Source organism: Camarhynchus parvulus, chromosome 13 (genome assembly GCF_901933205.1).
Source record: "Camarhynchus parvulus chromosome 13, STF_HiC, whole genome shotgun sequence".
NCBI classification, from domain to species: Eukaryota; Metazoa; Chordata; class Aves; order Passeriformes; family Thraupidae; genus Camarhynchus; species Camarhynchus parvulus.
This window is the reverse complement of record NC_044583.1, coordinates 16388041-16528666: the sequence shown is the minus strand read 5'-3', so window position 1 is coordinate 16528666 and position 140626 is coordinate 16388041. Positions and strand designations below refer to the sequence as shown.

Genomic DNA, 140626 nt, shown 5'->3' with positions numbered 1-140626 from the left:
TGCAAAAAGTCAGGTTTTGCACCAAAGAACAGGAGGAATGCTCCTCACCCAAGTGCTGTCCCCGATGTTATTCCTCCTGAGATCCCCATGGCATTTCCTACAGTCTGACTCTTTGAACAAGGAGCTTTCCCAGTCCATTTCCAAATAAAGCTGTAGGAACAGCCAGTCTTTCAGCTTGGTGAACAAAGAAAGCAGAGGAAAATTAATTAGCTGAGCCCAAGCAGAGCTGCATTTCCACCTCTGTTGTTTTGTAAAACAGCGTCGACAAAGAAGATGAACTAGACCAAAACCAAGAGATTTATTTTGTCTGGGGACCATTGGTTCTTCTTTTTAACTTCTTTTCTAATATATAGGTCACATTTCAAAAAGGAAAAACCAAGCACTGATTCTGAAAGATGAGGCTGAAAGGCTTCTTTCAAGCTGTCAAAATGAAAAACTTCAGCACATTTGGGGGAAGGGAAATCCTTGTGGGACACACAAACACACACACACAAAATCTGACCCAAAAATGTGTAAATTGTTTCCTTCTTCCATAAAGAGCATTTTCCCCCAAATTTTCAATCTACTGAGGACAAAATTCCACAGATCTCCTTGGCAGCATTCCCCTGGATAAGGGCTAAATCTGAACAGAGGATTGATAGAAAGACAAGGAGATCCAGGGACAAAGATTCCATGCATGGAAGAGCTCATGGCAGGAAACGAGTTTGCTTCCAAGTCAGGCACTACTGAACTCCATGGCACAGCAAACATCCTTTGATCCAGCTCCAGGAGTCACTGATAAGCAGAGAGGGTTATTTCTCACTCTAAGTTTGATAAGAAATGTCCACATGCTCCCCCCAGAGGAATTAAAACACAAGAAACCCAAATCTGGCAGGGCTTAGTTCCACTCTGCTGTGCTTGGGGAAAAATGGAGCAATTGAGCTCAGTCTGTATGCAGCAGTTTATTAAGTTGTGCATAATTAATGAGCAGCGACGTGCTCCATGTGTTTTCTGAAGTGATTCCATTTCCTGGGGATGAACTCGCAACTGACTGTGCATTGCTCCTTCTTCTGGCTCACATTAAATATGAAATATTCATGGAAATACCAACTTTGCAGGGTTCTTCACACTGAAATGATGGTTTAGAGCTGAAGAACCTCACCACCATCCAAGAAATCTTCAAAAAAGGTGACTCAGCTCATGTTCCTCACTCAGGCTGAGGAAAACTTCAGATGTGCTCATTTCCCTCATACCCAACATTCCCCAAACTTTTCTGCTTTCACAGAACCATCCTGATTATGTTCTGGAAGGCAGATTTTACCAGAAATCCATCCAAGCTGGGGACAGCATTCCCAGCTGACAAATCCCCTTTTTTCCAATCTCACAATTCTTGCAAACACAGCGGCTCCTTGGGAGAAGTGAATATGATGTGGAATGTAAGGGTTGGAAAATAATAAATATTAGTGTGCAACGCACTGAGAGAAAAGCCTTGGTCTGACCACTTCCTCCAGCAAGAAGAACAAACACAGCTCCTCAGGATGTGAAAACACATCCCCCAAAGTTGTGAACACACATCCCCCAAAGTTGTGAACACACGTCCCCCAAAGATGTGAAAACCCATCCACCCAAGATGTGGCTGTGAAGGAGCTGTGCCCCTTTCAAGTCAACCCTGGTGATCCAGAAGCCCTGAGGTGACTACAGGATGAATCCTCAGTGCCACCTTCTCCCACCACACTCCCAGCACCTGGATTTGGATCCTCAGGTGGGCCAGGCAGCTTTGGGGGATGCAGGAAACACCCTGAGGGCCAAGTGTTGGGGCCTGGAGCTGTCACACACAGGGGACATTTGCTGTCAGGTCCAAGCAAACTGGAAGCTCAGCACTGCAGTGGGTTTGGAGCATTCCCACATTCCTACAGCTTTGCCCCAAACCTCTTGGTCCCAGTTCCTGCAGGGATGCCTGTTGGGTCAGCAGCACCAGTTTGCTCCCTGTCAGACCTTTCACTGTGCCAGTTTTTCCCACTGGGCTGGCCAGGGTTCAGCTATTTGCATCTCTCATTCCTGGGCTATTGTTTATCCATCCAGGCTTTACCCTCCAGCAGCCACACTGCCAACCAGCAGAGATTTTGTGCCACGCCAGGTGAAGTTCCCAGCTGTTCCCTGGGAATTGGTGCTTCTGGAGTGCTGGCCTCAGGAGGAGCCTGGTGCAGCCTCCACATCCCTCTCAGAGCCCTGATGACGTTAAAAATTAAAGAAATCATTCAAATGGCCAATGAAACCCTCCCTGGGCACAGAGCTGTGGGAGGATCCTGATCCATCTCCATTGCTTCCTGCTTTTAGACATTCCCTCTGCTCCATGAAGCCACTGCAGGACCAAAGCCAAAGTGACCTCCAAGGCTGTGGCCAGTGAGCTGTGCCCTTCTCAGCTGTCCCACAGTTGGCGCAGTGATTTTTGGGTTTACACAGAAAGGAGCTCACCAGCACCAGCAGGGGATGGTGCAGGGCACATTTCCCCCAAACTGGGTCAAAGAAGGTGTTTTCCCCTGCTGAATTCAGGACTGACCACCACAACGTGGAAATCTCTGTGGTTTTGCTGTCATTCCTGCCTTAAAAGGTGTCCTGTGGCCAGGAGGGGTCAGTGCCAGGATGCCCAGACCCCACTGAGGTCAGGTGCAGGGTAGGGACAGGGCTGGAACAAACCCCAGTGCCAGAACTCAGCTGCTCTTACAACCTCCCTGCTGCACAGCAGCGAAAGACAAGCTCAGCTTAATTATTCTCCGGACAATTAAACTCTGCAAAGGCACATCAAGGCTGTAGCACATCAAGGCAGAGCAGGTGGATTTGTTACAGAGCTGAGAACAAATGTAGGGCACGTGAAGAGCAGGGTAAAAGTTAAATGGATCTGATAAGATGATTATCAAAAACAGGGAAAAGAAGGAATTTCAGGAAGAATTTCTTCATGGAAAGGGTGGTCAGGCATTGGAAGGGGCTGCCCAGGAGGGTGGTGGAGGCGTCCAAGGAAGGCCTGGAGGTGGCACCCAGTGCTCTGGGCTGGTGAGAATGTGGGCATTGGGCACAGCTTAGATTCGATGATCCTGGAGGGATTTTCCAACATCAAGGATTCTGGGATTCTGAGATTCACCAGCCCTGAATTGGAATTCTGGAATTCTGGATTCTGAGATTCACCAGCAGCATCTTCCAGGGAGTGCAGGGATGCACAGGATGGGGAGAAGCAAACCCTGAGGGACTCAAGTCCAGGGAGAAGCTGCAGTGATGCTGTGGGTGAGGGTCTTCCAGCAGTGGAGCCAGTCCAAAATTGCTTCAGCCTGGAAGGGCAGGGCAGGGCAGGGCAGGGGGAACGCTCTGAAATGGGAGCAGGGACTGGCAGCGCATCCCTTCGTGGGGACAGAAACTCCCTTCCCCTCCCACAACAGCCCAGGGCTACTGGGGAGGCTGTTGGGAAAGGATGTGACCTTTGGGAAAGCACATCCGAGCAGGCAAGCTTTATTATTCCACAACAGCTACAGCCTGAAGGAAGATTAGGTTGTCCCAGGGACAAAGCTGAGCTCTGCAGTCTCTCTGCCAGCGCTCTGTCAGGGCAGGGCTGGATTTAATGAGGGCTGACGAATAGCAATGGAATCAAGGGGCCAAAACCATCTCTGAGCACATCTGCATCAGCCAAACGTGTCCCATCAGATAGATCTGACACATCAGCCACTCCTGTGTCCCCCAGTGGGATTCCTCCTTGGAATGGCTCTCCAAGGAGGGGAGAGTTGGCTTAGAGATGTAAATGGGGATCACTGGGCTGTGCAGGACATGGATCCAGCTCATGGATCCCTTGGCTGAGAGCCTGGTGTGACTCAGGCATGGTCACACATCCCCTGAGCTGCATCCTGAGGGCCAGAGCCTTCCACACAAACTGTCGTTGGAAAACTGCTTCTTCCTGTGAGAAATGCTGCTCACTTCCAAAAACTTAAAAGGTTTATTAAAACCTTATCAAAAATACAACAGAAGACTGAATAGAGAAATCTTTCCCATCGTGTGCTCACCCACACAATGGAGGTGTCACCTTTTAACCCTTTAGTTCCCCCAAAATTCTTTCCATTGACTCCTTCTTCACTGTCCAGTGGTGGAGATCATTTCTTTACATCTCATTTGGAGGTCAGCTTTTGCCATAGTAACAATCCCACCCTCCCAAATATCTCAAACCCAGGCCACCCCTGATAACAGCACAAGGGGGTAAAACATAACTATAAATCTACAAAATTTCTCTTAACATATATATATAAGATTATATATATATAGATATAAAACATACATTTTATATGTAAAATATATATTAAAATATATAAAATATTTTATATATTTTATATATATCTAATGGATAATATATATTTATATATAAAATAATGTATATATAAATATGTATTTTTATATATATCTCATATAAATATGATATTTGCCTTTTAATTGTGGGAGTCAGCCATGGCATCACTCATCTGTCACATTCCCCACCACAGGTCTGGAGCTGCCATCTGCCACCTGCCCACCTCTGCAGTGTCACCACATGTCCCTCTCCAGCAGGGCCATGGCTCAGCCCCCCACAAACCAAGACTCCCCACGTTTGCTTTCTGTATTCATGCTCTGCAGTCTTGTTTTCTCCCCTTTTGTTTCCAGGATCCATTTGTGATGCCAGGGAAAAAAAAAAGAGGGATAAAGCAAACTCATTTCATCTTCTTGGGATATTTCCATCTTCCCACAGCCACCTCCTGGCACCACTCTGGTGTGTAAGAGAGTGACCTAAGCTCTGCAGGGAAAGGAAGAAGACTCTGAAATCTTCAGGAGGGAAGAAATTCTTCCCTGTGAGGATAGGGAGGCCCTGAGAGCAGCTGTGGATGCCCCTGGATCCCTGGAAGTGGCCAAGGCCAGGCTGGACAAGGCTTGGAGCACCCTGAGGGAGTGGAAGGTGTCCCTGCCATGGCAGGAGTGGCACTGGATGAGCTTTAATGCCAAAATTCTTATTCTGTTTCACTGGTCTTCCCCAATCAACGAAAATTAACCAGAATTCTCCCTGCAAGTCTTGGGCTCACTTCACTCTGTCCCTATGGGCAGGAGAACCAGCTCCCTCAGGAGAATTCCCTGCAAAACCCACTGGAAATGGCCCCATTTTGCCCTTTTCACTGGCAAAGCACCATCCTTGCCAGGCCAGTGGTGCCAGAACAGATTCATCTGCCCCAGTTGTGCCACACACCCCTCCCTCAGCCCCCCGCTCTCTGCTGAACCTCCCCAGGGGTCTCAGGAAAGCTCAGTTTGGTTTTGGGGTGCTCGCAGAGTTCACAGCCTTCACAGTGCCAACCTCCCCGATGAAGATAAACAATTTCTGTGACACTTTCCTAATTATGGAGAAGAGTTTCCTAAAGGGGACTGAACTCTCTGCTCTGCACTGATGGGAAAAGGAATAACTGACATAGTTGCGGCATTTTTCATACTGGAAGATCCAAAATCCTGCTGTAAACACAAGCTCTGAGTGGGGATTGCTTTGCTCAGCACTGAAACACAACTTTGAAAGTGAAAAGGAGCAAGGCAAAGATTGTTTGGGGGGTTTAGGTTGGGAATTGGGAGGTTTCATTAAAGGACATTATAGTTTGGGGGAGGAATCACAAATTTGAGGTGTTTATTTAATGCCATGTGCTATATATAAAATATAAAATAACTCATGTATAAAATGATTTGAGCAAGTTATGGCCCAGTTCCTCTTATGGGAAATGCAGAGCAGTTGGATGAACATCCTGTTTAGGACCAGGATTTTTCCTCTCTGACAAACCATCAGAGCTCTTCCTCAATGGATCCAACCTCATCCTTCCCAAATCTCTCTGTAAATTCCTTGAGGATTAGAAACACAATCATTGGGAATAGCATTGCTCAGAAATGCTCTAGTTCAGGGAAATGCTCTTCTCCTTGTCATGGAAGAGGAGCTCAGAGCCAGGAGAGCCCCTGATTCCCAAAATTTGCCCATCAGCAAGAGCTGCCAACAGACCCAGCCCAGGGAGGGATCTCAGTGCAGCTTTTTGGGGTGGGTTTTATAGGATTTGGGTTGCCTAGAGCAGAGCTACAAATGCCAGCATCTGTCCCTTCCCCTCCAAGGATCGATATTGCCTGGCTGGCTCCCAGGATGTGCAATAAAAGCAAAAAGGACTCGCTGCAGGCGCCACCTGAGGCCACAGCCCCTGGTCCCTGCCCTCCCTGTCTGTCCCTGCTGCACTCCCTGCCTGGGGACGTGGACAGTGACACATTGGGGGTGGCTTGGCCACTTCCCACCTGCTCTCAGACCAAGCTGGCACCGCTGTGGTGCGCCAAGCTCTGAGTGGGAAGAAAGGGAAAACACTGGCAAATGTTGACCTGTCCATCCTGAATGTCACTGCTCCTGCAGGTGACATTCCTGTCCCTGCTCAGGGCAAATCCAGGAGGGTTTTCCTGTTGGGGTGTCCATGAGCCCCTCCATGGAAGAGGAAGGGAAGCAGAGATGCTTCTTGCAGGACACTTGTCCCCACCTCAGCCATGGTGGCTGTCCCCTTGCCTGGACAGTGACAGGGACCCCCTGCTCTGCCTGGGCTGTTTTTCCCAGCTCTCCCCCTTTCCCCAGCTCTATCCTGGAGCCTTGCACTGGGTTGGAGCTGTTTTCTCACGGGAGAAGCATAAACAGAGCTCTGAGGGACACTCGTGACTGTTTATTTGCCTGGTGCTCTTGCCTCCTTTCTTGGTCATGGTTGTAAGAATACATTTTTTTTTCAAACTTTAACAGAAAAACAAATTAATGGTTTCCTCCAGCCATGCTCTGCTGGCCAGCAAGAGCAGCTGTCACCCACAAAGGCTGGGAATTGTGACTCTGAAAAGACTGGGAACAGGTCCCTGGCTTTGGAGAGAGGCTGGGATCAAACAGAAGGAATTTCATCTCCCGGGTGGCTGCACAGCCAGGAGTGCCATCTTCTGGTGCTCACCCCAGTGATGGGCACAATCACAGAATCCCTATGAAGTTGGAAAAGTTCTCCAAGTCCATCAAATCCAACCTGTGTCCCCATCCCCATCTTGTCCCCAGCTCAGAGCACCAAGTGCCACCTCCAGCCCTTCCTTGGGCACTCCAGGGATGGGGATCCAACCCTCCCTGGGCAGTTCCAGTGCCTGAGCCCCCTTTCCATGGGGAAATTCCTGCTGTGCCCACCCTGAGCCTGCCCTGGCCCAGCCTGAGGCCGTTCCCTCTCCTCCTGGATGACCCCCCGGCTGTCCCCTCCTGTCAGGAGCTGTGCAGAGCCACAAGGCCCCCCCGAGCCTCCTTTTCTGCAGCCCAAAGTCCCCACTGAGTGCAGAAGGAGGGACACGCTCCAGGCAGTTCCTCTCCAGCTCTTCCCAGGGATCCCCCTCCAGCCCCTCTGCTCCAGCTGCTTTCCCTGCAGTCCCTCCTGCACTGCAGGATTTCCTGGCCCATCCCTGCAGGCTGTCAGCATTGAATGTCTTTTCTTTTGCCACCCCTGACCCTCTTTCCCTGGATCCCTGCTCCTGGCTCATCCTGGGAGAACAAGTTCTTCCTGGCTGTTCCTCCAGCCAGGAGCGGCAGGGAGCAAACTCTGGGCTGAGCTCTGTGTCCTGAACCTTCTCCTCTGACAGATGTCCCCTGGCTGCTCCTTCCTGCTCACCTCTGGGGCCAGGAGCAGCTGTCCACTCCTCACGTACTGGGAGTGACTCCATGAAGAATGGAAAAACACTGGATCAGGAGCAGATGGCTGAGCTGGGGGGAGTTTCCTCCCCACCTGCCTGGGACAAGTGAAAATACAAACCCAAAAGGTGTCCCTTGAGCTGCTGGTCTGGGATTTGGGGACATTTAACAATGAAGTGGATGGAAAGGAGGAGCTTTGTGCAGGTCTGTGGGTGCTGATGGGGAAATGAGGCCAGGGCTGGATGAGGGAATAACAGAGAGGCAGAGAACATCCCCAGCTTGTGCTGAGGCTCCAGTGTGGTCACCCTGGTTCTTCAGCAGGGCTGTGTGTTCATCTGGCCCTAAATGTGCCTGGGAACAAGACAGTGCCTGTGGGTGCTCTCAGGCCTGCTCCTGTGGCCTGTGCAGGATTTCAGCTGGGACAGCTTTGTCTCTGTGCTGCTCTGCAAAGGAGTGAGCTCAGCCCAGGCTCCCCAGCTCCTGCAGAGCTCCCAGAAGCCATCCAGGCTCCTCCACGCCTCCCTCCATTTGCAGGATACCAAACTCAGTGCTGAACAGCCCTCTGAGGGTGTGTTTGTGCAGGGCAGCCAGAGCTGGCAGTGCCAGCGCCTTCAGAACCTCAGGCTGCTCCACTGGAGCAATCTGCAGATCAAAACTGGAGATAGGGAAATGAGCTGCCAGGCCAGGATCCAGAAGGACATCTGAGAAATCAGGCAATTCTATTCCAAAGGCATAACTTTTTGTGTTCTCACAGCTACAAATATAGCTCCCAGAACAGGCTCTTCTCTGGCAGGGCTTGTCTATTTGGCTCATCAGAGTAGTAGCCAGGCAGAGGATAAAGATCTTTGCTATCAATCCTTTTAGCTAAGAAATGGAGTTTAAATGAACCTTTTACAGACAAACATCTGGAGAAGGGTGGATGGAGTGAAACTGTGCTGGGAATTCACTCCAGCGCTTCAGCAATTCTCTCTCCAAGCATTCACAGTGTTCTTGCTCTTCTTCAGGGGGACATAATTTAGAGTTTTTCCCGTGAAATTCCCCAAAATTTTCTGAATGATTGCTCTGCAATAGGGCCATGAGGTTGATAAGGGGATGGAGCACATCACCTATGGAGACAGGTTGGAAAAGTTGAGGATATTCAGCCTGGAGAAGAGAAGATTGTGTGGACACCCCTCAGCCTCTTCCAGTACCTGAAGGGGTTCCAGAGAAGCTGGAGAGGGACAATTCATCAGGAACTGGAGGAACAGGACAAGGGGAATGGCTTCACACTGAGAGAGGGGGAATTTAGTTTGGATATGTGGAAGAAATTCTTTACTGTGGGCTTGGGGAGGCACATCTGATTAGGATTAGCAGGATCTTTGTTGTTTTGGAAGCAATTTATCTTCCTGATTTATTTCCTAGCTCCAGTGCAATGCAAGGTAAGCCAGATCTTGCACCAGGAGGTCCCTCAGCTGTCCAGAACCTTTGTTGTGACTTCCTTGTGCAGTAAAAGCAGCGCCTGTTTGCACATTTGAAATGTGCCGCTGCCTAAAACATCTAAATGCAGCCTTGGGGTTGCTGCATTGTCTCCCCTATTCATCTGTTTTCCCTTTAAACATCCCATGCATGAAACCCTCTCAGAGTGGAAGCTCTTGTGAGCTCCCAGCCTGAAAAAGCAGCACTGTCCATCTGAAGCCATTCCACCTTGCCCTGTCACTCCAGGCCCTTGGAAATAATCTCTCTCCATCTTCCCTGCAGCTCCTTCAGGCCACAGTTAAGTCACCCCAAAGCTCCTTTTCTCCAGGCTGAGCAATCCCAACTCTCCCAGGTCTAATCCCCAGTTTCATCTCAGGCAAATTTTAGGGCCAAAGCTTTCGATTTTGCCACCCTGAGGTCCTCTGAGCCAATTAAGTGGCAGTCCTTGTCTGTGGCTTGGCTCCTTCACCCTTTATAGCTACAAAGCAAACTGTCCTTTCTTGGCCTTTAGCCCAAACTTTGATGCCTTTCCAAGAGCTTTTCAACTGTGTTTTCATTTATGGGCAGCTAAAACTTTCCCAGTGAATATAAAGGGGGGTTTTTGTCAGTGTCACATCTGTGATTTGCTGTGAGGAATGTGTGAAAGTGCCTTTCTCAGCAGCCTTTGGGAATCCCAGTGATCTGCAAGCATCGCCCTGAAAACTTCCTCTGCTGCATAAACAGAGCAGGAGGGACCAGCACTGGAGGTGGCACATGAAACTTCATGTCTTGCACTGAAAATCAAATGACAACCATGGTTTCTTCCCATGTTAAATCTGCAGAGTTGTGAATTGATTTAACACCCCATGGATGCCCAGGGAAACATTCTCAGCTCATCAACCCAGCCTGGCCAGCCACTGAACCAAGGCCTGAACTGTTCACAGCACTTCCTCCTTGGGTCACTTCAATTTGGGACAGTTTCTTCATCTTTATGACTTGCAAAGAATATCCTGAAAAGTCCAATTTAGTGTCAAATAAACAATCTCAGTTTTGGTTTCTATTTGAGTTGCCAGTGTGATTTCCTGAGATCTGGCTGTGCTTGGGCTGGATTTCATGTTCAACATGATGGTTGACATTAACAGATTCTTAAACCTTGCCAGCTCCTCACTATTTATTTTCTTTTTTGCCCTTCTTGCCTCCCATTCCCCCATGGATGGAATTCCATGAGAACACTCTGCCTTCTCCACTTGGATTTTGGGAGTTTCTCCCCGATCCCTCCATCATTGTGACCTCTCCTTTGAAGGCAGAACTATTCCTGGGGAAGAACCCTTTCCATGACAATGGATGTGACTGAGCCATGAAGCAGCACAGGGTAAAGGAAGATCAGGAATTATTTTGATGTATAAATAATGTACTTTTTTTAGGGTGTTCTAAGGTAAACAGGCAGGGTCTCTGTTGCCCTTATCACTATTGAAACACATCACTGTGGGATAATCAATTTGTCCTAAATTTAATCTTTCCATTGCTGCCAGGTCAAGAGGAGCTCTTTAATCTGAGAGTCCTCGAGAGTGCTCCAGAATCCTGCAGGAATAAACACCCAGTGGTGGCTATCCCTCTCCCAAACTGCTTTTCTGGAATGCCAGGACACTGGGGGAACTGCAGACTGAGCAAAACCCAAGAACCTCAGCTTTCCATCCTTACTCCTCCTTCTTCCCAAACCTTTCCACATGAGTCCAGACCTTGGAGGAGAAGCTGCTCTGAAGGCAGACCAAGCTGAGCCCCGTGGGGAGGGTCCTGAGGTGGGGAGCAGGAGAGGGAGCAGTGCTCCCAGAAAAAGGTCACTTTGCTGACATTCCACCTCCTTGCTCCGTGGGAGCAGGGCAGGTTGGCACCTGCAAGGAGTATTTTGCTCTGCTTTTCCATTTTTCTGCCAAATAAAGCCCAAATCCCTTTCTCTACCTTTAATCACAGCTTTTCGAGAGAATTTCCCAGTGAATACACACAGCCACTTATTGGCTCTGCCTCCTCCTCAGCTGGAGTTAATTCAGAGAATAATGGAGGAACTTTATCTATTAATTAAAAATAATGACTTTATAAACTGGCAGATGTGTTAAACTTCGAAAGACCTGCATTGAAGGCCAATAGGAACAGGCAATTTACAAGCTGGGATAATGAAGGAAATTGCCTTGGAATGGGTTTATCCTGCAAGATGAAATCCTCTCCAGCCATTAGAAACTGCAAAGGGAATTATTGTGGCTGGTAGTCCTTAGATTAACCACATTTACCACCCTATTTCAGAGCTGTGGACACTTCTCTTGCACCAGGAAAAGCTGGGAAAGGACATTTTCCCCTCCAAGGTAAATTCACAAAGAAGCCATTGCTGTGACTTCCATTTGTTTTCCTCCCAATTGTTTCCAGATTGTGCCTGCTCATTTTGCAAACAGAAGGAGTCCAGCTGGATGTTTCATGCTCCTCACATCCCCAACAGCAATAAAAGCTCTGCTACCTTTAATGTCACAGCAGAGAGCCAGCCAAGCCACACTTGGCTGCCCAGAGTGGTCATGGGTGGTTACACAGCCCCACCAGAGCTCTGGAGATGCTCAAAACTTGGAAATGGGCACTAAATCCTGGAAAGATTTGCTTTAAGTATCTAAAAGATCTAAAAGTATTGGAGAGCACCCAAAGCAGGGCATGAGGATGGGGAAAGGTCTGGAGGAGCAGCTGAGGGCACTGGGATTGTGCAGCTGGAGGAGGCTGAGGGGAGTTATCATCTTACCACAAGGGTGATAAGATGACAATATTGTTATCTCCTTCTCACAAAACTTTCATACACTCTTGGTGCTTTCTTGTGGGCAGCTCTTCAGAGCACTGACTTCTTCTTCTTCTTCACAAAACAGCCAACTGACTCCAGTTCCCTTCTCACCCACCCACCCCACTCTTTTATAGCACTCTTCTTCTCATTGCTCACAGCTGTGGCCTGTTAGAGTCAGGTCTGTTCCTGATTTTTGATAATTGCATCTCCTTAGGGGTAAGATGACTTTCTACACTATCTTTATTTTCTCATATTCTATCCCCCTACAGAGGGGAGACTCCCTGGGGGCTGCAGCTCCTCCCGAGGGGCAGCTCCGATCTCTGGGACAGGGACAGGACCCAGGGAAGGGCTGGAGCTGCACCAGGGGAGGCTCAGGCTGGATTTTGGGAAAGGTTCTGATTCCCCCAGAGGGTGCTGGGCACAGCCTGAGGCTGCCAGAGCTCCAGGAGGGCTTGGACATCCAGAGTGGGATTTTGGGGCTGTGCAGGGCCAGGAGCTGGGCTGGATGATCCTGTGGGTCCCTTCCAGCTCAGGATATTGTGGCATTCTCTGATTTTCAGATGGGTGACACAGACAAGCCCCAGAGCTGCCTGCAGCCCTCCAGGTGTCCTTCCCCCATGGGGAATAGAGAGGACACCCCCAAGGTTTGGGGTTTGGAGGGACAGCACAGCTGCACTGGGCAGAGCTCTCACCGCTCACTGTCTCTTGTTAAAACAGAAGCATTTACACAGATTAGACAGCAAAACCATGGGGTGAGGTGTTTTCTTCCCACTCCCAAGCACAAGGAATGGCCAATATTGATTCTGGACTCATCAGGGCTCCAGCAGTGGAGAGAAAAGTGCAGCCTGTGCTCTGGGGCCTGCAGGGTGACAGCCTCAATGACTGTGCCCCAGGCTGGTGGCTGTGAGGACACAGAGTGTTCACAGCCCCTGGATGCTGTGGCTGCTCTCAGAGCTGCCCCAAACATGTCCTGGATGCCCAGGGACCTGTCCTGATGCCCAGGACCTGTCCTGGATGCCCAGGTGTCCGTGTGGAAGCTGCTGCACACCTGTGAGGAGCTGGCTGGCAGCGTGTTCCTGGCTCTCCTCCTGCTTTCCAGCTGCCACTGAAATTAAAAGGAGCTCAAAATACCCAAATACTCTCCTGACAGCATTCTCCATAGAAGCAGGAGGAGAGGGATGCTCTGCAGGCATGAATGAGTTTGTATTTGGGTTGTGTTTATTTGGGCAATGAGGGAAATCTGGATTTCTTGTCCCTGCAACGATGAGTTCAGGAAGTTCTTTGAGGATTTTTTCAGCTGGGGATGCATCAGGCATCCAAACAAATAAATATCAGAGCGTGGAGAGCCCGGCCAGGCCCCGTCCCCACCCTGGCAGTGACACCAGGACAGCACAGGAGCCTGGCCAGCGTGGTGGAGCAAGGCCTGACTGCTCAGATCTGCATGTTCCACCCTCCTGACAGCTTTACAACACAAACTCCCTCCCATAAACCCGGGAAAGAACTCAGCTGGTGTTTGCTGCATCCTCTCCACCTCCTGCTCTCATGATTTTAGGAGTGTGAGTTCAGAGCGGGGAGGATGGAGCCCAGAGATGGGAGCCAGCTCAGGAAAAAGCATCAGCATCTTTGCAAATCTGTCCAATTTGGGATCAGAGGAGTGGAAAGAAACCCCCAGGCCCCTCCCACGCCCCTACAGGAGGCACCTTTCCCCTCTCCTTAGAGAAATCTGTGTTTGTCTGGAGAGCTTTAGGCCAGGCTTAAAGGGGTTTTGTGCTGCACACCTGCACTGGGCAGAGCTCACTGCTTCCAGCTGTGAAAGGAGGTGGAAATACCTGTGTGAAGGAAAAAATACAGCTGGAATGTCCCCCCAGGATTTGTGGCAGGTTCTCTACGGCATCTTTGCATCAGGCCTGCTGTGAAATCCATGTTGTCCACATGGAAACCCCAGCCAAAGCCCCTGGCTGCTACAAACCCGTGTGGGTGATTCAGGTGTGATTTGGTGGGAGAATAAAGCAGATGCTCAAAGCATTTTGCTCTTCTGAGAGCAAAAATTTCTCACCAAGCCGCAGATGTTGGGTGGAAAGAGAAGGAACAAGAATTCCTCCTCAGAAAAGCAGCGGTTCAAAATAGAAATGGGGGAGCCTTGCTCTCGAAAATCCCACAGATTGTGGGGACAGAAAAATCCCAAAGAAGATGGGGAAAATACTTAAAAATCCCAAAGCAGATAGGAAAAATCTGTCACCCTCAGCCTCCCAACCCCTTCCCACCAAGGCCTTGGTGCTGCCCCAGTGCAACCCAGTGGATCCAGTTGGGAAGTTTGTTTGTGTGCCTGGAGGAGGGCACAGCACCTTCAGGAATGGTCAGGGAATGGAAAGATATCAAATGCACCCCCCAAAAATAGCAGCTATTCCACAGCCCAGGGCTTGGAGGTCCTGTGTGGATAACAGCAGGAGGGAACAGCAGCATATGGCGAGGTGCCTGATGCCAAGTGGAATTTTTCCAGGCATGTTTGAGGACCTCAGGTTGAAGTGCTGCTCCCCAGGCCTCCCTCAGAGCCTATATTTAACCAGGCTGGATTTGCTGGCAGCCAGGGTGGGGTGGGCAGCACCCAGCACATCACCCCTCTCCCAGAAAAAGCTCTTTAAAGGGCTGCAAGGGGATTCTGGTGCAAAGGCAAGAAATGGTAAGGAAAAAGGAAAGCTCAAACATCCTTCTTACAGTGGATGTCACACCCCAGGCAGTGCAGGGAGCCTCGGGTGCCTCCAGCGGCCCTCCCAGACATCCACAAGCTATTCTTTGGTAAATCTAAAATATTTTTTAAAATTTCTTTTTCCTCAGAGCCCTTGCCCAGAGCAGGAATCCCACGGAGGGCACGGTTCGGCTGATCACCTCAGTCCCAGTGGGAAGAACACCCAGCTCATCCCGGAGCATCCCTGGGCTCCCAGCCCCATCCCAGCCCTGCAGGGAGATCCCTGCCATCCCCCTGGCCTGCCAGGAGGCTTTGGGGTGTGTGCGGGGCCGGCACAGGGCTGGGAAGGGCTGCCTGGGTTGCCAGGCTTTGAGCACCATCTCCTGTCCTGCTGGCTCGGCTCCATGCGGGTGCTGGGGCAAACTCCGAGGAGCAGATTGCTCTGCTGGCCTGGGGCCATAAACCCCACAGCCATGGGGCACATCGTGCTCTCCAGGCCTGGATAAAGAGCCTGTGGGGCTTCTGAGCTCCTGAGCCTCCTCCCACAGTGGCTCTGTGAGGCCAGGGAGGCAGCTGGAGCTCCAGGGCTCTGTCGGGAGCTGCTCACTTCGCCCAGCTCAGGAGTTTTCTCTTGTCTCTCCTCTGAAGGAGCTCTGAGCTGTTTTCCTCTCAGCTCTCTGGAGTGATCCAGTCCCCAGGAGCCCTGGCATGTTTGGCAGCAGCGAGAGCTTCAGCAGGGAGGCATTTTCCTGGAGCTAAAAGCTCCTGCCTGTAAGGGGACACTGGGCGCTGGCGGGGTCACTCTTGACGTCAATGGTACTCGTTGGCTCCTGGCCTGGGGGATATCGATGCACAGGCACCCCTTGCCCTCACTTCCCCTCTGCCTGGGAGCAGGAGGCACCTCCCTGCAGGCCCATGTGCCATCTGCCACCACCCTGCGTCCTGCTCAGGCTCCCCAGGGACATCCAGCTGGTGAATATTCCCAAATGCACACCCCTGCCCATCTCCACCACCACCGCCAGGATCTGCCCCCAATAAAAGCGTCCCAAGGGCTCAGCTTTGGCCACTCTGATCAAACCCCACAGAGTCTGGAGACTCCTTTCCCCCACCAACAGCAAACTCTGTCCCTGGGGGTGCCCCTCAATGCCTGGGAGCAATGCCAGCACTGGAACCACAGAGCTGCTGGGCACAGCTGGAGGGGACAGGGCACAGCTGGATGGGAGGGGGCACAACTGGAGTGGAGGCAGGGCTGGAGCTGGAGCTGCAGCTGCAGCAGAGCACGGGCAGGGTGCTGGGATGGCCCTGCTGAACATTTATTTTAGTGCTTCCCTCACTCCCTCAGGCAGAACAACTCATGCCATGGTGCTTTTACACCATCACACCTTGCTGAGACACCGAGTTCCCCTGCACTGGGTTTGTTTCCAGCCTCTCAAATTGGGAATAATGTTGCAATTGTCCCCACAGTTCCATGTGGTCTTGTACTCCTTTCCATAAATATTTTTCTGCTTGTCCAAGACTATGAAAGCTGGGACTGTTTGGTGATGTTTGAAGGGATCAGAGCTAAACATGTTGATAGGGGTGATGTGTGTTGGGAAGCACACATTCCCTGGAGAAGCCCACTCTAATCCTGGGGAAAACCACTTAGCAGTGCTATAAATGAAGCAAAATCTGTTGCTGGTCATATTTTGAAAAGAAAAAAAAAATTACAGCTCACACAGCGAATTATTTTGGGGAATAATAATTGCATAATCAGGGCTAAAAGTGGATATTCTAAAAAGAAATGTGTGGGGTAATGTTGATCATTACTGGAAAAAAAAAATAGCAGCACATGCTTGGGGAGCTCAAGCAGGGGAAAACAGAGAGCCCCCAGAATAGCAGCTATGAACCAGGTTATATTTTAAACCTCCTGGGAGGCAGAGCAGAGGGCCAGGAGCCAGGGCCACGTGGGCTCTGCAGGTCTGTGCTGAGCTCCCCACACCCAGCAGCTCCCAGGAGCCCGGCCTGGCAGCAGATGTTGTCCCTGGCAGGGCTGCTGAGCCAGCAGAGCCCCTCTCTGCGCCCGCTTTAGCCCTGTTTATCAGCAGGGAGCCAAGCAGGGTCAGCAGCATGGGACAGAGGACACCTGGCCTGAGACACAGGAAAAAAAAGGGGAGAAATATGAGCCAGGGATTTTTCACCCCCTCCAGATTTGGAAACACCACGTGATTCTCCATGGCCCGCTGGAAGTTATTCCCAACCCCCTCAGCAGGCAGAGGGGGGAATGAGGAGGAAGGGGCTCAGCTTTACTTCACTTTAAAGACCTGAAGCTCATCCTATTCCAGCCCCTGCCATGGGCAGGGACACTTTGGTCTGTCCAAACCCATCCAGCCTGGCCTTGGGCACTGCCAGGGATCCAGGGGCAGCCACAGCTGCTCTGGGCACCTGTGCCAGGGCCTGCCCACTTTCACAGGAGAGAATTTATTCCCAATATTCCATGTAAACCCCACTCTCTGTCAGTTTGAATCCATTTCCCCTTGTCCTGTCGCTGCAGGCTCAGCCCAGCTGTGCTGTGGGGGAATAAACTGCAGAACTTTGGGCATCAAATTGCAGAATTTTGGGCACCACCTGGAGCCAGCCCTGGTGCCTGGGAGGGTTTGGTGGCTGCACAGGGTGCCAGTTCTGTCCCTGGGCACAGCACAGCCCCAGGGACGTGGGGACACTCATTTCTGAGCCCAGCCGCTCACCTGAGCACTGAGCTGGAGCTGGCCACAGCCTCTGTGTCCTGGCCATGAAATAAAAGCCTGGCTGTGTCCCTGTCCTTCCCTCTCAGAGGAGAGCATTCACAGCCCAGCAGGAGCAGCGCCAGCCCTGAGCCTGGCACGGGAACAAGGAGCTCTCCCTGCCATCGATGGATGGATGGAGAAGCAGGAGGAGCAAGGTGGAACTGCAGCCCCAGAGCTGGTGGCACATGTCCAGCCCTGGTACACTGCCTGGCTTGTTCAGTGCCCTGCATGGGGCAGCCTGGTGAATAGGCGCAGTCAGCCTGCTGCCCTGGCAGCTGGGGTGGCTCCTGGGCAGCACAGGGACAAATCCTGCCTGGCAGGACCCTCGGGAGACAGGGCTTGTTGTGAGAGTTGGGTAATCACAGGAGGTTCTGCCCATCTCCCCTGATGAAAGGGCCTAGCTCAGCCCAGGAGCAGCTCTGGCTCACTCAGGAGCTGAATTCCTCCCTCATTTCACATTCAGGCGCTGGGATGAATTCATAAGGCAGGAATTAAATGCCAGCTTGTTTTCTGTGGGTCCAGCCTGGCTTGCCCTCACCCTGCTGTTTACACTGACTGCAGCACCTGGCCCAGCTCGGGCCCTGGAAGGTAAAACAGCCCCAGCCAGGGCTGCCTGCCCCATTCCCCATTGTCAGTTCAGGTCCTGGAAGGTAAAACACGCCCCAGCCAGGGCTGCCTGCCCCATTCCCCATTGTCAGTTCAGGTCCTGGAAGGTAAAACAGCCCCAGCCAGGGCTGCCTGCCCCATTCCCCACTGTCAGTTCAGGTCCTGGAAGGTAAAACACAGCCAGGGCTGCCTGCCCCATTCCCTGGCCTTTCTCCATGTGCTTGGTCCTGACAGCAAATTTCCAAGCTGAATTTGACAGGACAAAGGAGAATGGCCTCAAAGTGACAGAGAACAGGGTCAGATGGGGTGTTAGGAAGAAATTTTTCGCTGTGAGGGTGGGGTGAGAGCAGATGTGGCTGCCCCTGGATCTGTGAAAATGCCCAAGGCCAGGTTGGACATTGGGGCTTGGAGCCACCTGGGACAGTGGGAGGTGTCCCTGCCATGGCAGGGGTGGCACTGGATGGGCTTTAGGTCCCTTCCAACCCAAACCTTTCTGATTCTATGACAAGGAGGTGGAAACACCTGTGTGAAGGAGCCTCTCCTGCAGGGCTCACCCCATTCCCTGTCTCTATTGATTATTTCAGCTTTTCCCCAGCTCCATCCCTGTGCTCACCAGCAGTGGGAGGGAATCAGGGAGCAGTGGGACACAGCCACATCCTCAGCACTGCTGCAGTGCCCCTCAAATGCTCATTTGTGCCTCCACTCCTCCACCTGCACAGGCAGCAGAGCCCCAGAGGAGTGAGCAAGGCCAGGACCTGGACCCAAATCCTGGGATGCAGCTCAGTGCTGTGCCCATGAATGGCAGGAATGACCTGCAGGGCTCCATCCCAAGGCTGAAATAGGGAAATCAGCTTTCAATTTCTAATTGGAGAAAAATATTCTGGCCCTGTTTTGAGAACGATCAAAACCCTGCAGTGTTCATTTGCACACCCCCTCCCCTCGTGGTGAGTTCAGTGAGAGGAGCTTAATGATCCTTCTTCAAAGTGCAGGAATTTATTTTACACATCCCATGGAGCTGGAGGGCAGAGGAGCTCACACTGTGGGGCTCAAAGGGTCTTGGAGACGAGCTGGGGAGGGAGAGCCCTTCCCATCTGCTGCTGCTGCAGCTCTTGGGGATGTGGGATCTCCTGGAGCCCAGAGTGTCAGAGTGGCTCTAAATGAGCAATTCCCCAACTGCAAATATTCAGTGGTGAGAAGCAGCTGGTGAGTTGCCAGCCCTGCTCCCCACGGCCCAGGGGAAGCCGGGCAGGACAGAACGTTCATTTATTGGCACAGCCCTGCTGTTTGCTTTTCATTCCATCCCACTTTCACAAGCAGCCCTGTCTGTGGGTCACTGGGGGTGTCTGATGCCCCTAAAATGCCACCACACTTCGTTAAAACCTGAGTGGAAGAGGGAGAAGCCAGCTGCCAACTCCCTCGGGGTGAGAGGGCTCTCGTTTGCACAGGAGCCAAATGCTCTCAATTTGCACAGAGTGAAAATTCAATATTGGGCTCTTGGGATCGTTTATTTTGTGGCTTGGACGGTGCCAATAAAGTCTCCTGCTTTCAGCAAGGGATGTCAGGGGACAGGGGGACGAAGGAGGTGCAGTGCTCTTACCCTGCCTCTGTTGGAGTGGGACATTCTCCCTCTTACTCCCTCTGAGAATAAAGCTGGGCTCCCAAATTCAGTAAAAGCAGAGAAATAAAGCTTAATTCCACGAAAAGAGGTGCAAATAGGCACATGTGAAGCTGTGCTCTGCTGGGGTTACGTTCAGGCACTGCACAGCACGACTCTGCACTTCTGGGCTTGGCTCTGGTGATAATTTGCCACTAATCAGCAGCTCCTGCCCATTTCCCATCAGCAGCAGCAAAATAACAGCCTGGAGCACTGAGAGCTTCTTTGTTAAGTTACAGACTTTTCTGGGATGCAGTTTCATTGCCTGTTGATCACAGAATGATGGAATGACCTGGCTTGGAAGGGATCCTCCAGTGCCAGCCCTGCCACCTCCCGCTGTCCCAGCCTGGCCTTGGGCACTGCCAGGGACCCAGGGGCAGCTGCTGGGAAAGGATGGAAAGGAACCCAAAGGCGAACCTGCCCTCCCTGTCAGGAATGCTGTGAAGGTGATTCAGGGTATTCTCAGCGAGAATTTCTTCCCAGAAGAGTTTCCAGAGAAGGGAACCCATCCTGCAAACCACTCTGGCAGGAATCTCCCCAGTTTCATCAGCCCAGCCCGTCTGTAACCACCCCTGCACTGACAAAAGTGTATTTATCCCACAAATTCCCTGTATAAAATAAATATTCCAGAGCCTGGGCTCTGCAGGGAGTCGCTGATGTCCCCAAACCCAGCCCAGCCTGGCACAGAGGGGTCCCCCCTTGTCCTCTGTCCTTGTTTCTGCAGGAGGATCATTGGGAATGCTCTAAAAGCTCCAACTGCACAGCAGGAAAAACCCCAGAGAGAGGAGGAGGAGGAGGAGGAAGGAGCAGAGAGAACCCATCAGTGGAGAGCACAGAGAGGACAATGCTGACCAGATAAATAAAATCATTTCCAGCTCATTTCAAGCAGCAAAGAGGGAGAAATTACAGGAGGGGTTGGGAGGTTTCCACCTCTGTCCTGCAGGGAATGAGGAGAGGACAAACAGAGGACAAACCTGACCCCTCATCACAGTTACCTGCAGGAGGAGTTGAGATCAGGTCCACAGTGGGATGGGAGCCACCTGAAGCTTTGCATTTCTGCCATGTCCAGGCGGTTCCCAACCCCAATCCCTGCAAATTTATTGAATTGCCATAATAAAAATCCCTTCTCTGCTGAAAATACTGAGAGGAACTGAATAAACCTCTTGATAAACCTCTTGACTGAAGGTGATTTATTGAGTCAGGGCATCCAGAGAAAGGTGTTTGAAGGTGTTAAATGATCAAAATTTGAAGGTGTTAAATGATCCAAAACTGAAGCAAAATGAGAGGTTTTGAGCTGAACTAGAAGAATCTTTTTCTTCAGGCTGAGATCCTGGACATGTTTGGACCGTTCCAGGGTGGGGTTTGGCCAGCTCTTCTCCATGACCCCAGAATGGTTTGGGGTTTGGGGTTTGGGGTTTGGGGTTTGGGGTTTGGGTTGGGAGGGCCTTTAAAACTCATCCCATTCCCCTCCTGCTGTGTCAGGGCCCCTTCCCCAGCCCAGGTGCCTCCAGCTCCATCCAAGCCTGCTGGATCTTGGCTTCTTTTCTGCCTCTGTCAAGGTCAGGATTGAAGCACCACTGATGGTATTTTGTGTTCAGGCTCAAATGTTTATTATTTCTCATCTAGATTGCAGTTTTACAAGTCATGACTTCTCCAGCATTCTACTAACAAGCTATAAAATGCCCAGTTATCTTTCTCTACAAAGTCTTTTAAACTATCCAATTAAGAAATGACACCTAAATATTTTTTTTTTTCTTTTAACCCAATAATTAATCACTCATGTCCCACAGTTCTGTCCAGTTACAAAACACCACCCAAACCCATGAAGAAGAAGGTGAAGAAGAACAACCAGCACCTCTCTCAAACCTCCATCTTGCCCCATATTTATTGCTATGTTCTAAAACATTAAACTCACATTTTTTGGCCTCAGGTCAAATGCAGTGCTCTCCTGTGGGTCTGTGCCTTTCAGCACAGAAAGGTTAAAATTCTCAAAGTTGAAAATTCTCAGCATCCAGGGCTCCACCATCAGCCCTGATGCTTTGCAAGCTCCCCAAGGACACCTCATGTGCAGGAGATGGAGCCCAGCCCGAGAGCCCCAGGACACAAACACTGACCCCTCCCTGGAAGGAGCTGAAATCATCCCTGAGCCCTCCACAGCTTGGATGAGGAGGGTTTTTTTGATTTTTTTTTAATTAATTCAATAATTAATCACTCATGTCCCACAATTCTGTCCAATTACAGAACACCACCCAAACCCATGAAGAAAAAGGTGAAGAAGAACAACCAGCCTTAAAACCTCCTTCTTGCCCCATATTGGGAATACTGGGGACATCCTGAGCTGGCTTTGGGGGCTTTGGCTCTGCTGAGGATTGAGTTTTCCTCAGCATCTCTCCCTAGAAATATCCCAGGACCTCAATTCCCCAGGAAATCCATTCTGGTGGATTCTTGAGCAGCAGGGCTGGCTCAGGTGGAATCTTGTTCAGGATCTGCCAGGCTGAGCTGTTCCCTTCCCACTGTCAGCACGCAGAGCTGGAGAGGCTCAGGGGTGTGTGGTGTGGGCTCCCTGCACTCCCTGCCCTGGGATGCTCCATGCCCAGCAAAGCTGAGCTTTTCCCACTCTGGCAGCTGCAGGATGGAGCTGTGCTCCCTGGGAAACCACATGGATTGAATGGGTGAAAATAAATTGGGTGACTGGAATGGGACCCACTTTGGGTTCTTCTCTTTCATGCCCTCAGCCAAACCCTAGGGCAGAAATCTGCTTTTTTTGTTGGTTTTTTTGGGTTTTTTTTTTACAATTGTTTTCCCAGGGAAATGCTCTGCAGCCTGACACAAAGTCACTCCTTCCTCCTTTCAAACACAATGCCAGCAGTGAATAAACAGGAAAAAACCTCTCCTGCTCGGCAGAGCCCTTCCCAGGGAACGTCTCCTCTGGAGCTGCTCTTGGGAGCTTGGAAACACTTCAGATGTAAAAATAGCACCTGCAGAGTCAGCAGCCAGCCCTGCTCCTGCAGGGCTCTATGGCTTTTGCCTGGGCTTTGTTTATTTTCCAAAACCTGTTCCAAACTCTCTGGAAGGAAGTGGGGACTCTCCCCGGCCACCTCAGCCTGTGAGATCCTGAACGAGATTCCACCTGAGCCAGCCCTGCTGCTCAAGATCCCACAAAATTTGATTTCCTGGGGAATCGAGGTCCTGGGATGTTTCTAGGGAGAGATGTTGAGAAAAACCCAATCCTCAGCAGAGCCAAAGCCCCCAAAGTTAGATCAGGATGTCCCCAGAATCCCTTCCCATCCCTGCTCTGCCTGGGATGCTCCAAAGTCACCATTCTCTCTTTTAGGTTTTTTTTTCTTGAAAAATTTTTCTTGAAAATTTTTCTGAAAATTCTCAGAAACAGAGGTGGAAAGGAGGATTTTTCCCTCCTGGAAAACACATCCAGGTTTCCCAGTGATCTTTTTGCTCCCTGCAGGGCACTGAGGAAAAGGAGGAGGGTGCTGGGCAGCAGGGAAGGCTAAAATCCAAGCTGGGATGGATTAAATCAGCAAATCCCTCAGAGAATCCTATCCCTGGGCATTCCCAGCTCCAAACCTGACGTTTAACAGCGCTTCTGGGAATTTCTTGGGCATTTTTCCCACAAAAAGTTCTGTCTGAGTAAATGGACCTGTTCTGTCAAAGAAAATAGTGCTATTGCTGAGGAATTTCCAAAAATTCTCTGTTATCTCAGGCTCTGATATCTTGGGAGCCCTCAGGACATTGTCCTGTGTTATGTCCCCAGATTCTCTCAGGAATTTCTTGCCCTGCTCTGCCTCAAACACATCAGGGGTGATTTTTCCTGCTGCAGCTGAGGGTAACAAGTGGAATGTCCTCTCCTGCTCTCCAGGCCTTCAACCAGAGCACCACGAGGACAAAATTGTATTTTTGGCTGTGCCCTGGGAGTTGTTGGTGGATAACCAAGCCCAAAGGCCATTCCTCACGATGCTGCTCCATCCCTCTGATCACCTTGGTTGGGTTTTTCCCCCTGGCATAGCTGGTATGATATTAGAGAGCTCCCTGTACACAGAAAATCACCTTGGAATTGAAGAGAAACCCCAGCTGGATGTGCCAGCTCCCGTTTTCCTGGGGCACAGAGCAGGAATACAAAGGGAGCAGGCACAGGGATCACCCAGGGGAGCAGCCTGGCCTCCCCAGGGCATCCTGAGTGTAGCCATGATATTTTCTGAAAATTCCCTTTGCCAGGATTTTTCTGCTGAGAAGTTGAGAGGCCTCAGGAACAAAAGGATTGTCTGCTGCTGTGGAATGCAACAGGTGCATCTGTGATTGGTCTCATGTGGTTGTTGCTAATTAATGGCCAATCACAGTCCAGCTGTCTCAGACTCTCTGGTCAGTCACAAAATTTTATTATCATTCTTTTCTATTCCTTTTAAGCCTTCTGATGAAATCCTTTCTCCTATTCTTTTAGTATAGCTTTAATATACCATTTTCTTTTAATATAATATATATAATAAAATAATAAATCAGCCTTCTGAAACACGGAGTCAAGATTCTCATCTCTTCCCTCATCCTAGGACCCCGTGAACTCCACCACACTGAGCACTTCCTCCAGCCTGATTTGGGGCTGAACACTGCGAATTCCCTGCTGCTGTCAGAGAGAGGGCGTGCCCTGGGATGAGCTCCCATTGCCATGCCAACAACCCCAGCAGCACAAAGGACATTTCCCCTCCTGGCCAGGTTTTAGCAGCGCCTTGCTAAGCCCTGGGGTTGGTTCTGGGGACAGCCAGCGCTGCTGAAGAGGGAGAGAGGCTGGAATCTGTGACACAAAGCACAAAGACAGGCTGAAAGAAGCCCAGCTGAAGTGGCACAGCCTGTCAGTCCCTTATCTAAGGCAGCCCTTCTATTTTTGGCTCTTTGCTGTACCATGTTTAGTCTGTGCCTATTGTACGTTTTGGCAGCAGTTCTCCAGCATCAACTCAGCTCCTTTCCTAAAGATACTGGAGGAGAGCACATTCCCCATCTCTGCCACCCGGGCAGGTTGTGTGTTCCTAAATCCAGGAATAATGTGCTGAGAGGATGGAATGCAAAGTCCTGTGGTTGAAGGGGAGGCAGTGGCAAGTTTTGAAGCCTCAATTCGAGTTTTGAAGCCTCAATTCTCTGCCACAAAGTCTGGAACAGGCAGTGCCACAAAGTGCTCAGGAAATCCAACAAAATCTGACCAGAACATGCTCAGAAAATCAGATAAAAATCTGTCCTTGTATCCCCACCATGTCCATCAACTCCAGCTCTTTTTCAAGATGCTGGGGCAGAGCACATTCCCCATCTCTGCCACCTGGGTGGATTGGGTGTTCCTAAATCCCGGAACCACGTGCTGAGAGGATGGAATGCAAACTCCTGTGCTCAGAAGGGGAGGCAGTGGCGAGTTTTGAAGAAAAAAATTCTTCTCAATTCTCTGCCACAAAGTCTGGAACAGGCAGTGCCACAAAGTGCTCAGAAAATCAGACAGAATCTGACCTACTAAAGATGCTGGGGCAGAACACATCCCCCATCTCTGGGCAGCAGAACACATCCCCCATCTCTGCCACCTGGGTGGATTGGGTGTTCCTAAATCCAGGAATAACGTGCTGAGAGGATGGAATGCAAAGCCCTGTGCTCAGTGGTGAGTTTTGAAGCCTCGATTCTCCTACACAAGAAGGAGACTCTCTTTCAGTTTGAATCCATTCCCCTGGTCCTGGCGCTCCATCCCTTGTCAAGCCTCTCCCCATGTTTCCTGCAGCTCCTTCTCCTACTCCTCAGTTCTCCTCTGGCACAGGCAGCACCAGAACAGGCTCAGAAAACCAGACAAAATCTGTCCTTGCATCCCTTCTTGCCAGAGCCATCCCTTTCCTGGTGCCACAGGGATCTGCAAGGGCTCCCACAGACCCAGACATGAGGAGAGAATCATTATTCCTGTTTAAACCAACGTGGTTTTACCATAGCAACTCCCCAAGAAGGAATCAACAGCTTCTGAGCAAACAAACACTGATTAAAGCACCCTTGTGAAATATTTATGCTTTGTTCCCCAAAGCCCACTAAGTGCAGGGCCCTGCCTGGCTCCAGGAGTGGCAGGAGAGCCTTTTCTCCGCTGCCTGGCAAAGTGGAAAAACCATTCTTCAGCAGAGTGTTTGTCAGGGACAGAGGCAGCTCCTCAACGTGACTGCAAGGAGCTGCAGGAGAGGGAACAGCGTGGCCTGGGCCTTCCTCAGCAGGGCAGAAATGCAGCAGCTTGTGGGGTGCTCAGGAGAGGAAACACAAATTTACACAGGGCTAGAAATGCCAGTGTAGTTGTTGGGTTTGGCTGTTATATATTGGCTTTTGCAAATTATTATTAATCACAACAATTTTAATGTCATATTTGCAAATTATATTATATCACAACAATTTTAATGTTATATAAATATAGAAATATTAATATAATAGAAATAATAAATATAAATATAAAATAAAATAATAAATATAAAAATAATAAATAATAAACAATGCAAATATATATAAACAATGCAAATAATAAAATAATAAAAACTAATACATAAACAATAAAAATAATATAAGCCATATAAAAAGAAGGTAAATAATATAAGTACTATATAAATATTATAAATAAAATATTACAATAATATAAATAAATAATAAGTCATATAATCTAATAATAAATATAAAATAATATAATACAAATAAATAATAATCTAAAAAATTAAAATAATAGAAATATAAAGTTTGTAATGACTTTTAAACTGTTTTTTATATAATATACAGTATAGTATACAGTATATATAGGATATATATTATACAGTATACTATATATAGTATATAGATATTGTACATTATATTTGATATAGTATATTTTGATATAGTTTTCTGGGCTTGGAAGAGCACAAAGAGGGAGAAAGGGAGAAATCTGGGAGTGTTTAATGCCTGTGTGAGCCCCGTTAGTTTATGTGCTGATGCTGCACACAAATATTTGCCAGGCTGGTTTCAGACGGTTTCAGGAAGTTTTTCCTTAAACAAGGGAGCCCTGCTGCTCTCTGCCACGTTTTCTGCTGCAAACACTCAGAGATTTTCTGCTCTGACACTCACTGCAGGTCACCTCGACAGCCAGGATGGAAAAGTGATAGAAGTGGCACTGCTTTACTTCATTTTATTTTAAAGACTTTGGAAATCATTTCATTCCACCCCCTGCCATGGCAGGGACACCTCCCACTGTCCCAGGTGCTCCCAGCCCTGTCCAGCCTGGCCTTGGGCACTGCCAGGGATCCAGGGGCAGCCACAGCTGCTGTGGGCACCCTGTGCCAGGGCCTCACACCCTCACAGGGGAGAATTTATTCCTAATATCCCAGCTAAACCCACTCTCTGCCAGTTTGAATCCATTTCCCCTTGTCCTGGCACTCCATCCCTTGCAAATCCTCTCTGTGTTTCCTGCAGCTCCTTCGGGCACTGCAAGGCCACAACTGTGTCACCCCAAAGCTTCTCCTGTCCAGGTGAACCACCCCAGCTCTCCCAGCAGAGCTGCTCCAGCCCTCTGATCACCTTTTGTTTTTTGGGGGTTTTTGGTGTTTTGTTTTTTGGGGTTATTTTGATGCTTTTGTTATTTGGGTTGGTTTTTCCCCTGGCATAGCTAATATGGTATTCGAGAGCTCCCCAGCCACAGAAAATCACCTTGAAATTGGAAAAAAAGAAATAAAATATTATAATAATAAATAAAAATTAATAAATAAAAATAAAATTATGTCAATAAATAAATAAATAAATAAATGAAAACTTAGCTCCTTGAGAGCCCCAGGACAAGAAGTGGGTGATGGAACCACATACGGGCAGAATTCCCAAAGCATTTGCAGGATCTGGCACAGATGGATTTGGATTTCCAAGGCAGAGAAGCCTCCCTTGACCTGTTGGGTGAAGCAGCTCAGCCCTGAGCCCCCAGGCAGGAGCTCTGAGCACAAATTTGGATATAAATTTTGATTGATTTGCCCTGAATCTCCTGATCTGAGCTGTGGTTCCCATTTCAGGCTGCACAAGCGGGCATTGACTTTAGTCTGGCTCTCTCTAGTGGTCTGAAGCTTAATGAGATGGAATTCCTGCTCTGTAATTACTTTGGGTGATTTAAGTATGAACAAAAAGACATCCAGTCACTTTGGAGCAGTTAAATTAAAAGCAAACTGGATTGAGCTACCTGGGGTGTGTTTCCAGGTGATAAATGCTTTCTCACAAATCTCATAAACCTTCCTCTTTCTGCTGCACTGAACTGGGATTTTTATGGATCTTTTTAATAGTGCATCAAATAATTTCATCAGCATAAAGTCTCCTCCTGGATGGAAATTTAATAAAAAGCTGAATTGTTCAGAAAGGGATGAGCTTGATCTCATCTTGCCCTTGTAAATGTATTCCTGACAGGGTGGCAGTTAATAATTAATAAATGAAATAAACTACTTGGAAATTGCAAGCTGACACTGGGCTCTCCCCTCCTGCCTGCCCAATGATTATTCACACTTTGTTTTTTCAGTTAGTTGCCTCTGTGACCCAGATTAAGCAGCCAAATTAAGATGTGGAACATCCCAGCTCAGGGTTCAGACTCAGGATCTCTCATTTCACATTTCAATGTGAGTTTGCTGGGTTCAGACCAGCAAAAGTGAGCCCAAATAAAGATACAGAGAATTCCTGGTGTTTTTTGAAGGTCATGGCATGGAACAGGAATTATCCCCTGAACCAGTGGGTCCCAAGCCCAGCTCTGTGCTTGGATTCTCCAGCTCCTTCTCCAAGTCCCACCTGTGAGTTCCAAGCTGCCAGAAATCCTTGGCTGCAGCTCCAAATCCTTCTGTGGCTCCCAGGCATCCCCTGGATGCCTTGGGAAGGCTGAGCTGGAAGAGAGACCAGAGTTCCAGAATAAAGCAGGGATTTATTAAAAGCATCTCCTCAATGGATCCACCTTGGGCAGCACAAGAGCCCAGCCAGGGCTGCACCCAAGATGAACCAAAATGGCCCCAAAATGCACGAGCGGGCACGGGCTCTGTCACTGGGATCAGTTCTGCTCCATTTGCACCTTGCAGTTCATTGTCCCATTCCAGCTTTAGCCCCTGCAGTCCCACCCTGCTTGTTTTTCTCTCTCCAGCCCACGGGGTTTGTGCTCTTGGTTCTGAGATTTGGATCATTTGTCCTTGGTGCCCAGCTGGAGCAGGAATTGTTTTGTCTCCCTGCTCTGTGCACAGAGCTCACCATCCCCTGATGTGAACCCAGACCCACACACTAAAGCAGCACAGAATGTGAAAAATAGAAAAGCCAAACCCTGAGGCATCACCCTCAGACCAGTTTGGGTCCATAACCAACATCTCAGGGAGCTTCTGGAGCCCCCTGCCCCCTCAGCAGCCTGACAAGGGTGGTTTGAAGCTCACAGGAGCATCAGGACATTATCCCTGTCCCAGAGATAATTCCTGCAAAACCACGGCCTCATTTTCCCTGCAGATCTGTGGGAGAGGCACCATTCCTGTTATGTGGAGGCCAAAATTTCCCAGCTCCTTGCACAGGCACTCTCCTGTCCTTGTGTGGGCTCTGTTTTGGAGAAAATCTGTTTTGTTCCATCATTTTCCCTCACCTGGTGCTAGAAAGGAGCTGAAGCCAGGCTGGAATACAGCCATGGAAATGTGTGGGTGTCCTGGAATCAGCAGAAATGATGGAATTAATTAATCTCAGAGCACTTGTGGACCATCCAAGGGAATTTCTGAGGCATTAGTGAGGATCTCTGAGAAGGTGGTGGCAGGAGGAATAAACAGTGCCCTGGCTTTGAAAAAAGAGGAAAAGAAACCCCAGGAGTGATGCCTCAGCCTGCCCAACTCCATTTCTTGGAAAGACCCTAGACAAATGATGAAATAATCAATACAAACACCTAGCAGGTAATAAAAGTACAGGGGAAATAAAAATAAAATAACCAGCATGGATTTCTCAGGAACAAATCACATCAAATCAATCTGATTTCCTCCCCTGACAGAGTAACAGCCTGATGGACAGGGGAGAAGCAGATGTGAGATATCCTGTCTGTAAAAATCTGTGTATTCAGGATTGCATGGCAGCCTCCTGAGCAAATCAGGGCCATGGGAGCAAAATAGAAACATGAAAAAAGCTCTGTAATTTCAGTGCCTGGGCAGGAGAAAATGCAGCTCCCAATTCAGGTGGGGCCAGAGCTGCTTGTTCTGTTCATGCCCATTAATAAGTGATTTGTCTGATAGCAGAGATAATGCTGCTTTATGAGCTGGGAGGTGTTGGAACAACACGGAGAGCAGCTCCTGCATTCAGATTGATCTGGATAATGGGATGAGATCCGTGGGCTGAAACTCGCCGAGGACAAAGGCAGAATCCCCAGCTCAGGCAGGAAAAATCAAATGTACAGATGCAAAATGAGAGATAAGGGACAAAGGCTCGCTGGGAGGATGGGGACACAAATGATTTCATCTCTTCTGCCTGAGCTCAGAGGGTTTCTTTTCTGATTTCAACGTGTGCAGATGCTTTTGACATTGACAGATAGTGGAAGTTCTGAGATTATTTCTTCTTATTATTATTTTTGACAAAGAACGTGCGTTTTTCCAGGGTTTATGCATTAAGAAGTAATGTTTTAGGGGAGAGCTGGAGTGGTGAGGTCACACCTTGAATGCTGTGTCCAGTTCTGGGCCCCCAGGGCGAGATGGGCATGGAGGGGCTGGAGTGTGCCCAGGGAAGGGAATGGAGCTGGGAAGGGGCTGGAGAATCCCTGAGGGAGCTGGGAAGGGGCTCAGCCTGGAGAAAAGGAGGCTCAGGGGGGAACTTCTGGCTCTGCACAGCTCCTGACAGGAGGGGACAGCCAGGTGGGCATCCAGGAGGAGAGGGAACGGCCTCAGGCTGGGCCAGGGCAGGCTCAGGGTGGGCACAGCAGGGATTTCCCCATGGAAAGGGAGCTCAGGCACTGGAACTGCCCCAGGAGGGTTGGATCCCCATCCCTGGAGTGCCCAAGGAAGGGCTGGTGGTGGCACTTGGTGCTCTGGGCTGGGGACAGGGTGGGGATCAGGGTGGACTCCAAGACCTGGGAGGGCTTTTCCAGCTTTTCTCTGGGATCCTGTGACACCAGCCAGGCCCAGGAGCTGGCATGGAACACTGGTGACACCAAATGACAAAGGACACCTCAGAAACGGCCACTCACAGCTCCCATCCCCAAAAACTGGGGTGTTTCAGAGCCAGCAGCACGGGCTGAAGCGCTGATTTAAGAAGTCTTTAATTTTTCCACAGGCAGGAAGAGGATGCCCTCACGTTATAAATGATAATATTGAAACCATTTTCCCATCTCTTCAGGTGTTTCCTGTCATGGGTTTCTCTGATCAGCACATTGCAGGTGGGATGGGAGCTGTCCCAAATCCAGCCCTCCTTGTCAATCACAGAGAGGAATTTTCCTGTAGGAGCACTGGAGATCCCTCCTTAGCACCACTTCTGAACTATCTCCCTTTGTGGTTCCCAGCCCTGCAGAGTCACTGCAGTCCCTGCATCCCTTCAGTTTAAATTGCTGGGAGTATTTTGCAGAGTGTTAAAACTGAAATTAAAGTTCAAGTGATGTTTATCCTGTGAATCCATGGATTCCCAGACTTGGCTCTGTCCCCTCACACGCCCTGGAGGTCACGTCCCCAGCAGGGCTGGCCCAGGAGGATCCCTCACACCAAGCTCTGTCTCACACAGACTTTATTTTCCTCCACTCACACAAAGACCATCTAATCAGGCACGAGGAGAATCTGCCTCTTTGTTTGTTGGGAACACAACAATAGGATCCTATCCCACACCCCGAGGGACAAACAACACTGCTCACAGCCAGGATCGCTCCTTGTCATTATTGGTTTTGATGTTTAATATCACAATCCAAAGGTCCAAACAGATTTTGATCCAACTTTAGCATCCCTGATGCAATTCCACCACTCAGTAGAGGCATAGCACATGTGCAATAAGCTCCTCAGAGACAAGAGTGATAAGAGATAAGATTTTGATGTCCAGCTCGTGTGAATGTGTCCTGCCATGCTGGGGGTTGTTCAGGTTGGGATTTTGGGGCGTTTCCCCCATTTCCATGCAAAGCTCAGTCCTATAAAAGTCAGTCATTCACAAAATAATTCAGCTCTGAGCACTGCCTGTCAGGATTAGGAACGAAGAGCTGGGAAGGATTCCTGGTTTTCTCTAGGTGGAAAGGAACTGCTGCAGGCACAGGATGGCAGGTCCTGGTCCCTGACAGTGTCTTTGCTTGGGTGTCCCCAAAACCATGGAGCAGGGAGCACCTGGCAGTGACAGTGGCCCTGCCCTGCCCTGCAGCCAGACCTTGCTCCTTTCCCTGGCTCCATTTCTGTCCCTTTCCCTTTTCCCATCTCCATTTCTGTTCCTGCTCCTTTCCCTGTCTCCATTTCTGTTCCTTTCCCTTTTCCTGTCTCCATTTCCCTTCCTTCTCCTTTTCCCAACTCCATTTCTGTTCCTTTCCCTTTTCCCATCTCCATTTCTGTTCCTGTTCCTGTCCCTGTCTCCATTTCTGTTCCTTTCCCTTTTCCCATCTCCATTTCCCTTCCTGTTCCTGTCTCTGTCTCCATTTCTGTTCCCACTCCTTGCCCCGGCTCCATTTCCCTTCCTGCTCCTTTCCCTGTCTCCATTTCTGTCCCTGCTCCTTTTCCCATCTCCATTCCCCTTCCTTCTCCTTTTCCCATCTCCATTTCTGTTCCCACTCCTTTCCCTGTCTCCATTTCTGTTCCTTTCCCTTTTCCCATCTCCATTTCCCTTCCTGCTCCTTTCCCTGTCTCCATTTCTGTTCCTTTCCCTTTTCCCATCTCCATTTCCCTTCCTGTTCCTGTCTCTGTCTCCATTTCCATTCCCACTCCTTTCCCTGGCTCCATTTCTGTTCCTTTCCCTTTTCCCATCTCCATTTCCCTTCCTGCTCCTTTCCCTGTCTCCATTTCTGTTCCTGCTCCTTTTCCCATCTCCATTTCTGTCCCTTCTCCTTTTCCCATCTCCATTTCTGTCCCTGCTCCTTTCCCTGTCTCCACTTCCCCTCTGGCTGAGCCCCAGCCCTCAGCACCAAGCAGGGAGCAGAGCAGGGGTTCAGCCAGCTGAGGACAGAGGGAAGGAATGAATATCCCACCAAAGTACAACTGCAGACCAGGCAAACCCTTCCTGAGCACGGGAATCTTCTTCCAGCTCCCCAGCCTGGGAGAATGCTCAAGATCCAAAGCTAAAATATTTGGAATATTAGCATCTATCAGTTTCACACGTCTCTTAAAGCAGCATATTCCTTGCCTGATTGATCCTGCCATATGGGAACATTAGCCTGTACCATCACCATCTGCTGCAGCTTTAATTTTATCAAAAGCATTATGACAGGAGGGAGAATGTTTCTTTTTCCACCCTTCCTTCTCCTCCCGCCAAAACCTGGCTGATTTCTCCTCAGATGAACCCAATTTCCAGCCCTGAGTGAGAAGGCTGTCTGGATACTCTGTCTAGGAATAGCTCTTTGATTTCAAACACTTCACTTTTGGGAAGCTGAGCTAAAAATCCAGGAACAAGGAAACTCACAAACTTCTCTCCCAGAGAAATTTTTGGTATTCGTGAGCTCAAATCTGAAATAGAAGCATGGCTTGGGTGTTGCACATTTCTTCCACTCTCTGCTCAGAATCCCTGAATTATTCAGGTTGGAAAAGCCCTCCCAGGTCATGGAGTCCAACCTGATCCCCACCTTGTCCCCAGCTCAGAGCACTGAGTGCCACCTCCAGGGATGGGGATCCAAACCTCCCTGGGCAGTTCCAGTGCCTGAGCCCCCTTTCCATGGGGAAATTCCTGCTGTGCCCACCCTGAGCCTGCCCTGGCCCAGCCTGAGGCCGTTCCCTCTCCTTCTGTTGTTGTTTGTCTCAGAGAATAAAGAATATTGTACTTTAATCATCCCTGATTTATCCTGTCACCATTGATTGTGCATCCTTTCAGAAGGGGGAAAAAAAGGAATTCCAAATTTTTATGCCTTATTTCTTCTCACTTCTTCATGACCACAGATATTTTTATGATGTCCCTGCTGTGTTCCTTCTCTACAGCAAACCATGAACTAAACATGAACTTCAGTATCATGGGAACAGAGAATGGTTTGGGTTGGAAAGGACCTTAAAGACCACCCAACTGCAGCCCCCTGCCATGGCAGGGACACCTTCCACCACCCCAGCTTGCTCAGAGCTCCATCCAGCCTGGCCTTGGGCACTTCAGTGGAGATGTGAGCTCCCAAATGAGCCTCCAGACATCAATAAAATATTTATACGGCACAGAATGAACACAATAATAGAAGGAAAGCAGAAATGGCCTCACCACAGGCCAGGTGTGGCTGTGCCCTGTGCTGGCTCAGTGACCCAGCTCCAGGTGGAGATGTGAGCTCCCAAATGAGCCTCCAGACATCAATAAAATATTTATACAACACAGAATGAATACAGGAAAGGCAGAAATGGCACCACCACAGGCCAGGTGTGGCTGTGCCCTGTGCTGGCTCAGTGACCCAGCTCTAAAGCAGCTCCTGCTGCTCTGGGAATGTGCAAAGGCTTGTGAGGAGCCCCATCCTCGTGGGCTCCCTTTGTGCCACTCAGCCCCTCCATTATTTAGTGACACAGAACACTCCTGCAGCCAGCCAGGCACAGAATCCACTCAGAGGCAGCTGAAAGGGGAGAGCTTGGCCACAAAGAGCAGCTCAGAGGGGAGGAGGCTCTCAGGGCAGGAGTTCTGCTCTGGAAATGCCAGCCCAGGGCTGTGACAATGACAGCGGGGTGTGATCGACTGCCTGGCTGCAAGTGCATCAGAATAATGATAACAATTTTTAAAAATCACGTTAAAAGTGCCGTTTCTTGCAGCGTCTCGCTGTGCAATCAGGGAGGTCACCACAGGAGGGAAGCAGCGTTTCACTTTTGTTGCTTTAGCAGCCAAGGTTTGGTTGTTTTTTCCTTTTTAAATGTATATTTTGATCAGCAAAACCTTCCTGATGTGACAAAGCAATAGATCATAGAATCATGGGATGGTTTGGGTTGGAAGGGACCTTAAAGATCACCTCATTCCACCCCTGCCATGGGCAGGGACACATTCCATCAGCCCAGGTTGCTCCAAGCCCCATCCAGCCTGGTTCTTGCAGTGGAATCCACCCCTTCCAGAGATTCCTACCACCACTGCTGATGCTGCACATTAAAAGTGATTTTTAGCCTTGCCAGCGACCCCTTTTCTCCAGCCATTGAAATCAAAACCTCAGAGCTCTACAGAAACATTTAAAGCCAGTGGAATCATGACTTTTCCTCCTGCTGTTGACAGAGAGAGATAAAGAACCCAAGCAGTCCCCAGGAGAGGGTGTGGGGCTTTGCAGAGATCAGGAGAGAAACTCAACATTGCTCTTCGCAGCGATAATCGAGGGTGGGAATTCCCTCAGGAGCTCCAGCTTCCCATGCTGGCATCCCTGCAGCAGAGGTGTGTGCCAGGGCTCCAGGAGTGGGGTTGGTGCTCCTGGAGGACACACAGAGCTCTCACTCTGTTCATTCCTGGCCAGTTTGGGATGTTCTGGTGTCTGGTGGGGCTCCTCAGCCACAGGAACTCCTCAGTGCAGTTTTCTCTCCTTGGCCATCCCAGGAAAACAAGCCCTGCCTGGTTTCACATCATTTTGACACAGCTTTGCTGCCTCTGGCTGGTGGAGATTGCTACCCGCCACTTCGGGAAGGGATGGGTTAGATGGGATTGGAATCAGCCTAAAAGCTGCTGCTGGAAAGTTTGGAATGGGAGCCAGCATTCCTAAAAACCACATCTGAACAGAAACGCTGTGCAAGGAAACCTCCAGCCTGTGAAAAGGAGGCTACAGGCTCAGCCGCTTCCAGGAAGAGCCATGGGGAAATAAATCTGAAAACAGCAAATTGCTGAATCTCTTCAGAGCCTCTGAGGAGCAAAATGAGCAGTTGGACCCCACGGTTCTTTCCTGCTCCTGCTTCCTGTGGGACCTTTGGTTGATAACCTCATCAGCCCTTCTCCCTTTCCCATCTGTCAAAAGCAGAAATCTGGGAAGACCTTCACTTCCAATGTGGAGACTTTGATAGTGCTGTCCTGAACAGCACTGCTAAAAAATCAAACTGTGGATGCCTGAGAGAGAAGTTTCAGTGCTGATGCAATTTGTCAGCATCTCATCCTTGTTCCCACACAGAGCTGAATCATCAGAGAACAGGGATTTGTCACTCTGGATCATCATGTGATGGCAGAGCCCACCACCACCACCACTGAGAGCAAACAGCGAGAGCCCAGCTCGGAGAAAAACTGGCCAAGTGCAGAAAATATTTCATTATATAGGGTTATAGAGGGTTATATAGGGTTATATAGGATTTTATAGGGAATAACCTGACAATCACAGAGCCATGGAATGGCCTGGGTTGGAAGGGACTTTAAAGATCACCCAGTTCCAATTCCTTTGCTGTGGGCAGGGACATCTCCCACTATCCCAGGTGGCTCCAAGCCCTGTCCAGCCTGGCCTTGGGCACTTCCAGGGATCCAGGGGCAGCCACAGCTTCTCTGGGTACCCTGTGCCAGGACCTGCCCACTCTCACAATTTCTTCCCAATATCCCATCCATCCCTGCCCTTCGTTAGTTTGAAGCCATTCCCCCTTGTCCTGTCACTCCATCCCTTGCAAATCCTCTCTCTCCATCTTTCCTGCAGCTCCTTCAGGCACTGCAAGGCCACAGTTGTGTCCCCACAAAGCTTCTCCTGTCCAGGTGAGCAACCCCAGCTCTCCCAGCAGAGCTGCTCCATCCCTCTGCTCTCCAACACAGTGCACATGGAGATCTCCTCAGGGAGTTTTACACAAACCCCCTCGCTCTGATGCTCCCAGGACAGCACAGTCCAGCAGGATTTGTGCCACAATAAAATCCTCCAGCTGTTGGCACTGCAGGGTTTGTGACCCCCCAAATAATCCCAACCACACAGGGCAGTGGTACCTCCATGGCACAGTGCATCCATGACGCCCTTTAATTGTGAAAAGTCACTTTTGATGTTCAAAGTTTTTTACCTCTCACGCATTGCAGGCAGTCAGCAAGTCATAAAGAGCAAGAATTAATTAATCCTGGCCATACCCCCAAGAGATGTGCAGGCAAACAGTGAGATACTGACAGAAACACACCAGCCAAGGTTACTGACTTGTCCAAGCCACAGTGGGTATTGGAGCAGAGCAGCGATTGAGGAGCAGAAACTGATTGCAAAGCTCAGGGAAACTGATTTTGATGAGGAATAGCCTTCAAAATAAACAAACATTTAAGAAAATGTTTGTTTTTAATTCAGTACTTTGTTAGTACAATGCAAGTACATCCTGATCTGTGGGGTCAGGCTGTAAATATTCACTTTGGCCCATCCTGAGGGTTTGTATGCACACAAACATTTATGTATGTGCTCCATACCCTGTGGGAGAGAACAACGAGGTGTCCAGCGAAAGAGTTCAGTCCCAAACAGGCAGAATAACAAGCTCTGGTGTGTTTTTCCAAGGCTCCACCGGCAGACTTTCCCACGCCAGCCCACAGCCCTGCAGCCGCCCTGCTCTGGAGCAGAGTCACGTTGGGTTCCACCAGCTTTGGGATCCACTGGGCAGCAGATATCCAGATATCCCCCCGTGTGCCCCCCAAGGGCCTCCCCACAATCCATGGTTTCCCGCAGAGCTATGTGCTCTGATGACAAAATTCTCACAGCAACACCTACTTCTAGGAAAATTTGCAACTGCCTTCTCAATTTCTTACAGTTTTGAATAAATAATATTGAATCCCTCCCCCTCAGCCTGACATATCTCAGGCATTGGAATGGGATGCTCTGGGATGTTTGGAGTGCTTATCCCTGGAGGTGGCACCTGGAGGTGGCACTCGGTGCTCTGGGCTGGGGACAAGGTGGGCATTGGGCACAGGTGGCACTCTGAGGTCTTGGAGCTTTTTTCCAACCTAAATGATTTTGTGATTCTGCAATATCTTTGATCATACAGTGGATATATGGGCAAACTCCCTCGTGGCTCTCAGATAAAATCTGAAAAGGGAACAACTGAGCTCTGCGGGGCTCCCTGATCTGGTTTAAATGTCTGCACAGACAAGGAGTTTTTGCTTTTGTTGTAATTAGTGGGCATGTGCTCAGACTCTAATCATTGTTCTTTAGGCTTTCTTACCAGGCCTGACCTTCCCATTTGGACCCAATAAAGCAGATGAGCTCTGTGCCTTTTTGTTCTCAGATGACAAAGTGCTCGGCATTTGGCACTCAGCTTATCTCATCCATTTGGGATTTTAATTATCAACACAAGAGCCTTCCCAAAGGCTGGCTGGGCTTTGGGCATGAAGATTATGTAGGGAAATTACTGGCAGAAAAACGCCTTTGTCCATCAGCTCTTTTCACTGTGGCGACTAGAAACTCTACAAACAGCTATGCTATTTTAATTCCAAAAAACACATTTGCAATGTCATCTCTATGGAGGAAAATATGCTCAGCTTGAGTTTTGTTTTGTGCTGCTCTGTGTACAAGAACATGGAGCTGCCGTGTTTGCGGAGCGTGTGGGGAACCCAGAGCACAGTCTGTTACCAGGCTTTATTTTTTGCGCTGTCTGCTCCCATTTTTTCAGTGCTCTGACTTATTGCTGATTACTCCAAGGCGCTCCAGTGCATCTGATAGTGTAGGAACTGTAACTCCTCAATCCCAGGCTGGGACGGCTGCTGAAATGAGATAACCCAGCCAGGCATTGAGAGCACAAGAGTTGAATTTTTCTTCTCAGGGAACTGAAGCCTGCTTGGTCAGATTGACCAAAAAGCACTGAGTTTGCTTAGTTTTTATTTCAGACTGGCAATGTGATAACACTGGGGTGGGTGGCTGGGTAGTAGGGCAGGGATTTATCTGAGTGTGGCCTTTCTCTTCATGTGCAGAGAAAAATCAGAGAATCACAGAACAGTTTGGGTTGGGAGGGACCGTGTGGATCCTCTTGTTGTCTGGGCAGAGACACCTTTCACTACCGGGATGCTCAGAGCTCCATCCTTGAACACCTCGGGGATGGGGCAGAGCACAGCAGGGCACGGGGGGGCTGTACAGAGAGAGGGGAATAAAGAGTGAGAGGGGAATAAACACAGCGAGAAGGGAATAAACACAGCCCGGCACCCAGGGCCGTGGGACCCGCCCGGGCTGGGGTCTCGGGGTGGTCCCGCATCCCGGTGCCGGTGCTGGGCTGGTCCCAGGGGCGGTGTCAGTGCGGTGCCAGTGCCGGTTTGGTCCCCAGTGCGATGCCAGGGCGGTCCCGCGGGCCGGAGGCGGTGCCGGTCTCGGTGCCGGTCCCGGTGCCGGTCCCAGTCCCGGTCCATGCCGGTGCCAGTCTCGGTGCCGGTCCCGGTGCCGGTGCCGATGATGGTGCCGGTCTCGGTCCCGGTCCCAGTCCCGGTCCCAGTCCATGCCAGTGCCGAGGCGGTCCCGGGCCGGTCTCGGTGCCGGTGCCGGTGCCGGTCTCGGTGCCGGTCCCAGTCCCAGTCCCGATCCCAGTCCCGGTGCCGGTCTCGGTGCCGGTGCCGGTCCCAGTCCCAGTCCCGATCCCAGTCCCGGTGCCGGGGCGGTGCCGGTGCCGGTGCCGGTGCCGGTCCCGGTCCCAGTCCCAGTCCCAGTCCCGATCCCAGTCCCGGGGCCGGTGCCAGTGCCAGTCCCGGTGCCGGGGCGGTCCCGGGGCGGTGCCAGGGCCGGGCACAGGCCGCGCCCCGGGGGCGGTGTTGCGGAGCGGGGAGGCGGCTCCGGAGCCATCGCGCCTGCCCGGCCGGCGGCGGAGCTCGGTGCAGGGGAGGGGGGCGGGGGGCGGCTCGGCGGCGGGTCTGCGGGCCCCATGGGCGGGTGTGTGGGCTCCCACCACGACTCCTCGGGCAGCCTCAACGAGAACTCGGACGGCACCGGAGGTGAGCGCTGCGGGCCGGGCCGGGGGCCCGCGGGGGACCCCCGGGGCGGGCGCTGCGGGCCGGGGCCTGCGGCGGGCGGGGAGCCGCGTCCGGCCCCGGCCCGGATCGTGCCCCGGGCCATGCCCCGGCTTCTCTCCCTCGTTCGCCCGAAGTTTGCGGGGCCGGCGGCGCTCGGCGGGCGCTGCCCCAGGGCGCAGCCCCCGCCCCGCTCCGCGGCCCCGGCGTGCGGGGCTGTACCGGGGGATGGCCCGGGCTGTGCCCACCGGGGCTGTACCGGGGGCTGTACCGGGGCCATGCCGGGGCTGTGCCAGGGGCTCCGTCGCGGCTCCGTGGCCGGGCCATACCGGAGCGGTGTCGGGGCTGTCCCGCCGGGCAGTGCCGGGGGCTCAGGGCCGCGGCCCCTGCTGAAATGAAGCCCGACTGGGGAAAGGGCCTGCCCGGGGCTCCCGAAGTTTGTTTTCCTCGGGCTCCGCTCCTTGCGGTGTGCGGGCAATGATTCCTGGGCTCGCTGAGATCCTGGCAGTGCTGTGGGGCCCGGGTTTCTTTTCCAGCCGGGAGAGGTGCCTGGCTCCAGCCCCAGCCGCCCGTGAGACCGGAGCGGTCGGCGGCGGCTGGAGATGCTGCGTGGATGGGTGGGTGGGTGGATGGATGGAGCAGCGTGGTCCCTGCGAACGCAGCCCGACCTGGGGAGCAAAGCCAGCGTGCAAACGCTGCTGCAGTGTCAGCAGCCTTTCACCGGCGGGTTTGTCTCCAGCTAAATGCCTGAATGATTGCTTTTTTCAACCTCTCAGGTTTGTGGACCCCTGATGTTCTCCAGCTGAGCTGTGTGTGTTTTATAGTCATTTAAAGTCAGCCTACCAACAGGATACTTGACTTATAGGTAGTCCTCACACATGCAGGGTCCACAGATTTCAGGAGGAGAATTGCTGATCTAGGTCTGTGTTTTTCCCTGTGTTTTACAGAATGTTATTTATCAGTCTGGTTTTTATTTCGAATGTCCCAGCTGATGGGTGTTCTTTCCATCAGTGGCTTTGCTGTCATTCCATAATGTAAAAATATGCAGCACTTGGAGTTGTATCTGAACCAACCATCTGCTGGTTCATGCCAGATACAGAGTTCATGGAAATACCAGAATTCCAGCTGCTGAGAGCTGTGTGGGATTTCGCAGAATCCCAGAATAATTGGGATTGAGGACTCCAGTAGTTGGGGAGTGACCTCTGGAGATCATCCAGACCAACACCCTACTGAGGCAGGGTCATCCAGAGCAGGTGATGCAGGGACACATCCAGGTGGGTTTGGAATGTCTGCAGAGAGGGAGGCTCCACAACCTCCTGTGGATTTAATCCCATCGGTGTCATTGAAAGGAATTTTATAGCTTTGAGTAGTGTGAGTCTTCCTTACTCTATTAGTAAAAAGAGAAGGAGTGGGTTACCTAAGATGCATCTGTACTAAGCAGATTTACCAACCAGTAAAACCCTGCAGGTGTGCTGAGCAGAATGGACCAGTCAAAAGAAAAGAACAGCAGGAATCATCACGTACCCCCAAAGTCTTGACCAAAAAATAGCATTAAAAGCTCCACTGGTGCTTGTCCTGAGATGTGCTTTGGTGTTATGAGGTGAGATCATGTCACAGAAATAGGCTGGGTTTAATTTCCTTGCTCTTATCTCACCTGTGATATCAAATGAATGAGATAGGAGAAGAACACGATCAGGCTTTGGGTGATATTGTAAAACAGATTCCACGCCCCAGAGCAGCGTGTGAGGTGGGCAGGCTCCATCCAGGCTCTCTGTGTCCCTGCCTGGTGCTCCCAGGGCATGGCACTCTGCTGCTCTGGGGTTAAATAACCCATTGTGCCTGCTGCATTACAACAGCAGCTGGGCTTTCAAGATGTAAGAGATGTGAAATTCGTGTCAGCTGGCTCGTGTTGATTCATGCTCTCAGGGTAATGTTCCTTAAGGTTGTCTCGCCGAAGTGAGAAGCACTGAAATTTCACTTGAATTATGAGCTTCTTAGGACTGTCTTAAACAATCAGCTCCAGTGTGCAATAGCCTGTTTTGTAATGCTACAGATCTGTTCCTGCCTCTGCACAAGGAGGAAAGGGGGGGTAGGTTAAGCTGGGGGAAGCTGTGAGTATCTGCCCTAAATGTGACTCCCCAGGTGTCAAAGTCCAGCCTGCACTGATTCCGAGCTTTACAAAACCTGCCAACGTGCCCTCAGCAAGCCTGAAACCTGGCTTGCTCTCCCAAGGGAGCTTCTGTCTGGAGGCATCAGCCAGTGAACCAGCTGAAGCAGAAGTGAACACGGTTTGGAGTTGAGACCTGTGCAGAGAGATGACTTTTTCCTGTTCCCCAAGTGAGGCTCATTTCCTCCAGCTCCGGGGTTGTGACCTCACCCGCTACATTCGCTTTCAGATCGCTGGCGGTGAGCGGGGCCAGAACGTTTCGAAATCCTAGGAAGGTGTTTTGGAACACGATGATTCTAGCTTGCCAGTGATGGACTTGTTTTGGAGAGGCTTTGTCTTTTCCCCAGAATGGAAAAGTTTCCTGGAGAATTGCGGGCGCCCAAGAGCTTGATTAGCCAGCAGTGGCTGTGTGTGATGCTGGGTGAGAGCAGAGCCAGCTCTCGAGTCTGATTCATCCCAGTTTCAATTTATTCCAGGGCAGTGGGGAGTGGCAAAATCGTGCTCAATTGTGTTATTGGAGTTGAGAGGAGGATTTGTCACATCCCTGTATTCTCCTCAGTGTTTTTGTCCATGGCCAGCACTTCCCGTTGCTCGTGTGCAGCTTGGCAGAGCTGACGGCATGTCCTGGCCATGTGTGCTGCTTTTGTCTCTTCCTGTGGGCATTTTTCAAGGTCAGGATGCCTGTGTGTGTCAGGAGAGCTGGTGTGGATCCTCAGGTGTGCCTGCATGTGTGAGATGGAGCTAATCAAAAGCCCAGCTTATTGCACAGCTCTGTTTGCAGTGACCGGAGCAGGAGGAGGCTGTTCCTCACCAAGAATTTAACAGATGCTGCTCTGCCCATCGGGCTGGAAATGAAATGGGCTTTGCAGATTGGTACCAGCTGTTTCATTAGCACTGCTCTTTTTAGCAAGTTCTCATTTCACCAGGACATTGTTTGGCATAGACAGGAAAAGTTCCTGCCTTGATGCTCGATGTGTTATAGCCCAGCAGCCCCAAATTGTGATGGATGTCCTGGGTAGATTTATTGGGGAGTCATTAAAGGACATCATTAATTGGGTTATAGACACAGTTTTTGCCCAGTTCATCCCTTTAGCTCAGCTGTGTCCCACCTAACAGCCCAAGGTTTCAGGAGCTGAGCAGTGCCTCCCTTCCAGCTGTGCCCTGCTAAAGGTGCCCAAGTTCCTGCAGGATGTTGGAGCAGGGGAGGAATAACTGTTCTGCAGCCACTCCCCAGGCTGTGTGACCTCTTCACTTGTGCTTCTGGCATTGCTTTGGGCTTGGAATGAACTGCTGGAAAACTCTGCCCTTGTGCCTGTACATCAGGTATGTTCAGTTGAGCAAAACCAGCAGAGCTGTGCCAGCTCCCATCCCCACGGGCAAGTCCTTCTGGAGGGCTCCTCAATTTCTTTTTGAGAAGGAAACGGAGGAACCTGTTCATTCTCTCCTGGCAGCTCTCACCCCTCTCAGAAGCTGCATGTTATTTTGTCTGACATGGTGAAGTTCAGTGAGACAGTTACTCATGTGGGGTGAGGGAAAAGCAGGGAATCCAGTGGCTGGAAGCAGGAGTCATTCCAGATTAGGGATTTTGGCTGCAGCTGTCTGATTGCTGCTGAGCTCTCCTTGACACGATGCTCTCCTGCCTGCTGCAGTTCTTGTCACCCTTCCTCGGGAGCAAAGATGCTGATTCTGTTTGAAATTTGTCTTCTTTCCTGCTGCCCCCATCACCCAGCAGTGAGAACAGGGCCAAGTGGAAATAAAGCTGCCAGAATGGGAGATTATTCAAACTCTCAATTCCTCCCGTGGAGTTTGATGCAGTGCTGGAGCTTCATTAACTCAGAGAAAGGCAAATATTGTGCTCCACCTCTGCTCTCAGCAACTGGACAACAGTTTCTTAAATATTTTCCTTGAGTGCTGTGCAGGGCTGCGTATCACATGGCTAATTGGGAGTCACAATAACTGCTTTCATGGTGCTTCTCTGCAAGACTGACCAGGGGAATTTGCATATTAAGCAGTGAGATTTGTGGCTCACAATTGCACTAATACAGCCGGGCCCTGCTTGGCTGGCACGGGGGGTTAAACAAGCAGCTCATGACTGAGCACTTAAGAGCATTTGGTGCCTCCCTTTTGTGCTGCAGCGCACAAAGAGTCTCCCAGAGGGATTTTTCAGTGGGTTGGAGCTGTTGGGTGCAGGCTGGGATGGTTTTTCACTGCCATCTGAAAGAGGCACCTCTGGATTTCAGGTAGTTCCTGCTGGCCTGGAATACAGTGCTGGCAAAAATCAGAAATCAGAGCTGGCTTTTGCTGTTAGGTCCTGCTGGGGGGTGTTTTGTGTGGTTTGTTTTGGTTTGGGTTTTTTTTTTTTTATGGAATAACCAAAAAAGCTTAGCATGACTGAAACTTCCTCCAAATCCTTCCTGCTCCATGCCTGGGTGTATTTAAAGGATGTGTAGATGGAGCACTTGGGGGTGTAGTTTAGAGGTGGCAATGATGGGTTAATGGTGATCCTGAAGGTCTTTTCCAACCTAAACGAGTCTCTGATTTGCTCAAGGTGTTTTATCATGGCTTTGGAATAAAATTCCAAATTTTAATTCCCGAGGGCTGGGCACCCACAGCCTCCTGGAGGTTCTTGGGGGCTGGAAATGGTGCTGCCAACCCCTGATAATTCAGTCCCCAGTGTTCCTCTCCTGGCTGTCACTCTGCTGCTGGGACACCTTTCATTTGTAAACTACCCGACTCGGTTTTGTTTTCCAGGTGATAACAAGGAGCTCTCAGAAACCCAAATAAAATGTTATTTTTGCTGTTAATAAGGGCTGGCAAACGAAGCTGTTTGGTTTCCTTTTTGGCTGGTTCCTCCATGTAATTGTTTGTTTGGCTTCTAGATGAAGTGATTTATTTTAATTTCTCTGTTTGGGATTGCAGTGTTGAAAACGACAACATCCTCCTTCACTGAATGTTAAATACAATGAATTGAACAGTCATTGTGCTTTGGAGACTTTTGATAAATGGAAAATATTATTAGTTGCCAGTTTGAATAAACTCTACAAAGCAGCCATGCACTCTCATTGCAGCAAGTAATGTGATAGCTATTATTTTTCATGTGAATGTTGAATAATATAATTTATGAGTCACAAATTATAATACAGTTGAAGCCTGAAATACAGATTTGCCTCGTGCTTAAGTTGCAAATTCCTGTGAGTCTTCTTGCAGGTACAAGGAAGGGTCAAGTTGGCCTTAATTGCTTTGGTTACCTCTTAAAAATAAGAATATAAAGATCTGGAAAGTTCATGAGCAAATGACCATGATTGAGAAGGGAATATAACTCCTCCTTATATTTTAGAGTGTGATGTAGCAATCTTCATCCTCTTTTCTAGACAGACACTGTGTATAAATGTCTGATACATTTTTAAACAAATTATGCTGTTCTGTGGAGGAATAGCAAAGCTGGAATCAGTACCTGACTGTAAAATGAAACATTTTTCTTGCTCTCTGAGGTTTTTAGTTAGTTTCATCTGCTGCTTCTGTGTTGTCTGGCAATTTAGAGTTGACAAAACAGAAATGTGCAACTACTTAGGAAGTAAATGAACTTGTCAGTTTTGTTAGGGATTTTTTTAAAAATTTGGTTTGTTTTCTTGTTTTTTAAGGAAACAAAAAGGTTTCCCCTCACGTGGGGGTTGTGTTTGCAGTGTAATTCAGTGCTTCAGACTGAGTTATCCACAGCAGAGAGGTGGTGATGGATCCAAAGCCTCCTGCATCCCAAAGCAGCAGGAACGTTGGTGGCACTGAGTGTGGAAAACACCTCCAGCACAGGATGTCCGCTGTGTTTGACCTGAGTGCAGGGAAAACGTCTCTTGTGGTTTATTTAACCTGAATTTTGCATTTACTGCCTTGTGCTGGCCCTGGCACGCTCAGATTTGATGCAAGTGAGAGCTGGACAAAAGGTGGGGCACAGCAAACTGCAGGAAGTGGTTTTGTTCTGGTCTCCATTGCAGGAGTAAATTAAAAACTGTCTCAAATGCTGAATGAGGCTTTCTTAGACTACTTTAAATATTTAAAACACCATCAGTCTCATCCTGAGGCTCCCCAGCGCTGGGAAATGCAAGGGCACTGCAGGTTCTGCAGGTAATAAATGCAGGAGCAGTTATTGGATGCTATCAATTTGCAGGAGCTGCTCCACAGCCACTTGACCTCTCAGGCCTGACGGAAAACATTTGGAAATTGTCCTTCCCAAAGCAGAAACGCTGCTGGGGATGTGGATTAGAGCAGTTTTAGCAGCTCCTCCCTTCAGCCTTTTCTCAGTGTCCTTTTCCCTGCCCATCTCCCCCTCTCCTCAGTGGAGAGGATTTAAAAAGGAAAATTCAAAGCCCTGCTTGAAAGCCATTTGTGGATTTGTGGGAGGAGATGGGCACAGCTCTGAAGCACTGATTTTTTTTTTTTTTTTGCTTCTGGAGAATCTCATGTGCTGGAGGATTTTCTGTGTGCCTATCTGTGTGTGTATAAAGACATCCTTGTGCTGCTGATGAGGTGGAAGGAGGGGATTTGGGGAGTTTCTGCATGATCTGTCATGTGGTTTTTCCCCCCACATCCTCAACCATGAAAGCAGAGGCACTTCACAAATGGGAGTGGAAAATGCTTCAGTAGTTTGCAGCAAGAACAGGTAGTGCCCAGGGGGAAAAGATTAGAGGCTAAAATGGGAAAATGTGTCATACAGACCATGGTAGCTCTGTACATGTTTAACAGGGAAAGTTTACTCTTAAAACATATATATTCAGTCTAGCATTACCACCACTTTTCTAGAAATAAATTACTTTTCATCCCCTGAAATGATAAACATTTTATAGCTCGTAACAGCTCCCAGTTTATAATAATGTATAATAAATGTAGCAACTATAAATAATTCTCTTAGTTCAGACAACAGATTCTGGAGGGAGGCATTTTTCACCTTTTCCCGGAGGAGCTGTGTGCTCTTTGAGAGCAATCCCAGGGCCTGAAATGGCATCGGAAGCAGAGCACAGCACTTTGGGATTGGAAGCTTGTTACCTTTCTATTTTTAAAATCCAGTCATGGAGCTGCAGCTCGGCTCCCATGCTGTGATGAAGGGCACTGTGGATTCAGCAGAAGAATCTCTCCGTGGCATTTACTTTGTTGCTTTATTTCCCTGCCACAGAGCTCTCATCTCCCGTGATTCCTGCCTGCCTGGGTAAATACAGACTCTGGAAAAGAGCACCTACAGAACAGCACAGGGTGCCTGCAGCTGCCAAATGCCATTTTCTCCTCTCTGCCAATTGTTGGGGTTTTTTTTGGGAGCACCTGAGCCTGCAGCAGAGCATCAGCAAGCACAGGATAATGGCTGGCTGGAAAATTTAAGGAAAAATTGTTAATTCCCCTGCACCAGCTGCACAAAGCATTTCATGGAGGAGCTGTCACCGAGCCCTGCCGTGTCACCTGTGCTGGATTTGTGCCTTCAGAGTGGGTTTGGGTGTGTTTTTCTCCATCTCAGGTGCACACAGAAGCTGGGTATGTCAAAAGGGTGTCTTTAATGCAGAATACTGAGCTTTCAAGTGCTCATGAGCCATTGCACTGCATCCCTGTCCCTCAGAGGGGACGTGCCCTGAGTGGGAAGGGAACACCCAAATCTTGGAACGTGCAAATGTATTTTAGATGGTTTTTTAGTGCAGGTACAAATCCCATTCCTACCTAGCATGGCTGTGGCTGCTCCCAGCTTGTTACCCCTCCCCAGGGTGAGAAGACTGGAAGGAGCAGGTGGGAAGTTTTTGGGAAGCACCGTGGTCACCCGAAGGTTGGATGCAGTTTCCCTGGCTGGATGAATTCCCAGGTGGGATAAATTTGGTGGCAGTGATGCTTTGGGAAGGCTGAGCTGGAAGAGAGACCAGACAGAGTTAAAAAATAAAGCAGGGATTTATTCAAAGGATCCTCAATGGATCCACCTTGGGCAGCACAAGGGCCCAGCCAGGGCTGCACCCAAGATGAACCAAAATGGCCCCAAAATGCACGGCCGGGCACGGGGTCTGTCGCTGGGATCAGTTCTGCTCCATTTGCATCTTGCACTTCATTGTCCAATCCCAGCTGGATGAAGTCCCATTCTTCTTGTTTTTCTCTTGTTTGTGCTCTTGGGGCTGAGATTTGGATCATTTGTCCTTGGTGCCCAGCTGGAGCAGGAATTGTTTTGTCTCCCTGCTCTGTGCACAGAGCTCACCATCCCCTGATGTGAAGCTCAGACCCACACACTAAAGCAGCACAGAACCTGCTGTTGATGCCTCAGGTTTTAGTTTTTCTATTTTTCAGAGTCAAACATGTTCAGCTGAGCACTCCACTTCCAAGGAGCAGCATTCCCAGATTTACCACTGCCCCATGGCTGAGGCTGAGCCAAAATCTCCCTTTCCCTGGGCATTTCCATCCTTCCAGTGCCTGGAATGACCAAACCTGCTCTGGAAACTGGGAAATCACAGCTCCAGCTGAAGAGGAGCACTGGGAGGGCTGAAGGAGAGGAAAGCTGTCACAGAGCTATTTAAACTTTATTTTTTTTGAGAGTTACATTTCACTCTGAGTTGCATGTTGATGACTTGGCTCGGTGAAACACGTAGCAGACTGATTTTTTTTTGTGTGTGATTTTTTTTTTTTGCTCTGTGCCCACATAAGTTCGTTAAAAGCACATGGGTTGCTATAAATATGAGTGCTTTTAGAACAAAAATACCTTCTGTGAAGTGCTGATCAATATTGGATATTATCCTGAGACAGGTTGAAATGCTCATTTGAGATGAGTTCTCACTCTTTTGTGTGTTTTGCACATCCACAGATCTCCATTGTGTGTTTATCCAGATCTAAAAGTAGTTCTGGTGCCAAAAAAGCTCGAGTTTCAACAGAAAACCACATGATTATTGCTTGACTGAAGTCACACACTTCCAGTCACTCACAGATTGGATGGCCCCACGTGGATGTTACAGCAAAATCCCATTTTTTGCTGCCTTCGTGCATCCCAACAAATCACAGTCCTTGTGTGTATCCAGGGCTCTCCTTTTAATACAGCACTAAAATAGCTCCAAAAATCCTCCAGGCACGGGTTTGGCTTTATCTGAAACTCCTGCAAAATAGAGCAGGGAGTACAAGATTTTAGTCTGGCAGCTGGGAATAAAAAAGGAGCAGCAGCATTGTCAGATTGTTGTGGTTTGGTGTTACAAGGCAGTACCAGAAGAAAAATCCTTTAGTTGTAAATAAGCTTTTAGTTCTTGAGCTCTGCCTTGGAATGGAGACTTTCTAATTAAGTGTAGACAGAGCTTATTTTCCGTAAACCTCTGAAAACACTTGGATTTGGGGTTTTTATTCTCCTAAATAACACAAACCTTTAGAAACCATAAGAGGTTCTTCTCAGCTGTTGTTAGAGGTGAATCTCAAGGGCTGTGTGTGCTCTGCCTCCCTGGGAAGTTTTGTGCCCTTTCTAATTCTCCTAAATATTGGTGTCATTTTGTGCCCTTTCCAGTTCTCCTAAATATTGGTGTTGTAGGAATTAGGTTTAAGTTGAGGAGGAGAAGTCGTGGCTTTTGATTAAATTATCACTCTGGCAGCTTGAAAATTGGAATTTTAGCTTAAAAATTGAAATAATCTGCTGGGTTTTGGAGTGTTGGAGTGCTCAGCAGTGGGGAAAACACAATCACCCACTTAAACAGGAACCCAAAATTCTCTTTTTTATCATTAGCATGACCGGAGTGGGAGGGCTCTAAACACTCCCCAGTCCCAGCCTTCCTCCATCCCAGGATCAGTCATGATCAGTTCTCAAGGAGCAAATCTCCCCAAGAATTGTTAATTTAAACTTATTGAAATTGATGCTTACCACAGCTTCTTCACAATATTGCTTTGGGAAATCAACAGGTTCCTTTATAAAATTATTTTTTCCTGCTTTATCCATCCCAAATAAAGTGTTTTATCTTAGGAATGTAACTGCAGTTCTTTCAGGCTCTGATCATGTTTTTCCTGATGATTGGTGTGCTGCAGCACTGGGGAAGGAACCACATTAGCATTTTATCTTATTGTGCTGGGAAACTTGTTACCAAGAGTTAATAATTTGCATTGAGCTCACATTAGTTAGGAAAATATTGCAGATATTTCGGGGTGGGGGAGGAAGTGTTTTGGTTGCTGCCAGTGCCCTGCTTTAACATCTCCTGGCAGCTCTGTCCAGAGGGATGCTGAGCTGCTGATCTGATAATTGAGCCTGTTCAAAATCCATTTTATTAACTAAAAAATCCATTTTATTAAGTATTAAGTAGTGACAATTCAGCTTAAAACAAATTTCTGCAAAGTCCAAGATGGCAAAGGCTTCTGTATCTCTGCTTCAGTGCTGTGTCAAGCAGAATATTCTGCCTTAGAAATTCAACCAACTGATCTAATCTTGTCTTGAAACTCTTTCCAGGTTTGCCTGCTCAAGGATTCTGTCGCTATCTGATTGCTCTGCCTGCCAAATTTCCAGGCTGAGTTCATCTGCCATTGATAGAGTGCATTTCTCTCTGCTCACTGCATTCACCCTTCCTTCTTTCACACGTCTCCTTTGGTTATTATGAATTAATCAGGGCATTTTTTCCAGCTGAGGGGACTCTTGCCATGCAATTCAGCTTTAGGGATCTTCACCATTTCTTTTCTTGTGTTTTGAAACTTTCCAACTTTTCCTGGTTTCTGTTGAAGGTTAATAAATTAGGAGCCCTTTTTCTCACAGAGCATTTTTCTATCAAGATATTTCAGGGATTAATGTTTGTTAAAGGCAGTTTTGATGCTAATAACAGGGAGCTGTGTAGATGCTGCTCAGTTTTTAATGCATTTTTCTCCTGCTCATCCTCAGGTCTGAAAGTGGCCCCGGTTCTGCTGCTCTGGGCTTTGAGATGCCTTTGTTCAGAGCTGTGGAATCAGCACTTCCTGGGCATGGTTTGCTCATTAGAGCACAGTAATTAGTGAGTTTGTCATGGACTTGCATGCAGCCATTCTTAGGAATCCTTTCCACTGCTGCAGTGAAATCAGGTTTGGGTGTCGGGGTTTGATTTTCCCAACGCTTTCAGGAGTTCCTTTCCCTAAAGCAAATAATCCCACTTGAGGAGCTGTGGGAGAGGTGGGCTCCTGTTTTCAGATGGCTGAAATAAGAATCTCTTTTTAAAAATGTTTTCTCATTGCCAGGCAAACTTCTCATCCTTAATTTGAAACTATTTTCCCTTGCAGAAAGGGCAGCAGGGGTGAGAAGAGAATCTGTGTGATAATGGAGAGTTCTGCTTGAACTCAGAACTTTTCTTGCAGACACTTTAGGGCTCAGCATCTTCGCACATTTATTTAAGTTGTTATTACATCAATTATGTCTTAAATAATGGGGAAAAGTAGGAAAAGTGCATCTGTCCTGACAAAGAGCTCTGCTCTTGCTTTGCAGTGACGCCACAGGAGAACTGAGCTCCTGGAGCACTATGGTGAGGAGCTTTTTAGAAAAGACAAGCACAGCCCATGGCCAAGCCCTGCTTCAGCTCTTGCTGGCTGTGGAACAGCTGAGAGCATTGCCAGCACCATCCCTGGGCTGCCAGTTTTGAGCCTGCCCTGAGCTGTGGAGAATTAAATGCATTTTCAATCAAATTCTGTGATCCCTGCCTTTGAAAGGAAGTTCCTCAAGGGCTGTGTGTCCGTAGGAAACCCTGAGCAAGCACCACTCAGGCCATTAATAGAGCTAAAGCCTGGTGTGCTCAGGGACTTCTGAAAGAGATCAGATTAATTTGCTAAAGGTGGAAAGGCTCTGGCTGCTTTAATCTCGCTTCACTTCAGCAATTGAAATGAAGAGGGCAGGTTCCTGTGCCTCCTCCAAGGTCCTTCCAGCTCACAAGGTGCTCCCTGTGCTTGGCATTGCTGAGAGGAGGAGGAGGGGGCCTTGCTTCACCTCCTAATTTTGGGGGATTTTAAGTGCTCAGGGTTGGATTTACAGGGTGCCCAGAGCAGCTGGGGCTGCCCCTGGATCCCTGGCCAGGCTGGATGAGGCACCTGGGACAGTGGCAGTGTCCTTGCTCATGGCAGGGGGTGGCACTGGGTGTCCCTCAAGGTCCTTTCCAGCCCAAACCATTCTGTGATTACATCAATAATCCTTGAGGCTCTAACAGGGCTGGTTTTTCCCCCAAGAACATCTACAGGGGGATAAAAAGGCCTTGAAAGGATGGAGTTTTAAGGCTGCTTTGTTCACGTGCTCCCATTTACAGGATTGGGTTGGTTTGGGGGTTTTTTTCCCCCCCTGGATGTACAAGACATCCAGGTATTTATACAAGTTGCAACAAAGGCTTGCACGTTTTTCATTTTAGCTTAGATTGCTTTCTAATTATCCGAGCAATCCATTGATGTCCTTATCTGTTATTACTTGCCTCTAACTCGGGGATAAATGTGGATTTCTTAACAAGATGTGTACTTGAAGGGTAGGAATTCCTTATGGCCAAGAGGTTGGTCCTGTGTTCTACACTAAATTCTGAGCTTTATCCAGGATGGGTGCTGGAGTTTCCTGGGGGTGACTGCCCAGGAGAACAGAGAGGAGTTGGCTTTCAAAATTGAATGTGAAATATTAACTTTACTATGGAAAAGCACCCTGTAAAATAGGGCTGAATAAAGCAGTAAGTATCATTCTGAGAAATCCAATTTCTTAGATGAAATCTGCAAATATTTGTGTGACTTTCACTTTCACTCTTCTTGAAACCAAGCAATCACCTTTCAGTTTTCCTCAGGCACCCGAGGAACATCATATGGGAGTGTAAAATGGAATCATTAAGATAATGTATGTTTGGGATGTGTGTCAGGTAAGATTCCTATTTTCAGCTTACACTGAGCTCTTAATTAACTGATGAGCTTAAGCAGCTGAGATACAGTAATAGTGCATTTAGTTAATTGGCTCATGTGAAACTTTATCCCTGCCAATAACTGTGACACTGGAATAAATTCAAGACATGGTGTTAGGTCCTTTAACTAAGCTAATTTAATCGTTGGTCATTGTAAAAACAGCCACCAACCTGGAGGCTTTTTTTTGGTCTTTCCCTGCTGGAATTTGTGACTGCTGTGCTGGCAGCAGTGACATGGCAAGCGTGGCATGTTCAGCCAAAAAATCCTTGGGAAATGGAGTTGGCCATCTGTCCTGAGCATTATACCTTGAATTACCCAGATTTCACGGTCTGCTGGGAGGGTTTAATGCAGCAAAGCCAAATTTTGGCTGTGCTGAGATGGGCTCTGAGCACTCTGCTGGCTCCTGGGCAGTTTTACCTGAGGGAAAAACCTGAGAAAGGTGGAGAGGGAATTCTACAAGAGCCTGGAGGGACAGGACAAGGGGAATGGGTTCACACTGACAGAGATGGATACTGAGGAGGAATCCTTCCCTCTGAGGGTGGGGAGGCCCTGGAATGGATTTCCCAGAGAAGCTGTGGCTGCCCCATCCCTGGAAATGTCCAAGGTTGGGGCTTGGAGCAGTCTGGGGTGGTGGAAACTGTCCTTACCTATGGCAAAGTCTGGCACTGGATGAGTTTTAAGGTCCCTTCAAACCAAAACCATCCAATGACTATGAAGTCCAGGTTTACATGTAGTAAAAGAAATTCCCTGGTGGCACCATCCAGAAGGTCTCCAGAAGGTTCAGCCCCACATTTAAACACCAACAAAGACTGGGGCTGGTTGAGATTTAAGATCCCCTTCAAACCCAAACCATCCAATGACTTTATGAAGTCCAGGTTTACTTGTAGTAAGTGCAGTTCCCTGGTGGCACCATCCAGAAGGTCTCCAGAAGGTTCAGCCCCACATTTAAGCACCCTCTGCACGAGGGCCTGCTGAGCAGGGTGTCCTGGCTGCTTTCAGCACCATCACACCTCATCAGGGATTGAAGAAATCCTCACCCAAATATTTTTTGTCATTCTGGCAGGGTGAAGGATAAGGCTGCCTTTGATTATATTTTTTTTCCCTGAAAATTTTGCTGATGCTGGAAGCACTGGTGCTGTGCTAAACACAGCCCAGATGTCCAGCAGATGGTCCTGTGTCACTTGTCCAGTTCAGAATTCCTGGTGGCCTCATGTGGCCGGGCTGTGGCTGTGTGACAGAGGCCAGCACTGGCCACACCACTCCCCTGGCTCAGCCCAGAGAAAAGCCAGGCTTTGGTTTAAACCCTGCTGAGCCAAACCCCGCCTTGGCATTGCTCAAAGCATCCAGAGCTCAGCTGTGTGAGGATTTACAAGCCACGAGAGTTTGAGTAGAATGATGGTTAATTTGTCACAGGGTGGAAAAAGTAGAATTTTGGGGATTTAGAATGGGGGTTCAAGAGGCAAGATGGAGGAATCTGAGTGTGCCCTGTTCTTCTCCTTCTTCTTGTCCTCCATCTTCTGCTGGGATGCTGACACTTTTGGATTGGTTTAGAGTAGAGACAGACTGTCTAACATAGGTGGTAGGTATTGGAAAATTATTGTAAATAAAGCACATGTAGTTCTTTATACAAAAAGGGCATTCCCTGTGCCACTGTCAGTGTGTGGGAATGCGCTTGGCACTGGGAGATTTTTGGTGCTGCTCCTTTTCCCTGGAGGTGCCCAGGGAAGGGCTGGAGGTGGCACTCGGGGCTCTGGGCGGGTGACAAGGTGGGCATTGGGCACAGCTTGGTGATCTTGGAGAGCTTTTCCAACCTCAGTGGTTCTGTGGTGTCAGCCCCCAGTGAACTTTAAATCACTTTTTTAGCAGTTAATGCTTGTTATGCGAGGTCAGAGGGAGAACGGTCTGAAGGAGGAAGGGAATTTGTGAGCCTGAGCTGTTCCTTTGCAGCTGGAGCTGGACGTTCCCTGGTGTTCAGTCCATGCTGCCCATGAGCCTGGAGCAGTGGGCAGTGCCCTGTCCCAGCAGGGCACCAGCACAGGTTGTCCAGGCAGGAATTTGCACTTTATCTGATGTGTCTAAAGTTTCCCTGAGAGCTGAAGGGACAGGAGACACAAAAGGCTTTTAGTGCTTTAAAAGTGAAGTTGCTGAGTTGCATTCTTCCTCATGCTGAGATACGCAAAGCTCTGGGGTGGGTTTTTTTGGGTTTTTTTTTTGGCAGATAAGCTCTGTGCAGCTTCCCAGTGCATTCCCAGAGCTCTGCGTGCTCTGTGCTGCTCTTGTTTTGGGTGTGGGGCTGCCCTGGTGCCAAGCTGAGCTGCAATTGAGCTGCAGTTTGAGCCACACGCTGCAGAAGTCACAACAAACGTGTGCTCTGTGCAGCCTGCCTCAGACAGAATATTTTTCATGTTGCTGACAGCTTCCTTAATGGTTCTTGTCAGAGCTTTTAAAAACGGTGGCCCAGTTGTGCTCTGTAGATGGTGCAGATTGAAGCTCTTGGTGCTTGCACTCTGTGGGTTGGGGATGAGGAAATCTTTCTCCTCTGCTGTATCCAGCTGAAAACATTCATCTGCCAGAGATAGGAGCAGTTTAAATTCCAGTGTAAACAGTGCTGACAGGTAATTGTGTTGATAATGTCTGTCCCCTGGAGCTGTTTCACCTCACTGAACTTCCCTGCCAGGCTGGGGCTGACTCTGAGCCGGGTTTTACAGCTCCTGCTGTTGGACCTGAGTTCAGGCAAGCTGAGTTTGGGGCTCCAGAGACAGATGGGCATCCCCTGGGCTGTGCCCTGCCTGGCAGCCTGCCTTCCTCACCCCTGCTCAGCCCTGAGACAGCCTCTGAGGATGTGGGGACTCCGCAAAGGTGTTCCCTCCCTGAGACATTTGTCTCTGTCCACAGGAGCTGTTGTGACATGAGCTTAATCACGATGATTGAGAATTGAGAATCAAGATGATTGAGAATGGAGAATGAGATTCAGAATTGAGAAAAGATGATTGAGAATTGGGAATCCAGATGATTGAGAATGGAGAATGAGATGGAGAAATGAGAATCAAGATGATTGAGAACTGGGAATGAGATTGAGAATGGAGAATCAAGATGATTGAGAACTGAGAATCAAGATGATTGAGAATGGAGAATCAAGATGATTGAGAACTGAGAATCAAGATGATTGAGAATGGAGAATCAAGATGATTGAGAATGGAGAATCAAGATGATTGAGAACTGAGAATCAAGATGATTGAGAATGGAGAATCAAGATGATTGAGAACTGAGAATCAAGATGATTGAGAATGGAGAATCAAGATGATTGAGAATGGAGAATCAAGATGATTGAGAACTGAGAATCAAGATGATTGAGAACGGAGAATCAAGATGATTAAGAATGGAGAATCAAGATGATTAAGAATGGAGAATCAAGATGATTGAGAATGGAGAATGAGATTGAGAATTGAGAATCAAGATGATTGAGAATTGAGAATGAGATGGAGAAATGAGAATCCTCTGCTTGTGCTTCCAGCAGGAGGCTGGGTGGGCAGGCAGGACTCAGGAGTGCCCACAGAGCTTTTGGAAATAATAATCATGGAAACAAAGGGTGGTTTGGGTTGGAAGAGACCTTAAAAATCATCTTGTTCAGGGCAGGGACACCTCCCACTGTCCCAGGTTGCTCCAGCCTGGCCTTGGGCACTGCCAGGGATCCAGGGGCAGCCACAGCACCCTCCCAGGGAAACATTTATTCCCAATATCCTGTCTAAATTCCCCCTTGCCAGCTGGCTCTGGGCTGGGGATGCCCCCTCAGGTCAGATGAAATGCACTGCCCTGGTTTTGTTCTGTTCAGGACATCCCAGGGCTGTGGCCACCTGAGCAGGTCCTGCCTGGGCTGGGATGAGCTGGGATCTCTGGAATACCACAGAGGGAGCAAAGATTCAGATTTCCAAAACTGAAGCTTTTATTTCTTGCTGCAACACTGCTGGCTACTTTGAGGGATGATGAGTGATGAGCTGCCCGGAAATCTCCTGATTTCTTCTGCAGTTTCTCCTAAAAATGATGGAAAAAATAGGAAAATATAGCGGAATAGCTGCTAATTAGAGTCAGTTTTTCTCATTGTCCAGCTCGTTCATACACCCTCATCCTCTCATGTTTTATCTCCCGCACTGAGAAGCCTCTGGATTGATTCGGGGAAGGTTTATTGTGTAGACAAAGGCAGGGATAAGCTGTCCAGAGCTGCCTGGAATTACCAGAGGAACTTGCATTTTACTCCCTGCAGCCTCTTGTGGGCAGTTTTTGGTGTTGAGTAAGAATTGAGGAGGAGCAGGGAAGGATTCCCTGCCCAGCAGTGTGTGCCAGGCCGGGGGCACCGGGTGGCACCAGTGATGGATTGTCCCCCTTGTCCCCAGAGGCAGCGCATCCATCATTCAGCAGCAGCACATGGTGTCTGGCGCAGCACCAGCCTGCCTTTAGTGCCGCTGCTCCTTCCCCTCTCCAGCTGATTTTTTTGTGTTTATTTTCTTCCTTTCTTCACCTCCTTTCAGGTGGGAGAAAGGGGAAATTGCTCTGGGCTTGGCTGGGGGTTTATTTTTGTGTGCTGATGTTTTTCTGCCGGGTTTGCTGCCCTGGAAAGCTTCACAGTTTGTTACTTGGCTCAGAATTAATACCTTTGGTTCAGAATTAATACCTTTGCCTACACTTTTATAATATTGCTTTGAGTCTGCAGCCTGGTGTTTTAGTACACAACTATTTCAAGATATAACCTGAATTTCTACCAGGGAAGTAGCATTCATTTTACCCTCCTAAAAAAACATAAAACTTGACTTAGTTTCAAGCATTATCTTTCTGTCTATCTATCTGTATTTATTTGGAAAGTTCACACAGGCTCCCTAGAAATGTTAATTCCTTGTTAGGAAAGCTTAATTGTCCCAATATTTCACTTTTAAGTCTTTGCCACTGTCCAGTGCCACTTCTGTTCCAAAAGCCTCTTCTTGCCTTGGAAGAATGTAACCACCTTAAGAAGAAAATTGCTGAAAATCAGCAGTAAACAGATAAAATTCTGCCATTTTCCTGTTGTTGGGTACGCCTGTGCTATTTAATGTAATTTAAATTGTGTAAGCCTGTGTTGCTTAATGTAATTCAAATTGTCTGCTACTTAAGTGCAATGAATTTTCCCTTTCTCCCTCCCTGTTTTCCCTGGGTTTTTGCACTTTTCCTTTGTCCTGGCTCTTCCAGCACCGTTGTAATTCAGGATTACACCAGAGAACAATGCAAAGAAAATGTTTAGGATGAACTGTGTGATAGTGATACCAAATTACAAGGTACCTCATGAGGAAATTGGAGCAAAATGGGTTTCAAATGGGACTCATTTGATTAAGGAGAGAAGTGCTGGATGATTGTGGGGAGAGGAGCCCTTGGGACTATTCCTGACAGAAACTTTCTGGGTAGCAAACTGTTATTTGCATTTCATTCCTGATAGAAAAATACTTTGTTAGCAGCTGAGCTTCAACAGGGAAGCAATCTGGTAAAGGAAATAGTTTTGATCATTGGTTCGGTTCGTAAAACGTTTCCTCAGCTTCTCCTGGCTGCCTTCAGGTCACTGCTGAGGTTTCTCCTGGGTGGGCATCCCCTCTCCTGCTGGGGCTGGGGCTGTTTGAAGAGACTCCTCAAACACTGGCTCTTCTCCTCGCCGTCTCTGCAGCCCTGGGGCTGTGCTCTTCCCTCTTCAGCATTTCATGGCCAGCCCTCCAATCCTACCTTTTCCACCCACAGCAGCTCCTGAGCGTGGCATTCCCATTCTGACACTTGTGATGATTTTCATCCTTCTCTTGGGCATTCCTGCTCCTCTCCTCACAGGGCACTCCAAACCTTTTTCATCTCTCACCACTTAAGCAGTTGGCTTCATCTCTTGGAAATTTTCTTAATCAAGGCAAAGAAAAAAAAAGAAAATACTATATTTTCTTTTATTTATTATCTATTCTAATAAATAAATAATATAAAATAAATAATACCAACCAATATTATAAGTAATATATGTATTATTATATTTTATATATAAAAGAAATCTTGTCAGAATTATTTTATATATATAATATATATATAAATAATATAAAATAAATAATAATATAAAATAATCCTCCTGGGTTTTCCATGCCCTGGCTGGGTTCTGTGGGTCTGGAAACTTTTCCACCACCAGACTGGGCCAGTTTTCCTCTGCTTTTTACAAAAGCTGTAAAAGACTAATGCTGCAAGCAACATATGCTTGTGTTTCCAAGGGAAAGGAGGAAATTCACTGTGGAGCACTTGCAGGGATGGAACAGCCAAATTTGGTCCTAATTTTATTTTTAGAAGTAGGTGAAAGATGTTTGAAGGATGGGGTGGGAGGGAAAACTCACGTAAGGCTGATGGCAGCAGAGGTGTTTGCACAGATAATTAAGATTTGAGCTCAGCTGCTTCAGGGCTGTTCCAGATCTCATCCAGGGTTACCTGGCAGGTCAGAGAGTGGGGAGGAGGAACATCCAGGTCACACCTGAAGCAGAGAGAAGTTCTGCCCTTCCCCAGGGCTCTGAGCTGTCCCCTGGCCCAGCTTGGCCACGTTTGATTTGACACAAAACCCTCTGGGGCTGAAATATTCCCAGTTTGATGATGGAGTGCTGTAATTTGGGTGGTATAAATTAGGAATTATGGATCGTGTAGCTGGATATTGGCTTTTAATACAAGAATCCTGTGGTAGCAGCTGCTCCTGCTCATCTGGTCCCCCTCAGAAGAGGCACCAGTGATATCCACAGTGATATCCACAGTGATAGCGACATAACAAACACACCAGCTGCTCCAAAGAACTTCCACAGAGCCATTTCTTGACATTCTGTTAAGAAACTGATTTAAATATCTGGGTTTATCTGCATAAGGAGCGGAGATAACCTTCCAGATTCATTGCTTTGATGGGAAGCTGCGGAGAAGGGAAATAAATTTACAATTCAGGTGATAAAACAGTCTGCAAGGATTGGAGAAATACATTTTTTCCTTCTGAAAAATAAGACTTTGTAGCCTGCCAGGAGTTCAGTGGGGCAGACAGGAGCAGCTGCCTCGAGGATCCAGGGTAGCAAGGGCAAACAGGTAATGCTGCTAAATCCCACAGGAACAGCTCATGTGTGCCACTGGTTTGGGGTACTTTGAGGCATTAAACAGAATTATTAGGATTGGAAAAGAACTTTCAGAAGAGTTTGTGTCCAGTCTTTGATCCTCGCCACCTTTCCAAGCAGACATGAAGGGAGGTTTGGATCCCCAGCCCTGGAGGTGCCCAGGGAATTCCTGGAGGTGGCACAGGGTGCTCTGGGCTGGGGACAACGTGGGGATGGGGCACAGGCTGGATTTGATGGGCTGGGAGGGCTTTTCCACCCTAAACTCTGTGCATTTCTTACCCTCTGTGGGATGTACATCCCCACCTGCACACCTGAGCTGTTGGAACAACAACTTAGCTCATTTTGGAGTGTGGCTGCTGCTATTTCACTTTTTGAGAAGTAGACCAGTGCTGATTTCCATATTTCCTTCTAAATAAATCCCTTGCCAAAAATATCAGCCATTGGCCTCTGCTGAGAGGGTGACCTGGAGCATTGCTTCAGAGAGAACGTGCCTCCTTCTTGGCATTTGGAAAACAATTCCTGCTTTCCAGCAGGGTATTAATAATTTCTTAATCGTGTTGAAGTGATGTAAGATGAAAAATTAATGTGGATGCTGCTTTCTCTTCTGGATCCTGCGAGCTGCTGGTGCCTCTGATGGGTATGGTCTTAAATGAAGGCAACGTTTCCTTCTGAGCTCTGATTTCCTTCCAAAGTGAGGAACAGAAAACTGACACTGTAAATACTTTTAAGTGGTTCAGACTGTTGATGTTTGTTTCTTTATCAGCCTTGTTAACAGAAAAGGGAAAGTGCTTTGATGTGGTCCGAAAGTTTGGTTGTAGAAATTCGCATGTTTTGCTTTAGTGACTAAAACATGGACTGGAAAGAGAAATATTTGGGCCTTTTTGCACATTATTTTTTTACATGGCATAAGTTTCTCTCATCCATTCTGCCCCATCTATCCACAGAGCTAAATAGTGACTATTTCTTCAGGGAAGGCATAATGCTTTTCAGGGATCCTTGAAGCACTTCTATTAAATGATAAACACACCAAAGATCTTTTTAAATACTGCCTTGTGCTGAAGCCAAGTTGTGTTTAAAGGCTCAGTACTGGGATGGATGCCTTGTTAGAGTGGATTTGGCTTTTGAGCCATTTGGAGAGTCCCTTTCTTCCACCACCCTTCCTCCCAACTCAGAAAAAAGAATTTATCACTGGGTTTATGATCACTGCTGTCTGTGTGGGAAGGATGGGATCTCCAGGGAGGAGTTATTGGAGGCTGTGAGGATCTGAGCCTCTGCTGGAGTGAGGATAAATCAATTTTTAATAAATCTGGGTGCAGTCTGGGGCAGAGTGGGAAGCAGGGAGAGGAGTGGGCTGCTGGAATTGCAGTGGGCTGAGGGAAGTGCCTTTAACCTGCTTCCATAATTGATGGTTGGGGACAAGGAGAGGGCCCTGTGGGACAAATCAGCATCCACTGAGTGGATGCAAACAGATGTGAGCTAAAGTGGAATGGGAAAAAAAACTATCCACTGACCCAAATTTCTTGCAGTGTGTCCTGTTCTGTCTGGCTGAAAATGTCATGCTCTGGCTGCTAAGCCTTAATAAGGAAACAATTCTTCATTGGAGTGTTTTCCCACATATGTTTTTAGAATTTTAGAATGTACAGGGTTTAATGCACAGCCCCATTGCTTGAGGCTGCCCCAGCATCATCTTCCAGGCTTGCTCAGCTGAGCCTTGGACTGGGAAAGGCTGGGCTCTGCCAGGAAACTTGGTGTTTTGTAAACACTGGGGCTTGCAGCTCTGCAGTCTGCTAAATGGTCAGCACTCCTTTGAAAAGCAAATGGATGCAGTCCCATGGAAGCAATCCCGTGGAAACAAAAAGCAATAAATGCTTGTGGTCACTTGAAAGGATTTAAAAGTTTATTATTGTTGTGTTCTGCGTGGGACACGAGGAGCAGCTGGAGTCGGTGGATATGGGCCATGCAATTGTCATTTGCTACTTTTAATTAGGAGCTGACTTTGTTTCTGTGCAAATGCATCCTCCAGAGGAGGCCACCAGGATGGGAGGGATGGAGCAGCTCTGTTGGGAGAGCTGGGATTGTTCAGTTGCAGAGGAGAGGCTTTGGGCTGACACAGTTGTCTGAAGGAGCTGCAGATGGAGAGAAAGGAAAAGATGGAGAGAGAGGATTTCCAAGGATGGAGGGACTGGACACTGGGAATGGCTTCAAACTGACAGGGAATAGGTTTACATTGGATATTGGGACAAAATTCTTGGCTCTGTGACCCCATCCTTGGCAGTGTCCAAGGGCATTTGGATGGGGTTGGAGCACCCTGGGATTGTAGGAGGTGTCCCTGCCATGGCAGGGGGTGGAATTAAATGATCTTTAGGGTTCCCTCCAACCCAACCCATTCTCCCATGTTTTTTCATCCACAGAAAGCTCATTCCTCTGCATAGTTGGCAATGTCAGCTCACCAGCAGGAATACTTTTCAAACTCCTCTTTTCCGCGACTTACACTTCAGGTTCATGGACGTGTCTGTCAGCCTGAGCCAGCAAAGGAAGCTGATCATTCTTTGCTCTTATGGGGTCAGATTGGATAAAGGCTTAACCTCCTGTTAGGGGTTTTGGTCTCCTTAAAACCTCTTGAACTTGGACTCTCCTGCTGCAGCAGCAGGCACTGATGGGGATGAGAGCAGGGAGTTTTAATCTGTCAATTTTATACCTGTGATAACCTCAAAGTGGCTATCACACAAAAATAGCTGTAGTTAAAGGGAAACAAATGGGGTTGTGTTTATTGAGAAGGAGGAAAATGCTCTTTAAACCTTGATGGATTCCTGGATTTCCAGGAGAAATCAGCAAGCAGGAGGATGCATTTGCACAGAAACTAAGTCAGCTCCTAATTAAAAGCAGCAAATAACAATTGCATGGCCCACATCCATTTCACCTCCCTTCTCCTGAGCTCCACGGTGCTTTGACCTCTTGGGAAAATTGAGGAGACTCTGGGTCTGGTTTTGACCATACAAGACTGGTAAAAACATAATTCTCTCAAGAAATGAGGATCTGAACCATGAGCAGTATATGAATAACACCCCTCTCACTGCATCACTTGGGAGGTGATGAACAAAAAGGACCAGGCTTGAAAATTCAGCTCTGGGGATGCCTTGGGAAGGCTGAGCTGGAACAGAGACCCGACAGAGCTAAAGAATAAAGCAGGGATTTATTAAAAGGGTCTCCTCCATGGATGCACCTTGGGCAGCACAAGAGCCCAGCCAGGGCTGCTGGGCCCTGATGAACCAAAATGGTCCCAAAATGAACCCAAGATGAACCAAATGGTCCCAAAATGCACGACCAGGCCCCGGGGTCTGTCCCTGGGATCAGTTCTGCTCCATTTGCACCTTGCAGTTCATTGTCCCATTCCAGCTTTAGCCCCTGCAGTCCCACCCTGCTTGTTTTTCTCTCTCCAGCCCATGGGGTTTGTGCTCCTGGGCTGAGATTTGGATCATTTGTCCTTGGTGCCCAGCTGGAGCAGGAATTGTTTTGTCTCCCTGCTCTGTGCACAGAGCTCACCATCCCCTCATATAAAGCCCAGACCCACACACTAAAGCACCACAGAATGTGAAAAATAGAAAAGCTAAACCTGTGGCATCACTGTAAATCCAAAACAGAGCAACCAAAGGGAATTTTGTGGTGTTATTTTGATGATTTCCCATTTTTTCTTTGTCCCCCGCAGTGGCTCTTGGTCGTAACCAGCCCCTGAAGAAGGAGAAGCCCAAATGGAAGAGCGATTACCCCATGACGGACGGGCAGCTCCGCAGTAAGAGGGATGAATTTTGGGACACAGCCCCGGCCTTTGAGGGCAGGAAGGAGATTTGGGATGCCCTCAAAGCTGCTGCCCACGCCTTTGAGAGCAACGACCACGAACTGGCACAAGCAATCATTGATGGTGCAAACATAACACTACCCCATGGTAGGTGCAGCTCACAGGATGTGGCCTCTCCAGAGGGTAACAGGTTAAAATCATGGTGGTTTTACCCCAAAAATCAATGATGGGGTGGTTTAAAATATCTGGGTTTTATTGTGAGTATGCTCCTGTTCAGAGTTTCCAAGCAAAATGGTGTTAATATCTAAGAAAATCTGCTTTTTATGGTAGTTCCTGCAGGAATACTCAGCTTGAGTCTGATCTTTCCAAGCAGCACTTGGGACTTTCTGTAATCTCTTGGAACACCTGGATGCTCCAAGGCACCATTTTCATAACTTTTTTCCCAGCTTCTCTTTGTAAGGAAGTAGATTATTTCTCCCTCCTGATTTTATGAGTTTCTTTGGCACTTGAACTGTTGGGTTTTTTTTAAACTTTCTCTTCTGAAGAGCCTGAAAAAATTTCCCCAAAATTTGGGGCTGGCAATCTGCTGTTAGATCCTGTGTGAGATAAACTGCAAGCTCTTATTTTGGGTACTTTCCCCTTTGTTTTGTTCTTCTCAATCCTGCTGGGTGGGTGGGATTTTTTTTTTCCAAGTAATATTTCCCTTACTCCACAATTCTGAAATAAATCACTTCCTTATATTCCTAACAGAGATACAGTGAGAGGGGGCTGGCAAGGAGTTACTGATCAAGTCACCATTCAGATAAATGGAAATAATAACTCAGAAATTGCATTTTTGCAGACCTAAGGGAGTTGCTGCATTGTTTTTAGTTGCTAAAATATCAATTGTAAGTGCCAGGAAAACTCAATTTATACATGGGGAAGGTGGAATAAAATCCAGGTTAATTTTCACTGTGGTGTCTCCCTCACATCAGGCTGCAGCCCTCAAAAATTGTCTTTAATGTGGGAAAGTTCCTCTCTGCGAGGCTCTGAGTCTGTTTGACCATACAAAAGCCTGGTAAAAACATAATTCTCTTAACAAATGAAAATTTGGAGGCAGGAGCAGCGAGGGGGATATGATTTCTGTAATGAATTTGATGAGCCCCCATGAATGAGCTGTTTTGGCAGCGTTGGGTTGTTCATTCAGCACAGATGAGCAGCACTTCAGGGGAAAACACTCAATTTATGGCATCAAATCCTGCAAGGAAGGTGTTTGGCACGTTGGGGCTGTGCTGCCTCTTGTTAGAGTGGCACAACAGCTGGTAACTGGGAGGGAGGAGCTGGAGAAACCCAAAGTAGAAGCAGTTTGATCCTGCCTGGGAGGCTCAGTCTGCCTTTGGGGGCACAGGGCAGTCCCTGGTGTGGCTCAGGAAAACAGAGGATGTCTCATGTGCAGTTTCAAGGCTCCCAGATTTGGAAAAAAAATGGATGTGAACTTTTAAATCTGTTTTTCCAGCAGTTTGCTTTGAGTCCTGCCTACTGCTGGCAGGTTATAATCTGCTTTTTAAGGCCCACATGCAGAATATTCAGAGTATCTGAGAAATAACTCAGAAATCAAAGCTGTACCAGGGGCTCTGCTGCCCAAGGCAGGCCTGGCTTGAGGCTGAATTCCAAACACAGAGAATATTTACAGTTTTTATCCAGGATGTGGAGCTTACTGGGGATTTTTCTACCCACAGAATTGCATTATTTATTTTTATTCAGCTTTCTGGCACGTTTGGGCATCAGCTGTTGGCAAGGTTCTCTGTGCAGTGTGACCTCCCCAGTCCAGAGAAAGCTGCTGCTTCTAGAAATCCAAATATTCCATTGTCAGTGCCATGGGTGAGGAGATTATGGATCAAATCCTCTGATTATTTTGAGCAAAATTGGGGAATAGGAGGAATAGCTGTGAAGAAATCCAGCTGTGGTGTCTGCAGCAGGATCCTGTGGTCCTGTGGAGGTTCCCTCACATTCCCCATGGGGCTGCTGGGCTCTGCCTGCTTGGGCACCACTGGCACTGCTGAAATTCATCTTTTAGCCCCTTTTTGGGGGTTTTTTGGGCGCTTTTTTTTTTTTTGTTTTGGATTTGGATTTGGGGTTTTTTGGGATTTTTTTTGGTTTGGTTTGGTTTGGTTTTTTGTTGTTGTTTTTTGGGTTTTGGGGGGATTTTTTGGGGGGTTTTTTGGTTTTGTTTTGGGTTTTTTGTTGGTTTTTTGTTTGTTGGGTTTTTTTGTTTTGGGGGTTTTTGTTGTGTTTTTCTTTGTTGGGTTTTTGTTTTGTTTTGTTTTTTTGGTTTTTTTTTTTGTTTGGTTTTGTTTGGTTTTGTTCGGGTTTTGGGGTTTTTTTGTTTCGTTTTTTGGGTTTTTTTTCCTCTGGATCTCTTTACCTGCCCATTCTCTGTCTGCTGTAAAAAAGTTTGGATGAAAATTAAGCCTCAGGCTGGCCCAGGGCAGGCTCAGGGTGGACACCAGCAGGAATTTCCCTATGGAAAGGGAGCTCAGGCACTGGAACTGCCCAGGGAGTTTGGATCCCCATCCCTGGAGATGTCCCTCTGTATTCCTGGTGTAAATCTAAATATTTCCCCAGGAAAACCCAACATTTGTTGGATAAATTCCTTTAAATCTATTTTAAAAAAATGGAAGATTTCACCCTGATCTTTTATTCAGCAAAATGCTGCAGTGCCAGGGGCTGTGCTGTTTCATTTATTTGCTGTGTGTACAACAAGAGGCTTTTAAAAATAAAAACCCAAGCCAAGCCCCACATCCACACCTGCCTGTCCCTGTGTTCAAGCCAGGGGTTCCTGAGAAAATGAAACCTTGCAGGAAGGGGAGGAGGGAGAGGAGGAGGCTGGGCACTGAGGAAGGACTGAAAATCCAGATTTTACACCCAGAGACTCGGCCTGAGCTGATGCTGCAAAAATAAAATTGCTTTTTTTATTCCAGAATCCTACAGGATTCTGATCCTACCGGAAAGGAAAGGGAAAAAAATCAAAAAAATCTCTTTGGAGGCTGCTTTCAGGCAGATGTGTCACTCCTCTGCTGTGAGGAAGACTCTCACCAGTGTAATTTTTCTAATGGATGCCTTTCCTGGCTTCTGCTGTTAAAAATAGCGTGTAAGAAGTATTAAATAAATAAATAAGCTTGTGGGATGGGCTTAGCACTTCTCATCTATCTTGGGTGATTCTGTGGGATGGGTTTAAAAATAGAAATAACGTTATCACCAATTTATACTTCTTTTTTCTCCTCCTCCTGTCTTAAAGTAGCACATCCTCCATATTTTATTAATGAGTCCATTTCAATTTCATGCAGAAGAGTTTTCCATACTTCTCAGCTATCAAACATGAAATCTTGGAGTGTGTAGTATTTTAAAATAATCTTCATGTTGAGCTGAACTTGGCCTGCAAGTCATTAATATTAATTGCAGTCTGGCTGGGGTTAAGTGGAGTTTTTAAATTCCAGGCTGGACACTTCATGAGCTGCAGCAGAGTTCCCAGGATATTGGGGTTAAATATCTCAGAAATTGCATCTTTGCAACCCTTGCATTGTTTTGCTTTGTTGCTGAAATATAAATTGGAGATGGCAGAAAAACGCACTCAGTTTATACAGGGGGAAGTTGTAATAAAATGCAGGTTGCCTTTAATAGGTGATAAAATACAAGACATAAAATTTACAAAAAAAAAAAAAACACAATAAAAATTTACAAAAAAAAATTCAATAAAAAATTTACCAAAAAAATACAATAAAATAAAATGTACTCTTAAAGCCACTCCACCATCAGCTTTGGGTTGGGCTGTTTTTAACCCTTATTAGGCAGTCAATTCCAGGTTGACTGGAATATCCTTTTCACCTCAGGATATTGGGATTTAGTTCCTTTTGTGCTGTTGGAGTGATGAAAGGGTCTCTCTGCTGAGTTTTCAGCTTTCCTGGGCCTTTCCTGGGCCTTTCCTGGGCCTTTCTTGGGCCTTTCTTGGGCCTTTTCTGGGCCTTTCTTGGGCCTTTCTTGGGCCTTTCCTGGGCCTTCAGCTCCTGTGGCCCCAGCTGCCTTTTCCTGGGAGCAGCTCTGGCTCTTTATTTGCTGAGATCCCCAAAAGTGGGATGGGAATATTTCCCTGAAATGTTGGGGAGAAATAAAGAACATCGCTGAGATATTCCCACTCTAAATAGAACATTTTCTTCTCCTTTGGGTGAAATATGGATTAGAAAAGCATTAAAAAGACAACAAGGAAAGCCCTCAAAGCCAAGAGCAGCAGTGTGGGGAAGGCTTGGGGGGTTTCCCACAAGTTCCTGATTCCAGCAAAACTGTGCTGATTAAATCACACACAATCCCAGAATTATTTCGGTTGGAAAAGATTTCCAAGATCCAGCCCTGCTTGTGACCAGCCCCACCCTGTCACCTGCAGATCTCTCAATCCCAGATTTATCAATGCCACAGGTGAGTCCAATATTGCCTTCAAACAAAAAGCAGAATTACAGAATTACAGAATTGGAGCTGCCTGATTTCCAGGAGGAACACACAGCTCTGGAATGTGCTCCCTGGACACCTCCAGGGATGGGCACTCCACCCTGGAGCAGCTTTGGGTTGAGGTTGATTTTTACATTTATCACTTGTAGTCAATATAAAAAGTTGCCCTCTGCTATGTTGAAAACTCCCTTTTTATTTATGTTGATGAAAATCTCCATTTACTGAGTCCATTTATTTTATTTTATGTTGATGGCCAACTGAGCTGTCAGTGTGTGCTCACAGCCCAGCAAGCCAAGCATTAGGATTGAAATTTGCACAGCAACTCAGAAATATCTGCCACAAAATGCTATAAAGTGTAGGAGGCTTTTAACACTGATCATTCCATGGATGGTTCCTGTAAATTAAAGAGCTGCAGAAGTGGAACTCTGTCCTTCTGCAGAGCTTTTTGTGTGGTGGCAATGTTGGAGTTACCTGCTGTACTGATGAATTTGTGATGGAGTCAATCTGTGCAGTGAATTTTGCTGTGGAACCTTTAGCATTTAAATTGAATTCCCTGTGAACTGCTGCCCTTAAAACCACCAGCTCCTTGTGGTTTTTCTTCCTCTTGTCCTTGAAAATTTCTGTGTCCATTGCTGGGAATTAAAGCTGTAGGAATTGCTTGCTTGTCTGAAGAGGCTTTTTAATTATCATTCAAAATCATATTTTTGATGGATTGCATTCTCTCTAAACATGTAAAACATTGCTGGACAATGTATTTTTTCTGTGAGGGTACCAAATACTCGCTCAGGTTTCTCTAATGCCCCTTTAAAATGATAGTTTGGTGACTGTGGCTGTCTAATTTTAGATTCCAGCCGAGTTATGAAAGCTTTGGGAGGTCTGACTATCAAAGCCTGCCTGTCAGTATGATCAGCAGTAGCACTGAGAGGAAAATGCAGCCCATGAAAGTTAAGCAAACTCTAAAATCTGTAGTGAACGTCATAAAATTTACAGCTGAGCCTCCTGGTTTGTTGCTTTGGGGGTTTTTTTGACTAAACTGCTCAAGAGACAGCAGTTATTAGTTCCAGGGAAGCTTTTTCTGGTTTGTTTTTCCTTCAGTTTAAAAAAAACCCAAAAGGCAAGGGATTAAAACCCAAAATTGCTGCTGTCTTGTGAGGAAGCAGACAAGCTGCTGCTGGCACTGAGGCTGTGTGTGCATTAGGAGAGTGCTTTTATTTTGCTTTTTCTTCTACACATCCACGTCTATTTTTAAGGGTTCTTGACGTCAGGTCCCCTCTGTAGGCTGGGAGGCTGAAATGGGGAGTGAATGCTTTGGGAATTTCATAAAGCTTGAATGCCTCCTGCCTCCCAGCACCCCCAGGCATCCTCTGGGGAAGGGCTGGGAGCTGCATCCCAATTTTGGGTGTTCCAGCCCCGTCCCTGCCTGCTCTGCAGCACAGGGCAGGGCCAGGGGTGACAGAAGTGGCTCTGCTCCTGCTCCTCTGGGCTCCTGCTGAGCAGTGGGGGAGCCCAAACCACCCCAGAATCCAATTCCCAGAGTGGGGCAGCCCAACTTATCCCAGAATCCATTTCCCAGAGCTGGGGAGCCCAGCTCATCCCCAAACCCCATTTTTTGGAGTGTGGGACCCCAGCTCATTCCAAAATCCAATTCCCAGCTCATTCCAAAATCCCAGTTCCCAGCTCATCCCAAAATCCATTTCTCAGAGTTGGGGAGACCAGCTCATCCCCAAAACCCATTTTTTTGGAGTGTGGGAGCCCAGCTCATCCCAAATCCATTTCCCAGCTCATCCCAAATCCATTTCCCAGCTCATCCCCAAATCCATTTCCCAGCTCATCCCCAAATCCATTTCCCAGCTCCTCCCCAAATCCATTCCTGGAGCAGCTCTGGCTGCCCTGGCTGCTCACAAAGTTCCTCCTGCTGAGGAGCAATCCCCCAGTCTCTGCCTCTTTCAGTGCCCAGGCACAGGAGTTGCTTTTCCATCCAAAGGAGGGATCCTTAGCTCCAGGCTGAGTGCCTGGATTTGGGATTTCCCTGCTCCAGCTTCCCTCAGCCTGCTCAGGGCACAGTGGCAGCTCCTTCTCTGCTGCCTCTTCCTTTGGTGATTTTTGGTATTTTCTGTGTCCATCACACCTGGAAAAATGGCTTTTTTCCCTTGAGAATGTCCATGGTTCTAAGAGTATCCTTTGTTGTTGTGTCTCCAAATTCCTCCTGACCTTGAAAAAGAATCACTTTCCTCACAGCCTCCTCCAATGAAGATGCTGCTCTCCATCATTTCTGCAGTGATTAATATGTTTAAAATAGATCACAACGTCCTTTCTGAGGGATGCTGAATTCCCAATGTTTTCTTCAAGTGGAAGGAAAATGAATCAAACCCTCAGGATGTAAAGCAATTGTGGCTGGCTGGAATATTTATATATCTAAGTGCAGGTTAGAAACTCTCAGCCCTTCAAATAAAAACCCCACTTAGGGCTCCATCCTACAGTTGTTTTCCTTAAATATCCTTAAATTTCCTTAAATAACTTATTCTCTCATGTTTTGAAAGGTATTTTGAGGAGCTTTCTCAACAGAATTCTTGGGCTCTTCTGAGTCTCTTCCCCTGCAGCCCCTGCCTCTCTATTTCCTGCCTTTGGTTTCAGTTTGTCTTTCTGCTGTGGGGAGGATGACTGTGCAACACTTTTCAGAAATGCTGTTTTAGGGGATTTTTTTAACCATTATTGTGTGACCAGAAAATTGCAGTTAATTCCTTTAAGAAAAACAAAAACAAAACCAACCAACCAAACAAAAACACCAAAGCAAAAAACCCAAACTGGCCATGAGATGCTGAAGCTAAACCCAGATTTGTGCCAAAAAGAAGATCTCAAATTCCTCATGGAGGAAGCTGTTTGTTGGTCTGGGTGTTGTAGGTGTTCCAGACAGGAGTGTGCTTCAGGTGAATAACAGTGCTGTGCTATCTGATGCTGGTCAGGACATTAAATATTCCCCAATAATATTCAGGACGTGATGCTTTATTAAATATTCCCCCGGAGTGGACATTTCCTCCATTATTGGCTGCTTCCAGTGGAGGGGCTGAGGATCAGCTTCATCTGCCTTGCTGTCTGCTTGGCAAATGAGAAAAAGAAAGATGAACTCTTTAAAATGGGACTGGGAAATGAAGTTTAAAATGGGTTTTCCCCCTGAAGATTCCAGTGAGAGCCTTCCCTGGGGATCTCTGCTGCCTTCTGGAGTTGTGGTTTGCAGTGGATTTGGTTTTCCTGGGGGGATTGATGCCCTCAGGTTGGTAAATGGAGGGCTCAGCCTGACCTAAGGGTATTTTATTTTGATATTTTAGTAATTTATTTTGATATTTTAGTTGCTAGAATATCAATTGTAGGTGCCGGGAAAATTTCATTTATACATGGGGAAGGTGGAATAAAATCCAGGTTAATTTTCACTGTGGTGTCTCCCTCACATCAGGCTGCAGCCCTCAAAAATTGTCTTTAATGTGGGAAAGTTCCTCTCTGCGAGGGTCTGAGTCTGTTTGACCATACAAAAGCCTGGTAAAAACATAATTATCTCAACAAATGAAAATTTGGAGGCAGGAGCAGCGAGGGGGATATGATTTCTGTAATGAATTTGATGAGCCCCCATGAATGAGCTGTTTTGGCAGCGCTGGGCGGTGCATTCAGCTGAAATGTTGCACGAGCACAGATGAGCAGCACTTCAGGGGAAAACACTCAGTTTATGGCATCAAATCCTGCAAGGAAGGTGTTTGGCACATTGCTAAAATATCAATTGCTTGGGTGTCCCACCTGCTTCTGGCTCATCCCACTCCTCCTCCATCAGCTCCACTTGATTGTGGCCAAAACATTTGGCATCTTCTGCTGGTGTGGCTTCAGGAATTTTAATAATAATGGTAATGATGATAATGATAATGATAATGATAATAATAATAATAATAATAATAATAATAATAATAATAATAATAATAATAATAATTTTCTGTTATTATTTGACTTTTCTCCGAAACCAAGGCAGAAGTGGGTGAGCCCCAGACAGTTTCTCCCTTTAACCTTTTAGGGGCAGGTCATGGTGAGGAAATCCTGCCTGAGGTGTCACAGAGAACACGGGCAGCACTCATGAGCTATTGCAGTATTTTTAAATACTCCACAACCTCCTTCAATAAATACTCAGCTGATAACTGGGAATCACTCACTGAGTGTGTTACAGACAGCTTGACCTCTGGAAAAATCTGAATTTCAAAGGATTTTATGCACCTAGAGCTGGGAGCTGCTTTTTGCTGACAGTTAACATTGAGAAAGTCATCACTGAGAAAAAATCTTTCCCTTTTTTTGCTGAGCCCAGTCCAGAGCAAGCAATGCTTGGTCTGTAGCTCTTTTGCAAAGAAAACCTGCAGCAGAATGAACTCTGTGTTTCCACCTGTGTTTTGACTCCTTGAAACTGCACAGAAACAATGAAACCTCCGAGCTGCTTTTAATAATTCCTGAGTGATCAAGGAGGGTTTTTATAGAAGGTCACAGGTACAGCAAGGCCTTGAATTTTTTAACCTTTTTGGGCTCTCACCATCTGTGCAGCCTCTGCTTGGGGCACATTCAGGGCGTGAGGCAGCACCAACATTCACTCTTCCACCTTTGTGCTTAATCAATCTTTTTTTCTCTTTTTTTTATTTTAAATAAGGGCCACTTATTTTATTTCATTTTAAATTGTATGTTTTATTTATTTTATTTTAATTTTAATTTACTTTTTATTTATTTTATTTTATTTTTTTTATTTTATGTTATGTTATTTTTAATTTTATTTTTTCTGTATTTGATTTTAATTTTATTTTAATTTTTATTTATTTTATATTATTTTAATTTTTTATTTTATTTTATTTTATATGTTATGTTATGTCATTTTTAATTTTATTTTTCATTTTATTTTTATTTTATTTTATTTTAATTTTTATTTATTTTAATTTATTTTATTTTTTAACTTTTATTTTGTTTTTGAAAATTTATTTAAATTTATTTTATTTTAATGTAATTTAATTTAGTTTTATTTTTTATTTATTTGATTTTATTTTGAAGAAGGGCCTCTGCTCTGAAAGAGCAGCACCGTGGAGGTGAGGAGCAAATAAAGAACACTCAGATCTTCTGTAACCTCCTTTAATCCCCTCCACCCCCACAGCCTGAGCCAGCCTTGTGCTGGAGTTTTATTTTCGGATGTGGGCACTGCTGTGGGATCCTGTCAGGCTGCTTGACCTCCCTGGAGCCTTGCACATTTTTGCTGGTGATCCTTGGAGACTGAGCGTGCAAATGAGGGAGTGCCAGGCTCAGCGCAGGTCCTGGAAGGGCAGCAGGTCCTGGAAGGGCAGCAGGTCCTGGAAGGGCAGCACGAGGCTGCAGGGAGGTGGGAGCAGGAGGAACAAAGGTGCAGAGCCAACCTTGGTCTTTGTCTGGGGCATTCTGGGCTCGTGCTGCCTTCAGAGGTTGGGCAGTGTTAGGGGAGTAAAGGATTATTGTGACACCCTTATTAAAGGATTCACCTTATGGCTCCATCCTACAGTTTTCCTTAAATATCTTTAACTTCTGCCCTCGTGTTTTGAAAGGTTTTTTGAGGAGCTTTGTCAACAGAATTCTTGGGCTCTTCTGAGTCTCTTCCCCTGCAGCCCTTGCCTCTCTATTTCCTGCCTTTGGTTTCAGTTTGTCTTTCTGCTGTGGGGAGGATGACTGAGCAGCACTTTTCAGAAATGCCTTTGTGCTGCCTTCAGAGGCTGCCTGGAGCAGAGGCTGGGCAGAGTTACAGCAATAAATAGGTTTTTATGAAAAGCCCTTCACAGGACACACCTTGGGCAGTGCCAGAGCCCGGCCGTGGCTCCACCCCAGATGGATCCTGGCCACGAGTTCTCACACTTTGATAAGTTTGGGTCCATTTCCATCCTGGGGTTCCGTGTCCAGTTCCAGCTCCAGGTGATGCAGTCCCACCCTCCCAGGTTGCTCCCCTCCATTCCCTGCTGTTTGCACTTTTGGGGCTGAAGCTGCAGCGGTGTCCTTGGTTGTGGGGCTGGAAAAGGATTGTTCTGTGGGGCTGAGCTGTGAGCAGAACTGCTGATACTTTGTATGGAGTGCAGAGTTCTGTACCAATACAGAGTCTGGGAAATATGGAAGCTCAAACTGAAGGCATCACTTGCCTTCTCTCCCTGTTGCACACAGGTGAGGGAGTTGTTCAGTTTGAGTTTTCCACCTCTGGGAGACAGCTCCATGCTCCATCAGAGCCAACATCTGTTGGGTGTTCAATCTGAGGGGTTGTCACTGTTGCTGCTTTACCTGGAGCTTTAACAAGAGCTGTGTCAGCTTGAATTTCCCTCCAGATCCATGTGGAGCTCAGATTAAACTCTCTGAAATCTCATTTTGAGCAGAGGATTGTTTGGAGGCTGAACCCCCTGCCTGGAGTGCACAGGAGTTGGAGCAGCAGCTCGAGTGCTGTGCTCAGCAGTTGCTGATTGAACATCCCAGCAAGTCATGGTCAGTCTGTGCCTCCTCCTCTCTGCAATTCCCTGGAATGAGGCTGGAGCTGGGGGAGTTTGGTCTGTGCTCCAGGGAACAGGGACAGTAGGAGAGGGAACGGCCTCAGGGTGGGCACAGCAGGAATTTCCCCATGGAAAGGGAGCTCAGGCACTGGAAGTGCCCAGGGAGGGTTGGATCCCCATCCCTGGAGTGCCCATGGAATTCCTGGTTGTGGCCCTTTGCAGACTTCCAGGGACACAATCTGTCAATGTCAGTGGTTGGCAAGAAAAAGGAGATTTCTGTCACGTGTATAATGTGAACCTCCCGTTTGGTTTCCATTTGAACCGTGCCAGTTCTGGGATTTGGGATGCTGAGTGCCAGCTCTTCACTCTGGATTTACAGGAACAGCAGGCTGAAAAAAATCAACGGTAACCAAGGCATTGACAACTTGTGTAAATCTGAGCTCAGCCTCACCCTGAGCAGGTGACCTGGGGACTTTAAACGCTGCCAGGGCAGCTGTGCAGCCTCAGGTGGTGAGGATATTCTGCTTTCCTCTTCCCCTCCAAAACCCTCCAGCCCCTTGAAGAAGCTGGATAATGCAGAACAGCAAATGTAAATGAAGAGGGTACACCGAGAAGCTCTTCTACCAACCATTTTATTTTTAAATTTTTATCTAAGAAGCCTGTCTAGACAGGCATTTATTTTCATGACATGCAAAGCAGAGTGGTAGATGAATACTTCATTAGTAAAATGACTTGTCATCTTTGAACCCTGATGGAATATCTCTTGGAAGCTGTTCCTTCCATGCAGTGTTAGATCCAAGTTTTACAGGGATATGGATGTAGCAGTACATATGGTGTTGTTAACATGACAACTACTGAGCATTAGTGCATAATTACTTTATTTGTCAAAGCCAGTGATGGAAAGCCAGTGAAGTGTACAGCCTGGAGGAATGTGAGCTCTGGTAGAGCTGTTTTAGGGAAGGATGAGGTCGTTTGTGGAAGTTACACTGCTGGGAAATGTGGAGCTTCCTGGTGTAGGTCCCTTCTTCCCTGGTCTCCATCAGGTGAGGGAGGTGGGGTGACAGATCCCAGCTCCTCTGCTGGGATTGCCAGTGCTGCTGTTGGCATTAGTGTGGATTTCTAAGAGGAGTTTTGGGGGATTTGGTTCCCTGAGCACCCCTTTCCCCAGTGTCCCATCCCTGTCCCTCTGCTCTCCCCTCTCCAGCACATCAGGCACAGTGAGGGAGGCACAGCTGGGGCTAAAACCTGAACAAAAGTGCCTCATTTAGCTAGGGCAGAAATTCCTCTGCTTCAGAAGACTCTGTTAATTATCTTTCACCTTCAGCCTAGTTAATTAGTGCTAATGAGTGAAGTGATGCTGGTGCTGTGCTGTGATAAAGGGAGAGGATCAGGAAGCCCCAGCGATGCACGTGGCACACATGCAGCAGGCTTTGCTCAAAATTTGGGTTTGTGGGGACCTTAAAGCTCATCCAGTGCCACCCTCTGCCATAGCAGGGACAGCTCCCACTGTCCTGGCTTTTTCCAACCTGGCCCTGGACACTTCCTGGGTTGGAGCAGCCACAATTTCTCTGGACAAGCTGTTCAGTGAGGAACCTGCCCTGTGTTGGGGTGAGCTGTGCTTAGTTTGGGGCAGGAAGGCTTGGATACACCTGAGGGATCTTTGGTTGCATTCTCCAACTGGGATTTGCTCTTTAAAAGGATTATTTTGGTATTGCAGCATGAGGAAAAGCTTTATTCTGTGGAGAGTGGCAGAGCCAAGGGAGGTTGTGAAATTCCCTCTCTGGGGACATCCCAGACCCACCTGGATGTGTCCCTGTGTCACCTGCTCCAGGTGACCCTGCCTGGGAAGGGTTGGGCTGGATGATCTCCAGAGATCCCTTCTAACCCCAGCCATTCTGTGACTGCAGGAAAAGCAGCTGGGTAGGATCCTCAAGGTTGGGAAGGGTGTCAGAGTCTCTTATTTTCCCCTCTTTTCAGTTTCAGTTCCTGTGTGTGGGAATTTCAATTCACAAGTGGGAATGAGCTGGTCCCGCTCACCAAGCAGCTCCAGGAGCCCTGGGATCTCCTGCTGCCTCTGGGAGTTCTTCTCCAGCATGGAATGGAGCCAGACCAATAATGTTCCCATAATGGAAGAGCTGTTTTTCAGTGGATTTGAAATGAGAATTATTAAATGCTTAACTCTCATTATGTGCAAACCTATTCCTTCAGGAGCTGCAGTGGCAGAGGCAGGGTGGGATGAGAGCAGAGCAGTTGTTCCCTGCCTCGGGATCCAAACTGCACCTTTGTCCAGGAGCTTTCTGCCAGTTCAAGTCTGCAGAACCCATGGAAATTGAGTGTGGAAGGAGCACAGGAGGGGGTTTATGTGGGTGCTTTATTATCAAGTGTTTCCCCCACACCATTAATTCTTTATTGTTCTCTCTGCACCGTGCAAGGCACTGACTTGCACGAGCATTCCCACAAATTTCCCTCTGGAAAAGGGGAAAGCCGCTGTGGTACCAGCAGCCTTGGACCCTTCCAGGGATGAACTGAGCAGTTTCTGTTGGGATTGAGTCAGGAGGAGCTATTTGGTGTGAATTCCTCCCGGTTTGGGCAGCCTGCAGGTGAGTGGAACACAGCACTGTGTGTGTGCTCCTGTCCCAGCCCTGCTCCCCCTCTGCAGGAGCCACCCTCCACCTCTCCCACATGCTCCTGATGTCAGTACAGGGATTCTTTTCCTTAGAAAATCTTGTATTTCCCAGTTCAGACCTAGAATCAGCAGCTAATAAAGATGAAGAGATAATTCAGCTTTTCTGCCTCATCATTGCTCTCCAGGAACTGCTCTGCTGTAAGACCCAGAGACTTTGTTTTCCTTCTGAATTTCAGGCATCAGTGGTTTATATTGGGTCCAAATCAATACTCCACAGGTGAGAGCTCTGCTTTCCCCAATTTATTCAGCAATCCAGGCTCAGCTTGGCTTTGGAATGGAGATTTTCAGTCAGAAAAACACGTGAACCAGCTGTTCCTTGGGCAAATGTGTTATATACAGTCTCCTTAAATTAGCTGAGTCTCACTGCACTGCTACATTTTGGGTTGTGTTGTCTTAATTTCTCTTCCTGCAGCAAATCTGGCTGAGAGAAGGGGGAAAATAAAATGGAAATCTGCTCAGTTCTTAAGTTTTGGGTGTTTCTGAGCAATGCTCCTCAAAATTGCTCAGAAAATTGAAGGCATTTTATGAACAGAAAACAAGAATTTTCCTGAAGAGAATGGTGTGCAGCTTAAGGAATTGCCAAAATGCCATTTCAAATGCATTAAAACTTTCTGTGTTTTCAGGTGAGTGTGACCATATTTGTTTGATTTAATAACTCCTGCAAAAGTTGCCCTTCCTGTCATTGAGAGCTCTTAAATTGTTGGTCCTGCAGGAGGATAAGTTCGAACTCTGAACTACTTAGGGGTGGAAGCAGTATTTTAACCAGTCCTTTTTAGTGTTTTCCCTTCCAAATCCAGTGAAATATCCTCATCGTCTTCATAACACAAAGTTTTTGTGGCTGGCAAAGCAATTAATTTCAAAATGTTCCCGTTCCCTTATGCTTGATGATCACATCTGCTTATTTTTCCCTCTGAAATTCTCAAGCTGTCTCCTACCTGGATAACAACCAACAAGAAGCTCTGCCTTGGATCCTTCCAGAATCCTTCACTCTCCAAGCCCCTGTTAGCTCTGAAATATTAAAATAATCCCATCTGCCGTTGTTTTTTGCATTGTCTGCCACCCTTCCTTCCTTCCTGCTGCCTTCCTCCCAGAATCTGCCCCTTCCAGAGGTTTCTTGGGATGATCCAGCAGTGAAAACTCCAATCCTTGAGGCTTTGGCATCTGAACCTCTCTGGTTTGGGGAAGGGGAAGGGAAATGAGGCTCACTTGGGATGTGGGGTGGTTGTTCCCTGCAGCTCTGAGCATCTCTGTGCTGCCTTTTCCTGCTGTGCTGGAAGGACCCTGCTGCCTAAGAGACAGAAAAACATCAAAAACAATTCTTTCTCTCTTGTTTTCCCACTTTCTCATAAAAACTTCATGGTCTTTTAGTGCCCTTTCCAGCTAAATGTGGTCCAAGCTGCTGTATCCTGCAGGAAGGATCAAAAATTTGATTCTCAGTTAGAACAGCAATGTTAGGATGTGTTCCAATAGGATGTGTTCTCTAGTTGGGATATTTGTGATTCTCAGTTAGAACATCAATTTTAGGACATGTTCTCTAGTTGGGATGTTTGATTTCCTGTGATTTTCAGTTAAAACAGCAGTGTTGGGATGTTTGGGGCCTTGGGACAGGGGACATTTCCACCAGGATGAATGGGAGATTGGGGTTACTGGTGAGGTTTAATGACCTGTTCTACATTAACAGTTTGGTAGAAACCATTTTTCAGTCTGGGATGGGATTGTGGGGTTTTGTTGGCAAGAGCTTTCCTCTGCTGTGTCTCTCTCTATTTATTTATTTTTTTAGCTCAGACCTCCAAGTTAGCTGCTGTTTGAGAGGATTTGTTTTAATATTGCTTATCTGATGATGAATAAGGAATCCAGTGTTTATAGCATCAGCTTTGACCTCCATGTTAGTTCAGCTGGGCAGCCAGATAAATGATGAAGGAATTCCTCAGCAAGCCCCCCATGTTATTTAAAATTAACTCTTTGAGGAGCTCTTCTAAAGCTGATGCATTCTTTTAAAAGAAATGGATTTCAAAGAAGTTTTAACTACATTGAAAGGCTGTTGAGCTTTGGATTTTGGCTTGTGTTTAGCAGCAAATTTGTTTCTATGTCTGGAATTTAGTCCTGTGACATTTAGCAAATAGATGAGGAGTGAGATGAACGTTGTAAAACAAAACTGAAGTGTGGGAACTCCAGGCTTGGGTCTGTAAATGGCAAAGAACCATAAAAAGGTTTGGGTCCAGCACAGCTTTGATAAAAGTTGGTTTGCTCTGAAATTCATTAATGGTAAAACACTGTAATGAGTTGATGTAATTAGATCATTTTATTTCCTTTTGTTTTGTTCTCTGATAAATCTCAGGGCACAGATGCCTGTACAAACAGAAAGCCTAAACCACTGATCTTTTGAATGATTTCCTCTGTGTGTTTTTGCAAACACAAATTATCCTTAAAAAAAGAGGATTTCTATCCAAAAGATTTCCACCAGAAGATGTTGCTGTCACCCTGGGCTGGGTGACACCACATATCCCTGAGGTATAATTTTATATTGTGATCATTTTGCTGATCAAACAGTAAAGTTAAAGACAACTCAGTGTCAGCATGAAAAAAAACCTCCAAATAAAAAATCCCTTAGTTTCCAGCAAGGAGCACTTGGCTGTTGTGTGCAGAACAGAGTCAAAAAGGTTTTTAATATTCTGTAGCTCAAGGACTTGGCTCCTCTTCAGGCATTCCCAGCTCCACAAGGATGGGGAATTTGGCAAGTGACTGTGCCCCTCTAGGGACAGAAATGTGGAAATTGGTTCTACAGGTAAATTCAGACCAGAGCAGAGGGGCTTTAACCACAGTGAGAAGGGATTCCTGCTTTTGGGATGCAGCTTCCTCAGTTTCCCAGACTCTGCTTTCATCCTTCTCTGCCTTGAATTGTTAAAACAGCACAGAAAATGTGCTGCTGCTTTTCTAGGGTAGCACTTGAAATCTATTTTAGAAAGTAAAATCTTTATTTTATAAAGTTACACTGTGAAAAACTCAGCCTGCATTTGATACTTCAGCATGTGGTAGAATTCCTGAGCACCCAGGTTATCCAGATGATCCCAAGCGAGTTTAGGGAAATAAAAATCCCTCCTGTGCACTCCAGGGTTTGAATGTGGGCTCAGAGATGCTGTGGAAATCCAAAATCCATGCTGGGTGTTGTTCTGTGGTGGTGATGGAGCCGCAGACTTGGGTGGCCGTGTTTGTTTGTCCTGGCAGTGCTCACTAAAACACCAGGCCTGCAAGAACCATTCCAGCAATTTGGGGATGTTTGAGAAGTTACAAAATCCTCCTTTCACAGAGCCCTCCTGCATTTTCACAGCTCGGGCTCAGCCTGGTGGAATTGCTCCAAGTGGCATTCTTGTGTCCTGAACCTTGGCCATGCTGCTGCTGAAATGAGGCATGGGAGCACATCCTCATCCTTCCTGCCTGCCTAGGGACTTTATCCTGGTTTATCTGGGTTTTTTGGCTTTTATGGGGTGCTTTTATGTCAACCTCAAGTTTCAAACAAGGTGGGCCATTGATGATTTTTGTCTTTATGCAGACAAGGTAGGGCATTGATGATTTTTGTCTTTATGCAGACAAGGTAGGACATTTGATGATTTTTGTCTGTATGCAAACAATGTGGGCATTGATGATTTTTGTCTGGTCCTTTAAAGCCTGAATTCCAACCTCACCTCTTGGGTGGTTGAAGAGCAGGGTAAAACTTCCCAGAGTGACCAGTGCAGTGTGAAATGTGCCAGCAATTCCCACTCATTCCCAGAGTGACCAGTGCAGTGTGAGATGTGCAGTGTGGAATTCCCACTTATTCCCAGAGTGACAGAGTGACCCCTGCAGTGTGAGATGTGCCAGGAATTCCCAGAGTGACCACTGTAATGTGAAATGTCCAGTGTGGAATTCCCACTCATTCCCAGAGTGACCCCTGCAGTGTGAGATGTGCAGTGTGGAATTCCCACTCATTCCCAGAGTGCCCCTGCAGTGTGAGATGTGCCAGGAATTCCCTGAGTGACCAGTGCAGTGTGAGATGTGCCAGCAATTCCCAGAGTGACCCCTGCAGTGTGAGATGTGCCAGCAATTCCCACTCACTTTCCCCTTTCTCTCCTCAAGGTGCTCTTACCGAGTGTTACGATGAACTGGGCAACCGCTACCAGCTCCCTGTCTACTGCCTCGCCCCACCCATCAACATGATCGAGGAGAAGGGTGACCTGGAGACTCTGGACATCCCTGAGCCCCCTCCCAACTCTGGGCACGAGTGCCAGCTGCGCCTGCGCCTGTCCACGGGCAAGGACCTGCGGCTGCTGGTGCGCAGCATGGACACCGTGTACCACATGAAGCGGCGGCTGCACGCCGTGGAGGGAGTGGAGCCGGGCAGCCAGCGCTGGTTCTTCTCTGGGAGACCCCTGGCAGACAAAATGAAACTGGAGGAGCTGAAAATCCCAAAGGATTACGTGGTGCAAGTCATCGTGAGCCAGCCCTTAGCAAATCCCACCCCGGTGGAGAACTGAGCGCTGCTCTCGTTTGGTTCTTCTCTGCTGCGTCTCTGTTCTGGGGTTTGGTTTTGCTGCCCTCTCTTCTTTTTTGGGGTTGTCCTGCTCGTGGATGGGTTGCAAGGAATGACCAGCAAACAAAAAAATTCCATCTGTGATGGAGATCTGCAAAAATGTACAAATGTGACCTGGCCTCTGGGGTTTGCCCGATCTCGTATTGAACAGGACAGCAACGGGGCAGGGCAAAGGAAGGGAAGGGAGAAGAGGGAGGGAAGAGGTTGTTCTTCACTTCATGCAGATATGTCATGGTCCTGGAACTGTCAGTGGTGTCCTGATGCACGAGGCTGGAGCAACAGAGAGCACTTTTATTTAAAAACCCAACTTCAGACGGAATCAATGTTTCCAGTTCCATATCAGCAGCACACACAGTTCCTGCAGGAAGGAGCTCACGGGGATCCCTCGGGGTGTGCCCGGGCTCTGATGAGGCACAGCCAGCCCTGGGCAGTGCAGCTGGGCTGGGCTTTGCTCTCTGGCAGCTCCTGCTGATGCTCACACCCAGCAGTTGTACATTCCAAGGTGGCAGTGCAGCCCTGTGCCGCTGCCCCAGGCAATAACAGCCCTGTCTGCTCTGTACTGTAATTCACCTGCTCCAACACTGGCTCAGCCTCAGCTCCTGCCTCGTGGGCACCTGAGTCTGTGCCTACTGAATTCCTGCCCTCAGATCCCAGAGGCTGTGCTGGGGTGAGTGCTGCTCTGTGATCCATCCCCTGTGTCCCACAGCACCCCTGGGCCGGGTGACTCTGCTGTCCCTGCCAGGGGTGATGGATTGCAGCTCCCCTGGAGGCCTCCAGGCTTGGAGATGCTGAGGAAGCAGCAGCACACAGCTGCCAGCTTCTGGGGTGTCCCTGGGAGCCAGCCCTGGAGCTGGGGTGGCCTCAGCAGCACAGAGAGTGTCCCCAGCCAGTGCTGGCCCTGCAGAATGTACCAGGGGCCCTGCAGCAGGTGACAAATCCTTCTGTAGTCTCACAGACCACACTGGGCTTGGGGGCTGCAGTTTGTTTTCCCCCTGGAGCCGCTCTGCACCCCTGCCTTTGCTGGAGATCAAGGCCCTGCTCTTTTAATCATCATTTTTCTGTTTGCTTGGGGTTTAAGCCATCATTGAAATCACTTCTTCCAAAGTCAAATGTGCTCTTAATATGGGAATAGCAGATTTTTTTTTCCTGGTTTCTGTCTTTCCTCTGTGAATTAAGTGAAGCTGAGGGGTTCCCTTGACAATTTTAAACTTCTGCTCCTTCAGTAATTCCATAAAAATCAAATTTCTGGCGCTCAGGAACTCCAAGGGAGTTTTTGTACCAGGGACATCCCAGCAGGTGGAAGCAGAATTTCATTGATGGTTGGGAAACAGAGCCATGTTTTCTTTGCATTTCCCACCCCACTCAACTACAGCTTTTTTTGGTCCTCATTTTGTATCAAACCCGAGGGTTCCTGACAGCTCCACTGGCCCCACTTGGTCCAGGATGCCTGAAATGCAGAGCTGGAGGAAGGAAAACGAGTTCCCTGTTCTCATAATCACCAAAGTGACTTGCTTTGCTTTTCTTTTTTTCTTCTTTTTTTTTTTCCTTTATTTTTAAAGGTGAAAGTGAGCTGATCAATACTAACCTAGAACAAGTTTTCTATTGTGGAGTTTTTTTAAAGCAAATTTGATTTACTGTACTTGAGGTTTTTTGCAGCCAAATCTTTTGCATTCCAGGGGAGGGGGAAATATTTGCTATGTAAACAAGTCAAAAAATCTCTCTTGGGTTTTCTCTGGGCAAAGGATGGGCTCGTGCCAGGAAGACACTACTTGTCTTATAAGGCATAATTTATATGTCTGGATAAATGCTCTTTGTGGTGTCATTTCCCTGCAGTCCCTCCTGGAAAAGGGGGAAAATTCTGATGGATTAAGGAGGAGCAAACCTGGAGCTGTGAACACTAAAACACCACTTTTTTTTTTATTTTTCTAGGATCCTTTTTTTATTATTATTTTTTCTATTTTCATTCAGGCAATTTGTCACCAGGTGCTGGTTTTGAGATGCTGGGGCTGGGATTGCTCCTTCTTTGCCCCCTGTGAGCTGGAAAAGGCTCAGTTCTGTGAAACTGTTCCACATGATCATGGTTTATATTAATTGCTTTTATGGCAGGGAGGAAAGGTGATGCTCTGAAGGCCGTGTTGTGAGTGGGTTCTGAGTAGAACAGAGATTTTGTTCATGAAAATTCTCTTTAACAGCCTCCCCCTCCTTAATCACATATCAAAACCTGAAAGAATTCAATGGTGAAATGCTTTTAGAGGTGACAGTGAAGAGTTTGACCCTCTCTGTAAAAAGTGACAGCACTACTGAGCACACACCCTGCAGAAACACAATTTTACAGGGTTTCTATTGGGAAAGAACTTTAAATCTCAAAATATCTGTTAAAAATATCAGCAACAAGCTGTAAAGGCACATGGCTGACAGGGCCACGTACAGAGCTGGAAATTGTGACATAACAGAGAACATTTGTGTCTCAAATGATTGAGTTTGCCCTAAAAGTTGGGTTTTGGTGCAGAGTCCAGTGCAGGGGAGAAGGCTGAGAGTGTGGGGTGAGGTTTGGGGCAGAGGGGGTGTCCCCTGAGGGAGGGAAATTTATTTGAGTGGCTGAAGTGGCACTGAGCAGGGGCTCTCCTGTGGGGGCTGGTGGGGAGAGGATGGAGAGCCCTGGAGAGGATTGAGAACCCCAGGAGAGGATGGAGAGCCCCAGGAGGGGATGGAGAGCCCCAGGAGGGGATGGAGAGCCCCAGGAGGGGATGGAGAACCCCAGGAGGGGATGGAGAGCCCCAGGAGGGGATGGAGAACCCCAGGAGAGGATGGAGAGCCCCAGGAGGGGATGGAGAACCCCAGGAGAGGATGGAGAACCCCAGGAGAGGATTGAGAACCTCAGGAAAGGATGGAGAGCCCTTGGATTGCAGCAGGAGGGTTCTGGCAGCATGTCCTGGCTGGATTTTGGCCCCTAGGGTGCTGTCCCCACCGTCAGGCCCTGGGGTGTAAATGCTGGGACAGAATTTTAACGCACACAACACAAGTAAGGAGGAATCAGTTTGGGGTTTTTAAATTCCCTTTCCTCTCAGCCCTCTGTGCCGTTCCTGCTCAGCTCTGGCTGGGAACTGATGCCAGGAGAAGCCTTTTTTACCCTGTCAGTGACAGCTCTGTTGGACACAGCTCAGATTTTTCTACTCTTTCTTGTCACTTCTGCCCGAGCCAGAAGGAACGACCCAGTGAAAGTCACGCTCCTGACGAGCTTGAAGGGCAGAGAGGCACAAACCCCTGAGCCTGCCAGGGCCAGGGAGCCCCAAAACAGCCCCAGGTGTGCTGCAGGTCCATTTGGGGCACTGCAGAAGGATGCTCAGGGTCTTCTTCCCCACCCCAGTGACAGCTGCTCCTTCAGAGCCCCCCAAATGTGTTTTTGGGGTCCCCCACACAAAACACAGCTTGGGATCCATTTTCTGAAAGCCTTTGCTTCTCTGGAGCTGGGGAGTAGTTTGGAAAATGAATTGGTGGTGTGATAAGTTGGGTTTTTAATACACACCTTAAATTTGGGGTGTAACAGCACCAAAAAAACCTCAGCCCAGGAGCAACCAAACCAACCCCAGCTTTTCTTTGCCTTCCACAGAAAGTTTGGGAAGGAAAGAGGGAATCTTTGGAGCAACTGTGCATAATGTTTGGTGAAGGTCAATGATAACTTGATAAAATATTGCTGTAGTGTGATGTGCTTCTGCATATATATCCATTGCTAGTAAATAATGTAAAATCTTTTTTTTTTAATTGAAAGTATTAAAACTACAAAAATGCTCTTTGTTACAATGGTGGGATGCTTTTAGCCATGGAGTTCTGGAAGCATTTTTGCTGTGTAGGTGTTGACAAAGTGAATGCTGAACGTTTCTCCATGTCTGTGATGCTTCAGAAATGGAAGGGGCATTTCTGGCTCTGGAGCTCTCTTTTCCAAACTTTTCCATGTTCCTGTACAGACATCTGAGACCCTGCACCTTATGCAGAGAATGTTTACATTTAAAAAAAAAAAAGGATTTTTTCTTTTTTTGGCTTTTTCCCTGTGCTGCTCAAATCCTGTTACTTTGAAATGAAAGCAGTCTCTGTTAGAAAAAGGGGCTTTTTATAATTTTTTTTTTCTTTTATTTTTGCCTTTGCCCTTCCCTGTAATCAAATCCCTCCTGGATTGTGGCTGGAAGCTCTGGGACAGCTTGGACTTTTCTGGAGTGGGATTAGAGGTGCTTAAGAAAGGAGTTTTTTAAAAACCCTGCCCTGGCTGTGGGGATGAGCTTTGTCCACGCTGCAGCTTCCCTGGAAAGCAGCAAACCCTGCTCCAAAGCCCTGGATGTGGTGGCTGCCTCTCAGATTCCCTGGGAAGCCTCGGGGTTGGAATTCCCAGCATCCACATTTGTGTTTCCTCCCCAAATGATGAATGTCCTGCTGTTCCCTCTGCAGCCACAAACACTTGTGCTGGTTTGGATGCACAAATCTGCTCCAAGATTTCCCTTCCCAGGAGTTGTTTGGGATTGCTGTGGGTGCCTCTCCTCTCCCAAATTCCACCCGTGGGGATGGACTTGGAGCTCTCCTTCCCAAGGGGGACACTTCACTGAGCCTATACCAGGCAGGCAGCTGGAAAATGAGATATTTTAACCAAAAGGCTCCTTAAAGTGGACTTTGAGACTTTAACCCAACGTGTCTGCTGGATTTTCCATGGAAAATTTGTCCCGACCCTCGGAGCAGGGGGTCAGTCCAGGGGAATTCTGGATTTGTACATTTTCCACATGGAGACCACTCAGCCAGAGCCATGGGGCAAAGAGACAACTTCAGATCCTGACTCCTGCCTTAAAACCTCTCATTATCTTGAGCTCCAGAAAATCCTGCACCTGCTCACTCCCAGGTCCCTTTTTTTTTCCGTCAGGAAATCAGAATCCGCTCCAAAGGCTGGAGACAACTCAAGGCAATGGAAAACAAAAGGAATTGGAGCTGGTGGCTTTATGAAAACAACAAACTGGTCTTGGCTTAAAACCCCTATTTGTGCCTCTCAAGTCCAGGGAATGTTTCAAAAGAGGTGGATTTGAGCAACGCCGGCCAGGACTGCGCTGGTGGCACTTGGTGACACCTGGTGGCACTTGGTGGTGACACTTTGCTCCTGTGTGCTCTGAGCAAGGGACTGGGCTCTGTGTCCTCTCTGCCTCATGGGAATGGCTTTCAAAGATGGCTGGTACCATCAAATTTGTACTTCTTGAATAAATACCTTCATTTTTATGGTAAGAGCCCTGCTGTGTGTTTGTGCTGTGGGATTTGGGGTGGTGTTCACAGGGGTCCCAGGATGAAGGAAGAGAGGAGAATCTTGACTCCATGTTTCAGAAGGCTGATTTATTATTTTATGATATATATTATATTAAAAGAAAATTATATAGTAAAACTACACTAAAGAATAGAAGAAAGGATTTCATCAGAAGGCTTGCAAGGAATAGAATGGAATGGAATGATAATAAAATCTTGTGACTGACCAGAGGGTCCGAGACAGCTGGACTGTGATTGGCCATTAATTAAAAACAACCACATGAGACCAATCACAGATGCACCTGTTGCATTCCACAGCAGCAGATAATCATTGTTTGCATTTAATTTCTGAGGCCTCTCAGCTTCTCAGGAGAAAAGATCTTAGCAAAAGGATTTTTTATAAAATATGTCCATGACAGGGATTGGGTTCCTGTTCCTGGGATCTGCTGCTGCTTTGGGATTGCTCCAGGACACACCCAGGATTCCAGGGATGGGGCTCTTCCTTTCCCCTCTAACTAGGAACACTTTTAGAATCAAATATTGGTGTCAAACAGGCTTTTGAATATTTTCCCCCTCACTGCTCAGGGAAGAATTCCAGAATTCCAATTTTATCCTGCTTTGGACACCAGGTAACTTCCAAAGTGCTTTATGGGTTTTGATCTGGTATAATTTATATAACACCTCACAGGTTGTCTCCAGGCTGATAAATTATTTCTTATCCTAGGGAAGATCTTTTACTGCTGAGAGCAAACCACCTTGAGTTTCCAGTGGAAACGCTGTGCAAATTTCCTGTATTTATAACAAAACAAAAAAAATTATTTTTTCCCCCGCATTTAAAAAATAAGAATAATCCTGGCCATGCCATGCCTTAAGAAATACACTCAGTGTTCTTTTTCCTCCTGAAATTTCCTCAGTGGGGCTTTTGGCTGGGAGCTGCAATTCTCCAATTTCTCCATTACCTCTGGTACCCCTAAGGGGCAGGTTTTAATGTGAATTTGGGTGTGTGACAATGTTTTATCTCACAGACAAGGTGTGAAATCCGTGGAGAATGCAGGGCCTGGAGATGTGCCTGGCTCTGGGGATCAGCTCCTTGCTGAACAAAAATAATGGATCTGGGTAATTGTCCTGTAATTACATTCCCTGACACTTTGTCTTAATTCAGGTCAGCACTTTTATAGTCTTGATTAACTACCAGAGGTATCAGAGGAGTAGGAATCATTCTTTGTAGGCCACAGCTAAATATTTCCATTTTTTAAATAAAATTCAAGAAATAAAAGTAATCTCACTGTAGAATTTGGGATGTGAGTTACAAACAAACAAGGGTGTGGTTTTCCTGGAAATTTTCCCTTTGCAGATGTAAAAATACATAATTTTTATTCCATTTATATGGGAGTTTGTATATATAGTGTCCTTAATTTATCAATATTGCATTTTCTAATAGATATCCATAAAATACAAGGTCCAAAGGCTTTGCACCTTTACAATTTTCTTGTAAAGAAAATTTATAATTTTCTTCAATTTATCCACATTCCCCTTTTTAAGGGAATATGGATGAATCAAAGAAAATGTAATTTAATTTACACATAAAATTTAAATTAAAGAAATTTTAATTTAATTAACCCATATTCCCTTTTTTAAGCGAAGTTGAACGGCAGTCGCGCTTTACGGCATTTTTTACGACAGTCGCGATTTACGGCACCTTGTGCGACAGTCGCGCTTTATGGCAGTTTTACGGCAGTCGCGCTTTACTGCACTTTTTATGACAGTCGCGCTTTACGGTAGCTTTACTATAATCGGGCTTTATGGCACTTTGTGGCAGTCGCGCTTTACGGCAGTTTTGCGAGTCGCGCTTTACGGCCCCTTTACGACAATCGCGCTTTGCGTCACCTTTTACGACAGTCGCGCTTTACGGTAGTTTTACGACAGTCATGCTTTACGGCAGTTTTACGACTGTCGCGCTTTACGGCAGTTTTATGACAGTCATGCTTTACGGCACCTTTTACGACAGTCACACTTTACAGCAGTTTTGCGACAATCGCGCTTTACGACGCCTTTTACAACAGTCGCGCTTTACGTCAGTTTTACGAGTGCCTGAGCTGGTTTACAACTGCAGCAACATTCAGCTGGCTTCCATATTTCAGCACTTTGAGCAGAGTCAGTCGTTTTGGTTTTTTGTTGTTGCTTTTTGGGGTTTTTGTTGGGCTTTTTGGATTTGGGTTTTTTTTGGTGGTGGTTGGTTGGTTGGTTGGTTTTTTGTTTGTTTTGTTTCGGGGGGTTTTGTTTGGGGTTTTTTTTGTGTTTGGGATTTTTTTGTTTGTTTGGTTTGGTTTTGTTGGGGTTTTTTTTGGTTTTTTGTTTGTTTGTGGTTTTTTGGGTTTTTGGGGGTTTTTTTGGTTTTTTTTTTTTTTTTTGGTTGGTCGGTTGTTTTTTTTTTTTGTCCAAGCAGATGACTGCAAACATTTCAGATTCCCTGCAGCTCAGCTGTTAATTTTGGAGAGGAGGCAGATCCCACCTCACAAGGCAGCCCTGCCCACCAGGAGTTACTCCAGAGAAAGACCCCAAACCCAAAGATCCCAAATCCTCTCATCCCCCTCTCCACAAGAGTTTCCCGACTGACTCAGGAGGAATCAGTTCCAGCTGATTGCCTGGGGCTCATCCCAAACACTCCCAGCTCCCAGAGCACCTCCCTGGCTGCTGCTCTGCCCCTGGAGATGAGCTGCAGATGTTGGGGTGATGCACAACATCTGGATCGTGCAGTGCTGGGAGGAGCCTCCACAGCTGGGCCACAGCCTCTGAAGCAGGCAGCACCAACAGGATTTGGTGATTTTTGCATTTCCTCATTTCAGGAAATGCTGGGAGGGCTCAGAACTGCCCAGAGGATGGGGAGGGGGTTTGGTACCTGCCGGGGGCTGAGGTACAACCACCCCCAACAAATAACTGCAGAGGAGACTCTGGTGGGCAAAGAGGAGAATTATCTTATTATTAATTGTCTTTTCATTAAAAACAGTGACCCAGGGACCTGGCAGCAGAAAGGAGGAGCAGGTGAGGTGATCTCCCTCAGTTCCTCGTGCCCTGGAGCAGGTGGAGATGCTCTGTTCAGGACAGACCATAATCCTGATTTCCTGCCTGGGAGGAGCACGTGGAACACCAAGCGCTGCTCACATCCAGACAATAAATGGGACCTCCTGCTTCCCCCAGCCTCAGGAAATGCCAGAATCCTGCTGCTTCCTGCCAGGGAGCCTCAGCTGCTGCTGCTGCTGGCTTTGGGATGTGCTGGGAGAGCCACTGACACTGGCCAGGCTCCAAAGCTGCTGCCAGGGAGTCATGGAGTGGTTTGGGCTGGAAAGGACCTTGAAGCTCATCTCACTCCATCTCCTGCCATGGCAGGGACGCCTCCCACTGTCCCAGGCTGCTCCAGCCTGGCCTTGGGCACTGCCAGGGATCCAGGGGCAGCCACAGCTTCCAGGGCCTGCCACCCTCACGGGGAACAATTCCTTCCCAATATCTCATCTAAATCTCCCCTCTGTCAATTTGAAGCCATTCCCATATCCTGTCCCTCCATCCCTTGTAAATCCTCTCTCTCCATCTTTCCTGCAGCTCCCTCAGGAAGGTCACAACTGTGTCACCCCAAAGCTCCTCCTGTGCAGGTGAACAACCCCAGCTCTGCCAGCAGAGCTGCCCCATCCCTCTGCTCATCCTGGAACTCTCCTTTGACAGTTCCTTTCCCATCCCTCCCATTCCATGGCTGGCTTCTCCCTTTTCTCCCCAAATCCCACAGGGGACACCCCCAGTGTTGATCCTGGGCCAGGCTCCTGCTCCAGAGCAGAGCTGCAGCTCATGCCCAGCATCAAAGCTGAGCTTTAGGGGTAATCCTGGCTTTACCACCCCTCTCCCGCCCCACTGCTCTTCCATTCCAGCCCAGCGGGATCTGATCCTTATTCAGGTTGGTCCCATCCTGGAGAAAGCAATAAAACCTCCCCCGAGCAGAGCAGGGAGCTCTCAGGCATCTCCTGCACGAAGCTGAGAGCAATAATTAGCAGGATTTATTTCATTTGAAATGCCCACTGCTCCCAGCCAGGCTGCACAGGCAATTAACACCCCGGAACAGACACGAGGTGCTGCTCAGAATTCATGGACAGTATTAATAAGATGATTTATGAGTGTGATTTCTGCCCAGAGGAAATGTGCAGGTGCTCATTGCTGTCTGCCTGTCCTCTCTTCCCATCTTCCTCTCCCACCCCACCACTGGAGGAAAAAAAAATACTTTTCCAACCAACCAGAAACACTCGAAAAACCCCACATTTTTCTTTTGAAAGTGTCACTTTTAACAATTCTTTTCAGTCCTCTTTAATCTCCTCCAGGGCAGTGCAGAGGAAGAACCGAACCAGCTCCAGAATTTCAGTCAAACTCCCCCAAGTGTGAGCACAGAGGACAAAAACTGCCCATGCTAAAAAAACAAATCTGCAGCTTGGGCTGATTCTGCCACCCTTAAATCTCTGCCAGTGGGAGAAACCTGTGGGAAGAGGGATCATTTGGGCTGGAACACCTTGAAAATATCTTCAAATATATTGAAGAACTGCAGCATGAGGCGGGGAAGCACTGAACCAATGGGTGAGGGCTTGCAAAAAGCCTCATGTGGAGGACTTTTGGCAAGAAACCAAAAAATGCTTCTCAAGGTGGAGCATAGCTGGGTTTGGGAGAGGATTACATGTGCAGCACCCAGGAATGAGCTCAGAAATGCCCTCTTGCCCTGTGCCCCTGGCATCTGGCACAGCTGGAAGGATTCCTGCAGTGCTGGCTGGGTTTTCCTATATGGATTTTGTGTTCCCTGTGCCAGGACCTGTTATGGTGTTTGGACAGCCTGGCCTGGGAGTTTCACACCCTGCAAGGACACAGGGGACAGGGATGGCATCAATCCAGTCAGGGCTGGAGCTCTGTGTGTCCCACACAAGGGAGGAGGCAGTGCAAGGGACAAGGAGGATCTTCAGGCAGGGCTGGGGTGGATCTGGAAGGCTCTGCCAGCTCCCCTGAGCAGCAGGGAGGGCACAGAGCTGCATCTGAAATCTTTCTGGGGAATTGCCAAGCCCTGAATTAACCAAGCTGCTGGCTAATTAATATTACAGAGTGCTGTAATATTGTTGGAACATCCAAAGTGCAATGTTTGTAGTGTTGCTGATGCCTGGTTTTAAATCCCACGTGATGCAGAGTCCTGTGTGTCCCTTCCCCAAACATCACACGGAGTATTTGAGGGTTTTAATGCCAATCTCGTTTTTTAGGAGCATTTTATTCTTGAAGGGCAGAGAGGCACAAACACCTGAGCCTGCCAGGGCCAGGGAGCACCAAAAAAGCCCCAGGTGAGATTGTGGTTGGAAGCTTGGACTTTTCTTGAAGGTGATTCTTTCAATGAGCATCTGGGAGCTGGAAATACTCTGCCAGGTTTTTGGGTTTGTTTTGTTTTAAACAGCAGGGACGGGGAAAGATGACAACCAGCCCGAGGTTTTAGGGAATGATGTGTCAGGGCACTCGTGAGACATCGCTAAAATCAGATATTCTGAACGAGGGAGCCCGTGCCGAGTTTTGCTGGAATTATCCTTCAGGATGGAGCGTGGAACCCCCCCTGTCCCTGTGCCCCGGGCTGCGCGCTGGGACCTGGATTTGGGGCAAAATCCGCGCGGTTCGGGTCCGTGCGGGACCAGCGCGATGGCTCCGGCTGCACCGCCGGGGGGGTCCCCTAGATGTCCCCATTCCATTCGGGATTGCCAGCCGGGTTATGTCCCCATTCCGTTCGGGATTCCAGCCGGCTTTCCAGAGGGAATGTCCCCATTCCATTCGGGATTCCAGCCGGCTCTCCAGAGGGAGATGTCCCCATTCCGTTCGGGATTCCAGCCGGCTCTCCAGAGGGAGATGTCCCCATTCCATTCGGGATTCCAGCCGGCTTTCCAGAGGGTTTGAGCCGCCTCCATGGGGAGGATGCGATGTCCCACCGGACACCGCCTGGTCCCATTCCCGAAGCAGCCGCGGTGCGGGTTCCCCGCAATTCCCGGAGGCTGAAATCGCTGGGTCCGGCTGTTTTCCCGGGGCAGAGGGAGCAGGATCGCGGCTCTGCTGCCCGGGCACGGCGGGATTCGGGTTTTCCGTGCGGGGCCGGACCGGGCCGGGCCGGGGCCGTGGCTCCTTCCCTGCCCGGCTGGCCGGGGTTTGCTTTCCCTGGCTCGGGATTGCGATCCCCTGGCGGGCTCCGCGGCGGGGCCGAACCGAGCCGAGCTGGGCCATGGCCCGATGCACCGGCTGTGCCCCGGCGGGGCCGAGCCGAACCGCGCCGTACCCAGGCTGAACCGTGCCAGGCCAGGGCAGAGCCGCGCCCAGGATGAACCGTGCCCGGGATGAACCGTGACAGTCTGGGCCGTGCCCTGTCTGTGCCGTGCCCAGACCGAGCCGGGCTGTGCGGGGCGGTGCCGTGTCTGGGCCGTGCCCGGTCTGTGCCGTGCCATACCCGGGCCGAGCCGGGCCGTGCGGGGCGGTGCCGTGTCTGGGCCGTGCCCGGTCTGTGCCGTGCCATACCCGGGCCGAGCCGGGCCGTGCGGGGCGGTGCCGTGTCTGGGCCGTGCCCTGTCTGTGCCGTGCCATACCCGGGCCGAGCCGGGCCGTGCGGGGCGGTGCCGTGTCTGGGCCGTGCCCTGTCTGTGCCGTGCCATACCCGGGCCGAGCCGGGCCGCGCGGGGCGGTGCCGGCCGGGCGGGCGGAGGGCTCGGGCGGCCAATGGCTCCGTCCCGGGCAGCCCAGCCCAGCCCAGCCCAGCAGGTGGAGCGGCTCCGGCTCCATGTGCGCGGCTGGAGGCGGCCCCGGTGCCGGTCCCGCCTCGCCGCTCCCCGGGCGCGCAGCGAGCGGCTCCGTCCTGCCGGGCCGGCGGCTCCGGCATGGCTTTCGCCAATTTCCGCCGCATCCTGCGCCTCTCCGCCTTCGAGAAGCGCCGCTCCAAGGAATACGAGCACGTCCGCCGCGACCTGGACCCCGGCGAGGTGTGGGAGGTGGTGGGCGAGCTGGGAGATGGAGCCTTCGGCAAAGTCTACAAGGTGGGTGCTCCGAGGGCTCCGGGAGCGGCTCCGGCGCCGCGGGGCCGGCTCCGCATCCCGTTAGCCGGGATGGGCCGGACGGGCACGGCTGAGCTGGGCTGGGATCGCAGCGCTCCGGGAAGGAAGGGGGAAAACTTCCTGCTTTTTTTCTTCCTTGCTTTTTTAAACTTTTTTTAAAATTTATTTTTTGTGGGTTTTGTTTGTTTTTGTTGTTGTTGTTGTTGTTGTTTGTTTGTTGGTTGGTTTTTTGTTGGTTTTTTGTTTGTTTGCTTGGGGTGGGTTTTTTTTGCTTTTTTTTTTTTTTTTTTTTTTTTTTTTTGTTGTTTGTTTGTTTTTGGGGGTTTTTGGGGGTTTTTTTTGGGTTTTTTTGTGGCCCCGAATCGCCCCTTTTCAGAGCGATGCTTTTGTGAGCAGCCGCCGGCGCTCCCTTGCCAAGCCCGCCGGTGCAGTGAATGAATGGAGGGAGCTTTCTTGGAAGTCGGCGCTTCCAGGGCTGTCTCCAAGTTTTCCGAGTCCCCGGGGGTGACAGGGGATTTGTGTCCCCGCCGTTGCTGCCGGCAGGAAAAACTCGGGAGGGCCAAGAGGAGCCGGCTCCGTGCTGTGAATATTTAACCTCGGGCTTTAGGGACGGGGATTTGAAGGACCAAAGGACTTTGCTCTCCAAAGCAGCGGCTGTCCCTGCTCGGGGCTGTCCCGTGTCCAGCACGGGATGGGTTTGGGGTGCAGGATCCCGGACACACCTGTGTGACAGGAGCCGCTCGGAATGGGGGTGGGAATTGCCTCTGGGGCAGCTGGGGCTTGATGGCCTCGTTAGATCGCCTGAGAAGGTATTGCCTTTGAGAAAATGAGAAATAAACAGGGCAGGAAGGGAGGCGGGTGACTGCCGGTCAGGACAGGGGGATTTGGTGTTTATTTCTCATCTCTGTCACGGTATTTGACAGAAACTCTGAAAAAACTGAGTGCTAAATACCCATTGAGTGAAACCTTTTAGTGGAGGACCCTATCTTCTAACAAAACACAATTCCTAAAAATCATATTTAAATCCCTTCTCCATTTATCCTTCTGAAAGCAGCATCAGTAGAAATTCTGTTGCCATTCTGCTCTGTGAGGTGCATTGGAGACACGTTTGTGTGTAGCAACACTCACTCCTGGATGATTCCGTGCTTTTATTTGCTCAAGTTTCTCAAACAGTGACAGGAACCAGGTAAACAGTGTAAAATAACCTCAGTGGCCTCCGAGAGAAAGGAAAACTTAAATAATTATTTAAATGCTTTCTATTTAAAGCATGTATGATGTACCCAAAGTAGGTGACTTAGAGAATAAAGCTACTTTAGAGGTGGCTGGTTTGGTTTTTAGCCTCTTGTATCAGAATGCCTCAGTTATTAAGCCCAGCCTCACAAGAAAACCATTGTCACAGTAACTTTATTACTGGAGGTGAAGAATGTCAGCCTGTCGGGCAATAACAGCTCATCTCCAGCTCCTTTCATCCCCATTTTGACACAAATGAGAATGAAAATGTCCCAGTGGACACCATGTGTTTACAACCAGAACTTGTAAACCTTCTGGAATATTCAGGCAAATTTTTGCTTTTGTGGAGTTTTAACCCTGTAAGGCAGGGTGAGGTTTAACATCGTGCCAGAAATCAATGGGTTACTTTATTGTATTTAGCAACATTTCACTTCTGCATTGCTTTGATCTCTTCTCCACCTGTTCTCCATTCCATCTGGCAAAAGGTCATGGCTGGATTTTGAATTCTCATCCAAGAGTTTGTTCATTTAAGAACCCCAAATTATTTGGGGGTGCTGTGCTATAAATCCTTATTTTAGGATCATAAATCCTTATTTTATAATGATTAACAATCCTTATTAATCCTTATTTTAGGATTAATAACCAGAGACGCATTTTCTTTCACCTAAAGATTTTTTTGTTGGTGTCTCCTTTTGCCTTTTTATATCTGGGGTGGGGATGAGTGTAAGGTGGGATGTGAAAGAAGGGGTTTGTCCTCTTGTGCTGCTCAGCTGCCAAAAAAGCAGCTGAATAACCCGGCAAAAACCTGCAGAATAACCCGGCAAAAACCTGCAGAATAACCCAGCAGCTCAATAACCGCCCTGTGCTCCAGCAGAGCGGAGGCGCCCAAAATTCAGTGAACAACTTGAATCATTCTCTTGACCTTAAAATCAATTTAATTTTCCCACTAAAGGCACTGCCTGGAGCGAGGCTGAGTGTCTGCAGGGCCCTGAGGTTTTCAGGATGTTGGAGTGAATTCCTGCCCGTTTTCCAGCCCTTTTCCACGCCCGGAAGCGTGGGGAGGTGACGGAATCCTGTGCTGCATCCTGCCCCGTGTGCCATCTGCTGTGTCCCCTTGGAAAGGTCTGAGCAGGGCTTTGTTCTCTGGGCACTCAGACCTGGCAGGAGCTGAGGTGTGGAGAGATGGAAACACGGGCTGGGTTTGGGAGGATTTGGTTTTATGAGGCTGGGTGTGAGCGGGAGGAAGGAGGGTTTGGGGATTTGGGGTATTCCTGCCCTGTGGAATCCTGTCTGGAGCTCAGACAAAGCTGAGCTGGCTTCTCACAGTGTTTCCAAAAGTAGGACAGGCTTCATTTAAATACACATTAATTAAAAAGAATGAATTTTATAGTGGAGTCTGGGTCCTACAAGGCAGACCTAAAAAACCTGCGGCCAGCAGAAACTGGCCCTGGGATTTCCCTGTTTTTATAGAAAGTCTTTTTGCAGCAAAAGAGGATCTGCCTGCATGAGGAACCAGTTGAACAGAGGGTAATGAAGCTGAAAAACAGGAGGGGGTGGGGAGGAAATGTTTCTTTCTAGCTCTTATTCTGTGAATGCCGTGGCCTTGGCAAGGCCAGAGGTGCACTGAGGACAGGGTGGCAGCCCAAAGGTGACCAAGCTTTGTCACCACCTCAGCCAAAGCTCGTTAAATGGATGATCCCAAACCCAGCAGTCGGGAGCTGTGGTCAGTGGGTGCCAGCCTGGGAAGGCTCCAGCCCACCCAGGGTTGGGGTCTGTAAAGTTCCTCACTCAGACCCTTCCCAAGCTACCTTAGAGGAAAAGCAGAGTTACTTTCCTGGAAAGGCACCTAAAATACTGCTTATAAACCCAGAGGGTCTGTGCTGCCACTTCAGAAAAGAAAAGAGAAAAAAGCAAAAAGCAGAGTTATTCTCCTGGAAAAACACCTGAGATAGCACCCAGAAACCCAGGGGATCTGTGCTGCCACTTCAGAGCTGGCAGCGTTTGGAGGCACAAGTGGCAGTGGCAATCCCTGGCCTCTCAGGGAAGATGCTCAGGATGAAACCAGCGGTGCAGGAGCCCCTGCACCTCCTGTCGCCCTGCAAACCGAGCGTTCCCTGCCGTGTTAATGCCCCAGGAGGGGATAATCCCGTGTTAATGCCCCAGGAGGGGATAATCCCATGTTAATGCCCCAGGAGGGGATAATCCCATGTTAATGCCCCAGGAGGGGATAATCCCATGTTAATGCCCCAGGAGGGGATGCCCGTGTGGGCATGGAGAGCTCTGGCTGCTGGGGCATGGCCAGAGCCCCCTGCCTTTCCTCTGGGGATTGTTTTGGGGCCAGAGCCCCCTGCCTTTCTCCCAGGGATTGTTTTGGTGCCAGAGCCCCCTGCCTTTCTCCCAGGGATTGTTTTGGTGCCAGAGCCCCCTGCCTTTCTCCCGGGGATTGTTTTGGTGCTCCTGTGCAGCGCTATCTGCCCTGCCCAGCGCTGCCGATGGGGACAGTGGCTCTGATAAGGCAGGGTGGGGACAGGCTGGCCTGGGGGGTTATTCACTGCATCCCTGCAAATCGCCTGCACGCAGCTCCATCCCCACTCAGCAGCGCCTCTTTTGTGCCCTGCTTCTCCTCTCCCCTCCCAGGCACGCTGGAAAAGGCGAATTTTGGGTGATCTGATGTGCTGTGCTGCTATCGGTGCTGCGCATGCTGCGGGCTGGAAATGTGCCTTTGAAAAGGGGGTCATGAGAGGCTGATTGTTGGGTTGTGCAGCTGCCTGCAGCAGCAGCCTGGGGCTGTTTGTGGGCACCAGGGTGGCCCTGGCACCACAGACCCCCCTGCTCATCGCCCCAGGCTGCACCACTCGCGGTTGGCGCAGGGGATCCAGGCTCAGCTCTTGGTTTCATCCATAAGGGAGCAGGGTTAGGAAGGATTTGGGGAAGGGATTGCTCCCAGAGAAACTGTGGCTGCCCCTGGATCCCTGGAAGTGCCCAAGGGACACTTGGATGGGGCTTGCAGCCACCTGGGATAGTGGAAGGTGTCCCTGCCCATGGCAACAAAATGAGCTTTAAGGTCTTTTCCTGCCCAAATCGTTCTGTGATTCTACACTTTAATTCCTGGAAAGGGTGTCGCAGAGATGTTAATCGGCCGAGTTAACTTTGAAAAAGAAAAGGGAAGGAAAACAGAAACAGGGGAAGATTGAGCTGATTGGCCACAAAAAAATGTAAGATCAGATCATGGTCTTGTCCTTTAGAACTGCTGAAGGGTTTCCTTAAAATCTTTTTGCTTGGGAAGGAGGAATGGGAAGGTTTAACAATGTTAAACCTGGCTGAACTTTAAACTTGATTTTCACTTTGAGCTGATGGAAACGTGGGATGCTCTGTCCCTGCTGCAGCCCTGTGCTCTGTGGCTGCCTCTGTGTGACAGGGGACAGGGACAGCTCTCCATGGCCTAAATATTTGGGCAATGACTTCAGTGGCACAGCCCAGCTCCTGGCAGTGCTGCTGCCATGAGAGCTGTGGAGAGCTCAGATGAGCCTTTCACCCCCAGCACGTGGCAATTGCTGCCCAGAAAAACTCCTCCCTGATTTTGTGAATATTTTGTCTCTTGAGAATCCAGCTTCCCTGGAGAAAAGGTTCTTTTTCTGTCCATGGGGTGCTGCTGTAAATGTGGGGTTCTCAGGTGGTCCCCAGGGGCTCTGGGGGTGGCTGTGCTGTGTGCCCATCCCCTGGCACTGCCAGCCTGGCCCAGCCTGAATGCAGAGGGAGCAGAGATGGAGCAGGAGAGCCAGGGCACGCTCTGCTCCCGTGGGAAAGGAGGGGGCAGCTCCCCAGGGCCAGGGGCTGGAAGGGGCAGCGTGTCCCTGGCACAGAGCACGGCCGTGGCTCTGCTCCTGCTGCAGCTGCGCTCTCTGCTTCTCTCCTGGCTGGGGAGAAGCCCCTCAGTGCCACCTCCCTTCCAGGCAGCACAGGGACCTTGTGTGACCGTGTTCACAGGGGTTCCAGGATGAGGGACGAGACGAGGATCTGGCTCCATGGTTCAGAAGGCTGATTTATTATTTTATGATATATATTACATTAAAACTATACTAAAAGAATAGAAGAAAGGATTTCATCAGAAGGCTGGCTAAGGATAGAATAGCAAAGAATGATAACAAAAGTTTGTGGCTCAGGCTTTGTGTCCGAGCCAGCTGGGCTGTGATTGGCCATTAATTACAAACAACCACATGACACCAATCACAGATGCACCTGTTGCATTCCACAGCAGCAGATAATCATTGTTTATATTTTGTTCCTGAGGCCTCTCAGCTTCTAAGGAGGGAAAATCCTAAGGAAAGGATTTTCCATAAAAGTTGTCTGCAACAACCTTGCTGGCATTTCTCACCTCCCGTCCCCAGGGCTCCTGTCTTGATTCGCTCTCTGTGGTGTCTGGGGAGGTGGGAGAGGCAGAGAAGGAGGAGGCTGTGCCCAGCAGCTGCTCTGGGTTCTCCCCACAGCTGGATCTGCTGCTCCTGCCCTGTATTCCTTCTGCCAAGGGCAGTGCCAGCAGTGCTGGGCCACCCTGGCAGCTCACACAGGCAAGAGCTGAGTGTTTTATTGCCCTGCCAGGGCCCTGCTGAGCTGGTGCTTTCCAGCCCAGTGAGAGGGGCTGGAGCCAGAGCCAGCCCAAACCCCTTCCCTGGCTCTGTGGTGTCTCAGCCATCCAGCCCCTGCTCCTCTGGGCACCGAGCTTGTAGCAGGGAGTTGCTAGGAAACTCAGAACTGGCTGAAAGACTTTTTCCCCCTCTATTTTTTAATTATTTTCCCAATGTTGTGGCGTTGTCTGAATGCAGACAGGGCCAGGAGTGCTCCCTTGGAGCACAGTGCTCTCCCAGGACAGGTGATCTGAAGGATGCTTGGTGCTCTCAACTGTCAGGCATGAGAAAATTCACTTTGATTTGAGAAACGAGGGGTCAGCTGCTGAATGATTAATTATGTTTATGACATTTGGATGGAAGGGAAAAACTGGAAATTCCTTTTTGATGCACAGAAGGTTGTAGGTGCAGCTGGAAGCATTTGATAAATAATGTTTACTAATTTGTTCTAATGAACAACAAATACATTACACATATTGCAGAACCACTGCAATCGGAACCTTTTATCCATGCTGTAAATCCATTCATTGTCATTACAATAAATTAAGAGCAAAGTTGGGCATTGTCACTTTTTCTATTTTAGGCTGAAGATGCTGGGTTGAGGTGGAACTTCCCTCTCCTCAAACCTTGCCTGTTGATTTGCATGGCCCAGGAGCTGTGCCTGGTTTCTGTGGGTGGTTCCAGCAGCCCCAGCCCCCTCCGTGTGCCCCTGTGGCTCTTTGGGTGCACGCTCTGGAGCATCACGTGCAGCTCTGCTGCTCTCTGGGCTTCTCATCTCTGCCCCCCTTTGCTGAGCTTTGAGGGCCAGGAGAGGTGTTTGTGCTGAGCTTTGGTCACACTTTTGTTTGGCAGAGCTACCCAGGGGCCGTGGCTGTGGCTGAGCTCTCTGGTGGGGCCGCTTTCCTGCCCTGAGCTTGTGTAACCAAAGGAAGGCATTTCTGCTTTTTAATGTGTTTTTTTTTTTAACGGTTTTTGGGGTGTTTCATCAGCCACTTCCCCTTCCCTCTTGCTGAAATGTTGCCTCAGCTGCCAGAGCAGCAGTGCTGGGGCTGTGCTGCTGTCCCCTGGCCAGGGCTCACCAGCTGCTCTTTGGTGGCCCCAGGGCCTGAATCCAGAGTTTCAGACAAAGCCCCAGATAGGATTCATTTATGGCTCCAGGGGGCCTGATAGGCTTGGAAGCCATGGAATGGTTTGGGATGGAAGGGACCTTAAAGCTCATCTCATTGCAGCCCTGCCGTGGCAGGGACACCTCCCACTGTCCCAGGTGCTCCCAGCCCTGTCCAGCCTGGCCTTGGGCACTGCCAGGGATCCAGGGGCAGCCCCAGCTGCTCTGGGCACCTGTGCCAGGGCCTGACACCCTGCCAGGGAACAATTCCTGCCCAAAATCCCACCCATCCCTGCCCTGGCAGTGTGAGGCCATTCCCTGTGTCCTGTCACTCCCATTCCTGAGGAGCAGTCCCTCTATTTTTTTTTTTTTTTTTGTGCCCTTCAGGACTGGAAGGCCCCATGAGGTCACCCCAAAGCTTCACTCCTCCAGGTAGAGCAGCCCCAACTTTCCCAGCCTGTCTCCATCCCAGCTCCCATTGATTTTGTGACAGCAGCACGAGCACTGACTCGAGCTTGGCCGTTCTGTGTTTGTTTATCGATGCAGGGAGCTCGGGCCAGGTTCATCAGGAGCCAATTAATCAGGAGGCAATTAACCATGATGTAATCCCTGGGAATCACGTGAGGGGGCTGTGGCACATTGCAGGAGTGGGGTGGGGCAGGCCCTGCTATCACCCCCCAGCTGAGCAGCCCTGGTTCCTCCAGGCTCCTCCTGGGGCTCTGTGCTGGTGGCACCTGCAGCGTCAGCTCTCCTGGCATGGGGACAAGGAGGGCAAGAGGAGCTGGCACAGAGATATGGTGGCATGGCAGCCTGTGGAGGATGGCCCCGTGGCCTGGGGGCTGCAGAGGAGCTGAATGTCCAAAGAAGAGCAACGAGGCTGGTGAGGGGCTTGGAACACAAGCCGTGTGAAGAACGACTGAGGGAGCTGGGGTTGTTCAGCCTGGAGAAAAGGAGACTCAGAGGTGACCTTGTCACTCTCTGCAGCTCCCTGAAGGGCGGCTGTGCTGAGCTGGGGTTGGTCTCTTTCTCCAGGCAACAACAGACAGAACAAGAGGACACAGCCTCAAGCTGCGCCAAGGGAGGTACAGGCTGGAACTAAGGAGGAAGTGTTTCACAGAAAGAGTGGTCAAATACTGGAATCATCTACCCAGGGAGGTGGTGGAGTCACCATCCCTCGATGTGTTTAAAAAAAGACTGGATCTGGCACTCGGTGCCATGATCTAGTTGAGGTGTTAGAAGATGGGTTGGACTCGATGATCTTAAAGGTCTCTTCCAACCTAGAAATTCTGTGATTCTGTGTGAATGAAGCCCTTGGGGGGCTCTCAGCTCCCCTTTTTGTGCCAGTGAGAGTTCAGGGAGGGTTTCCTCTGCCTCACCTAGAAACTGGCCGTGCTGAACCCTCCAGCCTTCCCCTAATGGGTTCTTTCAGGGCTTAAAATAGTTCTGGTGTTTGTCACGCTGCGATTTCACAATAGCTGCGGGGTGAGTCACAGGCAGAGGCCAAAGAGCCACTTCTGTCACCTGGGCAGGCGCCCGCTCACCCCTCAGATCCACCCAAAGCCAGCAGTGCTTTCCCTCTGCTGGGCAATCCTGCTCATCCCCTGTCTCCTGGCATTCCCAGGGTTGGGCCAGCACCCCCTTTGCCCCAGGGCTCTGCAGGGAGCTCCTTTCCCCTGTTTCCTGCTCCTGTGTGGCTCTCTGCTCTCTCTCAGTTTACTGAGTAACTTTTATGTGACATTTGTGGAATGCACATTCCAGCCCTGCTCCTGCACTCACCTGTCACTGTGCACTTGCTCAGGGGCTCCTGGTGGCCACGAGGGGGTTTTGGGGCTGAAATCACTGTAATGAACCCCCTGGAGCTCAGCAGCACCTCCTGGGCACCGTGCTGGCAGCTCTCTGCTTGGAATTTGTTTTTTTTATTTTTGGTGCTAATTAGCACCCCAAGGACAAATTATCCGTGGGATTGAAAGGTCCAGGAGTGGAGGAGCTAAAGATGGAACTGGCATCCAACAGTTTTGGGGGTTTTGCAGGGCTGGGGGATGAGCAGATGGAGAGAAAGGAGCAGAAGATCCTTGGAACTCCAAGTTTTCATGGTGCCCAGGGTGACCTGCTGGGCTCAGTTCAGGATTGCCCGTGCCAGCCACTGGGCATCTCCCTCTGCCTTGTGTGCTAGGAAGCTGGAATCTGGGCCCTGAGGGGCCATGGACTGTCCAGCCTGTCCCAGTGTTGGTCCTCCCAAGGTTCTGAGTGGGGTCACCAGTGTCTGCTCTGCACTCCAGGGGAGATCATTCTCCAAAACCTCACCCCATGATCTCCTTCCTGCTCCAGCTCCTTCTGCCATCCTGAGGGGCACTTTGGTCCCTCCTGGGAAGTGCCCTGGGTTGCAGCAGTGACATCCCCTAGCCCACCCATCCCTGTGCCACCCTGCTGCCTCCACAGTGCTGGGGCTGACGTCCTGAGCTGGTTTTGCCTCGGAGATGCTGCTCTCATTTCCTCTGGGGGGCCCAAGTTGGGACCTCCCTGTGCCAGCCGGGGGGATGTGGGATGTGGGCAGTGTTCCCTTTGCAGCTCAGGGACATGGGGAAGGGTGGGCGAGCACCATTCAAGGGAAATACAGGCTGGATATCAGGAAAAAAGTGTTTTACAGAAAGGGTGATAAAGTTCTGGAATGTTCAGGGAGTCCCCATCCCTGGGTGTGTTTAACAAAGCCTGGATGTGGCACTGGGTGCCAGGGTTTGGTTGAGGTGCTGGGGCTGGGTTGGACTCCATGATCTTGAAAGTCTCTTCCAACCTGGGGATTCTATGAATTCTCTGTGTGATTCTGTGAATTCTGTGTGTGATTGTGTGTGTGGTTCTTTGAATTCTCTCTGTGATTCTCTGTGAATTCTCTGTGGATTCGGTGTGATTCTGTGAATTCTGTGTGTGATTCTGTGAATTCTGTGTGTGATTCTGTAAATTCTGTGTGTGATTCTGTGGATTCCGTGTGTGGATTCTGTGAATTCTGTGTGTGAATTCTGTGTGATTCTGTGAATTCTGTGTGTGAATTCTGTGTGATTCTGTGAATTCTGTGAATTCTGTGGTTCTGTGCACCCTGTGCCGCCCTGCTCAGGCCAGCTCACACGAGGTGGGGATGCAGAGGTGCCCCTGTCCCCAGGCAGGTGCAGGGGCTCCCAGCTGGGCCCCGGCTGCTCCCCAGGGATGCAGCCACAGCAGTGAGCCAGGCTGGGCTGTGCTCCCTCCCCGCCCCAGTCTGCATTCTGGGGTGCACACCCTGACCCCAGCCCAGCTCCCTGCTCTGCCTTTCTCCAGGTGCTGCAGGGCCCCAGCATCCTGCAGGGGCTGGGCTGCCAGGGCCCCTCCGGGGGAAGCAAAGCTCCAGGGGAAGCCCCACCTCTTCTCACAATATTTACTTCCCCTGCTTGGAGCTCTCCCAGCTCTGGGAGCGCGGAGCAAACACAGTGGGGCACTTCTGGCTCCTGTTTGGAAGGGCTGAGCCTCTCCCCGTGCTCCTTCCACGTTTCCCCCTGCCCTGCCCTCTGTGTGAGGGCATCTGCTGGTGGCTGGGTGAGATCCCAGCCGAGCTGAGCTAAAGAAACCCCCTAATTTCTCCTGAAAGCAGCAGGAGCTGCTGGCCTGAGCATGGGCAGGGAGCCCAGATGGAAATGGATTTGTCCCCTGTGCAAGGACAGGGCTGTCCCTGCCAGCTCCTGGAATGCAGCAACGCTTCAAAACACAGCAGAGATCCCTCATGTTCCTCCCTCTGCTGAATGATTTGCCCAACATTCCTTCCTGCCCTGCCCAGCTGTCCCTTGGCTCCTGGTGACAGTGTCACCCAAGCTGCGTGAAGCTGCTCAGAGGGGCTTGTGGTGTTGGCAGCAGCAATTTATCCTCCCGTGAGCTCCCCTGAGTGTTTTCCAAACACAGAGATGTAAACTGCAGGGCGGGGAGAAAGGTCACAAGCAGAGCTTGGCCAGCTCCTCCAGGGATTCCATCCACAGTGGGAATTGTTCCCCTGGGGGAGGAGGTGGCACGGTGTCACTGGGGAGCAGTGGGCGAGCTGCTGGGAATGTCTGCATGCTCCTGAGTCAGCAGCTCCTGTCTCCCCCCTCTGCCACGTGTGACACATCTCCTGGTGGGTCTGGGCTGTGGATTTTACGCGGTCACTGAGGCTGGAAAAGGCTTTCAACATCATCAGATCCATCCCCACCCAGTGCCACCTCCAGCCCTTCCTTGGGCACTCCAGGGATGGGGATCCAGCCCTCCCTGGGCAGTTCCAGTGCCTGAGCCCCCTTTCCATGGGGAAATTCCACCCTGAGCCTGCCCTGGCCCAGCCTGAGGCCGTTCCCTCTCCTCCTGTCCCTGTTCCCTGGCAGCACAGTGCCATCCCCACCTGGCTGCACTCTCAGATAGATCTTGCTTGGATTATCTGCATATTCAGGATTTCTAGTAATTCACCTCTGGTATCATCAGAGCGCTTCTACACTTTGAGGTTTCCTTGCTTCCTTTTTTTTTTTTTTCCCCATGCTACAAAAAACAGGCTGCATCTCCTTTCCTAAAAGTTTCCCTGTGATGGGAAGTGGTTTGGGCTTTGGAGCCTGCAGGGAGGAAGGAGGCTCCAGCCACTCTGTGGGCAGCTTTAGGAAGCAGAAATGCCCCTGCAAGTTTTCCCCCTGGTGTGGTGGCTGGGGCCAGCCAAGCTGAGCAGGAATTGCAGCTCTTTAATTTACAGGAACCATCCATGGAACTGTCAGTGTTAAAAGCCTCCTACATTTTACAGCATTTTGTGGCAGATATTTCTGAGTTGCTGTGCAAATTTCAGTCCTAATGCTTGGCTTGCTGGGCTGTGAGCACACACTGACAGCTCAGTTGGCCATCAACATAAAATAAAATAAATGGACTCAGTAAATGGAGATTTTCATCAACATAAATAAAAAGGGAGTTTTCAACATAGCAGAGGGCAACTTTTTATATTGACTACCAGTGATAAATGTAAAAATCAACCTCAGCCCAAAGCTGCTTCAGGGTGGAGTGCCCATCCCTGGAGGTGTCCAGGGAGCAGATTCCAGAGCTCAGGAATGTGGTGCTCCTCACTTTCTCTGGACTCACCCTGGCTTTTCCTTCCAGGCCAAGAACAAGGAAACAGGAGCTCTGGCGGCTGCCAAGGTCATCGAGACCAAGAGTGAGGATGAGCTGGAGGATTACATGGTGGAGATTGAGATCCTGGCCACCTGTGACCACCCCCACATCGTCAAACTGCTGGGAGCCTTCTACTGGGACGGCAAACTCTGGGTAAGGCTGCCCCGGTGGGGTGGCACAGCCTCGCCCTGCTCAGAGGAGCGGGCTGAGGTGGTGAACAAACCCCTGTCTGGAGCTGCTCGAGCATCAGAATTGAGTCATGAGCTCAGGGCCTGGATTTTCCCTGCTGTCCTCATCACCAAACTCTCCCCTAACCAAAGCTGCTGGTAAAAACCCAAGGGAGGGCCAAGGGATTTCACAGGGAAGTCGGAGTTGTGGTTTTCGCCGCTGTTAAGGGTTTGTAAAGGTAGAAAAAGCATCACCAATAGGTTCCCCTCTCTTTTGAAACACCAGCTGGAAGGGTGGCTCTTCCAAGTGATTTTCTGGATTTGGGGCTCAGCCCTTGCAATGCAGAGGCACCTGATAGCAAGAGCTCCGTTGTGGAGGTGCAGGAACGTAAAATGCAGTGGAGTGGGTCGGTGCAAGGGCTGGAACAGCAGGTTCCTGCAGCTCTCTCCCTAGCCCAGCAGGTTTGTATATGGCTTTTCGTTTCCCCTGCCTGCTGTGCTCTCTGAGTGGTGAAAGCAGAGGAAGCTGAGTGTGAGAGGCACCTCCTTCCTGTGCTCTGTGCAGGGCATGCAGGGGCTGAGGGAGTGACCTTGGGTACTCAGCTCTGTGCCTGGGTGAGGATTGTGGAAATCAGGTGAACAGGAGCATTTCCAAACCCATCTCCTCAGTTCATCTGCTCCTCCTCGAGCTGCAGGAAGTCAGGAGAGTGGCAAAGGCTGCGTCCAGCAGCTCTGCTGCTTCTTCCTTCCTGTTTTTTGATGTCTCAGATACCTCTGTGGCCTCCCTGGGTAGATTTAATCGAGTTAAAGAGGAGATCTCAGCTGCTGGGGCTTGCCCTGGTGTGAGCTGTGCTGTTGGAGCTGCCAGTCCCTGCCTGTGGTGCCAATCCCAGCCTGGCTCACTCCTGGCTCCAGCAGTGCAGCAGAGGGATGTTTCATTGGGCTGGTTCAGCAGGCACCTTCTGCATTGTCAGCAGTGTTTTCTTTGTTAAAAATCCGTGGCTGAACCCCCTGAGCCCTGTGGGACACCCAGCTTGGAGTGCTGGAGTGTTTCTGCTCTCGAGGGAGCCGAGTTGTCCCCTTGGTATTTTGGATGGATTCTGAGCCCTGGTATGTGAAAGCACAAGGTAAATATGTACTCTGTAAGGAAGGGAAGGACAAACATCCCTCCTAGGATTGGGATTTGGATGGGTTGCGAGTGCAGCAGGATTAATCTGGGCTAAAGTAAAAAGGCAAACACAGCCTGAGCCGGGGTGAGAGATGAGGCTGCTGCACCTGCCACCCTCTCCTGGCTTCACCTCCCTGCACCCTCCTGGTGGGCCCTGCTCCTCTCTGAAATGTCAGCCCCTCCCTGCCATGGGAAGCTTTGCCTTCCTTCCTGCCTGGAGGAAAAGGGGTTGCAGAGTTCCTTTGTGCAGGGAGGGCTTGGTGACCTGCTGAACTTAAACCCTGCCACAGGAGCCTCCTGCCTGGGGCTCCCCACCAGGGCAGGGTCTGGGGTCCTGTCAAACCCACCCTGCAGCCCCAGCATTGTTCTGGGAGCAGGCTCCTTCTCTTTATTTCATTTTTGGAGTAGCATTTGCATTTCAGCGCTCAGGCTGGTTTTATTAATGCTCCACTGTTTTCCTGGCTTGGAGGGGAGTCATTAAGCCAGGCTGTTTTATTTCTGCAAGGCTTTTAGTCCCTACCAGATTTTCCCTGAAGTCAAAACCTTCCTCTGCTTGGTGACCAGTGCTGCTGAGGAAAATTTGCATCCAAATATAAACAGCAGCTTTTCTTGCTCTGCCCACATCCCATCCTGGTTTCTGTCTGTGCAGTTGTTTGAAGCAGCATTTTCCTGGATCATTTGCATGGTGGGTGCCTGGATTCTCAGAGTGGCTCTGGATAAAACCCCTGGGGGTGCCTGTCTGGTCAGGAGCCCTCCGTGGCTTCCTTGCTCCTCACAGCCCAGCATGCAAAGAGAATATTCCAAGTGAGCAGCTCCAGATGTGCCCAAGCTCCTGGGTGGCAGCAGCTCTTTGGCTCTTGAATAATTCACGGGCAGGCTCAGCCTGAGAGGGGCTCTTCCTAAATCACTCTGGCTGTTCTTTCCTTGGCTTCACAAGGGAGATGTGTGAGGAGCCCTCTGCTCACCCTGAGCTGGGTCAGGTCCCCCTGATTCCTCTGCCAGGCTCCTCTTTGTGCTCCAGCAGCCAGGAGGAGACATGAAATGAAATATTTATGGAGCAAAAGCCCTTTCTGTGCGAGGGGAAAGTGGCTCATCCTCCTGCAGCTGCTCACAAATCCACGGCACTGCAAGGAAAGCGCAAACCAGAGAGTTCCTCTGGGTTTTATACCTGGTTGGTGTTAAGTGTAAGAGGAGGAAAACCCCAGTTCTTGTGTGGGATGGAGCAAAGCCCACTGTGAGCAAGGGTTGGGAGAACCCCAGTGAGTTCCCAGGAATAAATCTGGTGGGATAACAGCATCCAGCATGAACTTTCTCGGCATTCAAATGCTCAGCAGAGAGGCTGTGCCCTGCCAGCAGCTCCTATCTCGTTCCATCCCCCTCCACCTCCTTTTCTTTGCTCGTGGCAGAGGCCAAGAAATCCTGTGCTGCTTGAAAACAGCCCAGGGAAGCTGCAGAACTGCCCTGGTGGGAGCTTTCAGGATTTTATTTTATTTTTATTACAAGCCCCATGGCATTTCATGTTCTTTTGCATAAATCCTGGCTGCTGGAAATGGGGGCACCGAATGAAAGCTGAGATTCTCATGCTTTCTTTTAAAGAGTTTGGTTTGAGTCCTTGTGGCTGGGACACATTTTAAATTCTCTTTTCCTGCACTGTGATGCAGGACTTGGAAGCACAGAAGCAAATCCCCCTCATCCAATAGAACACAGCTTTTAAAATGGACTTTTTAAAGTTATTTGTGGCTTAGCAATGGGGCTGAGAGGGGGGTTTGCTTGCTTTGAACAGAATTTTCACTGATAATTATTACAGCATGGGAAAGGAACACAACAGCTCTTGTGTTTTGTGTCCCTCTCGAGGGCTGCGTGTTTGGGAGTCTTTTTTTCCCCCTTCCAAAACAACAACAAAAAGCCAGGCTGAGACCTCAGAGGAAGGGAGGAACTTTTGATGTGCTGCTGCTGCTGAGGCCCTCTGCAGCTCCCAGTGTCCACTCCCGCAGCCAGAGCAGTGATAAGGCAGAGGGGAGGAGAGTTTGGTTTGCTGTGGAGAACCTGGCCTTTCCTGCAGGAAACCTCTGCTCCCAGGGCTTGGTGGCTGTGCCCAGCCAGCCCAGCAGGATGGCAGCAAACCCAGGAGCCTGAGGTGCTGAGGGAACCTCCAGAAACCCATTAAAATATCATTTGGTGTCGAAGCACTGTGCTGGTGGTGGGACAGCTTTTCTAGGGAAGCCCTGGGGAGTTGTCTCCCCCTTTCCTGCTTCTCCCTGCCCCACGGTTGCCATGGCAAAAGGGGGTTTTGAATAAACAGCCTTTTCCTGGAGATCAAAGCAGGGGTTGCTGCTCCGTGCAGGTAACCCTGCCTGCCTGGGCCTTTTGGGGAATGGCTCATTTAATCAGCTTAGGGTTTCTCCTGTGTGGGTCCAGACTCCTACAGCTGGCACAGACACTCCAGCTCCGTGCTGCTCTTTGTACTCGCCTTAGAAAAGCCCTTTGCATTTGCTGTGGGCAGGCCCTGACCTGCTCAGCCAGGGACTTTTGGGATTGCTCCCCTTTGATATGGATGTTGACTGGAGATTTGGGCATTCTTGAAAATCCTGTAGCATAAAGAAATGTTCATTATCCCATGCACTCGACTGCTGGGCTATGTAAAGCATCTGCAGCCTCTGAGGCTGGCAATACCTTTTCTTTGGAACAAACAGAAAAGGGAGCTGGTAGCAGGCTCAGATTCCCCACAGCTTTCCTTAGCAGAGGGAGGTTATCACAACTTGCAGGGGTGTCTTGCAGGGTGAGCAGCCTGAGCTTGGCTGGATGCCTGTGGGGATCTGTTTGTGTGAATTCTGGACCAGAGCAAGGCTCTCCAGGCTGCTCAGCCCTCAGTCCCTGAGGAATCCCGTGGCTCTTTGTGTCCCTTTAAAGCTCCACTTGGCAGCAGAGCCGCAGCCCTTCCTACTTGGCCTCCTGCTCCTGGAGCTTTGTACCAAACTTCCCCCAGAAGTTCTTGAACTTTGTTGTTTGAGCTGGCCGGACTTGAGCGCGGCCGAGGGAAAGCCCAGGGAAACAAAGAGATCCCAAACTCTGCTAAACAGCTCACCAGAGGAACAACAATCCCTCCCCTTCCCCCTTGCCCCAGCTGCAGGAACATCAATCCCAATCCCTGCGGGATCTGGCAGCTCCCTGGGACACGCGGGGCTGGGGAGCTGCTGCAGGATCAGCCCCGCTGGGAGCAGCGCTCTGGGGGTGGGGTTGGCTGGACCGGTTTCCAAATTCCTACCAGTCCAGAATTCGGGCAGAACTGCAAAACACCCCCAGGAGCTCGAGCAGGGTGGGTAGGAGAGGAGCAGCTGTGGGCACATAGCAGCAGGGCATTGCCTGGCCCTGGGAATGCAGCAGGGACATCGCAGGGTCCCCTCCCTGTCCCCAGGGGCAGCTCCTCAGCTTGGCCAGAGCTGCGAAGTGGAAAAAGTGATGCAGCCCTGTGGCTTTTTGGTGCTTTGCTGCATGTCCAGGGTCAGCAGTTTGCTGTTCAGAGCAGCACAATTGAAGTGGGTGGTCACTCCTGCTCCAGCTTTGGGGCCGTGTCTCTGCCAGCTGGGATGCTCTGGGTCAGATCTCTGGGTGATATCTCCTTCCCTTCTCTCTGCCTGGCCATTCCCAAAGGCCTGGAGGGAATGTTTTGGGTCAGATCTCTGGTGATATCTCCTTCCCTTCTCTCTGCCTGGCCATTCCCAAAGGCCTGGAGAGAATATTTTGGGTCAGATCTCTGGGTCACATCTCCTTCCCTTCTCTCTGCCTGGCCATTCCCAAAGGCCTGGAGGTCTAAATCTTCTTCTGCTGGAAATCTGGGCAGCAGGTTCCATGAGCCCCTCTGTGCTGTGAACGTGAGCTTCAGCATTCAGCCTCCTGGCAAGTGACCCTAAATCCTATTCTGGGTAAAACTGGGGGGTTTCCCTTAAAACAGAGGGAAACAAATGATTTTTAGCAACCCCCAAAATGATTTCTGTATCAGGCAAATTGCCACAGCCCAGCTGAGTTCAGGAGTGCTCCTGCAGGTACCAACATGACAGCCCACAGGAGAACAGGAACCTTTGTCTGACACCCTTTGCACAGGATAACGTTGCATGAAGAGGTTATTGAGGCTGTAATAATTCCTTGTGATTGCACAGCCTTGTCATCTGCACACCCTGGAACGCTTTAGAAAAGGCCTGGTGTCATTATCCTGGCTCTGAGAGTGAAGGCACAGACAGGGATTTGCCTAAAGTTTCCCTGGGGGTAAATGGCACTTGGGAATGAGTGCTGGGTGCTGAGTCCCAGTGCAGGGCTGGAACGTGAGGCTGGAGCTTCATGGAGAGAAAAGCAAAGCAGACAAGAAGCCTTGTAGGCAAATCAGTTTTCAAAGCACCTGAAAACTTTGTTTAGGACTGAATTGCAATAAGCCACGTTCCCACTTGGCTGGAACTCCCAGGGAATGCTAAGGAGCAGAGTTTGCATAGACAGGAATATTTATGAACTCCCTATGGATAGGAGACAGCGCCTGGAAACCCAACTTCAGCAAGGAGGGATAGCTTGCAGGTTTAAACTTTATTCAGTTTCAGATATAGCCTGAAAGTTGTCATTTGGAGGGAGGGAGGGATGTCCTTTTGCAGACCTCGTGGCCTGGAGTGATCCATTGACTTCAAAGCCCTCACTGGAACTGTTAACCAGCAACACTCAGGCTGTGTGGTGGATCCAGGCACCCTGTGCTGGGAATTTGGGGATTAGGACAAGGGGTTGTTGTTTCTAGGGAGATGCCAGGCAGGAATGGAAAACTCATCAAGCCCTTTGCCACCCCTTCAGTGCGTTGTCCTCGTGGCCAGGTGAGGCTCTGGGGCTGTGCTGGAACTGCTGACTCCATAAAAGCCACCAGGAAACTTGTCCTGGGTCAAACTCCAGCCCTCCCAGTGAGCTTTGCCCTCTGAGATGCATCATCTCTCTCAGATGCTGACACAGGGCACTTGGGGAATCTTCCCACTGAAGCAGCAACTTCTTCCTTTTTGCTATTTATATCTGAAATGATTCTTGGAGTTTTGCTTCCCATCCCGCAACAAAGTGAACTCGGTGGCCTCTAAATGCTGATAACTTGGTGAGAAAAGGGATCCCACTCACAGCCCTCCAAGCAGCACAATGAGCTCTTTGCAACATCAAAACCATTTGGTTGAGCTCAAAGGAGTTTCAATTTGTGCTGCCAAAATTGCAGTCGGGATGGGAAGAGTTCTGCCATCTGTGGGGGGCAGTCCAAGGAAACATTTTGTCATCTTGCAGTGATTTAAATGTGGAGAACTCATCCCCAGTTTCCTTAAGAGCAGCAGGGAGCCCTGCACTTCGCCAGGAGTATTGACTTTGTCCTCCATAAAGTTTTCTTACTCTGAAACTCCCTAAACTTTGTGTTCCTTGTTTCCTGCCCTGCATCTTCTTCCCCCCCCCCACCCCTTATGGGGACAGCCTTTTTTCATTTCAGATTTCAAACATTTTTCTCTGTAGGTTATTTTGTCCAGAAAAGGGGGGCAGAAAAGGTTTATTATATTTGAAGTCTCTCAATGGTGTCCTTGTCCGTGAGGGAAAATTGGCAAGCTTGGAGCCTTCTCTTACAGAGAGGGAATTATTTCACTTCCACCTACAGCATACTTGCCATGTCAGGCCAGCTTTTGACATTTGTGCTGCTCTGGGGCAGCCAAGAGGCTTTTGGTGGCTTCTGGATTGTTCTGTGCCCTCTCTGTGGCTGCTGGGCGCTGGCTGCAGCTGCAGCTGGTGGCTTTTGCAGCTCCCAGTGGCCCTTTGGGTGTTGTCCCCTTTTGTCTTGGCGCTGCTCTGGCCTCGTGGGGCTGCAGGAATGGGCTTGGGATGGATTTTGTGCTTCAGCCCCCAGCAGAGAGCAGGAGCAGCTCAGCCTGGCTCTGGGTGAGCCCACCAGGTGGAGCAGGGATTTCCACCTGGGTGATGTCCACATTGGAGCAGGGCATGGGAAAGGAGTGTCCCAGCTGGCCCCAGCCCTGCTGCGCTGCAGGGACACCCCAGGGACACCCCAGTGCTCCCTGGCATGGAGAGGAAGGAGCCAGATGTGCCCGCAGGGGTGCCCAGCAGGGCTTTCCTGGCATCACCACCCACTGACAGGAAAAGCAGACAGGAATCCTTCACATTCAGCAAAACCACAGCAAAGGGAGAAGGGAAAGAGCCCGAGGAGCTGGGGGCCCTGGCTGCTGCAGCTGTGCTGCTGGGTGAGAGGGGCACAGAACAGGTACAGGCACTGCCAGCCCCAAACCCCCCTGCTCCTGGAGCTTTGTGCCATCCCCACACTCTGGATGCAGAGAAGGAGGGCCAGGTGTGATGAGTGCAGGAAGGAACCTGACACATTTCCTTCCCCAGCTCTCTCTGCAAGTGCAGCACGGTTTCCTTTATCAGATTTGGTTTTTGTTATCTCTGCAGCCCCTGTGTGCCAGCACAAGGCTGTGCTGGGGGTTCTTTCCACTGTGGGTGACAAGGACACCTCAGAGCTGGCCCAGAAACGTGGCAGAGCCACGTGCAGGGTGCAGGGGTGGCCGTGGCAGCAGGATGCTGTGGCTTCCACACAAACGCAGAGAGCCCCACTGCTGCAGCCTGGGAGGAAATGGTGAGGGCTGGAGCTGTGCTCAGTTCCTGGGCCAGGCAGGGTGGGTCTGGGGCCATGGCAGGGCCCTGTGCCCACTGGGGGCTGCAGGTCTTGTCACAGTGTCACAGGATCACCTGAGGATACCCTGAGCTGGAAGGGACCCACCAGGATCATCAAAGTCCTGACCCTGCCCTGGGACCCACCAGGACCATCAAAGTCCTGACCCCTGCCCTGGGACCCACCAGGACCATCAAAGTCCTGACCCTGCCCTGGGACCCACCAGGACCATCAAAGTCCTGATCCTGCCCTGGGACCCACCAGGATCATCAAAGTCCAGCTCCTGATCCTGCACAGGACCCCCAAGTTAAAACTAATTTATTAAGGCAGGTAAAACCCAAAATCTGGGCTGTCCCCAGAGCCAGCCTGGACAATCCCAGCCCCTGCAGCCTCCCACCATGTGAGAGAAGGTGGAGCAGATGGGATGGGTGGCAAGGAGGGAACCTGGCAGCATTTCCTTCCCCAGCTCTCTCTCCATGTGCTCCAACCCTCCCATCTCCCCCTCCTGCCCACACAACGACCCCACAAATGATGGGCAGAGGGGTCTGAACCCTTCCCATGACCTCCTGGAGGCTCTTCATGAGATTCCTTAATTGCTGCAGGGATGCACAGACCCAGCACAGCATTTCCCCATAACCCCATGAGTGTTCACAGACATTCAGAGCACCAACAGGGAACAAACCCCCGCACAGGGATGGCTTCTGCTTTCCACCCCCCTGTCCCCTCCTGCCTGCCAGGGAAGGGTTTGTGGGCACTGCCCTCTGAGTGAGTAAGAGCCAAACCCTGCTGGGGCCAGCAGCTGTCCCACCCTCAGCCCCTGGGCACTGTTTGGTGACATTATCTCTCGAGATAAGCTTTGTACGTGTGGTTTTCCTCTTTGTTTTAGCCGTGTAGAAAGTTCCAGGCGTTCAGACATGCCCAGGAGGCAGGAGCTGTGCTGCCCAGGGTGGGAGGAGTGAGCTGGGGCTCGGTGCCACCTTGGGGGCACCTGGGTACCTGGGCAGGAGAGGCTGCTCCTGGTCTGCCAGACCCCAAATGCCTCCAGATCCTGCTGTGGTGAGCACAGGGTTAAGATGATCCATGGGAAAAATCGAGGTGACCACCACTTCACCTGAATGGACTTTCTCTTATAAATTTAAGTTTAATGTTGCCTGTTGCAAAGGTTTTTTGAAAAGGAAAGGTTTTGTGGTGTCTGCATGCAGAGCTCTGTGTTTTTGTTTTGTTTCACGTGTTTTATTTAAACTGTCACCAAGGTTTTCACAGGTAGTGAGAACCAGTTCCTTTCTCTTTCAGCCCAGCTGCCCAAATCTGTTCTGTGTGTGCAGCCAGAGCATCCCCTGGAGCTGGGACTGAGCCCAGGGGGTTCTGAGCCCCTTGGCTGGGGCTGATTTTGGGGCTGTGGCTGTCACTGTTGTGTAGCTCAGAAATGGAGCCACCAGTGACTTTTGGGGTGGTTGTAATGGACTGGAGGCTAAAACATGGCTGGTGGATTTGTAGGAGCTTTGATGTGGCACAGGAGCGCTGTGTCCCCCCAGCTGCCTGGGCTGAGGAAATCCCTGCATTTCCTGGGACAATAATTTCCTCTGCACAAAAACCCTACAAGTCCCTGGGTTTCTTGTGCAGAGGAAATCATTAGGAACAGGATGTTTGCTCCCTGCACACCCACAGAGCCCCGAGCAGCAGCAGCAGCAGGAGCTGTGGGTGCTCCCAGCTCTCACACAGCTGCTGGTGTCACCTCCATGGCAGAGCCGTCCCCAGGCTGGCCCTGCTCCTGAAGGAAATGTGCTCACAGGGTGATCTGGGACAGTGCCAGCTCTGTTTGTTTAAATTGCATTTTCGGGGCTGAAACGAGCTCGTTATTTTTTTAGCTGCTCTGGTCACACCCAGAATTAATCTTCAGCATCTCTGCCCTTGTTGAAAATGCACATTGGGAAGTTGAAAATGCACATTTGGGGGTTGAAAATGCACATTTGGGGAGTTGAAAATGCACATTTGGGAAGTTGAAAATGCACATTTGGGGGTTGAAAATGCACACTGGGAAGTTGAAAATGCACATTTGGGGGTTGAAAATGCACATTTGGGAAGTTGAAAATGCACATTTGGGGGTTGAAAATGCACATTTGGGAAGTTGAAAATGCACATTTGGGGGTTGAAAATGCACACTGGGAAGTTGAAAATGCACATTTGGGGGTTGAAAATGCACATTTGGGAGTTGAAAATGCACATTTGGAAGTTTCCCAGTGCCCAGGAAGCTGCTGGTGCTCTGGCTCAAGGTATTGAACAACAGCCAAGTGTTGGTGTGTCCCACTGATGCTCTGCTGGCCCCATCCCTCCTGCCCCATTCACCTGCATGGGTGGGCATTGGTTCTCCTGCTTTGGGAATGGTTCAGTTGTCTTCTTCCCAAGTATTTCTCTGCACCTGCCTGTTTCAGCCCTGGTCCCTGGTTATGCTCCTCCAGTGGTGCCTCTGTCACACCTGCCCGGGTTTGTCCCCTCAGTTTGTCCCTCTCTGGCTCCTTGGCCCTGGGCTGATTGCACAGAGCAGGTCCAGCTTTGCTGCAGCCCAGTTCCTGCTCCTGCTCCCCATTGTCTCCCAGCAGGTGATAACTGCACTTCCCTTGCCCGTGCAGGGGATCTCCAGGGTGGGATGTGGCTTTCCTGGAGCTGCAGGATCAAACCATGAGAAATGGAGCCTGAACCTTCTCCCCCGAGCTCCTGGGCCAGTGCTTGGAGCTGCTCTGAGCGACGTGACCCCTGTGGATGGGTTTAGAGAGCTGAGCTGTAAACACTGCTCAGGGCTGTCCTCAGGGTCACCTCTGGCATTTCAGCACTCTGGAATGCTGCCCCGTGTCACCTCCACGAGGAGGAGAGCTGCTTGCAGAGGTGAAGCAGCTCTTGTCCCCTGCAATCCCTGGCTGCTTGAAATTGTGATCAGTTGATCTGAGCGGCCCCAGAGGGGAGCAGGGAATTGCTGAGCCTGTGCAGAGCTGAGGGGAGAGGATCTGCGTCCCTGAGGTGCTGGGGACAACTCGTGGCAGGCAGATATGTGGGACTGGCAGGGCTCTGCACATCCCTGGGGGAAATGGCAGCATGTGGGGAATGTGCTCGCCCTGTTTATTGACTCGCTTTCCCCTCAAACTGCTCCAAATAGGAGAGCAACGAACTACTGAGCAACGCGGGGACATAAAAACAGCTAAAAAAGCCTTCCCTAAAGACACGAGAGCCCTCCCCACCCCTCACTTGGCAGGGAAAGCCCTGCCTGAAGCCTCGGAGCCACGTCAGCTCGCAGCTATGACAGTTCTCCCACCCTGCTGGCAGCGCTGCTCCCAGAGGCAGGGGAGGGATGGGAACGGGGGCAGCCCCAAATCCTGAGGCTGCTGCTGGGGTGGGCAGCGGGTGCGGGGCTGCTGGGGGTGCCCCAGCCCCGGGAGGGTCCCTGGGAGCTGGGCAGAGGGTGGCACCTGGGCCCCGGGCTCACAGCTCCTTGCAGTGCCCAAGGGGAGCCCTGGGCAGGGCAGGGAATCCAAGCCAGCTCTGCTCCTCTCCCCTCCCCTTGCCCAGTGGGGCCCAGCCTGGCTTTAACCCTCTCTTTGCTCCCCCAGATCATGTTTTAGGGGGGGGGTATGCGACCATGCTGGGGAGTGCTGCTGGCCCCTGGGCATTCCAGCAGGGCCGTGGGATACATGCCACCATGCTGGGTGAGTGCTGCTGTGCCCCCGGGGCATTTCCAGCAGGTGACAGGGGTGGGATACCATGATGCCACCATGCTGGGTGAGGCTGCTGTGCCCGGGCATTTCCAGCAGGTGACAGGGGTGGGACAGTGCCCCGTGACGCCGGCATTTCCAGCAGGTAAGTGGGATACCATGATGCCAGTGCTGGGTGAGGCTGCTGTGCCCATGGGGCTTTCCAGCAGGTGACAGGGGGATGGGATACCATGATGCCACCATGCTGGGTGAGTGCTGTGCCAGCAGGTGACAGGTTACCTGTGCCACCTGGGCGCTTTCCAGCCCCCTGGCACCAGGAGCAGCCCTCAGACACATGGCAGGCAGGGGTGCCACAGCTGCCCCTTCTCTCCCAGGGGTTTGCCTGTTTCCAGCCCCTGAGCAGAAGGTGTGGCAGCCCTGGGGGAGTTTTGGAGCTATTTTCATGTCCTTTTGTGATTTAAGCTGCTGGGATCAGCAGGGGTGGGGACAAGGGAGAGTCTGGCTGCAGGGGAAAGCTGAATTTCAGTATTTATCTGCTGGGGGCACTGGGATCCCGTTCCCACAGCTCCCAGCAGGATGAGATGTTGAAGCTGGGTTCCTGTCAAGGTGAATTTCCCCAGCGGTTCTTGCTGACTTCTCTGTATGGTATCAGTCACTGGGTTGTAGCTCTGTGACCCCTGAGTGAGGGTGAGCAGGAGCTGGAGCTCAGGAGTGCTCCCAGAATTCGTGAATTCAGAATCAGTAAATCCCAGAATTCCAGAAATGCTGGATGCTGCCAGTTCCACCTCCCCATCCCCACCTACAGCTGGGGTTTGCCCTTATGGACAAAACTTGTGTCCCACTGGAACTTCTTTTTGCCAGATGGAGGGTGAAAACCCCCAGCTTTTCCCAGAGCAGGGGAGACATTGGTGAGGAAAAGAGGAACAGAGTGGCTGAGCCAGCAGCCCCAGGCTGTGGTTAAGATCCTTGCTCTGAGCAAACATCTGTCTCAGTGGCTGGGGTCCCTCCATCAGCCCCATCTGGTGCTGTCTGAGCCCTGCTGGAGGAGGGATCTGCGCTGCAGGGGCCCTGCTGAGGGAAGGGAGGGCAGCTCAGGAGATGCTGCCCATCTGCAGGGGGGTGATGCTCTGCAGAGCTCCCACCCTGGCCTGGCGGAGGTGGCCCAGCAGAGCTCAGAGCTCATAATAGAATATAAGATATCTTTAATATAATATATCTTTAATATAATATAATAAATATAATCAATATAATCAATATAATTAATATCATTTAATAAATATAATATAATATAATGTAATATAGTGTAATATAATGTAATATAATATAATATAATATAATAATATAATATAATATAATATAATATAATATAATATAATATAATATAATATAATATAATATAATATAATATAATATAATATAATATAATATGTAATGTTAATATAATATATTAATATTTATATTATGTTATATATTAATATAAATTATTGTATTACGATACTATAATTAATATATTATGATATTAGTACAGCTTGATATATTATTATATATTAATATATAGACATATTAATATATTAATATTATATATATTAATATATATTAAATATATATTATCATATATATTAAATATATATTATATATATTTAATAAAATATATTAAGATTAATAATGAATCTGACTCCATGTTCCCCTGAGAACATAGAGTCCTATTCATTCCTCCCAGCCACGGGGGACCCCAGAAAATACCACACCTGAGTGTGCTGGGATTGAGGGATGCTCCTGTGCTGCCTCCCCAGGGACAGCTGGATTTGGATTTGCAGGGTTTGGGTGGCCCTGAGTGTGTTGGCATTGAGGGATGCTCCTCTGCTCCTCAGCAGGGAGGTCACTCCTGTCCCTGTGAGCACCAGGAATGGAATCACTGAATCACAGAACATCCTGAGCTGGGAGGGACACACAGAATCCAGCTCCTGGCCCTGCACAGGACAGCCCCAAGAATGCCATCCCGTGCCTGAGAGTGTCCAGACACTCCTTGAGCTCTGGTGCTGCCCAAACCAGCAGCTCAGAGCATGGGTGGGGATAACCCTGCTGAGCATTTCCATCCTGTTCTTTGGGGAGTGCTGTGTCCCTGGGGATGCTGGGGGGCTGCACTGCACCCCCACAGCAGGGACCATTCCCTGGGTCCCCTTTCCCTGGGCAATGAGGGCTGCTGGGGTTCATGTCTGTGCTGAGCCCAGTGCAGCTCCCCTCCTCTCACAGCCGTGTCTGTCTCCTCAAATTGTCAGGGAATTTGTAATGCAGAGCCCACCCCAAGCATTTCTGGCTCCCCCTCACCCAGTGTCCCAGTGAGCATTCCCAGCAGCTCCAAGAGGTGGAAATCCTGCTGAAAGTGCTGCCTTAGGGAATAAATCACCTTTACAAGCTGATTTCCATCATCCCCTGCTGCTCTGGCCCAGGGACAGTGCCTTTGCCATGCCCTGCTGGGTAACCTGGCCCTTCCTGCTGCTCAGGTGAGCATCCCTTGATCCCTGCCCTGTCTGACCCCCCTGTCCCTCCCTGCAGAGCTGGACAGGGCCCTGACTGAGCCCCAGATCCAGGTGATCTGCCGCCAGATGTTGGAAGCTCTGCACTACCTGCACAGCAAGAGGATCATCCACAGGGACCTGAAGGCTGGCAACGTGCTCCTCACCCAGGATGGGGACATCAAGCTGGGTGAGTCAGCCCCTGGCACCTCCCCAGGGACAGCTGGAGCTGCATCTGTCGGGTTTGGGTGTCCCCTGAGTGTCACTGTCACATTTTCTGAAAAATCTCTTTGCCAGGATTTCTCCTCCTGGGAGGCTGAGAAGCCTCAGAGAAAAATGAAAACAACAATTATCTGATTTGCTTCTCCTGTGTTTTGCTGCTCTGGAATGTGTTTTGGACATTGTTTACCAACAGGTGGTTGTTTGATTGGTTTCATGTGAATTGTTTTGACTTAATGACCAATCACAGCCAGCTGTGTTGGGACTCTGGAAGGAGTCACGAGTTTTCATTATGATTCTTTGTAGCCTTCTGTCTGTATCCTTTCTCTATTCCTTAGTATAGCATTAATATAATATAATATAATATAATATAATATAATATAATATAATATAATATAATATAATATAATATAATATAATATAATATAATATAATATAATATAATATAATATAATATAATATAATATATTTTAAATATTAATGTAATGTAATATAATATAATATATTTTAAATATTATATAATGTAATATATTTTAAATATTATATAATGTAATATAATGGCCTTCTAAGAACATGGAGTCAGATTCATTCCTTCCTGCCACGGGGGCCCCCAGAAAATACCACACCTGAATGTTTTGGGATTGAGGGATGCTCCTCTGCTGCCTCCCCAGGGACAGCTGGATTTGGATCTGCAGGGTTTGGGTGTCCCTGAGTGTGCTGGCATTGAGGGATGCTCCTCTGCTGCCCAGGAGGAGCAGCAGCACAAGGAGGGGAAGGTTTTGTTCCATGGAAAGGCACATGGAGCTGCAGCCCCCAGGGCACAGCCAGCTCAGGCCCCCCGATGGATTTCTCCTCCCTGAATTTGTTTAATCCCTCTCTGAACCCGATTCCTGTGGGTTTTGGCCTGCTGAGCATCCTGAGCAGGGTGCCAGTTGGCAGGGCTGGGAGCTGGAGGAATTCCTCTTATCTGCACAGCAGCTTTGGTGGTGACAGGGGCAGCCTTGCCAAAGGGTTCCTCTGCCAGCTCGCTCTGCTCTGGAGTTCAGCTGGCACCCAACGAGCTGCTGGGGAAGGGAGGACAGGCTGGATTTGTGTGCAGGACAGGCAGGGACACCCTGAGCTCGGGCTGGGGATGGGTGACAGCTCCTCCAGCTGCCCCCAGGGCTGTCCCAGAGAGCAAACCCACCTGGGCTGGGCTCAGTGCCCCCTCCAGGTCTGACCAGTTTAACTTGGGTTGAGCTCAGAAGGGACAAAATCAGGGAGAGGCATCTTGCAGTGGCTGGGAGAGAAGGAATGGAACAGCAATTTGGGTTTTCTGCTCTAAAATCAGCCTTTTTGCTAGGAAATAGGTCTTGAAATCTGCTATGGAGGAAGGTAACAGCATTTTGGGTTTTCTACTGTAAAATCAGGCTTTTTTCTGGGAAATAAGTCCTGAAATTTGTTGTGGAGGGATGTAACAGCATATTGGTTTTTCTCCTCTAAAATCAGGCTTTTTGCTAAGAAATAGGTCCTGAAATTTGCTATGGAGGAAGGTAACAGCACTTTGGTTTTTCTACTGTAAAGTCAGACTTTTTGCTAGGAAACAATCATGAAATCTTCTGTGGAGGAATGGAGCAGCACTTTGGTTTTTCTGCTCTAAAATCAGACTTTTTGCTAGGAAATAATCCTGAAATCTGCTATGGAGGAATGGAACAGTATTTTGGTTTCTCTGCTCTAAAATCAAGCTTTTTTCTAGGAAATAATAATGAAATCTGCTGTAGAAGAATGGAACAGCAATTTGGTTTTTCTGCTCTAAAAATCAGGCTTTCTGCTAGGAAATAATCCTGAAATCTGCCATGGAGCTGCTTTTGTCTGCAGCAAAGAGCTCCATTTCCTCACAGACGTGTGAGGTTTGGCAGGAGGGGGTTGTTGTGCCTGTTTTATAGCACATGGGAGAGGAGAATCCTGGGGGTCGTGTACCCCAGAGCAAGTTGAATTCCTGATGCTCAGCTCGGAGGACACAGCCCATGGCGTCAGTGTGTGTTGTTTGCTTTCCAGTGTGTGTCTCAGCCAAGTGTGCTAACTCAGAAGGCTTTTTCAGCTTTCCTCCAGCCTCTAATGTTACTGCTCTTTGCAGCTGACTTTGGGGTGTCTGCCAAGAACATGAAAACCCTGCAGAAGCGAGATTCCTTCATTGGGACCCCTTACTGGTGAGTCCCCAGCTCGTGAAGGGCTTCACTCCTGAAAATCAGGTTTGCTCCGAAGCTCTGGGGTGTGTTGAGCCACGCTGCCTTAGGGTGGGAGGATCTCAATGAGGATTCTTGGCCATTTTTTTGCACGTTTTGAGGTTTTTCCTTGCCTTGGCAGAGCTGTGAGCAGCCTGGGCGCTGCAGAGGGGTCACAGTGCTCCAGGCTTGCAGCGAGGGTCACACGAGTGTGCTCCCCCCACCCCGGGGCTGAGATGGGCTTTGAAGCCACTCCAAGCACATGGGAACGAGTCCCTGCCCCAGAAACACAACCTCTAAATCACCCAGCTCGCTGGAGGAGTGGAATTGCAGGGATTAATTGATGCTCTGAGGCAACATCCGCGCCAGATGTCAACGGCCTGGGGGTTTTCTGGGGAGGAAGGAGGGGGCTGCACCCCGTGGAAAAGATGCTGCTGCTTCAGAAACCCGGAGCTGGGGGGAAAAAGCTGTTTTCTGCAGCACTGGGGGGAACAGCTGTGTTTCCTGCAGCCCTGTGGGTTATTTGTGGGTGTGGGTTATTTAACTGCTGCTGCCAGGCGTCACCCCGGCCCCGCTCTGCCCCTTGCAGGATGGCCCCGGAGGTGGTGATGTGTGAGACCATGAAGGACACTCCCTACGACTACAAGGCTGACATCTGGTCCCTGGGCATCACCCTGATCGAGATGGCCCAGATTGAGCCGCCCCACCATGAGCTGAACCCCATGAGGGTCCTGCTGAAGATCGCCAAGTCCGACCCGCCCACGCTCAGCTGCCCCTCCAAATGGTGAGGGGGCAGCCCAGGGAGCACCTCCCAGCTCACTCACGGGGAAAAAAACAGTGGGTTTTAGCAGTTTTCTTTCATTTGGGTAGGGTTTTAGCTGTATTCCAGCTCCAGCTGTGTGCAGGGGGCTGGGAAGGCACTGCTGGCTGAGGGCAGGATGCTCACACTGTGCTCACAGGGTCCAGGCAGCACAGCACAGATCCCCCCAAAACCAGGGGGGACCCCTTGGCTGTTCTCAAAACAACCCGTGTGTATAAACGGCAAGTTTTTCTCTAAAGCTGGAGATGGCCAAGAGCTCCAGAATTGCTTTCCCTGAAGTCTGGAAAGCCATTTCTGCATGTAAAAGAAAATTTTATTAATTTAAAGAAAACTAGCCACTAATATTTATTTATTTATTTATTTATTTATTTATTTATTTATTTAATTAATTAATTAATTAATTGATTTACTTATTTCTTAAACCATAAAAGCTGCAGCAGGTAAGCCAGCAGCAAATGGCTGGCAGAGCCCTGGAGCCACAGCAGTGTCACAGCAGTGTCACAGTGATTGTCACAGGCAGCAGCCAGGGTGGGAGCTGCCTCTGGAGCTGCCCAGAAGGGACATCAGGGCCACGCTCTGCAGCTCAGAGCTGCACTTTGCAGGCTGAGGGTGCCCTCCTATGGGGCTCCTGCTCCTTCACAGCCACCCTTGCCCTCTGGATGGCTCCTTGTCCTCAAGCAGCTCCTGCTGCCATGGGCTCCTCTGGGGGACAGCTGCTGTGCCCTGCCCTGCCTGTGCCTGGGGCTCAGTCCCCACCACCTGCTGCCAGCGCGGCAAAGGCAGAACCTGGTCCCTGACCTGGCCCTGTTGCTGCTTCTCATACAAATAATCAGAATTACTGAGCACGGGGTTTCCCATGGGAGCAAAATGCTGATTATGGCCAGTTGCAAGCTGGGGGCAGAACCTGCTGAGGGATCAAGCTGATCCCTCTGCTATTTGAGGCCTTTCCTGTGCTGAGTTTCTCACCACCAGCTGTGTTTTAAGGTCCCTGGAGTTCAGAGATTTCCTGAAGAAGGCGCTGGACAAGAACCCAGAGACCCGGCCCAGTGCTGCCCAGCTGCTGGAGGTAGGGACCAGACCAGTGACCCCAGACTGGATTCTGATTATTTCTGTCTTGTTTAGAAAGTTCATAGCACTTTTCAGCCATTGAAACTGTCCAAAAAGGATCACCAATGCTTTTCCCTTTGGAGCAACTTGCAGAGCCCCTGTGGACACCATGTGCAGCAGAAGCAGCTCCTGTAAACACCCCTGTGGCAGCCTGCTTGGGCTGTACCTGGTTGGCCCTGGCTGAAATTCAATTCCTTTCCTTCTGTCCCTTCCCAAAATCACAGCAAAAACTGGAAGCTGCTGTGAGCAGCGTGATCCCAGAGCTGTGAGCAGTGTGATCCCACTGTGAACACTCTGATCCCAGTGCTGTGAGCACTGAGTGATCCCAGTGCTGTGAGCAGTGTGATCCCAGTGCTGTGAGCACTGAGTGATCCCAGTGCTGTGAGCACTGAGTGATCCCAGTGCTGTGAGCAGTGTGATCCCAGTGCTGTGAGCAGTGTGATCCCAGTGCTGTGAGCAGTGTGATCCCAGTGCTGTGAGCAGTGTGATCCCACTGTGAACAGTCTGATCCCAGTGTGAATCTCCCATTGCTGTGAGCAGTGTGATCCCAGTGCTGTGAGCACTCTGATCCCAGTGCTGTGAGCACTGACTGATTCCAACCCCATTCCAATTAAATCTCCCCCCAGGCTCTCTTTGCTCTCAGGGATCCTGCAGACTGCTCCTGGTGACATTCTGTGGGCAGATGTCCCTTGTCTAAATCCCACTGCTGCTTTTTTTGGTGGGGGGATTGCTGCCATGAAGCAGCTTTGGGGAGCACCTGAGGGTCAGTGTGCCCTAACTTCTCTCCTCTGAATTCCTCTGGGGGTAAATCCCAGTGACACTGGAAGGAACCACCCCCTCAGGTCTCTGAAAGCCCAGAGTCATCCTTGTGCTCCCAAGGTGTGACTTTGGCCAGCTGAGATTTTCCCTGTGCTTGGTTTTCAGCATCCCTTTGTCAGCAAGGTCACCAGCAACAGGGCCCTGCGGGAGCTGGTGGCCGAGGCCAAGGCTGAGGTGATGGAGGAGATCGAGGACAGTCGGGATGAAGCAGAGGAGGACGACTCCTCGGAGTCTGCCTCGGTGAGCAGCTGCACCGCTGTGGTTGTTCTGAGGGAAAGAACCTGGTGGTTTTTTCAGCTTCCAAAAACTGTTTTGGGACACATCAGGTGGAGGGGAAGTGGTTGATCGGCCAGGGAGGGGCTGGGTTGTGGTGGCTGCCAAGGGCATGGAGAAATAATGGTGCCCAGTGCCCACTCACAGGAGGGGCTCTGAAAAGTGGTTAACAAACAAAAGGAAAAGGGGAAAAAAAAAGGGAAGTAAGCCCTGCTGCAGGCTGGAGAAACTGGAGGGGAAGCAAAGCCAGCGGCACGTGGAGGGAGCACCAGCCCAAGGAGGGAGCTGGGCAGATCTGCCCCTGGGCTTGGCTCTTTGCAGGGGACATCTCAGAGCTGCTTGGGGACATGTCTCAACCTCCCTCCTCCGTCACAAAGGGAAGTGGCTCCTCCACAGTGGAGTTAGCCACGGGAAAATGAGTTTGGTGTGCAAAGTCCTCATCTGCCTCTTAAGGATGTGCAGGTTCTGGGGCTTTTTCATTGCTCCTCTTCCTCCCCACCAGGATCCTTGGGGCCACCAACCTGGGGATGGATGGAAGCATCCCAGGGCAGATGTCCTGAAAGGGACATTCCCTCCCAGTTTAGTTCAGGGTGACCTTGCTGTGCCTTGTAGCCCTCGCAGTTGTGTTGAGTGGTGGTGCCAAACCCAACATCTGCCCTTGCCTGTCTCTGCAGCCCCCTGGGAAGCACAAGAGGGACCCCTCTGAGGTGAGCCAGCTGAGCTTTGATGGGGAGAAACCTCCAGACTCATCCTTGCCCAAAGCCCTGAACGGCTCCATGGGCACTGGCAAGGACACCACAGAGAGCCAGAGCCACAAAGCCTCAGACAAAGGGGTGAGCAGTGACAGTGACAAACTGGAGAGCAACCACTCCACAAAACCCAGCTCGGCCTCCTCGGCCACCCAGGACAAGCCGGACATCATCCTGCAGCCAGGACATTTGAGAAACTCAACGGAGGGGAGCAAGGAGCCCAGGCTGGGCAGGGAGGAGAGGAAGAGCATCGTGGAGAGGAAGAGCATTGGGGAGGGGAAGAGCCTTGAGGAGAGGAAGAGCATCGGGGAGGGGAAGAGCCTTGAGGAAGAGGAAGAGTATCGAGGAGAGGAAGAGCATCGGGGAAGGGAAGAACATCGAGGAGAGGAAGAGCCTTGGAGAGAGGAAGAGCATGGGGGAGAGGAAGAGCATGGTGGAGCGACCAGAGAGCGTTTTCCTGGAGAACTTCGGCGAGGAGAAGCTGGCCAATGGAAGCCTGGAGCCCCTGGGGCCATTCCCCCGCTCCAAAAGGGACTCAGATTCCGGCAGCACTTCGGCCTCCGAGAGCATGGACCTCACCATCTCCTTGTCTGCTGACCTGTCCCTCAACAGGGAGAGCGGCTCCATCTCCCTCAAGGTGAGAGTGCTGCCAGAGGGTGCTGGAGAAGGTGCAGGAGGGAGGAGCCCTTCCCCAGAGAAAGCTTTCCAGGGTTTGTTTCCATGCTGTCCCAGCTGGGCTCAGGCCAGCACAGCATCCACAGGTGGGCTGAGCTGTGCCAGGGGGATGTGGCACATCCTCAGGTGAAGGAGGAGCTCTTGGTGGAGCTGCTGAAGGTTCATGTGTCCTCTTCTGTGCCAGGCCACTGAAATCTAGGGGAAGTGTGATGTCTTGTGTCTATTTTGTGTGCAGTAACCACACCATGACCCTGACTTGTCCTTGCTCAAGGGTGAAACCCCAAATGGGGCTTCCTAAATTTTATCCATAGTCCATCATTCTGCTGCTCTTCCTTAGCACTCCTGATCCCAGGGAAAAGCTCATGTGGGCTTGTGCCTCTCAGTTTTCCCAACCTGCCCTGCATCTGGCCTGGTTTGTGTCAGCAGGGACTACACAAAGACCTCCCAGGCTTCTGGGCTTTTGCTAATGCTTCCTGCAGCCTGGGAATGCTTGACATGGAGCTGCCCAGGTCAGCAGGGCTTCGAGGAACAGGCAAAATAACTGGAATGGTATTTGCTGAGCTCCAGGAGAAGAAATGCTGTGACTTGAGGGGGCAGAGGGATGTGTTGCACAAGATCTTTGTCACGTTGCCTGCATGAGTGAGAACTTCCCAGCACAGAAACGTGCCTAAAAACCTTTCTTGGCAAAACCTTCCCCACCTCCTGCTGGGAGCTGGAGAGCCAGCATCCCCCAGAGCAGCCTGCAATCCCTAATGACTGGAAATGTGATGCTCTTGCACAGGAATTTCCTCCTCCTCCTCCTTTCCAGGACACCTGGAATCCTTGAGGAGGATGCCACACAGAGATTTGCTCTCTGAGTTGGTCCTTTAGAAGGGGAAAGGAGTTTTTTTGGGTTTTTCAGGGAGTAAGCCATGTGAGGAAGGTGAGGAAGGGTCTTTGGGAGGTGGGTCAGGTTTGTTCAGGGTAGAAGTCGCACTGCTCCGTGCTTTGGTAGCCAGGCTGGATCTCCAAACTCACTGATGGCTTGTGCTCCGTGTGGTTTCCTTCTGTATGTTCCTCATGAAAAACACAGCACTAAACTTGCTCTGAGGGCTCCAGTGCAGCTCTGGCAGCCCTGGGGAGCTGCTTCAGGGCCCCTCCTCTCCTCCTGCCCACCCCAGGACTCGCGGCTGCAGAAGAAGACCCTGAAACGCACCCGCAAGTTCGTGGTGGACGGCGTGGAGGTGAGCGTCACCACCTCCAAGATCATCAGCGAGGACGAGAAGAAGGATGAAGAAATGAGGTTCCTCAGGCAAGTGGGGCACTGGGGTGGAGGAAAAGCAGGGTTTTCCTCTCTGTGAGCTAATCCAGCTAAAGTGCTCTTGGTTGTCTTGGTCCCACTGGGACAGGGGAAGGAGGGATTCAGCTCAACATGCAGCAAGGCTGTGACAAGGGGAGGTTTGTTGTGGCTGGCTCTGTCCCCTGGGGATGACTGAACGTGTCCCCAGGGCTGCAGATGCCTGGCTCAGTGGAAATTAGCTCGGAAATCTTCTCAAGATGCTCCTCTCCCTTTTGTTCTCAAATCTCCTCAGACTTCATTAACAGAATGGCCAAGGGAGTTGTAAACTCCTGGAGCATTATTTAATATTCATGGGTGTATCCTCCCTGCTTGATGACTCCTTTGCAGATCTTACAGCTTTCAAACCTCCCTGACTTATCCTCAGAAAGAGGAGCTGCCGTTTCTAGCACTGAAATGAAAAGGCCCTTAAAATAATTAAAATACAAATTGTTTCATTTGATGCCCAATTCCAGGCTCCCTTGCATTGCTCTCGGGGACTCCCTGAGAGGATAATTTGTCCTAAACACTGTGTCCCTGTGGCTGCCTTATTCCTCAGCCCCAATATCAGGTTTATGTAAAAGCTCATTAGCAGAGCTCATTTACTGAGGTGCTGAACATCAGGTTCCTGAGGGCCTTTTGGGTGATTCCTGAGGTGCTTTTGGTGAGCTGGATGAGGGGAGAGATGCAACATCACCAGAGATGGGTCAGAATTTGGGAAAACTGCCCTTTTTGCCACCCAGGTGTGATTAAGAATGGATACAGAGCACAGAGGCCAGGCCAGCGCAGTCCAGCTTGGGACTTGAGGAGCAGTGAGCACTAACCCAGCTGGCACAATGGGTATTTGGGTATTTGGGCTGCTGGGGGACACCAGTGCCTGCAGAACCACCTCAGGAGCCTTGGCAGGGCTCGTTTGGGGAGCTGTGAATGCTAAAGGGCCCTACCTGTGGGAGCTGGTGGTTTTCCAGCAGTTCCCATGAGTAGCATCCTGCTCCCTGCAGTGTCCCAGCGCCTGGAGCACGTCAGGCAGCTGGGATGTCCCTCCTGCCTGTGCTCACAGCAGCCCAGGGTGCTGTGGGCTGCAGCTTCCACTCCCTGCTGGAACACTGCTTGTGGACGTGCCCATCTGCGCCCTCTGAGCTTGCCTGACCCTGCACCTCTGTGTCCCCCTGCCCACCCCGCCCCTCTGCAGGCGCCAGGAGCTGCGCGAGCTGCGTCTGCTGCAGAAGGAGGAGCACAGGAACCAGGCCCAGCTGAACAGCAAACACCAGCTGCAGCAGGAGCAGATGCTGCGGCGCTTCGAGCAGGAGATGATGGTAGGAGGGCAGGGAGAACCCTGGGAACCAGCTGGGAACCCAGCTCAGGGATGCTGTCTGGGTTGCAACAGCCTTAGGCATCGCAGGAACCCCTTTGGGATGTGAAGCATGGATGGAGGATGGAGGTTTTGTGGGCATTAAGCACCCTGGGAAGCACTGGCAGCCTTTGCCTGGCAGGGTGTAGCAGGGAAAGGGTTGTTCTGGACTTTCTCCCTTTAATGATCTTTTCTTTGATGTCTGTTCATGGCTACTGTGAGAAACAGTTTATAGTGCTGTTGTAATTCACAGGAAAAAAAACCAAAACTTTAAATAAGAAAGCAGCACGGCCTGAGTGTGACAGCAGGAAATCTGGCAAGGCTTGGAGTGCAAATTGAATAAACTGGCCTCACACACTTGGTCCCTTCTGTTGAAGCAAAGTAATATTGTAGCTAATCGCACAATGGTGTGGGTTGGAAGGGACCTTAAAGATCTTCTCCTTCCATGGCACGGGGGCAGTGTTGGAGCACAGAGCTCCAAACACTGTGAGGTGTTGGTTGCAAGTTTCCCTCCTCTGGAAAGAGGCTCAGTGTTGGAGCACAGAGCTCCAAACACTGTGAGGTGTTGGTTGCAAGTTTCCCTTGTCTCTAAAGGGGCTCAATGTTGGAGCACAGAGCTCCAAACGTTTGTGAGGCGTTGGTTGGAAGTTTCCCTCCTCTCTAAAGAGGCTCAATATGCTCCAAACATTTGTGAGGCGTTGGTTGGAAGTTTCCCTCCTCTCTAAAGAGACTCAACCCAAGCAAGAACAACCCCCTACCCCCTTTTACTTTTTTCCTCTTTTCACTTTTCTCTTTAAACTTTTGGAAGGCAACGAAGCAGGAACCCTAACCCTAACCTTTCCTGGGCAGGCAAAGAAGAAGTTCTACGACACAGAGCTGGAGAACCTGGAGAGGCAACAGAAGCAGCAGATCGAGAGGATGGAGCAGGAGCACGGGCTGCGGCGGCGCGAGGAGGCCAAGCGCATCCGCCTGGAGCAGGAGCGCGACCACGCGCGCTTCCTGGAGCAGCTCAAGCAGATGAAGAAGGAGGTGAAAATTGGGGATGGGAGGGAGGGAAGGTGATGTCCTGCACCTCTTTCTTCCTGGGAAGTTCAGCATTTCTCGTGGCAGAACTTGAGAGGGAAGCAGTTGGTGCTTTAGGAGGAAAGTCTTGATTTTGGGTGGTTCCTGAGGTGCTCTTGGGTGATTCTTGAGAGTCTTTTGGATGATTCCTGAGGTCCTTTTGGGTGTTCCTGAGGTGTTTTTTGGTGGTTCCTGAGGTTTTTTGGGTGATTCCTGAGGTCCCTTTGGGTGATTCTTGAGAGCCTTTTGAATGGTTCCTGAGGGCCTTTTGGGTGGTTCCTGAGGTGCTTTTTGGTGGTTCCTGAGATTTTTTGGTGATTCCTGGGTGGTTTTTGGTGATTCCTCAGGTGCTTTTGGGTGATTCCTGAAGTTTTTTTGGTGATTCTTGAGGTGCTCTTGGGTGATTCCTGAGGTGCTTTTGGGTGAGTCTTGAGGTCCTTTTGGATGATTCCTGAGGTGTTTTGGATGGTTCCTGAAGTTTTCTCGGTGATTCCTGAGGTCCTTTTAGGTGGTTCCTGAAGTGTTTTTAGTTGATTCCTGAGGGCCTTTTGGGTGTTTCCTGAGCTGTTCAGTGACTGGAGGTAGGGTTGTTCCTGGCCTAAAGAGCCCTACAGGGAAATTTAATTTCTTCCCTGCAGGTGAAGAACGAGATTGAGAAGCTGCCACGGCAGCAGCGCAAAGGGAACCTGAAGGCGAAGATGGACGACTTCTCCCAGAAAAAACAAACCATGGTGAGACTCAGGGACCATCCCCGCAGCCCCAAGACTGGGAAATGTGCAGCAGAATAAAGCATCCTTCCTGCTGCAGGGACTGGCAGGTTCTGAAACACCAGCAGCTGCTTCCCAAGCTGCAGCAGAAGGAGAGCTCATGGTGGCACCGCTGCTTTGTTAACAGGAACAGGAGTTTTTGGCCAAGCAGAAGGAGGACCTGGAGCAGGCCATGAAGAACATCATTTCCCAGAACAAAAGAGAGATCTGTGACAAGGAGCGTGAGTGCCTCAACAAGAAGCAGCAGCTGATGAGAGGTGGGTGGCAAAGGCTGGGAGGGAGGGGAGGGAGTGCTGCAGCCATGGCTTTATCCAGCCCTGGCTCTTCCCACGCAGCAGATGCTGTGACAGAGCTGCAAGCTGGCAGGATGGGATGTGGAAAAAACCAGCCTTGCCAGGTCCTGTCTAAATGTTTAACAATAATAATACTTAGTGCTTTAATCTTCAAAGTGCTTTACAAATATGAACCAATTAGGCTTCATAATTGCAAGAAATCAGGTTCCAATATGGTTTGCAACCAGTTTCGCATGGAAAACAGGAGGTGAATGATCACCCCCAACATCTGCTGCATTGTTGGTGTGCACAGAGGTTTCTCGAGCTTGGGACACTGTGTGTGACCAGGGTGGGAGGCCAGGGTGGGTGATCTCCTGCTCCTCCCCACAGACCGGGAAGCTTCCATCTGGGATCTGGAGGAGCGTCAGCAGCAGGAGAAGCACCAGCTCATCAAGCAGCAGCTGAAGGACCAGTATTTCCTCCAGAGGCACGAGCTGCTCAGGAAGCATGAGAAGGTGAAGGATTTACACCCTCCCATGCTGGTGTGGGCCAGCAAAGTGTCCAGGTGTCCTTGGGTGCTTCCCTTCCAGGCTGAAAGGGGGAAATCGCCAAGGCTGTGTGTTCAATATGGGCCATTCACTTAAGAGCTGGCCTCAATCCTTGTGGCTCCCTTCCAACTCAGAATATTCTGTAATTTTATGAATTCTGTAATTCTAAGGATGGGTTGGGAGTTAAAGGGCTTGATCATTATTAGTGGAAAAGAACCAGAGTAAAGCTGGTGTCAAGAAGGCAATGAAGCCTTCTTGCCTCGGGCGTGTGCTCTGTGTTGTGTGCATTTAATGTGCAAGAAGTTGGGAATTCTGGGGGGCTTTTCTGGAAATCTGCCACTGCCCAGGATTTGACATGGTTGACTCCCAGAGCATGCGGTGAAGACTGGCACTTCCAGCCCCTTCTCCTCTGCTTTCCCAGCGTGTTCAGTCCTTGCCATCCCTTCTTATCCCTCTGGAGTGTCACCAGCCACCTCCAGGCTACTCCCAAATGTGCCCTCCAGCTGTCCCTGGAGTGTCACCAGCCACCTCCAGGCTACTCCCAAATGTGCCCTCCAGCTGTCCCTGGAGTGTCACCAGCCACCTCCAGGCTACTCCCAAATGTGCCCTCCAGCTGTCCCTGGAGTGTCACCAGCCACCTCCAGGCTACTCCCAAATGTGCCCTCCAGCTGTCCCCGCTCTGCTCAGGGCTCTGGGGAGGTGTCCCTCCCTCTGAGCCCCGTGTGCCTGCAGGAGAGGGAGCAGATGCAGCGCTACAACCAGCGCATGCTGGAGCAGCTGAAGGTGAGGCAGCAGCAGGAGAGGGCCCGGCTGCCCAAAATCCAGCGCAGCGAGGGCAAGACCCGCATGGCCATGTACAAGAAGAGCCTCCACATCCACTCCAGCGGCAGCGCCTCCGAGCAGAGGGAGAAGATCAAACAGGTCAGGGCCTGGAAAGGCACCAGGAGTTGAGGCTTGGCTTGGTGGGGGTGGAGAAAGCTGCATTTTCCCAAATTCCAGAGTTTAACTTACTGCTGGGTTGGAGGGCTCTGTTCTGTGGCGCCGCGTGTGGTTTTCAGCGCTGCCTCCATCGTGACAAAGCAGCACAAATTCCTTCTTTGCTGTGCAATAATGGAAGCTGGGCTGGTGTGTCAGGCAGCCCCAGAGGCCAGGGCAATGCTGCCTACACATTGCTTTTCTGTCTTCCAGTTTGCCCTGCAGGAGGAGAAGAGGCAGAAGGCAGAGCGGCTGCACCAGCAGCAGAAGCACGAGTCGCAGATGAAGGACATGCAGGCCCAGTGTGAGAGCAACACCAACGAGCTCCAGCACCTCCAGGTACTCATCCCTCGTGGCTTGGGCTGCCAGAGCTGCCTGTGCAGGGCTCAGCCTCTGGAGGAGTGCCTGCAGAGGACTCTCAGGGGTTGATGTCCCCTTGCTCTTGCCTTGAGAGGGTTTTGTTGCCTTGTCTAAACATGGAGCTCAGAGCTCTGAATGTCTCTCCCTACGACAAATCCTGTAAGAAATAGATGTAACTAAAGCTGACAAGCCAAGAAACACTTATAATATATGATAATTAAGAAATAATTAGCTTCTGATTGTAATAACATGAATTATAACATCTGCATTGTCTCACCCTTCACATGAGACTGGAAATGGAATAAAATTTTTTTAAACACCTCTCAGTTACCCCATCCCTAAGTCAGAAAAGAGCTTATTCCAGCATTTGACCACTGGATGCACAGTTCCAGCTGCTGATGGGTGTTGTGTTTGCTGGTGTGTTTTTAGAATGAGAAGTGTCACCTCCTGATCGAGCACGAAACGCAGAAGCTGAAGTCCCTGGATGAGAGCCACAACCAGCACATGAAGGAGTGGAGGGACAAGCTGAGACCACGGAAGAAGGTGGGGCTGTGAGCAGGGTGTCCTGGCTGGCTGGAGGGGACAGTGCCCATAGCTCCAGAGCCATCTCAAACCCAGCTCTTGTGTTGTTCTCTTTGCTCAAGGCCCTGGAGGATGAGCTGAACCAGAAGAAGCGTGAGCAGGAGATGTTCTTCAAGCTGAGCGAGGAGGCCGATGGACAGGTGCCGGTGTCACCGACCAAACACGCCAAGTTCGTCCCCTTCAGCTCCTCAGAAAGCTTGTAACACCTGGCAGGCCACCAGCTGGGACTGGCCGTGTCCTCCTGGGCTGCAGGGGACAGCTTGGACTGGGAAGAGCCTCTCACAGCCCCTTATCACCACAGCCTGGGATAAACGTGTTCTCTGCACTGAGGGACGCTGGCTGGAACTTGGGGTGGCTGTCCCAGGAGCTCCAGGCTGGGATTTGGGGCAGGAGCCTCTCTGGATTGCACTTGCACTGATGGCTGGATGCTTCCTGGGTGAGCCTGGTGCTCCCTGGGTTTGTCAGCTCAGACTGGAGCAGTGACCACTCTGACCAGGAGAAACAGCCCCTCGGGGCAGGGCTGTCACCTCCCTCTCCACCTTGGCTGCTCCTGTCCCCGGCCTGGCCTGGGGCACAGCAGCTCTGGCATTGTCTTAAACAAACCCTGGCCTTCGACTTACCCCTCTCCACCACGGCCCTTTTATTGCCACAGAGGGACAGAGATTTGGGGTTTTTTTTGCCTTGGGAGAGCTGGGTTTTTTCTTTCCTCCTGCTCCCCACACGGCCTGTGCAGAAAAGGGCTGGATGTCCTCCCAAAGATGCTCCTGCCCTTCCTTTGCTGTGACCAGTGGCACTGAAATAAACACCCCAGCCCCTCTGGCACTAACTCTGTTCTCAGAGGCTGGTTTGGGCTGGTTGCAATGCCCAGCTGGCTGTAGGCTCTTGAGGCAGTGCAGGTGCAGAGGGGACACTGGGGACAGCGCTCAGTCCTGCGGTGACACGGTGACTGTCACTGTCATGTGCCTTGGGGATGAGTGGGGCTGAAGGGTGTTACAGCCAGAGCTCTCATGATCACACAGCTCCTTGAGGCTGGGTTTTCAGTCTGTCCTGTGTGGGGCTCTGGGTCAGGCAGCCTGGCCAGCGGGGATGGCTGCAGAGCATCACTGGGGAGGAGCAGTGGGACAAGGGAAGAGGAGATGCAAACGGGGCTTGTTGCTCCCGGCACCTCCTTGTCCGCTGATGTCTCGTCTCCCTGTGATGTGCCACAGCTTTTTGGATGGTTCTCCTGGCTGGGAGTCATGGCAGAGGGGCAGAGCAGGTCCTCTGTCCTTTCTGTCCCCTCCTGGGGCACAAGGCAGGGCTTGGCTGAGCTGCTGGGTGGGACTGGGAGCACAGAGCTGGGGAGGGGTCAGGGACCCCACCGGCAGCACCTTCTTCTTTACACAACCCAAAGGTGTAAGGCAGCACTTAAGTATTATTTTCTGGACAACGTTGTTTGTTTTAGACCTCTTTCATTAGCAAGAAAAAAATATTCCTGCTTAAAAAAAAAAAAGAAAATATAAGAAACAAATTGTTATTTTCAAGTCCCCTCTGTTGATTCACTGGCATTTCAGGGAAGGGTGGTATGTGATGTGCCTCACTTCTAGGTACTGGGCTGAAGGAGGCAGCCCCCAGGTCTTTGGATCTGGGGAGTGCATTTCCTACCCTTTTAGAGCCCCTAATCCATATTTATAAACTTCCTGCAGGCTGGCAAGGCTCTGTCTCTTTGGGCCATCCCAGGTCACCTCTGATTTCACAGCAGTGATGTCTCTGTTAGTGAGCACAGGAAGGGTTCCTGCCCCACCTCCAAAACGTGGATTGTGCCTTCCAGATGTGCTAACACCTGGCTGGGAGCTGATGGAAGGTTAATGAATGCCAAGGGATGTTCCTAAATGGGACAAGGGCTGGCTGGAGACTGTATTCTGTGTTCTCTCCCTGGGTGTGCCAGGCTCCAGTACCCTGTCCCTCACCTGGAAGAGGGGCACATCATCTGCTGTCATGTTTACAGCATGGTTATCATTCTCCCTCCTTTCAAAAGAGGATTTTTTTGTTGTTCCCTGTTCAGAAGGAACCACAATTAAACCCAGCTTGCTTTTCAGGGGTGGATGGGACACGATTTTAAAAATTGTGGCTTCGAATAAAAAGGGTTTTTTTAATATTTTGTAAAATATCTTCAGTGGGGCTACCACCATGATGTAAAGACCTCTCTAATAAAGTAACAGACTGAGAAACCTGGGCATGGGTCTGATTTTGTGCCTGCTTGCCAGCTGTGACCTCAGCTCAGCTTTGCTTCTGCTCTGGCTTTTGCTGACTTGGAAAAACTTCTGGCATTTGAACTTTGCAAGGCTGGGTAAAGGCGAGCTGGAGCCTCTGCTGCTGCCCAGGGCAGGGACATCCTGGGCACCAGGCTGAGGCTCTGGGGTCTGAAGGGAAGCAGCCGCTCCCTGGGTGAGTTCAATGCACGCTCAGATGGTGCTGGGCTGACACTGCTCGGTGAGCTGTGAGTACTGCACCCGAGAGCAAAGCATTTCTGCAGGGTCCTTTTCCTTTTAATTAACGGCAATCTCACACAAACCCTTCAATTCCTTCAGTTCTCCCGAGGAGATGCCTCCCTGTCCCTTCCCATGCTCTCCTCTGCTCAGGAGGAGAAAAAAAATCTTATTTTGCCCTGTGGGTGCAGGGGGAAATCTCTGCCTCATCCCCTGGGCTGCTCAGGAAAGCTCCCACCGCAGAACCCAAACGCCCTTTGTGTCACCCTGATATTTTCTAAAAAATCCCCTTTGCCCAGGATTTTCTCTTGGGAAGCTGAGCAGCCTCAGAGAGGAATGAAAACCAAAATTAGCTGATTGCTGCTCCTGTGTTTGCTGCTTTGGAATGTGGCTTGGACATTGTTTGCCAACAGGTGAATGTTTGATTGGTTCCACGTGAATTGTTTTAATTTAATGACCAATCATGGTCCAGCTGTGGTGAGGCTCTGAGGAGTCACAGGTTTTTATTATTCATTCTTGTTAAGCCTTCTGATGTACCCTTTGTCTTTCTTTAGTATAGTTTTAGTATAGCATAATACAATATATGACATGATATGATATGACATGATAATATAATATAATATAATATAATATATAATATAATATAATATAATATAATATAATATAATATAATATAATATAATATAATATAATATAATATAATATAATATAATATAATATAATATAATATAATATAATATAATATAATATAATATAATATAATATAATATATAAATATTCTGAGGACTTGGAGTCAATTCTCATCTCTCACCTCGTCCTGGGGACCCTCACAAACACCACACCCTTTGTTCCCTGCTCACAACTTTTCACCTGCTGCTTTCATTGACTCCTCTCAAGGAACCCACATTAAATTAGGGCAGCCCATGGAGCTGCTGTGGGTTTACCCTCAGTTTTGGAAGGTTTTGCCAGAAGCTGCCAATTTAACCTTGGATTTCCTGCAGGAAAGGGCCTGGCTGGCAGTGCCCACCCCAGGTAAGTACAGGATGTGAATTCAGGTGAGGTGCTGAAAAGGAGATGGAGTTGGGAGTGTGAGGTGGTGCTGGTGAGGTTTTAAATGAGCAGAGAGAGAGGGATGAGCAAAGCCTGAGGGTTCCTGTCTCCTTGCTCCACAAGGAAGCAAGGAATGGAGTAGCTGAGGACGCATAATTAATCATTTTGTTTGTGTATAGCAGGACTGCAGTGGTCTCAGTGCATCCCAGGGAAGCAGGAGATCTCCTGGGAATATTTAACTTCATCTGCATGTCCTTGGCAGTGCCTGAGGGGAGCTTCAACCACGAGGATTTAACACATCTATAAGTATATATATATAAGTACTGTATATTCCAGAAATAACTGTTAACTACCATTTCCTCCGGGTGCTAGGCTGAAAACAGAGTGAAAGTAAAAATATTTCTTCATTTTTCAAACCAGAGCTGACAGCCCTGAGCAGTTCCTGGTGCTGCAGCAGCTGCAGCATCCCCTGTGGTTCACTCCTGTCACATCTGGGCTCCAAACCCCTCTGGGCTGCCCAAGGCCTTTGGCAGCTGCTGATGCTGGAGCTCTCTGGGGGAAGAAAAGCAGGGCAGGCAGGGAGGGTCCTGGGGCTTGTGCCTCAGTGCTCTCCTCCCACGGCTGCATCCCTGCTCCCTCGGTCCCTGCAGGGCTCCTTGAGAGTCCTCTGGAGCCAAATGCTGCTCCAGTGGCCACTGCTTTATTCTCCAAATAAACTCCCCCCAGCCTGAGCAATCCAAGCTCCCTGGAGGTGCTGGCCCTGCCTTGCTGCTGGTGCTTGCTCTCCTGCCTGGGATGGGGCTGGATTTTGGGGGCAGTTTGTGCTGGCAGCCCATCCTGCACTGCTCCGGGCCCGATTCCAGGCTGGCAGGAGCTGGATGCTTGCTGCCCTTCTTCCTCTCTCTGCCCTTCCTCTCCCTGCTCTTCCTCCTCTCGCTGCTCTTCCTCCTCTCGCTGCTCTTCCTCTCGCTCACTAGATGGCATCACCCTGGAGCTCCTGAAGGGCTCTCCAGCTCTTTCCCCTGCATTTGGCACTCTCTGTGACATCCCTTTCACCAGATCTCTGCCTCTCCTCGGGCTTTCAGTGCTTTTCTAGCCTGGTCCTCAGGAGTTTCCTTGTGCTCCCCCATTTTAGGCGCTCAGCATCCCCAGTGTGGGTTCTGCTCTCCTGGGCAGGATGGGTGCTGCCTGCTGCCAGCCTGGCTCTCATGGGTGGCACCTAAACCCTGCAATTCAGGGGTCACAGCAGTGGAAAATCACTCCTGCTGACTGCTGAGAGTCAGAGAGATCTGGACAAATGGAAAATCTCTGCTGGGCTGGGCTCCAGCTGCAGGGATGTGTCCTCTGTGTGGGTAGGAGCATCATTTTGGACTGATTTTTGTGAGGTGGCTCAGGGAGGATGGATGGATGGGTGGATGGATGGATGGATGGATGGATGGATGGATGGATGGATGGATGGATGGATGGATGGATGGATGGATGATGGATGGGTGGATGGATGAATGGATGGATGGATGGATGAATGGATGGATGATGGATGGATGGATGGATGGATGGATGGATGGATGGATGGATGGATGGATGGATGGATGGATGGATGGATGGATGATGGATGGGTGGATGGATGGATGATGGATGGATGGATGGATGGATGATGGATGGGTGGATGGATGAATGGATGGATGGATGATGGATGGATGGATGGATGGATGGATGGATGGATGGATGGATGGATGGATGGATGGATGGATGGATGGATGGATGGATGGATGGATGGATGGATGGATGGATGGATGGATGGATGGATGGATGATGGATGGATGGATGATGGATGGATGGATGGATGGATGGATGGATGGATGGATGGATGGATGGATGGATGGATGGATGGATATGGATGGATGGATGATGGATGGATGGATGGATGGATGATGGATGGATGGATGGATGGATGGATGGATGGATGGATGGATGGATGGATGGATGATGCATGGATGGATGATGGATGGATGGATGGATGGATGGATGGATGGATGGATGATGGATGGATGGATGATGGATGGATGGATGGATGGATGATGGATGGATGGATGGATGATGGATGATGGATGATGGATGATGGATGGATGGATGGATGATGGATGGATGGATGGATGGATGGATAATGGATGATGGATGGATGGATGGATGGATGGATGGATGGATGGATGGATGGATGGATGGATGGATGGATGGATGGATGCATTTGTTCTGTACTCAGGGAGGACCAGGACATTCAGGCTCCTGGCACAATCCCCCAGTTCTGGAATGGCCAAGTGAGCAGCAGCAGCAGCAGCAGCAGAGGCTCTCCACGCCAGCACGGCTGCAGTCCGTGCTCCCTCTGCAGTCAGGGCTGATGATGGGGCACTGCCTTCTCATTCCCCTCCCTCCTGAGAGGAATAACAGATTTGTCTTTCCAAACCAGCTGTGGGGCTGCTGGGAGATAAAACCAGCACTGGGAGATAAAAGAAACAAGGGGAAGGATTCCACTGATTGATGAATGGGAAAAAGA

The 140626-nt window shown here is 49.6% G+C and overlaps 3 protein-coding genes across 3 annotated transcripts; all 3 read left to right on the top strand.

The window, feature by feature from the left end:
* The first annotated feature begins 39473 nt into the window (after nt 1-39473).
* Nucleotides 39474-81873, top strand: UBTD2 (ubiquitin domain containing 2). The gene is made up of 3 exons (XM_030957488.1): nt 39474-39582; nt 63446-63682; nt 81320-81873. The coding sequence occupies exons 1-3, from the start codon at nt 39513-39515 to the stop codon at nt 81715-81717; spliced, it is 705 nt and encodes a 234-aa protein (XP_030813348.1). The 5' UTR covers nt 39474-39512; the 3' UTR covers nt 81718-81873.
* Nucleotides 81874-93905: 12032 nt separating this feature from the next.
* On the top strand, nt 93906-117853 carry LOC115908858 (serine/threonine-protein kinase 10-like). Its single transcript, XM_030957718.1, has 3 exons — nt 93906-94117; nt 106220-106384; nt 117842-117853. The coding sequence occupies exons 1-3, from the start codon at nt 93962-93964 to the stop codon at nt 117851-117853; spliced, it is 333 nt and encodes a 110-aa protein (XP_030813578.1). The 5' UTR covers nt 93906-93961.
* Nucleotides 117854-118003: 150 nt separating this feature from the next.
* Nucleotides 118004-136733, top strand: STK10 (serine/threonine kinase 10). Its single transcript, XM_030957717.1, has 18 exons — nt 118004-118088; nt 120500-120649; nt 122795-122867; nt 123472-123666; nt 124687-124768; nt 125734-125868; nt 126576-126933; nt 126971-127287; nt 128486-128616; nt 129833-129956; nt 130841-131020; nt 131692-131784; nt 131948-132077; nt 132483-132607; nt 133373-133561; nt 133829-133954; nt 134405-134518; nt 134620-136733. The coding sequence occupies exons 1-18, from the start codon at nt 118004-118006 to the stop codon at nt 134758-134760; spliced, it is 2748 nt and encodes a 915-aa protein (XP_030813577.1). The 3' UTR covers nt 134761-136733.
* Nucleotides 136734-140626: the final 3893 nt, after the last annotated feature.

Bases quoted from the DNA above. Each gene is read 5' to 3' on its own strand.
- UBTD2 (XM_030957488.1), top strand. From the start codon at position 39,513: ATGGGCGGGTGTGTGGGCTCCCACCACGACTCCTCGGGCAGCCTCAAC. The intron at 39,583-63,445 runs GTGAGCGCTGCG...TGTCCCCCGCAG, and splicing joins GAACTCGGACGGCACCGGAG to TGGCTCTTGGTCGTAACCAG. The intron at 63,683-81,319 runs GTAGGTGCAGCT...TCTCTCCTCAAG, and splicing joins AAACATAACACTACCCCATG to GTGCTCTTACCGAGTGTTAC.
- LOC115908858 (XM_030957718.1), top strand. From the start codon at position 93,962: ATGGCTTTCGCCAATTTCCGCCGCATCCTGCGCCTCTCCGCCTTCGAG. The intron at 94,118-106,219 runs GTGGGTGCTCCG...TTTTCCTTCCAG, and splicing joins CCTTCGGCAAAGTCTACAAG to GCCAAGAACAAGGAAACAGG.
- STK10 (XM_030957717.1), top strand. From the start codon at position 118,004: ATGCTGGGTGAGGCTGCTGTGCCCGGGCATTTCCAGCAGGTGACAGGG. The intron at 125,869-126,575 runs GTGAGCAGCTGC...CTGTCTCTGCAG, and splicing joins ACTCCTCGGAGTCTGCCTCG to CCCCCTGGGAAGCACAAGAG. The intron at 134,519-134,619 runs GTGGGGCTGTGA...TCTTTGCTCAAG, and splicing joins AGCTGAGACCACGGAAGAAG to GCCCTGGAGGATGAGCTGAA.